The sequence below is a fragment of the Anguilla rostrata genome, chromosome 5 (genome assembly GCF_018555375.3).
Source record: "Anguilla rostrata isolate EN2019 chromosome 5, ASM1855537v3, whole genome shotgun sequence".
NCBI classification, from domain to species: domain Eukaryota; kingdom Metazoa; phylum Chordata; class Actinopteri; order Anguilliformes; family Anguillidae; genus Anguilla; species Anguilla rostrata.
The window spans coordinates 45,644,587-45,771,506 of record NC_057937.1 but is presented as its reverse complement, the minus strand read 5'-3'; the positions used below and the strand labels follow the sequence as shown (position 1 = coordinate 45,771,506).

The 126,920-nt window shown below is 40.8% G+C and overlaps 5 protein-coding genes and 1 long non-coding RNA gene across 18 annotated transcripts; 3 read left to right on the top strand and 3 right to left on the bottom strand.

Annotated features, from left to right (window-relative positions):
- Window positions 1–989: 989 nt before the first annotated feature.
- On the top strand, window positions 990–3,746 carry gjd6 (gap junction protein delta 6). The gene has a single exon (XM_064336571.1). The coding sequence runs from the start codon at window positions 1,005–1,007 to the stop codon at window positions 2,193–2,195; it is 1,191 nt and encodes a 396-aa protein (XP_064192641.1). The 5' UTR covers window positions 990–1,004; the 3' UTR covers window positions 2,196–3,746.
- Window positions 2,482–33,601, bottom strand: sh3gl3a (SH3-domain GRB2-like 3a). 4 transcript variants are annotated; one of them, XM_064336572.1, is made up of 11 exons: window positions 33,358–33,598; window positions 10,721–10,789; window positions 10,499–10,571; window positions 9,697–9,840; window positions 9,088–9,221; window positions 7,827–7,985; window positions 7,327–7,430; window positions 6,994–7,118; window positions 6,068–6,100; window positions 5,162–5,215; window positions 2,482–4,638 (listed from the first exon to the last, which is right to left on the bottom strand). In XM_064336572.1, the coding sequence occupies exons 1-11, from the start codon at window positions 33,400–33,402 to the stop codon at window positions 4,433–4,435; spliced, it is 1,146 nt and encodes a 381-aa protein (XP_064192642.1). In that variant the 5' UTR covers window positions 33,403–33,598; the 3' UTR covers window positions 2,482–4,432. The 4 variants fall into 4 exon arrangements, with proteins under 4 accessions (XP_064192642.1, XP_064192645.1, XP_064192643.1 ...); XM_064336575.1 differs by lacking the exon at window positions 33,358–33,598 and adding an exon at window positions 19,997–20,217; XM_064336573.1 differs by lacking the exon at window positions 33,358–33,598 and adding an exon at window positions 12,467–12,612.
- An 18,107-nt stretch (window positions 33,602–51,708) lies between these two features.
- LOC135256128 (uncharacterized) lies at window positions 51,709–54,447 on the bottom strand. Its single transcript, XR_010330394.1, has 3 exons — window positions 54,252–54,447; window positions 53,578–53,707; window positions 51,709–53,502 (listed from the first exon to the last, which is right to left on the bottom strand). It is a non-coding gene; the product is annotated as an uncharacterized LOC135256128 (long non-coding RNA).
- Window positions 54,448–63,631: 9,184 nt separating this feature from the next.
- Window positions 63,632–99,619, top strand: bnc1 (basonuclin zinc finger protein 1). Of its 3 annotated transcripts, none has more exons than XM_064336553.1 (5): window positions 63,632–63,863; window positions 93,413–93,515; window positions 93,617–93,852; window positions 94,590–96,553; window positions 96,742–99,619. In XM_064336553.1, exons 1-5 carry the CDS (start codon window positions 63,855–63,857, stop codon window positions 97,409–97,411), a joined length of 2,982 nt encoding a protein of 993 aa, XP_064192623.1. In that variant the 5' UTR covers window positions 63,632–63,854; the 3' UTR covers window positions 97,412–99,619. The 3 variants fall into 3 exon arrangements, with proteins under 3 accessions (XP_064192623.1, XP_064192622.1, XP_064192620.1); XM_064336552.1 differs by lacking the exon at window positions 63,632–63,863 and adding an exon at window positions 83,545–83,979; XM_064336550.1 differs by lacking the exon at window positions 63,632–63,863 and adding an exon at window positions 85,535–86,005.
- LOC135255413 (transmembrane 6 superfamily member 1-like) lies at window positions 88,177–122,159 on the bottom strand. Of its 6 annotated transcripts, none has more exons than XM_064336559.1 (10): window positions 120,941–121,763; window positions 120,547–120,650; window positions 119,549–119,646; window positions 119,256–119,359; window positions 118,518–118,600; window positions 118,268–118,386; window positions 117,701–117,805; window positions 116,706–116,798; window positions 116,468–116,587; window positions 88,177–91,979 (listed from the first exon to the last, which is right to left on the bottom strand). In XM_064336559.1, the coding sequence occupies exons 1-10, from the start codon at window positions 121,054–121,056 to the stop codon at window positions 91,932–91,934; spliced, it is 990 nt and encodes a 329-aa protein (XP_064192629.1). In that variant the 5' UTR covers window positions 121,057–121,763; the 3' UTR covers window positions 88,177–91,931. The 6 variants fall into 6 exon arrangements, with proteins under 6 accessions (XP_064192629.1, XP_064192632.1, XP_064192634.1 ...); XM_064336562.1 differs by lacking the exons at window positions 88,177–91,979; window positions 120,941–121,763 and adding exons at window positions 114,023–114,902; window positions 122,025–122,159; XM_064336564.1 differs by lacking the exons at window positions 88,177–91,979; window positions 120,941–121,763 and adding exons at window positions 114,023–114,902; window positions 122,025–122,159 and having other exon boundaries at window positions 119,549–119,621.
- On the top strand, window positions 102,861–113,882 carry LOC135255415 (hepatoma-derived growth factor-related protein 3-like). 3 transcript variants are annotated; one of them, XM_064336569.1, is made up of 6 exons: window positions 102,861–103,429; window positions 108,680–108,756; window positions 109,701–109,839; window positions 110,290–110,442; window positions 111,584–111,730; window positions 112,573–113,882. In XM_064336569.1, exons 1-6 carry the CDS (start codon window positions 103,346–103,348, stop codon window positions 112,597–112,599), a joined length of 627 nt encoding a protein of 208 aa, XP_064192639.1. In that variant the 5' UTR covers window positions 102,861–103,345; the 3' UTR covers window positions 112,600–113,882. The 3 variants fall into 3 exon arrangements, with proteins under 3 accessions (XP_064192639.1, XP_064192638.1, XP_064192637.1); XM_064336568.1 differs by having other exon boundaries at window positions 102,865–103,429; window positions 110,281–110,442; window positions 111,587–111,730; XM_064336567.1 differs by having other exon boundaries at window positions 102,868–103,429; window positions 110,281–110,442.
- Window positions 122,160–126,920: the final 4,761 nt, after the last annotated feature.

The following is a 126,920-nucleotide window of genomic DNA, read 5'->3' as shown; positions in this document are numbered from 1 at the left end:
CATATCATGTATAGTGTCTTACATTTCTCTTAGGCATGGTACCCATACTTTCTTAAAGTTCCTGCGGTCGAAACGCACTGAGTTCCTCAAAAGGTTCCTAGTTCCGGGGTAAAGTTCCTGCGGCGGAAACGTGGCTAAATAAACACATTTTATTGGCAGGCTTTCTTGTAACAAATCAAAGCAGGAAAATGTCTTTTGGAGAGATCAGCAGTGATGTTGCATAGGGCCAGCTGTGCCTGCTCTGTATTGGTTGGGTGTCGTGTAGCCAAATTTGTCTTTAATCTCTAATTGGTAAAGTACTCTTTAGCCAGGTTTTTAATTATTTCTCTTTTTCCCTTGTCATCAAGGAAATTATTTATACATCATGTGGAAATTGCCATAGAAAGGCCCTCCCAAAAAATAAAAAATGCACTTCTTAGACAGGTCAAAATAATTTATTTTTTCAATTTAAATAAAACAGTTCTCCTCTAACACTACTGGGCCCAAGGTGTTAATTACATGTTGAGAGAGATGATCGAACCAATTAGAGAAGAGATTCTGGTAATGGACCCTCTCCAGCACAAGACCTATTGATAGACACACCACGTCCATCCTCTGATCTAGGATTATTACCTCATGCCAATTTCTCCAAATATCTTGATACCCTTGCAGCAAATATATTTGTGGAATCTGAAGCTGAATTGTTTTCTTAAACATAATCCATACTCAGGTTATTCTAGTGGTCTACGCCCTCAAAATGGCATTCTTTATCTAAGAAATATTTATAAATGCATGCCCATTTAAAGGAAAAACAACCCCAGCATTTCAAACAGAGTAATCTGTAAAGAATGTTATCAGTCGGCATTATCGCGGTGTCCTCTAAAGGAGGAAGAGTGCCGTCTCTCAAACGGTTTTAAAATGGAGACCGAAGACAAGAGAGGTGACCATGTGACTTGTGTCAAGTGGCCAGCGGTGGTGCAGACTCACCTTATCTCTGAAGGAGAAAGCGATGGCTCGCTGCAGTGATGGCACCGCAGCTCCAGGGCCAGAGCTGTAACATGAAAACGGCTGTCCGCGGCACTGCCAGGAGTAAAGTGGATCTATTTCAAGTCGTGTACTTCGGGAAAGTCCTGCGCAGAGACATGACCGAGTGGACCCTGCTGAAGCGCCTCCTGGACGCCGTGCACCAGCACTCCACCATGATCGGTCGGATCTGGCTCACCGTCATGGTGATCTTCCGGCTCCTCATCGTGGCCGTGGCCACCGAGGACGTCTACACGGACGAGCAGGAGATGTTCGTCTGCAACACCATCCAGCCGGGCTGCTCCAACATCTGCTACGACTCCTTCGCGCCCATCTCCCAGCCCAGGTTCTGGGTGTTCCAGATCATCACCGTGTCCACGCCGTCCTTGTGCTTCATCATCTACACCTGGCACAACCTCTCCAAACATCCGGAGGGGGAGCACGTTAAAGAGAGCCGAGAGACCTACGACAGGAGTTGCGACTCCGACAGCTGCTCCATCAAATCCCACAGACACCTGGGGCACAGCCTGGCAGACGTGCTGGAGGGCATCGCTGCTCAGAGCAATCACAAAGCGGCCAGCGGCAGCTCTGTCGCAAGATCGCGAGTCTTCCAGGAAAGCGGGAAGTCGGGAGTCCTGTCGAAATACTACGTCTTCCACGTGTGCTTCCGGGCGACCCTGGAGATCGGCTTCGTCTTCGCCCAGTGGCTCCTGTTCGGGTTCCACGTCCCCTCTCACTTCGTGTGCACCGCCTTCCCCTGCTCCCAGAGGGTGGACTGCTACGTCTCCCGGCCTACGGAGAAGACCGTCTTCCTCGTCTTCATGTTCTGCGTTGGGATATTCTGCATCTTCCTCAACTTCCTGGAGCTGAACCACTTGGGCTGGAAAAAGATCAAGACGTCTATCCGCATAAAAGAGAGCCCGTGGAGAGGCTACGAGGCCATAAACCAGGACAGCCAATCGGTGGCCTCCCTTACATTCAGGGACATTACCAGCACCACGTCTCTGCCCACGTTAGACCTGGTGGTGGAACACAAGCCAGACTGGACCTGCACAGGAAACTGCTCCCCGCTCAAAAACGAAACGGCCGCAGAAGCGCAAAGCCAGGACAACCCCAGAGGAACGCATTCTGTAAAGAGCAAGACCAGCAAAGGGAGGTCCTCCAAGCAGAGGAGCTCCGAGGTCTGGATATAAACTCTCGGAAGGTTCCGGAAGGTTTCACAGTGCAATGCCAATGTTTCATAACAATGAGTAAGTCTTAAATTCAATCGCGGAAATAGGTTCTGGCGTTTTCCCACACATCTATGGTAATGCCATGCCGGTCTGACATCAGTGCTGCTTCATTGGTCCTGTGGTGACAGTTAAAATTGCTAGTGATTATTTGGTATGGTTTATGTAGGCTACATTAATGGCTGAAGATAGTGTGTCACCAGATAAAACCATACCACATGAGCTAGATTAAGAAGAAACTCTGGAGACATTTGTTCAGTATTTTCTTTCTCATTTATTTACGTAATATATGTATTAATATATTCATTTACAACATCTATAAAACCATTTTGTATAAATTACACTGCAGGAAAGAGGAAAATGCTGATAAATCTAGTCCCACGTTTCCACCAAGGTTTGGAAAAATGAATACTGAACAGAGATAGATCCTAGTGCAGCTGAACAAAACCAGAGAAATAATTCTGTAGAAGAACTCAACTGCAAAGTAGAGATGTGACAGCTTCTACAATTTCATGACATATTTGGGATTCAGTCTCCATCATTTAACACCCATGAAGGTGGTCCAGATGTGTGTAATGTAATGCAATTTTATTTAAAGGTTCTTTTCCACTTGTAATTGGGTGCTTTCTCTATGTCAGACTCACTGAAGTGGATCAGCAGTCTAGGTTAAATACTGGCACAGAGAGTAGTGCTGTGCTTTACTCAGTTAATGTCCTTTTAAACACTCCCTGATTTCCCCTTGATATAAAGTCTCCACTTATTTTACAGGATCAAGGGTTTACTGTCAAGTTTCAGTGAACTTATGGCATTTGATTACTTTGTTGTATCAAAATATCTGCATTAATTTACTAGCAATCAAATGTTCATCTATTTTTCTCTTCTTTGTCGGTCCAGAAATAACAAAAATACACACGTGAAATGAAATTGTGTAAAAAATGAATGGCTGTACCCAATTTTTTGTTTTGGGTAATAGGAATGTAAGGACACCCCTACAGAAACATATCTATACAAAAAATGATGCTGGAAAAATCATTCAGTTATAGAATTTAACATACATATGGCATAAGTAGTCATTTGTGACATGGCTATATCATATTATTTGAGGGTTGCAATTTTCATTAGTAATCGTCCCTGGCAATTTCACTGGACAACATATAGTACATTGCATTTTTTAAAATCTATAAAGACAAGAAACTGTCAGTTAAACACTATGAGTCTGGCTACAAAGACTTGCAACACTTAAAAGCATTGCTGCTCTCCGTTAATAAAAGCAGAGCTATCTGACTGAAGATGTGATGGTGGACTATGCCTCATTAACATTTGCAATTTGTTAAGTTTCATTCAACCAACAATATTGGACTAACGTTACATAGCAGGCAAGAAATTCTCATCACATACAGTACAAATTACAAGTCCATATCAATCTATATATATATATATGTTTGTATGTGTGTGTGTGTGTGTGTGTGTGTACAGTATATATATATATATATATATATATATATATATATACATGCACATGCACACACAATACAGATGACTTACAGCTATGACTGATATAAATATGTGTTTCATCTTAACAAGGAAGAAAACAGAAAGTGCAATGTTTTGAAATTAAAAAGGAAACCAACGATGTGCATCCATGGAAGTAAATTCTAAAGCTTTAGTGCAATACAAATAACATTTAAAAAAGCACTTGAAAGGTGAGTGCAATAAGGTTCTCGACCTTATTCGACACAAGAGTTTGTAATACTTACTACGATTCCTCGCATCACAGTTAAGTGATACCATGTAAACGGAGGGGCTCAGTGAGAACATTCATAGAATTGCAGTTAATATACTCACAGTTTAAAAGTGTGTTTCATGAACACTTAAGACCACGGCAGGCGGGGTATAAACAAGTCCACGTCAGAGCAGAACAACGTACAGACACAGCGAGAGAACCGAAAACCCTCTGTATGCGAGATCACAAAAAAGAACAAGCCAATAAAAGAGAAACATTAAAGACACACACGAGGCGGCGTGCGCCACAAGTAGAACGTCCCAAAATAAATACAGAGGAAATTAAGACTTTCCCAAGTCCGTGTGGTAAGGCGAGGGAAATATAAAAAACCGGGTGATCGTTGAATGGTACGGTAATGAAACGTCTTTGTGAAAGTGGTTTGGGGTCCAAAGTTTGCGCTTGGGGAGCGTGAGGTTTATCACTGCGGCAAAGGCACAATGACGTCCACGTAGCTGATGGGAAAGAAGCCGGACTCCCCGTTGATCATGCCCTCGTACCAGTTCTCGTCGATCTGGTTGGTGAGGATGATGATGTCGCCTTCCTTGAAGCCCAGCTCGCCCTCGTTCTCGGGGTCGAAGTCGTAGAGCGACCGGCAGCAGGGCTGGTCCAGGTGCACCTCGGACTCTGGAGGGAAACGACAGCGAGATGTCAGCGGCCACAGTAGGGTCAGCAGCGCTGCAATCTCGACGTTAGCCTGCACTGAGTCCAACAGAGGAAAACAAGCTGAAAACGTACCGCTAACAGGAAGCATTAAATTACCCTCAAGAGACTGAAGCTGTGTCTTAAATGGTCCACACTAATTCCCTGTATAGAGGACTAATTATGGTGTCATCCTATTTCTAGCAAATGGCTGACAGCCTGTTTATTCCATTATATAGGGAACTAGAGGACCATTTGAGATGCAGCCTGAATTCTTCCTCTCGAGATTCGTCGGCAGGTGTCAACATACCTTAATTTTAAACTTAATAAAAATTACTCCAGATACTCTCCACTCTCCATTCTTTTGAGCTCAGGGAATGATCCCAAAATAGCCCCATAAACAAAATAATACAGATAATGCAGAAGCATGACGGCATGAGACTATGAGTTTTGGTGACCGGGGACAAACGCCGCTGCGTGCCGCGGGCGCAGGCGGGGGTCTACTCACGATTGCCGTTTGGGCTGTCAGGCCATGTTAGGGGCGTAGGTGTGAACTGCTCCGCTGGGTGAGATGGAAACAGGGAGATGGGTGGTGAGTCAGGCAGATGGAGGCATGTATGGCCCTACTGTGCAGGTTTCATATTACCACCTCATCTGATCTTATTGCATGTGTTAACTGCTCTTTATTTCCCACTATATTGTTGTGACTTAATTTGTTCTTCAACTATTATTTATTTTCTGTAATGTAAACTGGGCTACAATTCTTGATATAAACTGTGCTATGAAATGTTTAAGTACTGAGCAGGTTATTGTGGCCAAATAAGGAGCCTATTTTTTCACACAAACACATCTTTTTACTGTTTACTGAGATAGTTTTTTCTCCATTCTGCCCCTTAAAGCGTCTAATAAATGTATTTCCATTCTTGAATTGCAAGCGCCTCAATCTGTTAATTTTATTTTGAAAGGCTACTCCACCTCATGGCCACTAGAGGGCACATTTTGCAAAACCATTTTGGAACAGACTTTCAGGTCTTACACAATATTTTGGCACCATGCACCAGCACTGAAGTAATCTGGCTGCTCGGTTAACACGCATCCAAAATCTGTGAGTATTTTAGCCAAATGTAACTATAGTAACCGTGACAACCATTGTGCTCATTAGGAATGAATCTCATCCATGAAATTATCTCGAATGCATTTTTCACAGTTCTGCTAACTTGAGAAAGAAGCATGTAGCAATCAATTAGGACTACAGTTTTACATGAGAAATCAGGTGCACTTCAATCAGCAAACATTGCAGGCAAAATTACCTCCGAAAATTTTTAAGTTGTATATGTTACGTTTTAGGGTTAGTAAGGAATACTGGTAAGTGAATCTGGGGTACGAAAAACTTTTGTTCTTTTGTTGTACCTACTTTTTCCATTTACAGTGTGGTTGATCTGGATATCTGCAATGAACAATGGACACATTAATAACCTGGAAAGTCTTAAGATGAACTACAAGCAACAGCAGATTTGACCAGTTCTTCATGTATACAATCCTGACCCTAAAGGGTGACCAATTTAAGGCTGTGATTGACGTGTATGTGACAGGCCAGTAGACCAGCACTAAAAAGATAAACCGCACCACAAAGGCATAACTTCACAAAGGAATGTCTCTCCACTGTGCTGTGTAAATGGAACATCTCTTTTAGCCACCGATACCTATTCCCTTACACCTCATTTCAGCGCCAAATATGATTTCAGTTTACATTCCAATGATAAGTTATAGTGACCCTGTAGTACAGTGGAGATGGGCCAGAAATCTGACAACATGAAATGAACTAGTCCTCTTTACATTTAGTGAAAATATCAATTATGTCTGCATAGCTGTAAAGGTGATATAAAGTGCACACAGTGAAAGTGATGCGATTCTTCTTCCCCATTTTAAATCCACCGTAAACAGGAATATGAGCTTCAGCTTGAAGCACTTCTACTGATATTACTCAACAGACAGCTGCATTGCTCAGGCTTTATCCAAGCCCCGTGTAAATGCACATATCCTCCATTAGTGAGAGCAGACTTAAAGCAGTGGGGCTGTGACGCACGCACCGCTTTGCACACGAAAGATTTCTAAAGAGGTGAGGACACGTAAAAAGGCCTGTTCTCATCATGAACATCTTTTAAGGAATGTAAATGCTCAAAGCAAAAATAAAAGGATTCTGTAAGATGAGCGACAAAATTACACAATGACTATGGCAAAAACACAGAAAACTCAAAACGAAGACAGTGTGTATGCAAGTGCATTCGATATTTTTTTGTTCCTGTGAGACGCTGGCCAAAGAACTGAAACCCCCAATACCTGTTGATTTGAATGACGAGCTGTAGGACAGCCCGTTGTGTTGTATGTTATCAATGGTTTCTAAGCTGGTCGTTATAGACTTTGGCTTGAACTCCCTCTTCGGGCGGTTGCTCGCTGCGGTTATCCTGGGATGGGTGACAAAGAAAAGATAATGAACTGAACCCTCGAAGATCAACTCCCACAGAATTTACAGTGTAGATTAGAACTGAACATAGCATTCATGTATTTTTTTCTCCTCAGGTAATCAGATGCCAAAGTTGCACCTGTGCAGGGGTGCGAGTAGGTCAAAATGACCTCCCTCTGCATTTTCAGAAGAGTGAACTTGGTCATTACCTGCTCTGTAACTTGCTGTTGAGTTCTTCCAGGATTTCCGCGGACTGGTGGTGATAGTCTAGTGCCGCCTCTATCAGGGCAGACAACTGGCTCACCTGCTCCACCTGCATCAACACAACAAGCATCAGCCAGAGGAGAGCGGTCAGGCTAAAAACACTAGCAGATGTGCTGGGGATGGTGGGAAAAGCAGGACTACAGCCAGCCAAATCTTATACACAGCTTCAGTTATGGGCTGTCCTATTATGAAAATGTACAGAGCAGTCTTCGTGTGGAACTAGCACTCTTCCCATGCCTGGTCTTCAGTCCCAGGGGTCTCTGCTTCCACGCTTGGCAAGCCGTTCCATGCATTGACAACTCTGTGGTGTGTGTGGAAAAATACTTCTCGATCTCAGTGTAAAAATGTACCTTTAACTCAATTCTACCCATCTCACCATGTCATGTTCGATATTTATAGGCTACAATGTGCAAAAAAAGAGGTGTGGCCTTCTGCTCAGACTCACGTCGTTCTCCAGGAAGTTGAACATGCTTCTCTCGGCCAGCTCTTTGGACTCCTCGAACTTCTCCACCGCCTGTTTGATCTCCTCGTCCGGGATCTTCCCCTGTCGTTTCTTCTTGTAATCGAAGTCTAATCGTCGGCCCTCCAGCTTCTTTAAATGATGCTGTAGAGTGACACACCGGCCGGTCGGTCAGGGCTGCAGACATTACCCACAACGGCCTTTCTTATAGTGCTGCTTTTCTAATGTTCTCATGTTTATTCATTGAGTAGGCCATATTCCCATCTCCCTGTGTTCCTACATCACAAAGCCAATGATTTCTAGAGAATGTTTGGCATTTGCAATGTAAATATGTTGCAGCAATATCTGCATAGATTCAAATACATTAAATTAGCTAGGATGCAGCCAAGCGTTGACATCAAACATTAGCAGTCAGATTATTGCATTTTTTCATTTTTACCATATTATAGGAAAGTGTTATGATATATAGTGACACATATAGCTACAGTGTATGCTAATATTGAGTGCTGAACTTGTGAAGCTGTGATACTGAACAACGTGTACTGTACAACTGGACTGTACCAGCCAGAATCTGCATGTAGATTCTGGCTGGCACACCAGTAGTGTGGAAAATTGCCTGTGGCAGAAAACAGAGGCCAAACCACAATATTTCTGTGTCTGCTTTGCAAATATTACATTCAAATGAAAGCACTAATACAGGAAGTATGACTACCTCTGATAAATCATCTGATATATATTACCCCACTGAGCAGATTTCATTCTTGAACATAGCTGTATAAAACAGGTACTATAAAAGCGTACTGTGGGGGACAAAAAACCGAACCATACCATAGCCATGGATGCCTGTGTGTGCTCTGGGACCACTTTAGGTATTTTAATTGGACACATAATATAAGTGGGGCACAATGGTATCTTTCACGTGTCAGTTTTTCTTATTAACTGTCCTTCGATCCACACAGTTTTACGCACTGTCTGTGGTGGTCATTAAATGTGCTAAACTGACTGTAATCCCATTTGGTTTTATTGTGTTGTTTTACAGTGTCATATATCACAGGCTTCTGAGGGCAAATCCTGTACTCCCACTTCAGTTAATCTAGCGAGCCAACTTTAAATCATTTCCTAACAGCCAAGAGCAAAACCATCTTAGATGTGCTACGTTATAACATGAATACACATAAGCTGTTCTTATTTGGTCTCTAATTATTAGCGCATTTCAAAGTAGTGCTTTCAGGATGGCGGTGCTCACCCCGATCTCTTTCAAGTCTTTGTCCTGCAGGGTCTGCAGCGGGTCGATGAAGTTCTGCTTTACGTTGATGTCCAGGGAGTCTTTCACGTCCGCCATTTGTTTCATGGCCTCGCCGATGTCAACCAACGCGCACCCTGGAGGGAATTTTGGGAGATAGCGACGGCGGCTTTTTCACGGAAAGTAATCATGCGCCATCTCGACGACGCGGCTCTCGAGAGATCAGCATCTCCTCAATTTGCCGCTGACGAAATATAAATAAGAAAGTATTGACCCATTCCACTGCCTTCAACACTGCTCAAGCAAATTGCTTGGTTAAATCCATTTGGGGAAGGTGCTTTTGAGAGCTCATACAGTCTATACATGTCAATAGCACGTCGCTACTTGAAGGGTGTTTGTTGGTGATTGCTTCTAACACTGGTTTTTTTTGTTTGTGAAGTGCTCATAAGTGAGGTGGAGGTATCGATCCAGCCACTAGGTGTCAGAGGTGAGTTACTTGGAGTGACAGAATTCTAACACCTAGACGCCGATGCTTGGACGTAAGGGCGTGTGTGCATAGCGATAGCATTACAGGAGGACTTGAGGGATTAGCACTCCGCATGGGACGCTTACCGAACGTGGACTCCTCTCCCAGCTCCCTGCCATACCGCAGCATGCAGTCGCCCAGCAACCCCTCCGGCTGGGGGTAACCCGTGGTCTTCACCTGCCCTCGGATTTTGGACACCGTGTTGAGCATGCCCAGTTTGGCTCTGGATGCTGAAAATGAATCGGACAGGGAGTACAAGGATGACGTAATGCAGCTCTGTGGAAATGCAGGGCAGCTGTTGAGGCTGTCAAGCTGTCTAAAATTAGTCTGGAAACCGCTGCATTAGCTGAGCTAAGAGATATGCCTTTCCTCTGATTGGTGCTCTCTCTACTGTAGTACTGTGTGGCCGGAAGTGTGTGGGGTTACACAGCCCTGACTCCAGGGGCACAGAACACCAGTTCTAAATATTTGAAAAAATGTTAGAAAAAAAATAGCTAAAAATGTATTTGGAACTTGAGGTTAATTGCACATCTGCTGAAAAAAAGTGACTGAGTTTCTGCAAAGAGATGGCAGTAAATAGCAAACAGATACAAGATAAATGGCCTCGACCAGGTAGGTTTGGAACAACAAGAGCGTTCAATGCATTTAAGTTTCCCATTGAACCAACCAAGGTCCCTGTACAGAAGAGAAATTAAACTGATCACTGCACATGAAGGTACTGAACCTCTGTTAGCTGCACAGAAAAAAGTTCAAAAAGCAGAAATCAAGTAGTCAAAATGTCAAACATTTTAATTAACTTCAGGATATCATATCTGCTATGTGATAAAAACTGCATTACGTAAAAGTACCAAATTCAAAGCTCACTCCCTGAAATAGTAAATACCATACCCGGGTTTGGTTGGAGGTATTCTGTGGTTTTGGACAGGATGTCGAAAACAGATTTGTTGGTGACATCAATTTTCTGGAACAAAATGAATTAATTTAAGCAAAAACACACAAAATCAAACAGCAGGTAATTTAGCCATCACCACTGACATTGAACAGTGTTTTTTGTCAAAGAAAAAACATTATCCCCCCTTGTCAGGAGGAGATGAGGGCAGTCGCTCTTACCCTTTCCATTTCCATGAAGTCTTCATCCAGCTTCGTCCCCTCCACCCCGCTTATCTTCTCACTCAGCAGCTATGGCACACACACACAGAATGGCATCATGGGAAAAGCAGTGGCATGTACGAGTGTTGGCACTAATGGCTCCGGCGTGGTGCCAATCTCTACTGCAAGATATGGTACCTCACCCGTCTTGCCCCACCTACCCCCCCACCGGGTTACAGCCCAGCTGAGATAAGTAGACCGTACGTAAAGATACCGGCTGTAAACTCCAGCAGGAAACAGGACATCCTCAGTGATGGATGGGGCAGCTGGCGATAATGATCTGATTATTAGGAGCACGCGGTTCTGCCTGGCCCTGGAAACAGGAGGTCCAGCTCCCTCGGCTAACGGACTGATGGCTGCCCCCCCTCGCCCCTCCCCGGGCCCCCGGGGCGCAGATTTTGCGACCAGCCGGGCGCTCATGTGAACGCTGCGATGATACGAAAACACTTGACGCGGGTTTAGTGCTCGATGCCCTCGCTCCTGATGGCCCATAAAGAGATAGCTGGGGGAAGCTCCTGCATTTTTAATGACACAGTAAAATACATTAGAGCGTGCCCTGTATTGCGCTGTAATACATACAGGGGCATCTGAGAGCTACTTCCATAAAAGAATATCTGTTTGGCATCCGTATCTCCTTATACAACCAATAAAAACTATACTGTATAGAGATAATGCAAGACAGAGAGGCCTCTTCAAAGGCACCTCTGGCCTGGGTTGCTCTTTTAGTGGTCGTTTAGATATGAGTGACACTTGGGTCCCTAAATCCAAAGCTCACATCTCATTAGTGGTGGCGGGTTATTGGTGGCAAAAGCAGACCCCGCACTGCTTTTCTCTAAATGAGTACACCTCTGCATGCTGCTGATGAAAGTCTGTGATTAATTATTTAAAGGCCTGAATTACAGAGATAGCAGAAATTCAAAAGATATAGATTTGCAGAACATATCTGCTCAATTAATTATAGGGGAGCAAGGTAATTATTTCAGAATAGCTTAAAGTTTTATCCATCTACAATGTGATCTAGCTTCAATGACACCGCCAGCAAGATAGCTGTGGCCTCTATTGATAATACGGAAGATTATGGTGGAGACTGGAGTTCTTAACATACAGCTAAGCAGCCATCCAAATGTCTGAAGAAATGATCTGGTTTTGAAAATATGCTAGCTAAATGCATTAACTGTCTAAATCAACCTACATAAATATGTAAAGCAGAATTGTTTTCAATGTTTATGCTTCAAGTAGCCTGTTTGAGGGAGACACCCTATCAGACAGACACTGTATCTGTTTATTGTACAACCATGAAATTTTCAAAGCTAGGACAGAAAATGAATAGGAATGTATACAATTATATTATTATGAATCATTTCAAAACATGTCAGTCATTTGGACATTTGACAATGTCTCTTCAGACATGTCTTTGTTAACAAACTTTCAACACAGCAGTGTACCTCCACTGGAAGAACAATACCGATACATGTAACATGGCCATAATGATGCCATTTAAAAACACGATTGACACAGTGTAATCTAATGTCATTAGGCCACTTCTTTTTTGCAGTATCTGTTGGAATATCTCCAAAGGAACACAAACAATAGCCCAATCAATGAACTTAAAAGCAATGTCACAATGATAGATATAAATAGCAGCATGTATTCTGTTAATCCATTTCGAATAGAAATCACTTGGGAAATATGTAATAATACATTTACCATTCAAATGAATGTTGACACTCCCTTGCAAACATAGCAGTGGCTTACTTCCTTAGCAGCATGACACTGAACATGACAGAGCTCATCGGAATAAAGGAAGCACTTTAAAGATGCGAGCAAACAATTATCTTCATTGCTTGGAAGTGTATACAGTTAATTCTCTTCAAAGTCTGCTGCACTAAACCATTATTATAAAATAACAAAAGAAATCGGATACTCCCACAGGAAGTCCTTACATCATCCGATCACACAACTGCAACAGTACACTCTGCACTCTCTTGATACTACTCTTCCCTTCACTGTCAGCGTGCACACTGTAAAAGTTGTGCCATCTTCACCCAGAAAATATCAGATCCCCCCTTATAACTACAGGTGAACCAACCTCCATATTCAGAGCATAACATGTCAATTAATGCAAATGAACAGAAAACAGCTCGTCATTGGAGGCAGGAACATATCCGCTGACTGGCACAGGTGCCCAGCTCCATTGGCCGCTGCGCTTAGACACACATTTGGCTCAGAGAGCTGCATGCTAAAGAGCTTGCCGTTACTATTTACTTGAGGTTTGCCGGCGCTCGTGAGATTTGCTACCAAACCCATATAGGCCTACACGTAGCAATGCAAGCTTGGAGCCAATCTGCGGATAAATAATTGCCGTGGGGTCACAGCTCATTCAAGGCAGCTTAACCACAACAGTCTGGCACACCTTTGGCAGCTCTTCGCTCTAATGCCGCCACAAAATTAACTGGCCAGAGAAAATGTGAACCGGCAGCAGTGTCAATGTTGCAGTAAATTATCCAGAACAGTTTTACATGAAACCTGAAATTTGGGGAGTAAGAGGAGCTAACAAAAGGACATCAAGCATTCAACCGTCTCAGATGAAGTTACTCTGGTGGCAATACCCATTAAATCTTAAATATAACACCCCTAACAAACCACTGGGTATGGTCATGTTAAAATCATTACAGTATGGTCCAGCTAGGCCCTAGTTATTTTACAGCTGCCATCTCTACAGTGCTGGGGCTCTGAATTGTAAATAGGCATTGTAATAACACAGTCTGAATTCCATTAAGTCTCAGTTTCAGACCACCACAGCACTGCTCAGCATTTCTGCGCCTACATGTTTCAAGTTATTCCACCTCCTACTCACGTGCCAGTCCGCGGTCAGGTTTACTAAGGCCAAACGGTTCGTTTACAACAGGACGCCATTCTTAGGCAGTTCTAAGATGATTAAACATACTGTGGGTGATTATTATGGAGAAGAATGCAGGCTTGTATTTGTGCCAATCAGGTCAGCGAGAAGTGGACCAGAAGAGATCGAACAGTGATTTAAGAAACAGTGTGACCCTCTGCCTGGATATAGACACGAGGTTGCTGCACTGGATTTAAAAGATTGGCAGGAAAAACAGTATTTATCTCATCCCAAGGGACTATGATTCCTGGACATTCAAAGTATATTTTGATAAAATTAAGGCTGCTCCTGTGATAAAACTACAGGAATGCTGGTAAATAAAATTAATAAGCTGAATATTTGAATGCTGAATTACATTGATTTGTATTAAACATTTACCTGCCCTGAATACGAGCATTTGAATTTGCATTTGCATGTTCCGTCTGTGTAGATCCACAGAAAGCGTATGTTCCATTTGTACCACAGCTTATGCACACTTAATTGCAGGAGCGATGTGACATCATGACCCCTGATTTTCATATTTAAGCCGTTTCAATGCATGACATAACTTGCTGTGAAAAACACCATTTGACTATTATGACTACAGCTTTGATCAGCCAGAGGCTGCATATCCACAGCACTACATCTACAGAATCGCCCACACACCAGAATCCTGACTCTCTCTTAGTCACTCAGCTAAATGGCCTCGCGGCATACTTGTTAATCTTTATGTAATTAACGCTGTTTGTATTTGTCTCCGAGTCTACTGACAGAACGGAGGTTCTCATGCCAGCGAACTGCTCCCTTTGCCCTAGATCAAGTCTCACACGCATAAAAGCCTGGACTGCACGCCTGGGTGGCTAATGATTTCTGTTGCATTAATATTGCACGAGGTGTCCATTTCTGACTCTGAAGGTGTGATGTGTTCGGTATGGCCGGGAAATATGGCTCTCTATGAAATCTTTCCCTTGAAGAGGCATTGTGCCTGACATCACATTTCAAAAGGGTAATAAAACTAAGCCCCCATACCTCTCTGGTAATGGCAGAGGATGAGATGGAAAGCCTGGTTTTATCTTTGGTATGGGAAAAGAGAGACTCAAAACGTTAAATGTTCAACAGTGAACAGCGGTAATGAATTTAAACAGCTTGAAGCACAGTGGCACTCTAATGCACCAATGGCCACCCTGTTCAACCTGAGAAAACACAAAGCGTGGCTGCATGTGGACCCTTTATGTATGTGACAGGCCTCTATGAAGCTATATGACTATATGACTATGACTATGCAATTTTAGTCCTGTACCCAGTATTAACATCTCTCACAGGCTAAGGGACTACAGATGAAAATTATCTCTTGCGCTAACTCTGGCACTGTACCATTTGACGCAACTGTGGAAATGTTGATTACTGCGTGTTGTCCCTTTTAAATAAATAAATAAAATAGTCCTTGTTTTTGCCTCTGGTATGAATCGTCTGTTCAATCATTTTAATCTTCAAGCATTAGATTGCTCTCATATACAGTATATTCCAGAAAAAACCATGACTAGGGCTGGGCACACATTCAGTGTGACACAACATATTCTATTAGGCAATGTGTACCGTGGAAGGAACTGCACCACCTGATGAGTTTGCTTCAACCTGTTCTCCGGTTGTTAAAAAAAAAAAAAACAGAAGGAAGTGACAAAATAGCAAGCTATTACCAGGACACTTTGTACATCATGAGCTGTCCTTCATTATTTAACAAGGGAAACCTTGTCTTAGTAAATAGTATTAAATACAAGATAAGCAACCAAAAGAAGGCATGCAGGAATAAACTGAATGAAGTGAAACATAGCCTAATTTCTCCTCTGATAAAGGTCAAACATCTCAGAGCGCTGACAGAGAGCATGAACTTCCTCTTTTTCCTGCTATTGATAGAAGAGTCTCCACAGCTTTTAACAACATTCAACAAGAGGGGAAAGTGAACTGACTGACATCCCTCCAGCAGAACATCAGCAATGAGATTTCAGGAAGTAGTTGTAGACGCAGGATACGAGTTGGGGGTGAAGTGACGAACTTTCCTCCAAAGATGACAGTACGGCTGATTCATACAATTCCTGAAATTCATACATTCCTCAGTTATTCGACCACGGGGGCGGCACGGTGGTGCAGTGGGTAGCACTATCGCCTCACAGCAAGAAGGTTGTGGGTTTGAAAGGCCCAGGCCCTTCTGTGTGGAGTTTGCATGTTCTCCCTGTGTCCGCGTAGGCTTCCCCCGGGTACTATGGTTATCTCCTGCTGTCCAAGGACATGCATACACGCTAATTGGGGACAAAATTTCCCATAGGTATGTGTGTGTGAGTGAATGGTGTGTGTGCCCTGCGATAGACTGGCGACCTGTCCATGGTGTATTCCTGCCTCTAACCCAATGCACGCTGGGATCGGCTCCAGCACCCCCTGCGACCCTGACCAGGAAAAGCGGGTATAGGCCTACATAATGGCTGGATTCAACTAGGAAGGATAATGCAAGGTTAATCAAGATATTGCAGGGAAGGCTTCTTGTCTGGTGCATATGCGTGCAACAGAAATGTAAAGGAGCCCTGCAGTGAAGGGAAATGAAAATGAAAATCTGTTGCCACATTTAGTGAAGCCTGTTTAAGAACCAGCACGATCAGCTCTTTCTCTCAGTGCTGAACACGAAGAATCCATTTGCTTCATGCTTAGGGGTGGGTGTACTCCCCTGCCAATATCCAAATGCGAAAACTTCCCCACCCTCCAAAAAAAACAAATTCTGTTCCTTCCCTCGCTCCAGATGGAGCCAAGTTCTGCTGCAAGAGGTCGAGGACTGTGCATAAGAGAAGCCAAGCAGCACTCTTCAGCCCAGATAGCTCTTCTGTTCCTGTGCTATCTGCAAAAGCTGTTGTGCACCATCTCTGGCCTGTAGAACAGGGTGCTGCACTCTCCTCAGCTTTAGCCATGTAGCTCTACCTGATATCCATTGATACGTGAATGACACAGGGGGCAGCATTAGATGTCCAGTTAAGTCCACACAGATCCCACAGACGAGAGGGGCACATGGAGGCAGAGGCTTTGCTGTCAGTGCCATGGGATGGGCAAAACGTACCACCCGCCCCCTTGTGAGAGGACCGTCTGGCGGAACGCTGAACTTGAGAAAGTCCTGGTGATTCAGAAGGAGGGTCTTTACTTACCACAACCTGCCAGGCCAGAGAGACACACTGTCCTTTGTGTGAAAAGGACTAGTAAGTGAAGTACTGAAGCTTCCATTTACTATGCTCCAGACACAGGGAGGAGCTAAGACCTTGGACTGTTTAACACCAGCAAGAAACAAGCTGGTATGCTATCCATGCTAATAAGTTTATGTACATGTGCTGTAGTCCCTGCTGATAGCAGAATGTTGCCAGATGCTGTAATTGACTATATGCAGTAACTCTTGGAAATGTACGAAGATGAAAACTTTCTATGATTCTACGTATTCTGAGTGGAATCTGTATACAGAATCATTAGCTCTACACACAGATGCTCTTCGAATAACATCAGGTCTGGATGTCAGGTTCGATTAACATAGCTAAATTGAGCCTGTATTTTTTTTTTTTTTTTGTTTTGGCATTTGTTTGCAGGTTTTGTGATCGGATACGGTCGGCTAATTGCTCTTAAAAGCATTTGTAGATGCGATCCAACAACAAGGCTTCTATTATGCAGATCTGCAATATCTGACCTAAATATCAGATTTCCTCAGGAAGAAAAACTACATTTAGAAACGTGAAAAATCCACAGGCTCAACAAAACGCTGCGGGTCTCCTACGACCCAGTGTTTCTGGGACGTTACCCCAGAGATGCGCAGAGCCAGCCAGGCCTGGCAGAGCTTCCGAGAGCGAATGAGATCAGGACGCCGCGAAAGAATGGCACCAGACTGCCACGAAACCCAACTGAACCGCATGTGGAGATCACGCAAACAAACGATTAGCCTACCGAGCCACAATAAGCAACATGCCAGGGGTTTGCCAAACCCCAAAATAAACAGAAACAGCGCGCTCCAGCCCTGAAAATCCCTGACACTACTTCTTAAGAATTACATCACTGTCACTGTTCCTCTCCCCTCGTACTTATGAAACTATGAGTCAATCTTCACACATACTTCAAACACAGAGCAAACAAATGTTACTTCAAACGTACAGCAAACAAGCCTTTTTTATTTTTTGGGATTGAAATCTCACTGTTTTGGATTAGCATTAAGAGTGAAGGTATGTCATCTCTTCAGTAAATGAACGCTGCACTGAGTCTGTGAAATGAACCTGTAGCACAGCACCGAAGGCAAAAAAGGCATAGACATCTCCTGCACTCACAGCCACTCAGTGCCAATCTTCCACCTGTGTGAAACCCACCAGCTGGGCCCAGAGAGCAGAAGCCCCATGGCACAGATAAATTGGGAACAGTGACACAATACAACGATGCTTTATGAGACCATTAGCGAGCTTCATTACAGACTCTTTCAAATACCCAAAACACCCACACAATCTAAAAAGAAAAACACCCAAATAACAAGACATAAAAACCATTTATGTGATATTGAGGCTCAATGCTAAAACCCATTTCTAATATAGCCTTACCTTGCTACTAGTTATCATCCCATAAAATATTTTAAGCCTGCTTTTTTGGACCTCCATATGCTTTGAATGAACCCTGCTTTTTACCATTAATAATTAAGGGCAATCAGAGACTGCAGGCCCTCACCCCTGTGATTCAACTTTGGCCTCTAGTAATAAAGCACTGAATTGCAGCCTTCTGACAGGACATACCAACAGCTAAATAAAATAGACTCCCTCGAGGTGATGGGAATTACAAAGCCAAGTGGAAAAATGTGTCAAATGACAACGTAGAGCACCGTGGTAGAGCCAAAAGCATCTGGAATGACACCATTTGGCTAAGAGAGAGCTGATCATTATCACCAGCACAAATAAGCCAGGCACTGTGCGCTCACTCATCAAGCAACTGCTGGATCTCAACTAGCGTTATCGTCGAGGCACATAGATAACACAGCATGCCAATTACTATCAGCCTGTTTTCTGCCTGTTGTCATCGAAGCTTTCTCCAAATCGGGCCATAGTCCATGGCTCCCTTATGTACACTCAAAAAGTGCATGAACTGGCAAATGTATCATTTAAAATTTAACATAAATAAAAAGGCATTAGGTAAAGTAAAGGACTTCATATTGCATCAGCAAAGTTCTGGTGTGAGTCTGCCTGAACAAAACAGAAAGCAGAATTCCCTTGGTTCTTTTTCAGTCAGGTTTCCTGAATGCTGCTAACAATGCACTGATAAATACAGAACAATAGCTACAGAGCAGAGATCAAGTGAGTAACTGTGGCCTTTTCCTTCCTTTCAGAACTATGACAATATTAGCGTGGGCCACAAAGACTACCACCTGAACACTTCACCATGCTTATTTCACTGTGTTGGAGCATGCTCTGTTTGCACACATTAGGTGCACACACTTTGGGTGTTTAAAGTTTAAAGTTGATATTTAAAGTCGATCGACCCACAGAGTTAGTTTTTTAGGGCATGCCTGAAGACAGAGTTAAAGTCCAAGTCTCTGCAAACAGACCATATTACAAACTTTCACTGTACAAATATCACCTTGAAACAAAATATGATTGTAGGTGGGCAATGAACAATCTGGATCAACCAAGCTATGTCAGGAATGATAAGCAGAATGTCCCAACAGCAATACAGGGGAGTTGTTTGGTAATGGGTACAGTAACCCCACTTAAATATCTGGACCTCTCCCTGTTTCAAATCCTTGAGCATATTCCTTTAAATACTCATTTTGTGCTGGAACTATCTGTCCATCCATCCATTATCTATACCCGCTTATTCCAGGTCAGGGTCATGGGAAGTGCTGGAGCCTATCCCAGCTTGCGTTGGGCTAGAGGCAGCAATACACCCTGAACAGTTTGCCAGTCCATTGCAGGGCGTACACAATTCACTCACACACTTACTCCTAGGGGAAATTTAGACTCTCCAATTAACCTAACCTACATCTTTGGACTGTGGGAGGAAACCGGAGAACCTGGAGGAAACCTAGGCGGACACGGGGAGAAGATGCAATGTGCTGGAGCTAGCCAAAGAATCATTTCAGAAAAAATACTGCAGTACAGCAGCTCCCAATGTCATGATTTTCAATTAGAGGAAGCCAGTGCTTTCGTGTATAATTTACTTCCATTAATTATGTGATTATTTGTTTCCAATGGAACACAGCTAATATTAATTTCGTACCTAAAGTACGATATTTAAAACCCTCAGCAATTAAAACGAATGCTTATACAACAATGTCACACGTCGGTCTGGGTAAGGGCTGTCATTACCAAAGAGATGACTTCATTCCACAGCCTGAGGATCTAAAGCAGATTTTTCCAGAAGGCCATTGCAGAATACACAACTGTTGGAAGTTAGGATCAGCAGAGCAGTTCCAGAAATGTCCCCAGTGGGAAGTCCAGACACTGGCTCAGGAATGCTCATTGGCTGCCGTCAGTTTGACAAACATCTCGAGTCCTCTACCCTGGGGAATTGCAGGCAGGAGATGGAACGAAAGCAGAGGTTAAGTCAGCGGAGGGAAGGGACAGTATGACTGTGCAGTTCACAGGACAGTATGACTGTGCAGTTCACAGGACAGTATGACTGTGCAGTTCACAGGACAGTAGGCCTTCACAGGGAGCTCACTCTGCTCTCACTCTCTCACTCCTGTCATAAATCAATACGGTCAATACAACGAGAGGCAAAGCTTACAGTCTGAAGCTTTATTTAAAAAGGGCATCAATCAAAATATTAATATGAATGTTGACAGCCGAAGCACTGAACTAATTTCACCAATATGTCAGGAGACCTTTCGGGTAAGAGAGACGTGCGCCCCTGGGGGTGAAATATCTCACACCTGACTATGAAAACGTGTGCAGGTCCAATGTGTGGAGACAGAAAATTAAATTCCTCTGCTGTCATGAAGCTACAGTCGGTGAGGGGTCAGATATGTCTCAGGTAATAAACACTGAGTGCTGTGTCAGAGTTTGGCAAACACATCAACTTAAGAAGGCACAGTTGCTTAATGCCCGCTCCAAACAGTCCACAGTCCCATACGTGGCGTTTTCGACATGCTCCTGTATTCCGTTCCAAACTTCTTCCTTTCCGTAATGGGTTGGCTTGCCACAGTATATCCCCAGGAAGGGGGAAAAACAACTTCTGGAAGAACATTCACTTACCTCCAGTAAGCCAACTCTCAAGAGTGGACCATCATATAACTCTACTGCATAATGGAGTTTTAATAGTTTCATGTGGTACAGACGGAAACCCACAGAGGCCCCTGGTAGTATCTGCTGCTTGCTGAAGCTGTAAACAGGGGGGTGGGGGGGGCCTCTGAGTGTCTGCAGAACACAAATGCATGCATTTTACGGCATGTGCTTCTGCCCGGGCCACCTCCTCCACAAGAAAAGGAAATTACACTAGTGGCACGGCACCGCGGGACGAAAGAAAGGCCTTCAGCTGCCGCACGACACATCTGTGCACGCGCACAACAGCGCCGTAGCCATCGGAAGCTTTGTCCGGTCGACCCATTAAAAAAGCAGGTGCCTCGCTCTTCTGGACAAAGCTGCCGTCCCGCAGGCCTCACAAAGGGTATAATTAGGGAGCAGCCACCCCCGCCCGCCCACTGGAAAACCCGGCACGGCGTGCAAATCGGGAGCTTCGCCGTGCAGGTGAGGCTCTTCCACGGGCTCGTCAACACCACCCACAAGGCATTGCAGGCTCCGGGTGTTACGTGGTTGGATGAACGCCAGGCTCCTAATTACAACATTCTGTTTGGAGCCATTTTCATTTCAGCACAAGTGGAAGTGGGATGAAACAACAGGGAGCCAGGAGAGAAGCCCCTCCCCCCGCCCCTCCCCCCGCCCACGGAGGATGAGTCACTGAGCTCGGCGCGGTGTCGCCCGCCTCGCTCCTGGGGGCCTGGCGGCCGGGCGGCGCACAACTCTCGCAGTCAGATCATCTGCAGGCTCGCTCTCTGGGTCTGATAATGCAATAACAGAGGCCTGTTGTTTTCCCCCCCCGCAGCCCCAGGGGGTGGGGGGTTGGGAGTATGTGTGTGAAGTGTGGGGGGGGGGGGGCATTTCACCGGTGTTTCCTGAGAAACGCTAACGGCCCCTCCGTACCCCTGGCTGAGAACATCCTGCCGCTGTCTGGGCGGGGCTTGTTTTCATAGGCGAGGGGGACAATGGCTGCTGGCTTCCCTCGCCACCCCCACCCCCTTACAATCCCTGCTCATAATCCCATTTGTTGCAGCAAAGTCCCTGCTCTCCATTTGTGGGTGGTTTCGGGAAAGAGACAGGGAGTGAGCTGAATCATGGTTTCATGAACTGTACGCGCTAACATTTTCTCATCTACCCCAATCACAGGCAAGTCCGAGCAGTGCACAGGGATTTAGCCCTCAGCCACCCTTTTAAGATATTACGTGCCCAGTAAGCAGGGAAAAAGCTACCTCAAGAACATGGGCTATGCGCCTTTCAAAGACAAAACACAATAAACACACACTGGAGAAAGTAACAATCCCTAAACTGCTTTCGCATTGATTTTGTCGATCACTACACAGAGACAGATTACACCACAGTGTGCATGGCGACAATGGACCATTTAAGCTCAAAAAGTTACCCTTTTTTGCACAATTAACAGATTTTTTTCCTCCCCATTTCTCTTTGGCATATTTCCACATGAGAACAACATGATACCTTGCACAATCTATAAAAGAGCCACTGGACCCTGCATTACTGATAAAATATGTGTTTACTACCAGGAGATGCTGATTAGAACATCAGTCAACAGTGAAGTTGGATGCTGCTTTCTCAAACGTGTGGATGCCTGCATGTCGCCCCAACAAATTCCATTTGTCTGATAAAAGATGTTTATCGTGCATGCATGTGGTTTTCCCACAGTGCTACTGCCAAGATGCCTGCCCCTCAGAATATCACAAAACGCCTAAACCTTCAACAGCGGGTGACCTTCTGTTCACACATCTTGTCATTCAGATCCGGATTCCATCTGTTCCTTGACCATTGTGTTTTTGTTCATTCACCATCCACATGCTCCCACCCAGTCTACCCTTGTTGACCCCTGAAGTCAAAATCTAGAAATACGTTTACAGAGAAGGTACTCCAGATATGGCTGCTAACTGTCTAACACAAACACAATAAAACAAAACAATAAAAACATTTTATTAATCATGCTATAATGATTACTTTATTAACCATATACATTCAAACTGTTTATAGTCAGCTCCATAATGTCTGGGACAATTTGGCTCTACACTTCACAACTTTAGATTTGTAATCATACAATTGTAGATTCTCAGTTTCTGTTAGAGGTTATTACTATACATAGGCTATTGCTTTCACCAGAAAATTGCAGCACCTTTTATACATAGTACCCCCCCCCCCCCCATTTTTGGGACAAATGGCTCCACAAGTGTTTCTGATTAGTCAGGTGAATTCAACTGCTTCATTGCTGCAGGAATGAGACAGCTTTCAGTAACTAGTCTTGATCTAGGCTTTTCATTACCTTTGGAGTCTGCTATTGGTATTTGTCAACATGAGGGCCAGATTTATGCTAATGAAAGTCAAAGAAGCCATTATGAGGCTGAGAAATAAGAAGAAAACTGTCAGAGACATGGGCCAAACCTTAGGCTTACCAAGATCAACTGTTCGGACCATCATTAAGAAGAAAGAGAACACTGACGAGCTCAGTAAGCTCAAATGGCCTGGTAGGCCATGGAAGACCTCTAACAGTTGGTGACTCAAGAATGTTCACCATAATGAAGAAAAACCTTCAAACACCTGGCCAACAGGCAAGTGTAGATGTATCAGTGACTATTTCCCACAGAAGGTTTCACAAACAAACTAGAGGCTATACTGCACGTTGCAATCCACTAGTCAACCACAAAAACATCACGGCTAGGTTACAGTTTGATCAAAAGTACCTACAAGCCTGCAGAGTTCTGAAAAAGGTCTTGTGGACAGATGAGACCAAGATTCGCTTGCATCAGAGCAATGGCTAGAGCAAAGTGTGGAGGACAAAAGGAAATGCCCAAGGTCCAAAGCACCTCCCCTCATCGATGAAACATGGTGGTAGGAGGAGTGTAGTGGTTTTGGCATGTATGGCTGCCACAGGTATTGGCTCACTTGTCTTCATTAATGATGTAACTGCTGATAGCAGCAGTAGAATGAATTCTGAATTGTACAAAAGCATATCATCTGGGCAAGGACAAGCAATTCAAACTCATTGGACGGTGCTTCATCCTACAGCAACACAGTGATCTCAAACATACTTCAAAAGCAACAAAAGAGTTTTCCAATGCCAAAAACTACAAATTTCTGGCCAAGTCATTCACCTCATATGAATTCAGTTGAACATGCATTTCATACACTGAAGAGAAAACTTAAGGCAACTAGCCCCTGGATCAAGCAGGAGCTGAAGACAGCTGCAGTAAGGGTTTGCCAGAGCATCAGCAGAAAATCTTAAAAACTGAGATGACCAATTATATTTTTAGGCATACTGAGCACCCTTATCAGTGATAGACCAATATGCAGAGGAAAGAAAGGCTTTGGCTGCACCTGTGCATGTAATTTCCATAAAAAATAACCCTTTCTAGCCTTGTTCTTAAGAGTAGGCTATTTTATATGTTTTTATATGGTTTATATGTTATAGTTTTTATTACAGGCATTTTATTAAAATGTGGGTTTTCATGGCTTCCTGCCCACAGACGCACAGGCTTCCGTAGCCTCATTAGCTGAGGCTTAGTCACCCACACAGTCCCGGCAGTGGTGCAGTCCTCTCTCCTTCCTTGGCACGAGACCAGGCTTTCCCGCTCAGGTGAAGAAGCTTCGCCCCCGCTCCCCCGTCACGTTCCCCAGGCCGCCACAGCCTCCTCCACCGAGCTTCATGCGCACGCAGCTTCTGACAAACTGCCTGGTCGTTTCCTTTTCCCGTCAGCGGGTGTCGCCGAGAGGGCGCAGGATGCGCCGCGATCCGCGCGGTTTCCAGTGACAGACACGCGAGATCCGAGGGCAGATTTCACAGGCCGTGCTCGCGCACAATAGGGCCACAAAAATAATAAGCGCATTTCTCGGGGATACCGAACAGCACAGTGCATCTCTTAACACTAGTGCACTTCCTGGAATGGGTGCAATCACGATCATCTACCCACAGGAAGAAGGAAGCCGTCTATAGGTTCAGAAAAAAAAAAAATTACCACAGACTCGACAACACAGAAAGACCTGAAAGGAAATTCATTGCACTAACTGTCATAAGAAGTGTAATGAAACATACTGAAAGAAGCCGTTTGGCAGTAGCCCTTTCGATTCGAGCACGGATTAAAATAACTGCACTGCCATTTTTAATGCCTGTGTACACACAGCCAACTGAGCCCAGATTTATACAGTAGAAAATCCCCATGCAAGTCAGAGCCAAGCAAAGCACACAGTCATCCCCACTCAGGCTTTGCTCCTCCGCCTACAGGAAAGCCTTTTCTTTGTGCCCAGTGCTACGTTTACATGAGCTTGACAGCTCAATGCGCATTCATTGCAAAATAATGTTGGGCGTACTGCAGGAAGATTCTCCCTGAACACCCAGCTGGAAGTTCAGCACCAGGTGTTCCTCAGAATATGGGACGGTCTGTAAGGCGAGGCCTAATTACTGTACTTAGGCAACTTGCTTTAACATTACAGGTGCTCAGAAATAATCACTGGTGGAAAATACCCAGTAATAACCACACACAGGGCCTACAATATGCAGATAAAGAGCAGATGATGATACACAGAAAGACTTAGGCAGGTAATGATCTGTTTTCATGTTTATGCTTCAGTGGGGCCACCCGAGAAATAGGCGTGCTCCTTTGTTCAGGCCTGGACGTGTCACAGAAGTCGGCTTATCCAGAAACATGCTCAACAGTTACAGCCAATTATTTTGCTTTCAAATTTAGTTTTTTGAGCATTGCAAAGTTTCTATTGCATGTTAATTCATTTTCAGTACCTGACGGCCCCTACAACTACAGAATGTACTGCACTAGTAACAGAAATGGCTCCGGGCACAGATAGCAATAGATAGCATGTTAAAGACCTACTGTATTCTAGTGCCACTGAAACTAATCAAGCAGTCAACCAACTAACTAACCTCCCATTCCATTAGGCCAATGTGGCCAAATATCCTCAAATGGCAAAGTGTTCCTGTAATTACAAGCTCCCTGGACTCAATTCAACAATCGTCCACAAATTTGACTCTTTGACAATTAAATGCAAATGTTAGTTTTTATTCTGACCAATTATAGTTTACGATTTCAGTAATCACTCAACTTAACTTGCCACGCTGTGTTTGTGAAGGAAAAACACTTTGTATGCATTTAAAAAAGTCTAAATGAAGGACAAATGTCGACTGAATCCTGGCAAGCGTTCGCCGCCAAGGTGTGCTCTTTCTGGTTCTCATTCAACCATACTCATGCACTGTGGGTAGTGACTGCAGGCCAGTACTGGGCTGTGAGAGCGGGGACATCACAGCGCACATTTCAAAGGCAGACTGCTGAAATGTTCATGAGCAGTGGGGCGGCCGCACGTGCTCAGATCCGTAAAACTGACCCATGAATGTTTAATGCGGCCCTTTTTATAGCCAGGGCTAGGCTACATTAATATAAAATGTCCAGCGTTCCCAGTACCTTTAGACACAAAGCACAAATACATGCGTACAAATGTCTGCGTGCCTTCAAGTGACTTTTCTCCCCTCGTAAAATGACTTGTTTACAGGTCCTGCTTGCTTGTGCATCTATACTACAGGTGTTTTCTACGGTATGTGATATGTAGTGTTTTAGACAGTATGATTTGCTTTGCAATGTACTTTCATTTCTACAGACAGGAAATAGCAGTGCGGGTATTAAGAGTGATGTGCTGTCTTTGCACAATAAAGGGAAACTTTGAGAGCTCTGCTATAAGCTAAACCCTATACAGCAAGCCACAACAAATACAGAGTACAGAGCTTTTCTGATCGCAGGCCCTGACCTTTAATGGTGGGAGTAGATACGTGATGCCCCCTTACACTACTTTGTGTGCCAGCGACAGACAGTTGGTTGACAGTTGTTCCCACGGACCTGATCTGGTATGTCATACGTGCATGCGCAATTCAATTCGAACATAGAAAGTGGAGAGATCTGATGAAATGCATCACATGGTAAAACTTATTGTTTGGATATGAGCACAGAAACTATCATGATCATGATTAGTCCCACAGTCTCTTACCCAGACGGGGTGGGTTTCAGTTGGCGGAAGACCAATGTCTCATGGGAAAGAGCATTTCCTGTGGTTTGGGCACCTGTATTATCTGCACGAGTAGTGCAGCCCTCCACTGCAGCGTCTACACACCTCAGCTGGTGGACTGTAGAGTAACAAGAAGCTGTGATTGGCTACACGCATTTCTGATGATGCGCATGTTGGTCTTCACAGAGGGGGTTGGAGCAATGCGTGGGCCCTAAAAATGCAACTGGCCAATCAAAATTATGAGATGAAAATGCTGATATTAAACAGGGACCCACAGAAACATTAGACAAAGGTTGTGTGCTGTCTGCGGTCAAGCCATCTCTTGTACAGCTGTACAAAGAGCGAAAACAGCAGCTATTATTTTTTATACTGCAATCATTGCACTCTGAGCTAGAAAAGTGCTGTGGAGAGAACTCACACATTTTAAGAGCATGCAACGCTAATGGGTTTTATTTATTTTACCTTAATTAAATGAGGTACGCTCATTAAGAACATATTCTCTGTTTTATGACCGACATGGTTAAGAGGCTGCCAGCAGTGCATATACAAAAATATCAAATATGAAGAATCACACAAGTACAAGCACAGAGTACAAATCAATGAGTACAAATGTCTTTCAATAGAGCTTTGACCCAGATCTAAAACCAGGAACTGAGATCAGACTCAGATACTCAGCTGAATGCAACTTATTCTAATAACTTGACCTCACATGCTGTTATTGGCCAATCCTTTAGTAGCCCCACCTTGGTCGCAGAACCACAAACAAATCAGAGCAAATCTCACTGAAAAGTCACCAGAAAGCGTTTTCTGCTGATCCCCTGAAGCCAGCCTGGTGCTAACAGAGATGCCACCCTCTATGCCCTTAGCTCTCCTAAAAAGAGATCTGCCAGACATCCAGTGCAGCACAATGGCTTCCAACAGCCACTGTCAAATTGCCTATCTTCACCCACACTGACATTTATTTGTAGTAATACTGCACCTCTGCAATCTAACAAAGCATTTGAATGGCTCAGTAATTCCTTCTGAGTGAGCAAAATTAGCATATCTAAATAGGCTATATTTTACAGCACACAAACTCAAGAGGTGGGATATCCCCATGGAGCTGGATTCCCCAAAGGTTTCTTCCAGCTGAGGCTGAGGAGAGAGTTTCTCACCATGCTACGGCCAGCTCGTTCAATATCGGGCATTTCAAAAGGCTTACCCACCTGGACCAAACTGCTTCAAACTGGATCTGATTTGACTGGATACATCACACCTTACAAACCCAAAATCCATTTCACTGGACAAATATTTTAAACCATCTGCATTCACCAACAAAATGTTATGTTGTAATTGCACTCTTAATGTAACTTTATAGCAATTAATAGCATAAAATAGGCTATTCCTTTAATGTTCAGTTTGATCTAAATATTTGAGTTGAAGATGAAATTAAATTGTCACTATGTAGGCTAGGTAATTTTATTCAATGGTTTCCTTATAAATTATCATTCTGCATGCCATAATCTGAAGCAATTTCCCATAACCTCTCTTTTAGTTTGTATGTTTTTATTTCTATATTTGACTCGGTAAAATGTTACACAGTCATTTGGAATAAGAAAAAGACATGATGGAAGAAAATATGATTATTCAGAGTGAAACCTTAGATAATTCATACCGTAGTTTGCCACTGAATAGTTCCACTGAATGAAACAGGCCTACACACTCAACTAAATGATTACTCCCACCAGCAATTATAAGCATTGCGACCTTCAATGCATGGGCCTAATATTACCATATTACCATAACATTAGTCAAATGTTAACCTGTATAGTTTCCAGCTGCTTCAACAAGTGAAAATGGTATTATGCTACAATAAAAACAGTTTGGCAAAAATACTTGATATAGGCCTATTCATCAAACAGAACCCATCACACTATTAACCCCAAACCACTATAAAAGTAATACAAATTGTACTCTGGCAGGGTTTCGTGTCACAATGACAGCTGGGCTATAAATTGAAAAAGTAGCATAACTCACATAGGAAAGGGAACTCTGAACCGTGAACACAGATTTCATCCCCATTAGCTTAGGAAACAGCGCTGCATTCTGCTGTCCTATTATCAGGATTTTTGCACAAAACTGATAGGCAAAACGCAATACAAATGATATGCTCGGGCAAACAGCTCGATGTCTGTTCAGGCATAACTGAAAAGGGTGTGCCCTGCTGGGTCCCTGTATAATATGAACCGTGAGCTGTACACACAGACTGTGGATCACCGCGGTCAGCTGCATGTTTATTTATTTAACGACGCCATTCTTCCACCCTCCAATTCCGTTACGCACAGCGATGGAAACTGAAAGCGGTGGCTACGGCCAGTGCTAGCTCTAAAGGGGATAACAGGAATTAAAACTAAAAAGTGGTTCAAGTACTTTGATTCTTTTGAATACAGACAGGAAAGAGCGCTTGTCTGAGGCTGGAAAACAGAACATGCATTTTGTTTTCTGGCACCTCATGAAAGGTCATAAACTAAATGGAAAAATCAGACACAAACTATCAGAGCATAAAAAACAATGTGTAGCCTGAAAAGATGTTATGTTCATGAAACACTTGTAATCGTATTATATTATTCAATATAATATAAAAGCTGCATTCACTATGATTTTCACACCAATATTCCCAGAATACCTTAATAGTGCAGCCAAAACTTAGTGAGGTCTGCAAAACATGCAAACATGGTCCATCATCTAGTGAATGATCTCTGCTATTTCCAAAATTTAGCCATGATGCGCAATTTTTGTTCTGCTTTTAAGGCTGAAGAAATGTTTAACTTTGCCAATGTTCTTGCATAAACAGTAAACCAGCCAGCAGGCCAAAGCTCTAATTCTCCTGCACACTGCATCAGGCATCCAGGTGAACTCTGATAAACTAAACCAATAGCAAATGTTCCATTTATCAACAGCATTCAGTGCTTCCCATGGATTTTGAAAGGTCTTACACAGTGAGGCTGAAAGGGACAATGAAGCAATAACAAAGAAAGCAGAGTAAGCCCTTTGCAGCCTATTCTAGAGGATAAGCAGGAAACCATCACCAAAACCATACCTGACAAAAAGCATGTCAATGCCAAACTAAGTCACTATTGTGTTTAAATGCGCCGCACTTACCAAAACAGTCAATTTTACCCGTTTTATGGAAACCTGTTTCATTTATGATACCATCTCTGCTTCTCTTATTATTTATACAAACAGAAGGCCTATATTCCTACATTATGGGCTGAAATAACAAACAGCACTGAAAAAACATAGTTACACGAAAATACAGAATCATGCACAATGAACATTTTATTATCAGTTTCCTGGCTTTGACCACCGGATCCTAAATTCTCAGTGCGGCACTTGTTTTGAACTGTAGGCCTGAATCCACAGTGCAGTTTATGACCTTCTCATATGTTGTCAAGCGATTGGAACACTGTACGAAGTGCTTTACATGGGAGAAGCAGTCACTGTTTCTCCCATGGCGTGCAGGCACTGCCGCCGTGGTCTATGCATGGCAAATTGTGGTCACTCACTCACTCACTCATAGACGACCTGAGAGGGACGTTTGGTGGGACGCATGCACAGGTAGTGCTTCGTTTAGTAGGACGCATGTGCAGGTGCATCTCCCAAAATCACCACTTCGAACAGCACAAAATTTTTAAGCACAGCTTTATCGTCTAACCTTAATTTAGCTAACTCTAACATGTTAGCGTTTCGCCTACTTTAGTTAACCTAGTTAGCGCGTACCACCGATACAGATGTATGGACACATGGAGGACAACAAATAATGTCACAGAGGTGAGGACATGCCATAGCTAGCTAGCTATATAGTTAGCCAAGTTTTACTCATGACACTTTGTACAGGTGCGCCGTGGGTCTGGACGGTTTCGTGCTTGTTTATCTTTGTTTACTCCAAAAATGTAACCTGTACTAGTAACCGCCTGTGACTTTGTATCTCCATAAAGATTTCTTCTCTTAGCCCATGTCCTGTTACCAACAGATGATTACTTATTCCCAATACACTATGACTAAAGATAGCTTGCATTCCTGAAAAGAAAAATGGGAGGCTAAGTTTACCATTACCTAGCCTCTTGATACACACAGGGCAATGTTCACTGCAGTTCATTTGTTCATTCACTTCCAAATGAGATTCTACTGAACAATATGTCCACAAAGGCACAATTAACTGGCTGTGGTGACAGATGGTGACTAGCCGGCCAAAGCTCACTCCACTTGAGCGCCTAATGTTATCTTAGATTGTCTGTTATGCAGCTAACTTATCTGTGCCGACATAAATTTGTTGTAGAAAATGTCAGAACAATAGTACAGGCTAATGCTCAATGAATCAATACTATATAAACAGAGTATGTAAAGACTTTAAAGTTCCATAATCCTTTTATGCTTCATAAGAGGTGCATACAGTGGTTAAGGGGACCACTGGATTATTACATTGAAAAAGCCTATAAACCATGATGACACCCACACATAGGCTAATACTATGCGGGAGAGGTATGGAAGTTCACAGCAGACATAAAAATGACAGCATCTTTTGCCTCTTAACAAAGAACCTTTCGTCATCTGATCTTCTCTTCAAATATTAACAAGGCAAACAAAAGTAGCGATGTACCATAGGCCCTGATCAGAGTATGCTAATTAGAGTTTCTACTCAGTTACACAGCTTTACATACAGTGCCTTTAAACTGTAAAACATATGCTAATTAAATGTTAAAGAGAATGCAAGAGTGTTCATTTAGTTAATGTTCAAATGTCCAAGACCCACAAAAAATGCAGTGCTGTGTCAGCCATGGTCTTCAGAGATGGATCATATTCCAAGTGTAGGAACATGTTTGCAGGGTCTATTCTTTAGCTAACCATGCTTAATATTCCCAATATTGATGTAAAGATACACCCAATCTGGCTATAAGATAGAACAACTTCTATTGGCCACAGCTGTCTCCACACTGTGGAGGCTGAGTAACGTTTAAGTTAGTAACTGTTATTGTGTTAACAATTACAAACTTTCAAAACATGCCTTCCAGATGCTCAGTTTTAGGGGAAAAAAAGTGACGGTAAATAAATAAATGGGTTGGTTTTTTTAAAATGAAATTCTGACCAGGGTGGAGAAACAACGTGTGATGCTGTAACATTAAGAAATGGCTGTTTCCTTTTGGGCCTGCAAACACAAACCAATCACACCACCGTTGTGTTTTGCACAGACCAGGACGGCAGTCAGTCAAAGGCCGTGGCACTTCTCAACCGCGCACAAATCAATTCCAGCGAAATCTCGCACCTGTGTTACCAGTTGATAACACATGCAGATTACAGAAACGCGGGTTATAAATCGGTCGAAATTATTTTCGTAACAGCGGATCATTTTCTCATTTACTTCAATATTAATGGTCATCGAATACAAAATAGTACCTATGTGATACACATGAGTAGCTCTTGCAAATACACTGAGCAGAGCAACGTGCTGGATGCATGACAAAGTTTTACGATGACAAACGTATAAATGTTATATTTCACTTGATCTTACGCAATTTATACCTAAGTATCTTCCGACATCCTAACGTTACAACAATTAAACAAGCGACACAGAAAACTAGCAAGGTATACACCTGTAATAGATTACTAGCAACCAATTATCACCAAGCTGACACAATAGCAAAATTTTAGCGTTACACACAAGGCAGCATCTTTGCGTTACTTAGTTTTTCGTAACCAACTAGCTAGACTAATAGATTGCTACAGTATATAACTCTATAGCAAGTTAACGTTAGCAAGCTATTGATCAACATTGTTCGCTACCAACTAGGTCACTGAAAATTTAAATATATCGTTAGATAGCTAAAGTTAAGTAACTTTTTATTTTCCATGTAGTCAGCTAATACTAACCAGCTAACCAAGGTTAGCACGTAGCATTCATTTGGCTGGTGAAGCAAGATGTACATCTAAATAAGATAACGTTACCGTTGGTTAGCTAGCTAACAAAGCTAACGTTACATTTGTGACAAGACGTCTTTCTAAACGTCTAGTCTATTAGCGTTGTCGTTGACTATGTAGCTAGCCAGATACCTAAATCTGAAGGATGACAAAAACGTGCATTATACAAGTAATCTGGCTAATGGTTAGTTTATTTAGCTACTGCCAACTAGCAACTTGGCTAGTTAGCTAACAAGATATACGGCTCAGCTTGACACACGCTGCATTCCTGAAGCAGCCGCTGTACGTTAGCAGACTGATGCAGATGGATAGTTATAACGGTGCAATGTCCAGTCCCTTAATTGGCTAGCAAGCTACGCAACATTTTAAAGAAAATAAGCTAAACAAAAACAATGAAAAGGAAATCTGCAAGTGATGATGGGGCGTCTCCTTACCTGACTTGCTTTGTGAAATTGTTTCTTCAACCCAGCCACCGACATCCTCAAAATAAATATTATCGAGCAGCTGCAAGAGTAGATTTGGAAGAATCAGAAAAGAACAAGAGAAAGTGAAAACAATGGGAAGTGGGGGGAACTGTTCAAAAGCGGCAGCAGACTCGTTGCTTTTTTTCACTGGGCCCCCCACAGGCAGCTGTCAATCCGCTATGAATAAAATGCTGTTGAAAATCGTGAAAGGGTGAATTCCACGGAGTGACGTCCTCTATTCTCAAATCCTATTGGTGGATTCTTTGTGTTTATGGGAAATTATGCCAGCGAAAGAAGCCCACGGATGTCAGTGCTAGGGGCAAGAAGCACGTAACAAAAGCCAGCCACCGAGAGAGAATGACGATATGATTTTTTAAAATCCCATTGAATAATTGCCCACCTAACGGCCAGTAGACTTTCAAGTAATACTTTCTATGTCAAGGGGTTAGTACTGGTATTAATATGGCTGATTGGGGATTGTAGTTTTAAGGGTGCATGATGAATTCAGTTGTTTTGAGTGAAAATGATGTTATTGACAAAATAACTTATGACGCATAAAATTGTTAAAACAACATTTATACTCAGAATATTCTTTTGTAATCTCCTGCCACCAGAGTAATCTTTTCTATTATTTAAATATTCTGTGATGATACATTAAGCTGCAGCTATGAGATGTAAAACTAATTTAATGTCACTGAAATTTAGAACTCAGCACTAGCACTGTCGAAGGCAAAGCTGCATTTTCCTGAGTGGATTGCCTCTCATTCTAGTGCTAATTTATTTCATGGGAATCTATTGTTGGATAAATGTGTTCTCTAATGTTTTGCTCAGTGCCTAATTATGTTCACATACTTCAAGATTCATGTTTGCATCATAACAATTCCCATAGTGTGAACACAGTGCTTTTGATCATTTTCATTCTTTCACTTGCAGTTACACCCCATTATGTCACCACAGGGGATTTCTGCTGAATGTACAATAGTAGAGTTCAGGCATTTGTGCACCTGCACAGTGAGGAGCCATTTGCTATCTGTGTATTGATGTTTTCCCTGAAAGTGATCTATTATAAGCTGTGTGAATAGCAACAGTATATGCTTTATGTATTTGTTTTCATAAGTTCCACAATCAAAATATTAATTTCATATAAAAAGCTGATGCTGCTTTTGTGAATTATTAATGCATGAAGACCTCAGTTATCACAATCAGAGTACATGTTGGCTGAAAATGAACATTGCACTTCCTGATCATCCACGACAGGCAGTTTCAAGTATATGTGTTTCCTCAGTTTTGGTAGTTAGGTTAAAGAAAATAAACAAGTGACCCCTTTTAAGATGTCACAAACATAGATTTCCTTAGTGTGCTAATCCAAACAGGCCCGCATAATACAGTCACTGACCTTGTTTGTGCTCAACATATGTACTCTTGGGATTGATCTTTTGTATTATAAATGCCCCAAATGCAGGCTGAACATCCACATCCATTACTGTATTGCACTCAGGCTGCTATGGTATTTTCTTTTTTCAAGCTGTGCTATTCAGCATAGCTATAATCAAACTATTCACTTATAATAGCTTGTTTATTTTTTTTGTCTCAAGACACTGGGGGGGTCGTGTGGAAGTAGCAGTTTGAAGTGTCTGGCATGCATACTGAGGTAATAATGACCTTCTAACATCTATTCATTTGAAGAAAAAAAATTGTATTCTGAATGCAACTGCTGCCACCTGGTGGTTATAAAAAATGATGATGACTGTTACAACAGCATCATTTTTTCAAGTGTACAAAAACAGGAAATCATAGTTTAATAAAAACAAGATTAGATGTACAAGTTGTCTCATTAATGTTCAGCCAAAGTTGAATCCTTAGAGTCTCTATGAATTAATCAATTAAATCAAATGATGAGTAATGATGTCTAGAAACTCAGCAGCTACTTCAGGTGGATTAAAAAAACATTTGTAGAGTGCAATACTAAGAGGTAGGTGATTAGACTCATAAAAGATTCAGAAATGTGCAAGCATTTTTGCTACAAAAGACACACTCAACGGTAGCCATTTTTCCATCCTGGTGACACCATGCTATGCAGCGAGGATTGATGCACCATAATGACAGAGAGCACAGCTGAATTCATATGCAGATAATCTTGCTGAGCTGAGGGAATTTTGTGTGTCTGTGGCACACAGACAAGTTTTATGTCCTGCGATACAGCCTGTCATCAAATCATGCCTCAGCTCTCTTGTCCCTGATGGCTCAACTGATGAAGACAGGGCTGACACAAAGGAATCCCCTGGCCATCCATTTCATGGTGGGTAAACTGAGGACACTTGGACAAAGCAGCTAGATACGAAAATGAAAATAAAATGTCCTGCTGAGTTGCTTTTAGTTATACCGACTATTTGTTATTCATTTATGTATTTTTTGTGGGGGCTTTTCTTTGCAGCTGAAACTTACAAAGCAAAGGGCAGATTACAATTTATATACACTCATATAAATACAGCTATGACTTAATTTAAAGATTTCTGAAAACTTTTCATTTCAAAACTTAAAGAGCTGAAGTAGTGTTACAAATAATGTGTAAATGTATGTTTGTATGTATATGAGTGTGAATGCAAATGTGTACCTTCCTATGTGCATAAACTAAGACCGATTTTATCCTACAGATGGCGACATAAACCTTTAAAAAGGTTCCACTGGGTATTTAGCGCACATGCACGTGCGCACACACACTCACAAATACATATATATTTATATATCCTAAGACCCTTTACAACTCACCTGTGACCCCCTCCCAAGCTCTAAATTCATCATCTGAATATTAAATAGCTAAAAGTAAAACAAACTAAATTGCTAAAGTTCCTGTAGAATAACACACTGTTATATCTCATGAATATAAAATATTTTAAACAGAGCAAAAAATATTGTGTAGACCTGAAATGCTGCACTATCTATGTAAGAAAATTGCGTAGGTCAGTAAGCACTGTATAAGTGATGCTGCATTAAAATACAGTAAGAAAGCATGTGCCCTGTGTGTCCCATAGATGTTTGAAATTTTTCATTTGTTGAGAATCTAAGCAATATTTAAGGTTAGGAAAAATATGTGGAATATTTGGAAAAAGGGTCTGCTATACTGTGTGTTTTGGAATAATTTTTTTTATTATTGTTGAACTACTGTGACACATGGATGATAGAATACATGGAAAATCTAGTATCCACTTCATAATCCTTTCAAATGAATGCATTCATTATATCTGTATACTCCCTTTTTGATTATGTCAGCATATTTCGGTCCTTAAGAATGATAATCAGTTTGTCTAAAGTTTTAACTCTTCACTCACAATTTTACAATTGTTTTGCGATGTTTATTCATACAAGAAAGTCATCCGTTGCCCAGCGGAGTTGTGGTTCCGTCGCATTCTATGATCTTGAGCAGGAGCAGTCACAGCGGTGAATGGCTTTAGCAGGAAATGGTTCACAGCCATGAACCCTCTGGCTCGGTCAATTTAGAATGTGTTTTCAGCTTTACATTGCGTGGGGCCATACCTTCATGTGATATTAACACGAGGCGCTGTAAAAGCTCTGTGACATGCGAGCTGAGGGCTTTCAACGGCCCGCGTCGGCTGCCAAACAGGGGAATGCGAGAGAGGGCTAGCCCCCGATGTGTGCAATTTCACTCACGGGTGACACCAAGCGCACTGAATAAATAAATGCATTTTCGCCAAGATTGTTTTGCCATCGCACCCCCTCAGCGATGACACAAAGGGAAATCGACCCCATGGCCCGTGCCACAGAGCCAGGCTGAATCTGGGGAAATGAAGCAGACAGCCAGTAAATAATTGTTGCCATTGTGCCCTCAGCCACTGCAGGGCTGGGGAATGCTCCACATGACCTGCCAGGGCTTGACATGGCACCCAGACCCTGAGCTGTCACCCCTACGGAAATATCACCCTCGCCTCCACAATTTGTACACTTAACACTTCACTTGGCGCATGACAGGTGCTTATTTCCCCATATTGGTAGACCTTTTTTTGTTGAATAGGGATGCCTCTGAGCAGAGCAGGGATACACATATCTTCTGTACGGCTAGCCACAGCTACAGTTTCATTGTGAACACGGCATCCACATGGGCCTTCTAAAACAGCTATACTAATGTTTTTTTTTTTTTACATAATAAAAAAAAAACATTTCATGCATGAGACACAGAGGGATATCACTGACTGCAGTTTTGGGCTGGATTATATTTCATTAATAATATTTGATTTGTTTTATGTCTTTCATTCTTTATGTGTGGGAAAGCCACAGAACAAAGATGTGATGCAAGGCAAGCCCCTTCACAACAAATTCTCAGGGACGTAAGTGAAACCACATCTATGAAATTTCTAGCCTGATACAATGGCTTTTTGCTGACTCTCTGGTAATCGTTTTCAGAGCTAATGCACATAGAGTAATTGAGTAGCTCGTCACCTCTGAGCCTTTGCATTTCAAAAATGGTGAACAGGAACTGAAAAAGATAGTTCCATTAGTCCACATATTCCAGAAAAAAGCAGGTCCTTTTGTTCTGCGCTATATTCAAAATGTTATACGAGGCTGTTCCATGTATTTGATTTCCCAGATGTCATTTTTCTTTGTAAAATAGTTGTTTACCTTTCACGGGAAGCTGAGGACAAAACCACCTCGGTCTTGTGGATACAAAAAGGGGGTACAATTTGAAGATGTTTCTGACTGAAATCCAGACAGTGCTGCAGCTATTGCACACAAATAACTCAAAGCAGCCTTGGAGACAGTTGAGACATCAATATCTCCACACCACTTGAACTCTTCAGGTCAGCTGAATGTGAAATGCATTTTGTTTACCTCCATGTATCTCAGAAACAGTGCCTCATGATTGGTGGAGGGCTTGTATCTGAGTGACTCCTGCCACTTCCAGTGATCATGGGAGTACAGGCTTGTGACTGCATGCACCTCATCCTTAGTTAATTGATGTCTGACTTTCTTCTGCAGAGCTGCATTTGAAAGGGCCTTGCATAGTTCTCCCCAAGGCCTTGAACCTGGTCTTAGGAACGAACTGTGGCAGTTTCTGCATAACATGTCCCTCTTGAGAGTTGGGGGAGAATGAGGGAGGCTGTTTGTGTGGCAGCGCTAATGTAAGTGCGTGCACAGACAGGCTGGTGGGCCATGTGTGCTCTATGGCAGGTGTCAGTGCTCTCTTGGATAATGTCAGAACAGGATGCTTTAAAAGAGGCTTTATGTTGCAGTGTAAATCACTGTTTCCCACTAAAACACCCATTAAAGTGTTGCATGTTAGGTTTGGTTCAATATAATATTTGAAGGGCAGCAATACCAGCCAGATAAGTCATTGGTTGGAGTCATAGTCAGCCAAGTAACAAGTGGGAGACACTCAGGTAATTCCTGTACTGGTAAAAATGGATAATGTAACAGCACTGGATAATACAATAACACACAAAGAAAATTCCAGTGTCGCTTTTTAGAGAGGAGATATATTCATGTTCTCTATACAGAGAACTCAAAAAGCAAAATTCTAAAAAATCTGTCTGTGTACAAAATTATTGATATCAAAAAGTTACAACTAAACTTTCACCAGTGCATCACAGAAACTAAATGTGTCATGCCTCAAAACTATGCTACCAACGTTCTCCTACATTCAGTCAAGTAACTTGTGTTTCTTCTTGTGTTCCTTGTGTTTCTTTTTCTCAAGAGAATATAGTCTTTATGACCATGATGAATATGTACATCTTCTCAAGTGTTAGCAGAAAAGATCCATTATTAAAGTCTATTGGAGTGCTTGCGCTAACAAATTGGCAAATTATACACTTATTTGTTTCAAGTCTCAAAAAATTTGTAGCATTTCTTGTCTTGAAGCACATGTAGTGAGCTCCATAACATTTCGGATCAAGACATTTTTTCTTGATTTGGCTCTGTACTTCATAATTATAGGTTTGTAATCAAACAATTCACATGTGGTAAAATGACAGAGTCTCGGCTTTTTTAAGGGTATTTTTATATGCAGTGGTTTCACACTGCAAATTACAGTGCTTTTTATACATAGCCCCCCATTTCAGGGCACCATAATGTTTGGGACATATTTGATGCTATGTAAATGAAAGTAGTCATTGTTTGTACTTTGTTGCATTTCCTTTGCATGCAATGACTGCTTGAAGTCTGTGACCCACAGACATCGCTAGGTGTTAAGTATCTTCTCTGGTGTGCTCTGCAAAGCCTGCACAGCATCCAACTTGTGCTCCTTTTTCAGGGGCTAGTTGCCTAGTTCTTTCTTCAGCATGTGAAATGCATGTTCAATTGGGTTCTGGATGGCTTAGCCAGTCAAGAATATTCCAGTTTTTGGCATTGAAAAACTCCTTTAGCAGTATGTTTGGGATCGTTGTCTTGCTGTAGGATGAAGAGCCATCCAAAGAGTTTGGAGACAGTTGGGTGTACTTGAGCAATGTAGACAAGTGAGCCAGTACCTGTGGCAGCCATGCATGCCAAACAATAACCCGCCCCACCACCATGTTTCACAGATGAGGGGGGTTCTTTGGATCTTGGGCTGTTCCTTTTGGTCTCCACATTTCGCTCTTGCCATCACTCTGATACAAGTCAATCTTGATCTCATCTGTCCACAATACCTTTTTCCAGAATTTTGCAGGCTAATTTAGGTACTTCTTAGCAACCTGTAACCTGGCCATCCTGTTTTTGCAGGTATCTAATGGTTTGCATGTTGCAGTGTAGCCTCTGTAGTTCTGTTTGTGAAGTTGTTTGTGGACAGTAGTTACTGACCCATCTGCGCCTATCTCCTGAAGAGTGTTTCCGATCTGTCAGACAGGTGTTCTGGGATTTTTCTTCATTATGGTGGCAATTCTTTGGTCATCAACTGTAGAAATCTTCCTTGGCCTACCAGGTTCTTTGCAATTACTGAGCTCACCAGAGCTCTCTTTCTTCTTAATAATGTTCCAAAAAGTTGATTTTTGTAAGCCTAAGGATTTTACTATGTCTCTGACCGTTTTTTCTTATTTCACAGCCTCATATGGCTTCCTTGACATTCACTGGCACAACTCTGGTCCTCATACTGACAACGCCAATAACAGACTCCAAAGGCAATCAAAAGCCTAGAATCAAGACTAGACACTGAAAGCTCTAGGACTGCACTAAGTAATTGAACACACCTGACTAATCAGAAATACCAGGGAAGCCATTTCTCCCAAACATTGTGGTGTCCTGAAATGGGCGGATTATGTACAAAAAGTGTGGTAATTGGTAATGGTAAAATCAGAAAATGTATAAAAAATGCACTTAAATAAACACTGAGGATCTGTATTTAGCCACATGAGAATTGTTTGTTTACAAATCTAAAATGATGGAGTACAGAGCCAAATCAAGAAAAAATATGTTTTGCCCCAAGCATTATGGAGCTCACTGTATGTAGGCAGTGGCCAAAAGGTAGGAACACTTGGGTAAATGAGGGGAATGTAGTATATTGAAAGCAGGTGCTTCCACACAGGTGCAATTCCTGAGTTATTTAGGCAATTAACATCCCAGCATGGTCAAGGTCATGCACAAAATGCTAGCCAGGTCTGGCTGCCTGTAATTATGGCAAGCATGATTGGAAGAGAAAAGGGGTAATTGTTTGGGCATGTTTGGTAGGAGCTTCATTGATGATGACATCTTAACTTGATTTTTCAGGAGGAACAGTGTCCTAGGTGATGCCGGCAAGGAACTCTGAGGGAGCAACTGTTGCGCAGTTGCAACTCCTGGATTGTGATGTCCATGCATTAGTTGGAGGTGCAAGGCTAGACAGACGAGCAACTATTGATCAATTGACTGCAAATTTCAATAATGGGCATGAGCAAGTAGCTTCATCAAGAACAGTCCATCAATAATTATACAGAACAGGATACAGGTTGCAGTGTACAAACTATTCTTTACACTTGGTAATGCACATTTACAAGCGCTATGGTGCAGAGAACACAGTTAACGGGCTACTGAGAGATGGAGAAATCCCTCACTGGATTCCTCAGTGAAGGGTTCAGATGGTTCCATTATGGTGTGGAGGTAAAAATTTCCTGACATGGTTTAAATGCACTCATCCCTTTAGGCAAAGTCAATGCTAATCGCTCTAATACTTAATGATTTTGAGTGATCACTGTACAATTTACAATTACAATTTAGTCATTTGGCAGATGCTTTTATCCAAAATGACTTACAAATGTGCATTTTGCATAGTAAGCAAAGACCACAAGAGATAGAGATACACAATGGGGTATCATGTAAGTGCCACCAACAAGGTGCCTGTTTAAGACCTGTGAGATAAAGGAAGAGTACTTTTTCTTTATTTAGTCTTAAAAAATGGAAACATTGATTTATTGTATGAAAAAGTGGGTTTATAGGTTTTTATGGTAAAGAGTCAGAAAATCTGCCTTCCTGACTGATTTGAGAAGGTCATTCCATCATTGGGGCTCAAGGGCAGAGAACAGTCAGGGCCATGAGGAGATGGGACGGCCAGATGGTGGGAGGATACTGGACGGAGAGATCTGGGTGGAGTATATGGTGTAATCGTTGTCTGAAGATTGGAAGGGGCCATTCCGTCCTCTGTTCACTGGATTCTGGTGGCTGCCAACATTCTATTCAAATTACGCACACTTGCATACCACACTGAGAATTTCTATGGTGCTACTGTAACAAGTGGCTATATTAAAACTACAATAACGCTTTCTGCCAACCACCACTCAAGTATCCATATTAGCCCATCTGCATGCCATAACTGTTGTAGTTCCAATATAGCAACTTGTTTGTAACTTACTTTTTTAAAAATACATAATGGCTTTGAAATTCATGGTTGAAATAATGGGTGAAATTCCTATGTTAGGCTTACATTAAGGACAGGTCATATTTTCCTCAGAAATCAAAATCCTAATGGGAAAAAGGCATTGGAAATCTGCCCAGGGAACCCATGGCTCAGAAATGCTCCCTCCCAGGTTTTAGGACAAACTGTAACAGTGTATGTGCAAGTGACATCTGAGCTGGAGTACGGTGAGTGTCGAAAGCAAGGGGAAAGTTAAAAGCAAAAGGAGCATGTTGAAAGCATGTCTCTATTGGTCTATAATTCCCTTAGTTACACACATTATCCAATTAAAACCACTCTCCAAAGAAGTAGACAAATCCAAAGCTATCGAATGTTTGTAACAGGAAGTGCACCTCTGCTCTGCTTATAGTGTTGGTCATGCAAGCCCGCAAAGCTCTGGGTGCCCAAACACCTGCCCCTTTTGCCCCAAGTGCCCAATGTGCCCTTGGGATACACAAAATCATATTTATGTGATTAATACTTAAGTTTCAAAAATCTATTTGATATTATCAGTATAATCAAACCAAAAAATTTGCAATGAACAAGAAAGAGAAGTTGATCAACATTATAAAGAACATATAGTCATGGCTCTTCTATGTAAGAAAGCTCCAGGAATTTAATAGTTGCAATATTATCATGTTAACTTATATATGCTGCTGGAGTAATGTGCTATACTGGAAATATGAATGAGGTCATAAAAAAGTTATATAAATATTATATTACTGGTCATATGGTCTATGGGACCTTAGAGGCATACTATGCAGGATTACAATCAAAGTAGTCTCCTCCTCCATCTTCAACCTTGCCCTCTAACTCCGGGTACCCCATATAACATAGCTAGCTGGATAGCTAGAGGTAATGTTAGTACTGTGTAATAAGTGACCATGAGCAACAGTAAGAAAGCAGATTCAATTATAGCTAAATTAATTTCATAATGTTGAATGTAGAGCTTAATGAATTCCATTACATTAAACATAACAGTGGTTTTATCGTTGGGACATTTATTTTGAAAATTTTAGATCCTTGTGAAAGTCCTTATTGTTGCTAGCTTCACATTACAAGTAACGTTACGTACAGGTCCAACTGAAATCCAGCATCACTTTCCACACCCTTGCCGTACTTCAGCTGACGCCACCGAGGAAAAGTAATTCCAAGATTAAATCTAGTTGTTGAATGAGCTTCGCTGTATCTTTGTTGCTTCCAGTGAAATCTGTTCTCAAACCACAGGCTCTGCACCCCTTCCCACGCAGAAAAGAGTGCCACACCCAGAAACATCCAGAACAAGGTAAAACTCCTGCATAGTATGCCTGTCTTGATATGAATGGGTTCAGGATCAAAAGGAATATCGAAAGAAAATGCACTGGACAGTTTGTCAACGAAAGAGGTTTGGGTTGTTAGGTGTGCAATCATCATTTGATGCTATTTCTAGACTTTGGAACAACAATAACAACAATTTATCCAAAATAATGTAAAACATTGCAAATTGAGATTGATTGTCTCAGTGAATTGCTACTAATGTTATCTTCCATTAAAATGCAAAGATGAAGATTCAGTTATGAATACATTTTTATTGTGGAATGCATCATATAACACTAGCATCACAAGGTATTAATCTAACATCTAGTGCTCAACGTGGGCCGGAATGAACTGGTATGCCATACCAGGAGTTCAATGTTATGCTTCTATGCATGCCGGCACTTATTTTCTTCCACTTCAAGCACTGCTAACAAAGAACTGAAATTATGGGTAACTGAAGGTTTGTATATCTGAACAGATTTTGTTTGGTATGAATGTAGCAGTTCACTATGATAGCACTGGTTCTGAGGTGTATATAGTTTTGAATATATATGCACACAAAAAAAATAATGCTTCTCATATGCCTTATTTCACTGGAGAATACTTTGGACTGGATATCATATGTAACGGAATTAATTATCGATTAACAGAGAGATGCATTCAATACGCTCCTTTTCCTTTCAACACACCTCTTGCTTCTGACACTCCTCGTACTCCAGCCTGCAGGTACTCCCAACTCGCCTGCAGATTCTCCTGACTCCAGTCCAGCACCGTTTCTTGGAGATATAATTAAATCCACTGGATCCATATGCTCTAGTGATGCTCAGATGGGTGAAACATCTGATGGGTGAGACAGTGATTTTGGTTAGTCATTCCATTATTAATTGAAACTATCACATTATTGATAAAAACATCTTATTCACCTGGTAAAATAATAACCGCCGGATGTTGTGATGAGTTATTGCACGAATTGCGTTTATTTTTTAACGATGTCCTAAAATTGACCAGTGATGGTCTAGGCAGCTATCAAAAGTGAAAAGGCAAACTACTTAACTTGTATATATTACTAAATTAGTTGCTCCAATCTAGCTTACTGCTGCATAACAGACTAAAGTTTGAATGACAAATTAATACATAATAGAAATGAATCAATCACAAATTCTGCACTTCAATATTTTCTTGGAATCAGGATCTTCTGCTATCGGACCCAGCTAATCAATACCAGCATTTTCAGTGCTTTAAAATGTATACTGCTCAATCAGCATATTAAAATGCTATTGTCTTTCTGCTGTATTGTCAGCAAAATTATGCAAAGTCTTTGCTGGCATATATGTCTATGCTTTTTCTTGTTCGCTTGCAAATTTAGTATGTTAAAATCAACATTTTTATTGAGATGGCAACACTTTTGGAAAGAAGGACAGAGCAGAAGTCTTCTTTTATCTGTATAATTTGTACATTGAAGTTTTTTTCTTCATGTACTTCTACCTCATTTATAGTGTTTGATTTTATTGTCAAACTACTATCATCCTGAAAGCGATAAAATTGTCACAAGGTTGTCACTTGTTCTGTCATTTCATATTGATATTGATATCACAGTTTTCGGGGGGGGGGGGGAGCAAGAGCCTGTTTGTAAATAGTCCTTATTGGTAGATTTATGAGGGATCATATTATGGAATGTTTTATTTTTCTTGTAATAATAATGGCAAAGCTTCCATAAACCATTAATAAAGCATTGATGTAAAACTTGTTGGCAAAGAAAAAACTCTTAGAAACTGTGGCTCAAGCACGTTTGGCCTTGAAACTGTTTTACCCTCTTGTTATAAATAATTGAATGTTTCATTCAGGGCATCCCTTCTCTAAAGACCTTAAGTGACTTCCCTGGATACTGTAATCACAGTTGTCATGTTAAAGTCCTTGCCTCTTGTATTCAAAGTCGCGGCTTCACCTTTCATTTACAAATCCCAGCGCTGTGGTTGACAATTCAAAAACATAAATGGGATTATGCTTCTTTTTGTCCTTGTCAATCACCGGCGCCGCACAGTTGTCTCAGTGCCACAGCGAGGACTGCGGGGAGACACTGTCAGGTGGCATTACTGTCCTGCCTCCACAACTAAAACCTGACCCTTTTTTTTTTTTTTTTTTTTTACATAACAAAAAAAAAAAAAAAAAAATCCAAGAGATGCATTATTTAGAGTGCAGATCAGGCATGATTTCTGTAAAGATGTTGAATCTTAAACCCGGGGTTTCAGCGAAGTCTCAGATGAGAGCGGGATCGCTGCGGCGTGCGGCACGCTCGCGCCGCGCTCCATGAATAAATCATGACCGGGAAGCTTCACGGCGCGCTCCGAGCCGCGGTTCCGCGCTCTAACGTGGGCAGGGATCTGACAGTTGCGAGAAGGAGGCCAGATGTGGACTGGGTCCAGGTGGTCCCACATCCTTGCCGGGCAGCCGACAGCACAAGGCACTGCCTTCCTGATTGGCACTAATTGGCAGACTCTGCTCGCGGAGACGCCGGGACTCGCTTCGGAAGGAGCAGGAAGAGCGTCTCCCCAGCGTTGCATGTCAGAGACGTTCTCTGGTGGGCTAACTCTTCCCGACCTTGGAAGTTCCTACCACTGTCCTTGGATCAAAGGAAGAGAAGTAAAACAATGGAAAATCTCTCCCCATTGCTGAAATATCCTTTCAGTGCACTTTTCCACTCTCGTTTTTTTTTTTTTTTGCTTTGTGACAACAGTTGTGTCATTACAATATCTGACCTTTGTGTTTCCAAACAAAAAGGGTTACGGTGCCTACATCTCCAGGGTAATGGCTGTAACATAAATTAACCCCAAACCCAACCGTAACCCTAACCACTGCATTCTAATAGAGTTAAATTATTTTCGGTGTCATTGACTGAAAGAAAATTAGGAATTTGCTTGGATGAGAGTATATAAGTGCACAGAGGTGAAGTACAAAGTGTAGCGTAATGAAATATGTATAAAAGGAAGAACATTGAAGAACGATGGAAAAATGTTCAGAATATTTATTTGACATGTTTGGCCAGAGAGGGTGGAACAATCACTGAGCGTATCTTGCAGCAGTGATTTTTTTTTCAATTGCTTTCAGGCCCTTGAATCCACATAGCTTCTCAGTTTGTGCTCAATATGTGATCCTTTGAGTGACTTTAAGGAATATCAGCAAGGAGTTTCAGGCAGCTTTAAATGGAGTGAAGGTACACTAGCTGACTAATTGTGTCTCCATGGGGATTTAAAACACCGCATGCAAGCAAGTAGGGCAGCATAGAAATGAAAGTCACTCATCCATTGGAGTCATGCTGAACACCTACTGAAGCATGACAAGGATCAATATACAAGCCACCAAGTTATTATACTTGAGTGGAAGTTTGAAAAACAGATATACTTGGCTCCCTTAAAGTCATGACTTTTATGTGAAGAAACTTTGCTGGACTGATTTGAGAGAATGTGGCTTAGCAACATGTCAATTTAACATTTGTGCTGGTCTGAATTGCTCCCCGCGTAAGTGTTTCTCCATTAAACAGGACACACTACAGTAGCGGTGCAGAGATCAGTACTTTTTCTCTCATTTCTTTGTGCTCATTTTTTTGTCTGAACCTTTGTGACTTGGCCTTTTCCTCCCTTTCAGCTAAATTGATCACAGTGCTGGAAAGTTAATTGTTCAGGCATGTGTTTTGCTTCCTGATGGAGAGTAGGTATGGGCCAGCGGAGTTCAAAGGTCACAATGACATGTTTTTTTCTGGAAAGGAGATGGTAGAGAGGCCATGGGAGAGAGTGCTAAACACACAGATGAATAGGACTCTCAAAAGGCACTTAAACCTGCCTGAATACAAGACTCAACAAAGAGAAAATAATCTAACATACTGTGACTGTTTGGGGAAGATAGTAAACAGTGGCTAGATCCATAGTTCCCTGACAAAAAGCTTGTCATTGTCATTGGATTCTGAAACAGCTTCATTTTCTTACTTACGGATCGACAACAGAATATACTTTTCACTGACAGGTAAACACGGTGTTGAGAAAAAAAGGCATTTTTTCAATAATAGGGGTGATTATGAACCAGCACATAACAAAGGTTTTGAAAGACGGATGACTCCATATTGTGTCTCACTCTAGATGAAAGCTTTGGAGAAATAAAAAATAAACTTACTACATGATATATTTGCTTCAGCATACAGTACCTTCTAACCTGAAGCCCACTATTTTACTATTTTGTATTTAATACTTTGAAGAAAATTTAAATTGTACAAATTCAAAATTCCTTGTCTGGGCAATGGTAGTCCAAAGTCTAGACACTACAGTATGTTTTTGTGATTACATTTGTACTCTTAAATTATACTTAATAAGTTGCACTTTCCTGCAAGGTTAAATGCGGAAATAGTTCACACACGCCTGCTCGCACGCACGCACACACACACATATATGTGAATGACCACCATATCCCCAACACTGTGAATCTACAAATTTGGAGACAACAAAATAGTTCAGTTTCCACATTCCTGGGCAGAATTCAAATGTTGGCTTTGAATTACTACAATGATGAAAGAGAACAAGCTGAGGGGGAGAGGAAGAAAAATAAGACAAAAATGTGTAGTGAAAAAGTAAGAGTGAAAGAAAAACAATAAAAAAAAAGGTCTAATAGCCTTTTTCCTGATAAGTTAAACCAGAGCCCCGAAACATTGGCCAAAACCACAAACAACTAATTTAAAAACACACTCCACGTGTCTGAAGATATTATACGCCCAGAATCTAGGTAGGAGCATCAATAAACCTCAGGATGAAAGAAACTTCCAGACCGAGACACCAGTGCGGCCATGTGGTCACCCCATAGGAATGCACCCGTGCATAATGCAGACCGCTCCGATCTGCATTCGAAAACATACGCCGCGGTGCCTTATAAAGGATGGATGCATAAACACAGCCTGGGGTTACCATAAAGGTAACCATGTCCGTGCCACTCTGGTCTTTGTGCTGGTGAGAATAATTATGGGCAATTGCTCACTCCTGCTACTGTCCACTATCATCATGCACCCTGGCAGGAAACAGGAGAGCCCATTTAACAAAGCCTGTGTAATTGATTCTGGCAGATCCCGCCAAGGAACAGCAGGCCCAGAGACGCCCAGTAAGCCCAGCAGAGGGTCTTAATTGAAGTGGATAAGGGAATTATCTATACTCTGGTGATCTTTAGTGGAAGATACGGGAAATTCAATTAAACAAATCTATTTTCTTTAAATATAAAATGTGTGGCCGGAAGGGACGGCTGAGGACTCAGCCTTTGACTGCACTGAAGGCCGTGACATTATTTCAGTGTCAGTCATTTAGGAACAGAATTATTTACTGGAAAAACGAGATCATAGTGAACATGAGAAAATAAACAGATTAATTTCATTACCACCTGTAATTAATTTCATTACCACCTCCTGTGCATGACTTGGTTAGTTTTAGTTCTTCTCATCGATGTGACTAAAAGTTGATTCTTGCAATGATTTATGCAAAAAACTTTAAATGTTTTCTTTGAAAATGAGAAATAGGCCTATAGGATATCTATAGGATTTGTTACACGTCGATGTGATGAAAGAGAACGAATAGAGGGAGAGAAAAAAAAAATTGAAAAATATGTACTCCAAAAGTAACAGCAATAGCACAAATGCACACACACACAGACATACACACACACACACACACACACACACACACACGTCTTTGTGTGTGTGCACATATAGTCATATACCATCGCAGTCACTGAGTGGCTCAATAAAAAATATGAGAACTGAAAGCAAATGCATGTATTTGTGGTGTTGTATCAATATTGTACAACCTCCCAAAAATTGTTAGAGAGGTTTCCAAAACCAGCAGAAGTTCAGGAAATTCTGAGAAAGTGGATGCACGATTTTGGGTCACAGTCATGCAACATGAGATGGAAGTAGCCCTTTTTTTCCAGAAGAAAACCTTCAGATGGATAATACAAATGCTGAGCACTTTGTGGTGAACTGCATGAAATAACAATGTAAATCTAAGCACAGATTTACATTCTAGTATTCTTAAAATCTCAACTATTTCAAGGTCAGTTTTAAGAGTGGCGAAAACAAAGAAGAATGAATTATAACCCTGGTACAAAAATTGAATCTCAGCATATACAAGACAGCATCCAATATTGTATTTAACAATGAAGGCCAGACAACAGCCTTCAGGCTGCATATATGTTTTTTCTCTTTTAATTTAGTTTAGTGTAAAACTGTAGTATTGTGTACATACTGGTCCATTGTAATATAGGACAAGGTACTACATGATTTGTGCTATGCAGCATGCAGCCATCTTCAAATTTTTATGGCAATTCTGATTGGGCAACAAGAAAATATAAAAAAAATGAGTAGTGCCGAAATTAAATCAGTAAATGCTGACCTTCATCACTTGAGGTGATAATGAAATCATGTCTATAGCTAGCTTGCCCATTTTGTGTGTTAGGTTTCAATCTGACTAATACTAATTGAATTGTCATTCATTCATTTTTTTCAGGTTATATTATTTCAGGGCTTATGTTTTAAGTGTGGGCAAATGTAGCAACAATTGCCTCAGTTGTAAAAATGCTGCTGTTAAAAATTATTATGAATGAGATGTAAACTATTTATTTATTTATTTATTTATTTTTTGCTGATACACGCATCTTTACTGCGGCAAACTATGGGATCACAAGGAGAAGCAGAACAGATGCCGCTGGTCCTTTCTGTAAGGAAAACAAGGCCTTTGTGAGAGAGCGCTGGCTTGTGGCAGTCGGACAGACGCGAGAAGCGAGAAAAGCAGATGTTCTCTGCGCGAGACAAAGCCTGGCGATGAATGATTAAACGGTATGGAACAGCACCAACCTTAGAGGATGCCTGGCTGGAGATTATACTGACCACTTCTCTCCCTGTAGTACAGCATGTTTCCACCGCCTCAGAGAGCAGACTGTAAGTCAAACCCTCTGCTCTGTCATCAAAGTGGCTGAGGCCGCAGAACGTCGTGCTTTCGCGTTCGGCGTGGCGCGGAGTCCGCTGAAACCGCGGCACAGTGCATAACCAATAGTGCGCTTAAAATCACAGCCGAGAAACTACAAAAAAAAAAAAAACCAGGGATAACCTTCTCCGTGCCATGATATGTTGGTGTGGAATGGATTTTTTATCAGGCAAAAGTATTGGGACTGATTTGACGATTCCCAAGGCTGCTATAGAATTCCTTTTGAAATCCTTTTCTTTAGTAGTCTTGTTCAAGTAGCCTAGGGGCACAGCCTTCGGAGATCACAATGTTATTAATATAAACATGTCAAAACGCATGCTGAAATTCAAAACAGAGGTGCCAAAAATGTCAAGGTGTCAAACTCCTGAAATATTGATTACGCTTTAATATTCCTAAGCATCCTTCAAAACATGATTCAATGCAAAAAAGAAAACAGATGTGTAAGAGCACATAAAGTGCACACACAAAGGCTAAAATGTCAGCTTCCATGTTTTACTTTAGTCACAAAGCTTGATAAAGGATCAAAATGTCCGTTTTATTTTTTCCTGTGCTCATTATTTATGGAAATCACAACACAATAGTATCCAAATAATCCCCTGACAAGTTTAGGAGGCAGGGAATATTGAGTGAAGTTGAGGATATGAAACTATTTTCTAACCTGCTTAATTCAACCACGCTTGCATGAAGTCCAACCTACTAATATTTGGGAATCAAATTACACGCGTCATCTGAAATTTGCTTTCCCATTGGGCACCCACTGGAGGTCTCACTTTTTCAGATATAAGGATGTAGTTACAGAAAGCAATACAAATATAACTTGCATAAAATATGTGCAGATTAATTATTTTTAATGAAGTCACTAAAAATACACCAAACTGAAATTGCAAGCTGTTCACTAATTACTGGAATTATTGTATAATGTTCAGCAACAAACCTTACAATTAATGTTAAAGTTCCATTTGAAAGGAAATAAATAGAATAAAGATTTGGAGAAAAAAATGTATTGGTTCAGCAAATACACTCATAAAAATGTCTGACCAAAAATGCAAGTACACAGTGAAATGTTTATTGTTAAATCAATTTACAGAGTACATATGGTCCCTAATGGATATATGTACTCTTTTAGAGTTGAATTAACACAAAAATAAATGCAGCAATGCAGCAAAAATAAATAAAAATAAATAAATAATACTGTCAATATTTCAGTGAAATCTTTCAGTTGTAACAAACAAAAATTCCCCTTCAAAGACATGACATCTCCATTAACAGATACCTGCTTAATGTTTAGAAATGGAACCACTACATGTGCATAAATATGCATACAGTATGTATATCTAAGAGCAGATATTTTCCTTGTTTCAATGAAAATAACTCTTCTTAGAGCATACCAACCTGTATAAAAAGGTATCATTTTTATGTGAAAAGATTTGCGTTCAAATTACAGTATCACTTTGGCAGTTACCTGATAAATATCCATGCTATATGGGCTTTATGCTTTTAGAGATGCTTGACTCCGTCAGAGCAATCACATTAAAATCCTCCCAATCTCTGCTTGTTTCACATTGTGGTCTGGTTGTGTGCTTCAATTCCAATGCTTTTTTGGGTTGATGCATATCACCTTTGTAGCTACAGTGTCAACACACGGTTACCTGAATTTTATTTGCCCTGAAAAGGGAATCATCCAAACTGACATAACCCAGGCCCGAAGAATTCCAAACATTTTTTGCATTCCTTCAAAATGCAAAATCATATACAGAAAATGATGATAAAATCAAATTTGAAAAGACCCTACAGTATCTTTTAATATTTTAAGATAAGTCTCCCCCAGAGCAACACCAAAAGGATTCTCTAATGCCCGCTGAATCTATTTATGCTGTCATTTCCTTCCGAGCACCTACTGAAATAATACCCAGCACATTAAATATGTCCCTTGGCAGGATATAATTATTCCTAACAAGACTGAAGGTCATTCACTGAAAAAAATAGTAATTAGCAGCAACAATTTTGTTGGGAACCTGGAGTTCACTCGTCAATTAACACTAATTTTTGTCCTCATCTCTGAATATTGCTTCTATTATAGATCATTCACTGTAAGTCATTCAGGATTTTAAGAAATGTGAAAATTATGAATTTGATTTCCCACAGGTGTAAAAATTCATGGCAGCAGGAAAAGAAAAGTGCAATTGAAAGCAAAAATTGCTACTGACATTTTCAGACATTCAATATTTTTAAAAATTATTATTTTGTTGATATGGTAATAATCATTTTCAAGTAACATCCATGAAATAAAGCAAATAGCAGATGTTAAAAGGGGTACAAATGTTTATCAAGTGTTGTTCTTGGACAGAAGCACAGATAGGCTGTACACATAGTACTCCGTATGCTTATCAGCTTTCTCCCTCTCTTCTCCCTTAATTCATTTTTTCATGTCTTACTGACCCCCATATTATTTTATTTTCTTGTTATTACAGTATATCATTATTCCGTTTTTCTCCAAAGATGATGTTTAAAAATCATTATAAAATAGCACCTCTCATTTGCCTCAAAGCAAAGAGTATATGTGAGTGTACAAAAAAATTGAATATAAAAGAGTATTACATTACAGTATGGTATGTATCTCTCAGACTTATCACGTAATTGCCATAAATGTTAGTAAAAAGTGTATATTCATATCTAGTGTATACAGTATATATACAGACTTGTATGACAGAAATATTATGCTGTATATCTGAAAACACAAAGCAGTAGGTGAAGGAAGACCCATTACATGACCCCTTATTCCATATTTACCATTAATCCTTTGGTTTTTTGTGAAGTACCAGTAGGAAGCCCTGTAAGAGCGGAACAGGGCAGGTCATCGTGCCACCCGCGCGGGAGTGTGACTGTGGAGAGCACTGGCGTGCAACTGCGAGCTGTTTCTTCCCACACCTTTCAAAGTCTGTGTGTGCCAGTCCGGTCCAATCTCTGTTGAGACATGACATAATAATATGACACTCCATGTGACAGGGCAATGGAAGCGAGCCAGAAAAGTGATGCTACCTGATGCATTGTGCCAGCTCTTCCGGTTTCTTAAACAGGCGTTCGGTTGTGGGGTTCGCTCCGGGCCCCTTAGTGTCAAAGTGCATCTGTTATTTCACCCAGCCACAAGACTCCGGAATGACATCTGAAACTAGCCAGATATGCAGCAGTTTACACTTCAAATGTTTTTGCTACCGAGCCCTGCGAGAGCAAACTGTCCATCAAGCAGCGAAGGACCTTGAAGCACATACCTGCCCGCTGGAATTAGCTGAATGCTGGAGCTCTTAAAACATTGGACATATAGGCTTTCTTATCGTGTTTTTAAAATCTTTTGGGATTTAACTGTATTTTTCAGATGCTTCCCTCTACTATATTAATGCTGTGTGCTAGATTTTCAGGAAATTGACTCTGTCGAGCTCTCAATATATATATTTTTAGTAGATAAAAAATAAAAATTTGATCAGATCTTGTTTCAAGTGCTGCAGTTTTAGGATAAGCATAGACCATTTAATTGGAATCATTTTCTAAATATCCGGCAAAAAAAATGGTACAAATATTTGTTTCATTTCAGAACAGCAGTAAACATGTATGTAGCATCATGCTATAACTTTATACTTAACGCACACACACGCACGTATGCCCCAACGCATGCATGCACGCACACGCACGCACACACTTACTGTACACTTACATACCTCGTACTCAAATGACAATTGCAAATAATATTCTCCGTTCTCACAACTCGGTCTCCTTTTGAATATAAACGTCCAGCATAAAGCTTCTCCTCTGATTCTCCTCTACAGTCTGCTAGCATTTATGCTTTGATAAAGAAAAAATTCTGTCAGCTAGCTATTAAGAAGGATAAGGTTTAATCTTCATTGCTTGGGTCAAAGGGTCCAGCACTCAAAGCGTGAAGTACTTTCACTCCCTCAGGTAAACAAATTAGTGTTTGCCTGAAGGATCCTTAAAAAATCACTGATATAAAAGAGCCCATACTGCACGTGAACACACACCACATTGTGATGAAGGACACATTTTGCTACGACTGTGAAGCAAAGAGAGACGAACACCTTGTTTTGATTGGCCTTGCTCACCTATATCTGACCCGTGTTTTGCTGTCATGTAGCCTTGAAAATGTCTGCTTGTGCTTCATTGTATTTTTCCAAATCTATAAATGCCCTCGGAAATATTCTTGCTGCTTGAGGTTACCTGTACTACACTTCATGGTTTCAGCTATTGTGAGAAAAAATTGTCACATTGGATGTGTGCAAGAGAATGGATCATTTCTGTACAACACAACCAACTTCCCTCAAATGAATGAAAGATCACATTTGATCTTGAATTCTGTGTTATCATCTTAAACTCAAAAATTGAATAAAAGTGCAAAATTCACAGCTTAAACCTACAATAGGTACTACAATATGATGACATCTTTGGTCAGCAGCCAGCTAGATCGATGAACATATTACTGGTTTTCAATATGAGGGAAACATAGATAATGATATATATATATAAACTGCTAGAATGGAACAGCTTGTGTACTGCAGGTGGTCATGCTCAGTTGTACTGTAGCTAGGTTTGGATGTAAACAGGGTTAAAGAACCTTCAGATGCTCCTGGGGCTTCTTCATTGTTCCCTCGCATTTGGCTGGAATCTGCTGGAGGGGATAAGATGGCTGAAGGTAGACATAGCTCTCAGGCCTGTGCCCCATGGGGAGACAGACTCAGACTCTCAGACCGCCCCAAACCACACATTCCCCTGCCACAACTCTCCTCACAAATACCTCACTGTCAAAGGTCAGGTGGGAGATGGTGGTCGGCTCCCCTCTCCCCACCTCTGTGCGTACAGGGAGAACCCCTTTGCGACGAGACACTGCTGATTTAATCATGAGCCTAGCATCCAATGGATCATTTAACCGCCATCTGGGTCTGGGGCAAAGAATCCACACTTTATTAGGAGGGATTGACCAGTATTCCAGCTAAATTTTGGAGTTCTTCTTCTTGACACCACTTTGCAGTTTGCACGTTCTTAGGTTCAATAATTACTTCTGACGGTTCAACACAAACACATTTAAGCAATATTAATGGTAGCAATATGACTGGTGGCCACTCTATTCCTCTGACAGCTACAGGGAAAATGAAAGACTTTGCATAATGTTGACCCTGTGGAAATGTCTGGGTTTAAAAAGTATGATATGCATTAGCAAATGCATGTACAGTTCCGGTTTACTTTGCCAATCTTGTTATTGCTTTAAAACTGGTAATGTAAAATTTCAAAATTATTCCCAAATGCATTGATGTACTTCAAAAGTGACATCAAAATACTTTGATACAAGACATACATTTTCAGTCAGAAATTTTGATATAAGTGCCTTTAGCATTCATGTAAACAACACCGATGTGACCAAAGCTGCGTGATACTGGTCTTTGATCTCAGAACTTAGCCTTTGATCTGGCTTTCGGAGTAAAAAATGTATTTTCCAAGTGGGTTTCGGGCACCGTGATGAAATGACCCTTGACAGCATTAGGGAAACATCAATTAAACCTGCTGATGTAAACCTTCAGCAGAAAACTTGACAAATTAGATAAACATATTTTCTATTCCATTACATTAAAAAATATGCCAAAAAGTAGGTCTGAACATAGTCAAGTGCCTGATATTTTTTTTTCCTGGTGCATTTTAAGAAACATACCCCATATTTTCAGTCGATATGCTTCGCGCTAATCATAAAATCCAGCCAGCATGGAGTTGCAGGGCCAGTGAAGCAGACGTCACAGTGCACATGCTGTATCTCTCACTCCATGACTCTGGTGGTGCAGGCAGACTAAAGTACAGGCAGAATGGTTGCGAATGATTTGCTCTAATCGACTTTAAAAGCAATTACGCTGTGGAAAAAAAGCAGGGGATGCTTAAACCAAGCTGTGTTAGATGAAACGCATATTGATGGTGAGCATCAAAAGGACTGGCTTTGAAGTGGTGTGGTGTCAGTGTGTGATCTGGGCCCCGATAGGTAGCACAGGAGAGTAGACAGCTTCTCCTCAAGCATGACTGTGTATTGGAGGGGGTCACGTTCTTCCAACCAGAGTTAGTTCTGTGTGTGTGTGTGTGTGTGTGTTTGCGCGAAAGCATGTCGTGTCATGTGTTTCTGCGTGGGCATTTGTGTGCATCGAGTGTGTGCGTGCGTGTGTGTGTGTGTGTGTGTGTGTGCATGCTTTGGGGGATGACTGTGTGGGGGTGTCTGACTGCTGGTCTTGGAAGGACAACAGAGCAAAAAGGAAGAGTTCTTTTTTCCATAGGAGCCTCATGACTGCCCTTTGATCCCAACACTCATGCTCACCGTTCTCCACAGCTGTGCTCAAAGAGGCTCACATTCCTTAGGAAAGAGGCTGGCAACTCGAACCGAAATGGCAGCTACTGTGAAAAATGTGTCACTTCTCTGGTCTTACAGTAGCTAATCTGTATAAGTCCTAACTGCACTCCACAGTGCTGTATGTCAGCAGGAGAAATTAACCATGAAAATAATGCACAGTGGTCAGAGATCCCGGAGATGATGGCATATTATTTTTAATGCAATTTAATGAGTATGAAGAGCCAACTTGTTGCCACTGCCATACTGCACATTTGTTCTTTGTGCTGTAGACCTGTCATGCAGCTCTTTTTGCACACAACTTTTGGAGGCGTGTTGGAATCTAGTGCAGAGCCGCCACATGGATGTTCTTTTTTCTCACTGCAGTTTGTAAATTGCTTGCTTCGGAGTCAGTGTTTCTCTGGCGGGTGCTCTTTTCTTGACTCCACACCAATGCCTGCTGGGTACTGGGAGCAGTTAGAGGAACAGTAGCCAAGGGCCTCCCTGCCTGGTCATCACCAATGCTTGCCAATCTTGGTCAATAGCTAAGCTCCACCGTTGCCAGTAATTTCATTTCTTTTGCTCCTAGAGGGCAATCAAACCCATACCCGTGGTTTGAAAATCCCCTTGGCTGCATGTTGTGGAGAGTAGTAAATTTGTCACATCTCTGGGCAAAATGTGAGACGCAGCTTGACAGTCAGGCCTATAATTTAATGCCCTGACTCTCTTGTGTCAGAGGTCAGCACAATGTAGCATCAGCATGTAAAGCCACTGGGCCAGCCTAAACGACTACAAAGGGTTTTTTTTCTTTTGGTTTTCTATTTTTATTTTATAATTTTTTCTTCAAAGATCCTACTCAAATTATGAACTTGACCTGAGTAACAAAAAATAGATTTTTACTTACTAATGTAGGCTACTTTTTCAGCAAGCAGTTCAGAAATTATGTGCATAGCACTCTATAGGAATATCATGAAGGCAACAGATAATTGCAGTGCAATACTTAAAAGTGGTAATAATCATTATTAATACTATTATTATTATTGCTGTTGTTGTTGTTGTTGTTATAATAAAAATAATAATTATTATTAGTCATGTTATTGGAGTAACATTATCTAATAGTTGCTGTATTTATTATTATTCTAATGCGTGTAGTCATCTCTGTTATCATTATTAAAGCATATTGGCAACAGACACAGTTTGCTTCAATTGTAACCCATTATCTCATGTATTTACTTTCCTGAGGAGAAAAAAGAGCTCACAGAGGTTCTTCCACAAACAGACCCCCACCCGGCAAACACGTCTTGCTCATGGACGTTAAAGCTGAATATCAGAAGTTCATGTTTCACCAGGCGCTGTTCTCTGGCCTGTTCTATTGATTTTCCCCTCTTGAAAAATACATTTAAAAAATGCTTTAAGCTATCTGACACTGCAGTCAGGCACGCTCAGGCAGCATCATACCCTGTGGGTATTGGAGAAGACCTACTGCAGCTTCTGAATCTAAAGGGCAAAGGGGACTTTCATACTGAATGTCCTGCACGTCCCTGGCTTGCTATTCCCTGATATTTACCCATCAAAGTAAGAGAAGTAGTTAGTGCTGGTCAGGATCTTGGACAGTTATCTTGACAATGCTGCCCCTTCCATAATTCCCCCCTCCTCTTCTCCATTTCTCCTTCCACACCGAGTGATCTCTGTCCTCTCATAACCACATATCACTAGTCTTGGACTGTGGACATTGAAAGAAAAATACAATTAAGGCTTTCTGGCTCCATCTCAGTTATTTTCTCCTAGCACTACTGATATTATCTATTATTTTGCTCTCCTTGGAGTTTTTGTGCCGGATGAAACAACTAATACATGAGAAGATACCACTCACATTTTTTTGTTAATCCATTTTTAGATTTATTTTAAATGAGACCCTTATGAATGTATATAGAGGAGATCATTTTAGCCCTAATGCGATTTCACTCTGTTCATTTATGAAGAAATTGAATTCTGTGTACGGAAATGTAACAGGAATCTATGTAACAGAAAGCATGTATTAAAAGCCCACTGTTTCTGTGTACACTTATACATAATGAGTGCAGTTCTAGCATATTTTTAAATTATATAATTTTATCTGTTTTTTTTTCAGTGCCACAACAATGTTATATTTGCATTCAGTGTTTTATTCAGTGCAACAGGGAAGCAAAAATGTTTCTAAAAGTTTAGAGAAAAGCGAACCAGTGATGTCCTGATATATTGACTTTATGACCCACAGGTGGTGAATTAATATATTTGACATGACTTACATAAGGAGATAAACAGCTTGAAAATCTGTCCAAATTCATTAAGATGTTTCATTTGTGCATGATTGCTTGTGCCAGGTTTGTCTATTCACATTTTCATGGATGGCATGGCATGGATGTGACAAAGTCATTAATTGCCAGTGTTAAGGCAGTGTTAAGGCAAGAGAGAAACTGCATGATCAAACGAGAACTTCTGAGAGCTCTGGCAATGCAGTGCTTCAGGGAAACATTTAAAACGCTATACTGTACTTATCCTGTTCATCAGCAGAGTAATGTTGCACCTGAGGCATGTGAGAATGATCAAAAACATTAACACATCAGGTTCAGATAATAGAATAAAAGATCTGAAAATAGGCAGGCGTAGTCATAGCCATTAGTGTTCTAAACAAAAAATACCCAGTCAAATCACAAAGACATAAAGGACGCCTGAATTCGAAATGATGAAAGCTCATAAGCGTCATTTGAGAAAATTATTTCTTGCGGAAATGTTGGTTCATGTTGTTTGTCTCTCAAGCCCATTTGTCTCTCAAGGATAGATAGGAAGATTGGAAACCTGTTAGAGGACTACTCTGAAATTAATTTGCTGAGAACATGGAAATTGTTTAATCTTTCTGAAGATGTCAATGGATCCTAGAAAAATTGTTTAGTTATATTTATAAATATAAATGGTACGATCAACCACACACCCTCCCATGTTTCTACTCCTCAGGGAACCACCATAACCACCTTCCAAGTCCAGATTCAGTTGGTGTCCCAGCATGGTGATCACTTGGGGCTGAGCTGAGGCACAGAGGGTGTCTAGTTGGGAAAATAACAAACAAAGGCTTCCTTCAGTTGAAAAACAACACTGTGAAAAAAAACATATTCGCCCCCCAACCTTTGATTGCCGAGCATGTTTCTCTTAGCGCTGAAAAAATATTGCTCCATGTTGCTAGGCGGTATTATTCAGGGAAGGTTTAGGCCAGGAGTCACATTTATGTCTGACCCATGGGCAGCAAGAGTGATGGCTCCAGGAAGCGGGACTTCCTCAGTGTTCCGCGGGGCTACAGAGGCCGGAAGCGTTGTGTGTGGCAGCGCTGTGGAGACGGGCCACTCAACACTCAACACTTTGTGTGACATGTGGATTCCCTCTAAGTTGCACCACCCATGGGAGCCAGAGAGAGCCCAGAGGGAGAGCTGACGGAGAGGCATCTGTAATTAATGTGCTGGGCGAGCGAAAACCTTCCCACCAGACTTTTCTCCAGGATGTGTTTGCCTGATGGCTGTCGCATATGTACCCAATGAGTCGTAATGCAATTTATTATGTGAAGACGACAATATGGGCTGCCGGTTTTGGGGCGGTTTGTTTATTAAAAGTGTGAAATTTCATCAACAGCACAGTTGAGCAGCCCATTTTTTAAAAACTATTTTGAGTTCAAATGAAAAAAAAAAAATCAAAGTAGAACATATGAGATGTGAAAACATTTATCAAGCAGAAAAAGTTAAGAATTATTTCATATTTGTTCATCCGACTGGGCCGTCAGTAATAAATCAGCGTGCGTTAATAATGTTTACTTTTGAATGTTAAGTTGCACAGATTACACGGTTTCGAACATACCCATTAAACACAAAGACAGAAGATCTAAGGACTTGACAGCCCCTTAGATAAAGTCCAAATATTTCCTCCCTGTCAGTTCCTTTAACTAAACAGCTCCCATTTTCCTCTGTTTTTCTAGCATTATGGGCAGTGTTTCTTCAGGCCACCTTGTCTGACAGAGCGAGCGGTGGTGCCGTGCATGTGTTCGATGTCATCTGACTTTCAGGCTGGCTGCTGATCTCCTCTGATGTACAGTGCATGACATGCCAGTGAAAACACATCTTTAATCAGGCCGATGAGGACTGCCGAGTGTGGCCCTGCCAGAGGGCCGGGGGAGTCAACAAAAGGCAGCTGTGCGTTCGGCAGTCAGGTGGAATGAGAGGATTGGAATCAAGTGGAAGTGGAACAGAAGGGCATCTGAGCAAAGCCGGAGACATTTGCATGCCTCTGCTCCAAAAGCCCCCAATTACCGTTTCAGTCTCACTGGCTGCAGACTCCTCCACGACTTAGGCCCAGCAATGGTGTTATTGCACCAAAGCAGTAACGCGCACTTAATCTGGAGATTATGCCACTGCATTATTCAAATGGTGAATGGTTAGAAATGGCATTGGACAAGACAACCTTGCGGATCAATCAAAGCTGGACTGTTTTTGTTAGAACATCAGTGGCAATGGTGAATGTGCATCCAATCCCAAACATACCCACATAAACTCTGTAGTCAGCAAAGTCAGATTTGGATTTTCAATTGTTTCACAAGTGAAACCAAAATTGGTTCAAGGTATCAAAAGTACAATTGCAAATAGCTTTTGCATGATAAAATGGAAATCAAGCAAATTGCTTGTGGATGATACATTTTACTTCACATAAAATGGAAATCAATCCTTAAACTTCAAAGCCAGACAAACAGGTTAAATTACTTTGAAGTATTATTCCTGTACTTATACAGTATTGCACAAATTTGTTTTATACATATTTGAAGTGGTTGTGCTTGATATAAATATGTGTGTCTGACTGTGTGTGCATGCACACAGACATGTATATTGTGTGTTCCCAAGCAACATGTGTCTGAGACAGTGTTAGACATATATTCAAGCATGCTTTTCTTTGTTTGCCTATTTGTCTTGTTTTTTTTTTTTTTTTTGGTCTGCCTACACTGGGCACCGAGATGAAGAAATACAGGGAAATTAACAACAGTACACTTAGACACAGCCAACAGAGCTGTGTAGCAAGAGGCGCCCAAGGGGAAGAAATCACCACAAGGGGAGTTCGGGCAGGAACTATGCACAGAAATTGCAGTGTGTATGACTGAGGAATCAATACTGTCACTGAAAAATGGCAAGTGTACAAGACCTAACAGCACCTCAGAAATGTTGGTTTTGTATGCCTGTGTAATTGTGTGAGTGGGTGTGAGTGGGGGTGGGGGGTTGGGGTGGATAAAGTGCACATAAATGCAGCCTGAAAACTATCTTAAGCCTCAACAAAGCTTTTTTAATTACACAGCGAGTTATGAAAGGTGGAGAGGTGTCCCTAAGAAGCACAGAGAAGCTACACAATTATGAAGTGGTGAAAAGAGAATAACTGAATGACTGGAAGTAATGTTAAAGGAAGCTATTTCAGACATCCATGTTTCACCATGTGAACCTGTGTAGAATACATTGAGTATTTTGTTGCATGAACTGAATACAAACTTATCTGGATGTACAAGGCTGTTATGAATAGGGACCATGTTTAAGAAAATGATCATTTTCATCTCCCAGTAGCTACGTGTAGCTGATATTTCACTAATGACATCACACAGACCAGAGTGCACATGAGGATGGTGTCATCTTCTCAGAATTTATTCAGCTGTCTGCCTCTTACACCAACATCTTGAGCTCGTAAACGTGAAAATGTGGGCTATAGCGAGTCTGTTGCCAAGGAAGTCTCCACACTCAACATGGTCAATAAACAGATTCAGCAGTGTGATACAGTAAATCATAGTGTAATTTGTTGCTTCACCACGACCAATTAGGTTACCAGGCAGGTTTTCTTTGGCATGCCTCTAGTACAGCAGTGTCCAGTCAAAGCCTAGTGACTCCTTTGCATTTTATGGTTGCTACAAATAATGTAAAGTTCCATTACTGGCTCCTGCACTAATGGGGGATGAAACTTAAAGGTTATATCCTGGAATCATAACAAATGGTGGCCATTGCCAACACCCCTTTAATGAGAATCACAATAAAGTACATGAATTCAGAGTTGAGTTGACTTTTTAGCAATTTTTGTGCAACTTGGTAACCTGTAAATTGTAGCCAATCCACACACAGGTCCAGATATAGAATTAGCTGTCACTCTACAAATCATGATAAACCAATATTACTGTTGTGTAGTGTTTTTGAGAACAGTTTAAACGTAACCCTGTTATATTCAATTAGATATAGATGCATTTATATCAATACAGAATATTACGATTCTCATGAGAATGTAACGCTCTATTTTCCTTTTAAGCTACTCGCTAAAGAGTAGAATATAGCCTATCACGTCATTATGAATTATGTATTTAAGATCTACTGCAAGGTATCCCTGAAAGAATTTTCTGGCAATAAATTTGTAAATAGGTGGATACATTGCATTTAGTAATATGACAATCTTCGCTGTTAGCTTCCTTTTTTATACACACAGAATACAAAAGGAGAAATATTATCGATACCTAATATTAACCAATATGAAGTCCCCGAGGGAATGAAAATAGGTCTTGTCACGCAACAATTTGTCACCTAAGACTGCAAGGTGAGGCGCTGCTTGTCGCTCAACGAATCACCGCTAGACCTTAATGAGTCCACAGGTGTAGCTGTGCCCTCTGGAGACGTGGCCTTTTCAAAAAAGCACTTCTGAGTGGTGACAATTAAGCGACGATTGACCTGTCGTCAAGTTTTTCGAAGGCTGAAGTTTTGATTACTGGGTCCCTGTGTACTTGCACGAATGTTCTTGAATGTTCAATCATCTTTCAGAAAGTGTCACGCAGTATACACCGCAAAAGCATGCATATCGGAGTATACTCTTCTGCAAATACGACGGTGTCATAAAAGCAGAACACTGAAGAGAAGGGAAAATGGCGTCGGTAAGAAACTGATATTTGTTTCAATGCATGTTTAATATCACGGTGTATTGTAAGTCAGACAATGCTGCAATCTGACATGCAATGTATCTACATTTCTATCTGATACATTTATTTATCTTATATTTTGCCCTGTTGTTTTTTGTTTTCAAACTAACCATGTCACTTGATTGTCAAATAACCTGCTTCATAACTACAATTCAGTCACAATTTCATCCTCATATCCTAAACAGCGAGGCCAATATATTTTTAAAATAGCTTGTGCTTCGAAGATGCTATGTACGCAACTCGTGCAGTATTAAACTAGCTGCACAAGAAGCACAGAATTAACACCGTATGACAGGCCTTACCACATACACTACTACTGTGGAGTTGTGATAAGAATTGTATTTTGCAAAGAAATAGAAAAAAAGTAGAAAAAAAACCGCACGTAATGATAGTTTGTTTATGCTTTCTTTTTTCTTATTTATAGTTTTATTTTTCTGTTTTTCATCGTCCGTTTTGCTAAGTTTACTGGAAAAATCGGGTGGTAACATGCAATGTTCAATTACGCAGAGGTTGTGTTGAATATGACTTTTTTTCCCCCAGCTAGGGCTGTGTATTTATGGTATGAACTCAAATACCAGGTCAGCAGTTTCAACTTGAGGTCCTTGAACCGAACGCCAAAACCGAATTATGTCACATTCTGAATGATGACATGGAGATTTCGCATCATGCCATTCTCACTGTTTGTTTTTGTTTGTTTGTTTGAATGGGCAATACCACTTCAAGGCGGGAAATAAGTTTGGTAATGTATACCTTTCAACTTTAAAATAGTGATCATAATTGGGTTTCTATTTAAATATGTCATTTCATCTGCCTGGCTTCCTGACTTCGAACAGGATACATAAAAATGTTTGTGTTCCATATACGAACAAGCACGCTTTACCGCTGCCACATTCATTTCTCTCTTGTGTGTGTGCGTTTTTGTAACCTAGCAGTGTGTAAGTAGTCTGTGGTCTACAGGAATGATGGACCATCAACAAAATATTTTTCATACATTTTCCTAACTGTAGATAACGAATACAAAAGATTGTGATTCTAGAACCATGGAAACCCATTTCTGGGTCAGATTCTAAATAATTGCAAAAGCCCTGAAAAGTAATTTGGGATGACAATCAAAAGGAAGACTATCAGAACATTTTTCAAGAATAAAATATCCATCTTACATACTGCTGATTGTCACAGGACTATTGTGATAAAAAGCTTAATGGAGATTTGATGGTTCTGATTGCTGAAACACATATATTGCATATTGAGCATATTGCATATAGATTTGGCTGTATATCTGTTTATTAACCTGTAGATACATTTTAAATCTGTACTCTTTTGAAGGCTATTCCTAAATGGATATACCTTATAGAATAGAACAGAGAGGGACATATATCAAATAATTAAAAGTTCACATTTACAATCTTGTGGGTGAGGGAAAAGGCCACTGTGAAGGACCACAAAAACAGTTTAGTCCTGGCAGGCAGTGATCATAGCTGTTAAAGTCAGACAGACACTCTTCCTGTGAAATATAGACGGTTCAGGTGGATACTGTCAAACATTCCAAACATGCCCTTTATCATCCATATTAAACCAAAATGGATAACAAACATAGACAAGTTGTACTTAGTATACATTGCCTCAGTTACACCAGAATACTTACGAAATACTTCTGCAGTATTATTTGTTTACTAAGAAATACAAAATGCATTTCTTAGTAAACAAAATTAGATGAAGAAAATGCATCTAAGCAAATCTTTGCCCGTAAATTAACTGAAATTAACAACAGAGACTGCTCTGCATTTATTGTTTGCACATTGACAAGTTGTCTGAGTTTATGAATGACAATGTATGCATTGGAAAAATATATATATACCTTCATGCACCAGGGTTCTGCAGATATTCAGACAATATTTTTTCTGCCAACTTAATAAGCATTATGTAGTCTTTGACTAGTGTTTCAGTAATATATTATTTTATACTTGTACCAGTTTGCAATTAAATATCTTTGATATGCTGCCCATCTATAAAAAGGAGCAACATGATTTAACTGAACACTTCCTTTGTGTTTGTGTCCTGTTAATTTCTACTTCCCTCAATGCTAGTGGAAAAAGGCACTGCATTTCAGCAGACGGAGTGAATATTTTAGCATCAACAAAGGCATTAGCGGTGTCAAAGTAGTTAATGCTGCTGGGCTTTTAGAGAGCACATCTGGCAGGATCAGTGGGCGTAGCCAGTGGCAGCTCCCTTCTCCGTACCAGTCTCTACAAGGGAGCTGTCGCACTAGTGATTTATACTTTCCTAATGTCACGGGATAGCAATGTTGAAACTGTGGCATAAACATGAAATACCTAAAAAGTTTAGAGATTAGGGTTCAGTGTCTAGGGAGGATCATTCCTGGTCTCATTCCACCACACGCTGAACTCCCTTCAGCCCTGAGAGGGAGATATCCAAAATCAAGCTGTGCCTAGCCGTTACAGACACAAAAGCTCAATCATTACGGAATGCTTGGAGCAACCTGCAGATTGCATTTCCTTGCCAATATTCTTTCCCTGTCCTCTTAAGATAATTGTTCCTGCCTTAGCACCTCACTTAACAGTTATTTTATGCTGCATTTACGTGTGAAATGTATTTGAATCATTCACAAATAAAAGGATACCCAAACTGAACTAAATAGCCCTGAACAGGTCATGACAATTTGAGAGATCTTTTACTGTGTGCAAATAAACTATAGAGATTCAACATGATTATGCAATTTAAATTTTTTAGGCAATATTAATTGATAAGTGTATGAGTTTAACACGTATACTTATCAATTAATATTGCCTAAAACCATTATTGCGTATTTGTTCATGTTCTCCATATGCACACAAAAGTTACCTCATTTTGTGAGGTAGAGATAAAGGCTTTCCTCAAATTGTCTTGTGCACTTATAAAGATATGATTTAAACAGCCAATGATTTTGTAGTACTGAATTAGCGATCAGATCATTTTTGCGATAGCTCCCCCCTCCCCCACTTTAAACACAGGGGTAATTGAGCATTCTGTTTTGGAGGGAAACCAAAGGCTGTGAGTCCACCAAGGATCCCCAGCCTAGTGCAGATCTACCACTCTCTTGGCTCCTGAAACATTAATGTAGCAACTGGATTACAGGCCATCACAGGCATTGCACCAGAGTGTATTGATTTTCCTTCTGCTTTCCAAAAAAGCAAAGAAAGGTAGTCTCTTATGATTCCGAGATGCTATGCTTCTGTTTTATTAGGAGACTTCTTCTTGCCCGTGTTTGCTCACCATTCCCAGTTAATTTCTTCTGAGAATTTGGAGAATAATACACTACTAGAAATAACCCTAGGTACCACTGCAATCCTATCAATCAGGACAATTCCCATTGACTGGTAAATATACTGTACACTAAGCAATGTTTCAGTTTCAGAGGTAAAATATTTTTGGGATCCCAGCTTGACAACAAACTGTCCAGAAATCTCTATATTTATGGGCAATGAAAATATTCATGTGCTTTTAACAGATAATAACTGAAAGTCTAATATTAGATTCCCCTCTAATTTTCCAGAGAGAATTGCAGTGGATGAGTGAATATATCTTATCTAGATACATATTTGAGCTGTGCATTTAGCTTTCACTCAGTTTTGCTTTAAAAATTATACAACTCCAAGCTGCAAAATGGACATAAATATTTTTTCAGTGTACACCTCAGTAAGTGGGTTTGTTTAACCCCTTCTCTTGTGCCCCCTTTTCAAACTAAAATTACATACCCAAAATAAAATGCTTTCTATTGTTTTCTATCCTTTTTTGACCACTGGCATAATCCTGGTTTCTTCTGAAAGGTAACCCTTGGGAGTTTGTTTGAGTCAAAATCACTCACAAAAAAATATTACTGAAACAAAGTCACAAAAGGTCAAACACAACATTTGTTTCTCACCTGAAATAGTGGATACAAATGGTCATGGGTGTGCCTGATGGTCTTAGAAATACATTGTAGCCACAGCCACATTGATGGACAAATCCTGGTTCAACTTTGATGGCAAAACCACCAAAAATAAGTATTCTGCATTGTTTTTTTTTTTAAAGCAATGTCTAGACTGGTTTGCAAAAAGGCCATTTAGAGACTCAAAAAGGACACTTGGCAATCAAATAATATTAGGGGTCTTAAGAGGTCTAAAATACTTCATATTGTATACTATATGGTTGTGGAACAATTTTAAATGAGTTCCCTTTCCCCCTGGCTGTCACCCTTCTCCTCCTTCTCCCTCTCCCTTTCCACCGCCGTCTCCTTGCTCTCCCCTTGCCACTTCTGACAGCAGCAGGTCAGGAAAATTGTAGAAAAAACTACACTAGCTATCTAGTTTACTAATCCATTGACCGAGGTCCATTGATTGAAGTTTTATTCAAGTACCCCACCCACATCAACACGTCAAATGCATCCCACAATTTCACATGCTGTATTTATTATTCAAAATCAGGCCTACAACTTTTTTTTATAAGTGTACTGAATAATAATAAAAATATTTTGTGAATATATTTAGATTCTTACCAATATGAAAGGTAAGCATCTAAATATACTTCACTGAACATGCCCTCTGCTATGGAGTCAAAGGTCTTTTCACTGTCCTCCTAAGATATATTCACTCAGATAAGTGATTTCTTTCCAAGGCCTCTAAATGCTGAGTCTTCTGTTTAGACTTAGGCATTGCAAAATACATTTTTGTTGTAAAACAACAACCTTTTTCAGTATCACGTCTCAAGAATTTTTTGCTGGTGCAGAACATTCTCAGTGTGCATACTAAAAAAGTAACGTTTTGTTTACACAGGAGAAACAACGCATGTCCTGTAATGTAAGCCTAACAAGCTATACACTGTTAGAAACAGAATGTCATTGGTTAAAATAATTTACTATCATCAGTATAATGACTTGCCATTGGCTGGCTATGTTCTGGAGAGAATTTATGCTGCCCATGTCGAGTTATTACTTGTGCATGGCGGGTCTCATTGGTTATACTAAGGGACTGCTTGGCCAGTACTGGTCAAAGAACCTTGTTAGTGTGCTCATTTTCTTCCAGAAGAGAGAGACTGTATAAACCAGAGATAATAACACTTCTTATGTACACGCTACTCTCGGTGTGTGTTCAATGGCAAAATGGACAACAATGCTAATTCCTCTGGGGAATTGCTAGGTAAACGATGAACAATGAGCCATGATGAGAATACTGACTATACCCTGATTTGCGTCGTCTGTGGATTTCTAAAACACATCGAAGGTGAGGAAACCCCATGCCTGTTTTGTCTCCCACCTGTCACTAAAACACTGGCATCATAAAATAGTTTATAGACATAGAACCATGAGTTTTAACGCTTTCAGTAAAAGTATTTTTGTGACCAGATTGATTGAAAATAAACAAAGAAATAAATAAAAAAACTGAATGAATGCAAATAAATCCATACCTTAAGGTATGGGTTAGGATATTTCAAATTCCAGCAAATACAGAATCAAATTATTTTGTAATTCTTTGTAAAAATATGCATTATTTTTGGGGGGAATACTTCCCAAAGAGTTATTTTATTATTTTGATTGCTTTTTTATTATTATTAGCTTAATGTAGGTGGGAGTGGCCATGATCAATTTATGATTCTTGCCATGAGTCACAAAGCCAAGTCCCCTTGGCTTTCAGGGCGGGAATCCTCTGCAGACTTAAGAGTTAAACATGTTCAGTCATGTGGAGTTGTCACATACCTCTTAATAAAGTGTGCCGTTTTCTCTTCTGTCACATCGGTACTGTGCCATTATTTGTTCAATACTAACAAAATCCTAATACTGGAAGTAATAAACTCCATTGAAAAATAGACGGAGCCAAGTCCAGATTGATTATATGAAAACCCAATGTTTTTACACGCAACCTTTTCATCTGAGGTTGAAAGAGCTTTTTAATTGGTGTTTTTCACAGTGCTCACCTTTCACTCTGAGATGAGAAAGTCTAGACAAGGTAAATATCAGGAACTTGTGTTTGTTGAAAGGGAAGGTGATCCTTTGTGACCACTGGAAATATATGTTTTACTCTTCAAGGCAACAGATGGTGCTGAGGAGGAAGGCCCTTTGTTGGGAATCCCCTAATTTAAAAGTCCCAGAAAGCACTGTGGAAGGATCCAGCTAGACAGCAGTTACTGTAGATTTCCATTACGGGTGGTTGCCAGTTGAAATGAACTATGAACTCTGGCACATTTTTTAACATCCCCAATTCCTTCCAGTGTTTGCAGTTTCAAAAGCAATGTCCTAGGCTAACATATTTTTCAGTTTGTCTGCTCACAATATAGTTCAGAGAGGATGACAGCCAGCAAAATGTGAACAAAGATAGAGTATTGGAATGACTGCAGTTGCCCTTCTTCTGCAAGCCATTGCCTAATAAATGCCATGTAAAGCAATGTGCTTTTGATGAGAGGAGGGCCAGGGAAAGATAATGGGCCAAGTGGTATTGATGATGTGCTGTGGGCCAGATTACAGGCCTCCTGGCTCTCGTTACAGGGACAATGAACAGACTGCTCTCTGGAGCTCTGCTGGCCGTGCCAGTGTCAGGTACGTAGCATAAAACTGATAAGAGAGAAGTTTATCATTCCAATAAATGCTCGGCTCTGCACGAAAGCGCCTGGCTTTCTATTTAATTTAACATTCCTTCCGCCCCTCAGACAAATGGCCACATACTGTACTGCGTATTGGCGGGCATGTTTGTATTTGCTTTCCGAGAGCCACAGATGCAACCATGTATTTTGTCAGGTAATGTAGTCATCTCCCACACCCCCCAAATTTTGTCTTCTCTACAAAAACTGTCACATTAGCTCACTCACTACATAAAAAAAACCCTTTTCTACAAATACCTGCACTTGAAAAAAAACACCAGTCTTCAACAGACTCCAAAATGATTGTTTGAAATCTAGCCTCATGAGCATACATTTTTAAGATGGTATTCCTTGTTTTACAGTTATATCAACAGTCTGCAGTAAATGGTAAATAACAACACTGTGTTATGCATTGTACTTTTTTTGGCTATATTGCTGTTGTTACATTATTCCATTATTTTGATTGTCATCTATCTAACCACTCGAATGTGTAGCACTTGAGTACTTATCATTTATGGCTTTTCTGAGTACTGTTAGAGACAGAATAACCAGGCTGGAGAGCGATAAAGCCAGTGGGGCAGGCGCTCAATTCCCTTATCAAAGTATAGGAAAGAAGGAAAATTGGCAGGACAACAGAACACAATGTATTTTATGTTTTGAGTTGGAGAAACAAGTAAAGGGTGAAGAATTTCATCTGGTTTATGCACTATAACACAGTCCAGAGAGAGACTGAGACAGGCCCTGAGAACTTGGCAGCGTTCATGTGGCATATTCCAGAAGTGTGGGAGTCAACATGAGCCTATCTGCACAAGTCACTATTTTTTTCAGCTTGATAAAATTTGAGAGCTCTTGGCACACAGTGTATCACCTCAGAGCCAACTAAGTGCAGTAACACACTCATTTTAATGCATCTGTATATGAAGGCACAACCAACGATGGGTATTCACTGTGACAATTTTATTAGTCTTCTAATTCACTTAAATGAAATATAAATGTCACACAAGGCATGTTTAGCATAGCTACGTCAGTGTTCATTGTATTAAGTTAATTTGTTGCCTAGAGACGGTTCATCAGCTCTTTCGATAAAATTTTCAAAGTAGGTATTGTCTCATCTGAAACACATTGTCTATTTTGTTTGGAGGCACAAATAGAAGCAATCATCTTACTTGCAAAAGAGCCTCGTAATGGTTTGCACAACACTGTGACAAACAGTAATGTTACAGTGCTATTCAAACACCACTTTGCCCATACTATCAGCAAAAAGATCAGGGAATTCTTGGAAATGCAGCCACTTACGGACTAACTAGATGCTTGATGTGAGACTACCCTAATGACAGACGGAAAGTGAATACGAGAAGGTGACCGCCTGCAGGTGACTTTGTAAAAGTGTTGTATTTATTTTTTTAAATCCAAGAGTAAGAAGCTTTTTTAAGTCAGCTGTGACAATTTCCTTGCATTTGCCTCCAAAGGGTTAAGGTGCAATGGAGGAGGCAGTCCTTTTGTATGTCTCCATAGACACGGGCAGTGGCTAAGACTAAAAGCAGAAAGCCACATTCGTTTGATGAGTTTAAATGCTGATTGATGTAACTGGCTTTTGTGGCCCTGTGGCATAGGTGGAACAGGTGTGACTTTGCCACTGAACAGAGCTCAGACAAGCTGTATCACAGCACAATGAGGTCATTGTGTAACATCAACATTCTTGCTAAGAAGCCTCAGACTTTTTTCGGCAGCATTGCTAAAGGTAGCCATCTGTGAGCTGGAGCCCAGGTGAGGAGGATTTCGGAACAAGATTTACTGTACAAAAGGATGTGTGCATGCCGGCTGTGTAAGTTATAGATGCTCCCTCACACGAACCAAAGACTACAGAAACTGCTTCAAATTTTTTAGCCAAACTAAAAAAAATTTTCCTCTACTTGTTCAAAAATAGATTTGTGAATGGCTGGTGACCAGTTGAGTGTCTCTGAGAATCCTGTGGGTTTTGATCTCCTATAATCCTGGTTTAATGTACTTTCCTTCCTCCTCCCTGTGACAACAGTCGAAAGGCTAGATATGAATCATATTGAGATTACCCTCAAAGAATGCCGGAGCCTGTTTTTCTTTTCTTTTCTTTTTTTGTCGCTTGCTTTTTGTCTGTAGACACCCGGAGGGATTTCCATTTCTGTCACAAAATGTTTTTCGACCAAAACCTACTAAACAGATTCACATACCTTTCTGTTCTGTTCCGTTTTGATTGGACCGAGATCTCTCTCCAGTACCTCTGAGCTTTTATGGAGTGACACTGTGCTGAAATGAAAAGCCACTCATTTATTTCCCTAACCCCCCCCCATTTCCCCCATATCCCCCATATCCCCCCCCTCCATTTGTCCAAGACACTGTCTGGTCGTGGGGGCTGTGGAGTATGGAAAGCGGAAAGCGACAGAGATGTGTATTTTGTTTTGCGAAGGGGCTGGATGTCTGGACGAGGTCCCTTGGCTGTTTTATAGCTTAACCAGCCTTGACTTGCACTGCGGTGACACGCATCTGCTGACTCGGAGGATCAGTGTGTTAAGCTCGGGGCTGACTGGTGGGCCATGCTTGAAAGACTTTTGGCATGTGCTGGTGCCTGCATTTTTCACCCTTGACTGAAAGCATATGCTTCACACAATTGAGACAGTGTTAGCGTGTGGGTGCCGGGGCTGGCCTCCTCCACATCTGGCAGCGCTCGGCCCTCCTTCCAGGTGAATCATCCCCCCCGGGAGGGTGGCTCGCAGCGCTGTGGCATCTGCAGAGTGGCAGGAAGTGTCTGAATCTGTCTGAGAGTGATTTTTATCTCCACATGCTTTTCCAATTTCATCAGCCCACCCCGACACCCCCGCCCCCCCCATCCCCCCAGCCCCCCCCCTGCCCCGGCCCCTCTCTGCGCTTCGCTCCCAGTGACGTGGGTAAATCAGCCATGGATGAAGGGGTGGCTTGATTGATAAAAAAAAATCCTCTGTGACCCTTAAATGGGGGAATGTCACGGACAAGCTGTGTAATTGGGTCCCACTGCATGGGCTGGAACCCAGAGTGCACTGTGCACTGTGCTGCACATCAGACTGATTATTTGTGACACAAACAGATGTGCGCTATACCTAAACATGTCAGCGGCAAAACGACTCTCCTTATGGAGTTACCCTATTTGCATCATTAAAAGTGAAAAGACAACAAAGAGAAACATCTTGTCGCGATGGGTGTTTACAAATCCCCACAGGATACTTTTTAGTTGCGTTGTCCCATCACAGGCTGCCTGGAATTAAATTATGGTGTATTGTTCATATGTATTTAGTTATGCTTCTGAGAATAAGTATATATATATAGCCAGATCACATTTGTTTTTCTCCCAGATTTTTTAATTTTCTGGTTGCTTTAGAAGTGCATGTAAGATGGCAAGGATGAGGGCTGGAGGTTTTGATAAATAATGGAATATAATAGTGTTTTCTGGTCTGTAAATAAGGTTTTATGTTTCATCATTAGGCAACGCTGAAGCCAGCAGAGACCGTGCTCAGGCCCTTTCTGAGAGGAATGCTTCTCGAGTCTCACATTTCACTTAAGAGGCAAAAATAAAAACAAGTCACCCCGGCGGTTGAACCTCACATTTTGTGTCAGAACACGCGCACGAACGTCGCACTTGTTTTGTTTAAATATTGAACGGCCGTACACTGACGCGTCTCACAGCGGATGGTCTGGTGGGCTAACGAAGGCAGAAGTTGTGATTTGAAGCGGGTTTCAGACAGGCAGTGCAGTCCGATTCGCCTGGAGAGAGTCCGTGATTGGCAGGGTATGATGTTTGCGCGTTGCCGTGGCGCACGGATTTCCCCCCAAGGTGCGCCGGTAGAGGAGGAGGTCTCTCTCCTGTGACCCTGTTTCCTGCTCTTCTGGGGGTGGTGGGGGGAGGTGGCCTTCCCATCAGTCTTGTGAACGGTCTCTAGCAGAAGGAGACTTATCCTTGACCAAAAGCACCTCTGTGGTAATTACTGTCTCCGCACAGGTAGCACATGCAGTCTAGATTTTCCCTTTTTTAAAGAAAACATTAATTATGTTTTTAAATTCACAGTCAAAAGAAAAGCTTGTGCTGCAAAACGCGCCAGGCTGTCTACAGTATTTTACTGTGATGGATGCAGTTGGTTTGTGTATACAGAAATGTGGGCCACAACCGCATTGACACAGTTATACAGTAGCAGTAATAATGAAGAAACAAGATCCCTCAAAAAAAGCATAGATGTATTGTCCTTTAGCACTATATTCATATTTTATAGTTAAAGGTTATAAAATATATAAAGAAAAATGACCATTTTTAACTGAGCATAAATAGGGAAATGTATGATTGTTTCAGGAAAGTAGAAAAAAAATGTGTAGTGTATGAAATCTTTCTAGGTCACAAAATGGGTTTTGCTTTGTAGTCTTATGACGGAAAGGGCATTTCTTATCCTCAGATGCACGTAGTGTTGCTGAGCTTGGGGGTCTGTGGGTCTTGCATGGAGGGGCCTGGCCTGTGCGCTTCGTTAGGGCAGTGCTGATTGGAACTGTCGTCCAGTGGCGTTGGTCCACGAACGGGCCATCTGAACCTTGGCGCAGGGCGGAGTGGGGCGCGCTGCCAGGCTCCTGTCAGGCCTGCACGCCCCAACACAGACCAGCCCGGGGCAGTGCGTCACTATCAACGCTCCGCAAGCTGTGGACCAGATCAGGAGATAGCGCCGAAGACATACCACCTCACCCCCACCCTGCCATTACGTTCAGCAACAAATATAGTGCGGAGTTCTCTTTCTCCTTTTTCACATATTTGATTGTTGCCAGGGTTTTTCCCTTAATTTAGATTTTGACCATCTGTTGTGATTGTTTCTATGTGGGAGATCAGGGTTAAAGGGGTATATGTGTGGTGAGTGGAGAGACATTTGTTTCCTTTTTCTTTAAATAAAAAAAAAGAAAGTGGGATTTTTGCTTTTTGCCTTTTCACTTGGACTGATGGGTAATTGGTGCCTCGTGGGCTGTTTTTTTTTTTTTGGGTGGGGAGGGGAGTAGGGCTGGACGGGGTCGAGGGTGGGCGGCGCAACCCGAGGAGAGGAACAGACTGCCCTCGGAACACCGGCCAGAAGGTTCCAGACCAGAACATTTTATTTTTCTCTTTCCAAATGAGACCGAAACAACATGAAGGCACGCACACGTGAAAACAATCACCCGAGTTTCTCCGCTTCGCTGTTATTGATTCACTTATTCCCCACAGAAAAGTTGTGCTCTCCACAACACCTGGGTTTGACACCAACTGGTGTGAGGTCAGGATATGTCACTGCAATCCATGCCTGCTGAAAGAGTTTTCAATATGACTCACCGTCCAGCTCTGTGTCTCCTGCCGGCAGGTCACCACAATGCCCAGACAACAAGATGGACAAGGCGTTTGCCATTACGGCTTGTTTTCATTTCTTTTGGCATGAGAATATACATACTGTAATAGTTAGACAGTCGCAAGTTGAAGTAGTACGTCTGTGGTATCATTGCTCAGCCAAATAACCAAGAAAAAAAATTCCATATATGTTTTGCTGGTAAAATCCCATTGCTGACCAAGGGCAGTGTTGCACAAATTCAACTTTTCTATAAAAATGCCACTATTTTCTTAGTGCCGTGTAAATGATATTCCTTTATATTTCAAAACTCATTCACTGCAGTGGAGTCCCTTGGAGTTGTTCAAGGTGAAAGTGAGCGTATAACCTGGAACAATAAGTTGACTTTTCTTCTTGTTAATTCCTTCTGAGCTGAAAGAAAGCTCCTGAAGGGGCGCACGCCTCGTTTCATGTGCTGACAAAGTGTTCGGAACTCGCTTTTCAATTAAATTAACTCCAATTAAATTATCACAGTTTCTCTGGGAGCTATTCACTATGAGCCAATGATTCATGTGCGAGACTTGGGACGGGGACTGTAATCATTGAGGCCCTTTTTCCCTAATTTGGAGCTTTAATAGAGCCTTATGCACTTCCACAAGCTTTATGGCCTGAAATTAACACGTTATCACTTTGATGGCCACTGATACTACAGAGAAATATTTTCTGACCACTGAAAAACATGTATTGTTGCTTAAATTCTTCGAGGAGAATGAAATACTAAGCACCACAATGATTACACTTGCTGCTCTCCATTTGTTTTTTCTTCTGATCAGGGAAGTAACTTCACAAGCTGTGCAGAACAGCTATTTATTTGTTTTAGGGATTTTCCAGTGATTACCCAGTTTTGAATTTATGGTACAATTTATATATATTGCTCTCTAAACAATGCCCGAATTTGTTGCTTGAAGCTGGGGTTTCAGGTAATTTTTTAAAAGTGTCATCTTCAAGCTTTTTACAATTTGAGCTGGAGGCAGGCTTTAGAGTCATTCTCACCTGCAGAAATATAACCTTGAGTCGGCTCCTGTCTCTAACACTGCTGCTCTTAACATGCATGCATTCCATTCAAAATTGTCATTGCTTGAGCTGTAACAAAATTCCTACAAGTACAATTATATGGAGGAAGAATGTTATTTAACTACTAACACTGACCGACCCCACACATACCTTCTCTTCTTATGTATTTGGATGACTGATTTTCTTTCTTTCATTTCTGTGACACATTTTTAAGGGTTAGTTAATGTCCTGAATGTTGTCCTTTATCATTTCAAAGTCACTTGCACGGATTAAGCCTAGTCTCTTCTCCTGAATGCAAGTCAGATGTGGTGTGTAGGAGTGTGGTTTGGAGCTCCTCTTCGTATTTGTCATTGGAAATGAGTCAGTGGGACAGATGTACGCAGGTACAGGAGGCCAGCGACCCACTGGGGGTGTGTGGAGCTCACAGGAAGGCAGTGTGTGGGAGGGGGGATTCCTGGCCTCAGTGCCACGTTGCTCCTGGTGCGTCTGTGTCAGCGCGAAAGGCCACAGGCAGGCCGAATCCTCCTTAAATGCTAAGTGTTGTCCCCTGTTGAAAGATCCCAGAAACCTCTCTACCTTTCAAGGCTCCTGGGTCACTCGTTTGTCATCATGACCTCTGACCTGTGCAGGCCAGCGGGCCGGCAGGAATGTCAGGGATGTTTACCTTGGGTGAGACTGATGGTGTCCAGGTGGCTTTTTTTTCAGTAGTCTGCTGTTATGCAGCCAGGGGTTCTGCCGCTAACCCTTAGAGACCTCTGGAGTAATGTTTGAATCGGAAAAGACAAAACCAAAATGGTCCTGTACAGAAAATTGCAGCTACAGAGGATGTGTGTGCTCAGTAGATTTCTGTGAAGCCTTGTGAATGTCTGTGAATGTTCTCCCTCCTTTCTATCAAACACATTTTGCTTTTACAAAAAAAGAAAAGGGGTGACAATTCCATGCTGCACCGTGTCAAATGTCAGAAGGAGCTTGGATGTTGCAAGTCATTCAGTCTCCACAGACTTCAACATTTTTACAGCTTTTAAATGCCTTATAGCAGTTCTGTACGGTATTTATTGCTCTTAGTCAGCCCTAACTCCCCTCTGGCTCCCCACTCTGGTGAACGACAGGGCTCAGAATTCTGGTACTGGCCTGGGACAGGAATATCTTGTCTTTCCCCTAACACGAAATTCACCTTTAGCCAGCTGCGGTACAAACCAGGGTATCGAAAACACTTCAAGCTATAACAATACCATCTATCACTAGATATCCATGATGGCTTTCTCTAGTGCTCTTCAGCTGTAACTTGTGGAAAGTTTTCCATTTCCCCTCCTCCCGCACACCATCTAAAGAGGCCATTAAACACTGTTGTAATGCAAACAGTAATTCTAAAGAGACCAAACAGGTGTCAGATATAAAGGGATGTGCTTCTAATGTACCCATTACATGATGCGAGGGCAGATTATTATAAAAGCATCTCCATCTAATGTGGACGCGTCTGATCAATACCAGACTAGCAGGATGGAGGGACGGGGAAAGGGAACAGCTTTATTAATCTCTCTTCTCTCCATTCTCCTGCGACCCGATGGTCGCACAGTCATCATAGCGAGGAAGGCCCGACTTGTTAAGAATGTGGGGCCAATTATGTACAGCTCCCTGGGAAGGGAAAAAAAGATTAGTGTTTGCTGCTCCTGAGCGCCGCAAAATAAAACGTAAAGAAACGCCGAGATGTATTTCATTCAGCCGTACCAGAGGAGTTCAGTATTGCTCCGCCAACAATATAACGGTAAACGTGGCGTCGCTATGTGATGGCCCGTGACATGCTAAGAGTAAAGTTTTTGCTTAAATTTGTGTTTCTGAAGTTTCTACGGAGAGTGGTTTCCGGAGTGATTCTGCGTGAGGTCTGCCAAGTAGTGATTATTAAATGCAACAAAGGTTTATGATGAAGTCAAGTGTCTGAAAGAAGGCTTCATTATTTTGTGACTAATGCACTTTCCTGCAGGTATCCCTTGTATGGCACACATAAAGATCTCAACACATTCCATTAAAAATACATGAAATCGACATCCAGGTGGTTCTCATAATAGTTTCACTATTACGCTAGGCACTGTCCAAACTTGTCAGTCATGAATATTCTTTTCCAGAAGCTAATGACACTAAAAAGTAGAGGGACAGAGAATATTTTAGTGAAGTTTATAGGGCAATTTAGATTAGAAATGAAATAACGGAAGGCATAAAGAAATAATACCAGCCATTGTTTAGCTGGAATTGTGGTTTTTGATTTGGAAATCGGTTTAATTGGAGATTAAGAGATCCTGATGGTCCTTTTGAAATTCTTTATATTTTGTGTACTTTTTGTGTTTTTTGTCAATGTTTCTTTTACAATGCTTTTTTTGTCCTCATTCTAATAAGTGTTCTAAAAATATTTGGTCATAAGTTATGGAAATTATTTATAGCCAAAATAGTAGATGTAGTATATGACAAGCGAGAAGTGCCCATGTATTTATAAACCTCATTCACTGCTTCAGTTGAATTATGAAATGTATGTATTGTATATGTGTTACTTCAGTTCTTCAATAATTCACTCACTTAGCAAAATGTATATAGTGTCTGTGGTCTGTTTTTCTCCTAATACAAATATGAATTTAATTCACTATACCATCAGCATACTCTGTAACTACACTCTAATGGCAAACAAATGTCTCCAATGTTTCCACAGGCCTGGGTTCAGCTAAGCATGGCTGTGGTTTTGATGCATTTACATTACCTCCAGATACACTTTGGCCTGGCCTGGTCTCTGCCAGCTGAGCTTTAATAGATATGTTTTCGCTTTTTGAATTTTTAGAACGAGGAGTTCATTCAGACATGCCTCCTAAAAACAAACAGAGAAAAAAGGGATCCGCCTTTTTTGTTTTAATAGTTCACTATGGAAAATCAGTTGGATATGAAAGTGTTGTTCAAGATTTTACTCATATACACCTTCCATAGCCTGTAGCTGCTGCTAATTATTTTTGCAACTCTATAGTTTAAACAGCTCTGTGACTTGATCATATTGAGCTCTGATTTACAGTAATGTGACATTTTTTGTATCTATAATAAGATTACTAAGATGCCCATCAAGTTCATTTTATAGAGGTAATGCAATTGTTCTGTCCTAAGGCTCCTTTAATAGCAGCTTGCAGCATTTTGTGATTAGAGAAGCTATTCTACATATGATCTGCAGACACACAGTGCAGTTGAATGGTGTATATTGACTGCACTAATTACCTAACATTAGTCTCTTGATTTACTCAAATGAGCCTATTTAAGTCATACGATACAAACATATTACTGAACTGCTCTCCTAAGTATGTTTTGTGTGATTTCCCTGCTAGAAAGTATGGCAACAAAAATCAATAACAAAGGTTAACACTCATCAAAATGATAAGGGACTGTATTATAACTATAAGATGATTATAATTACTCTGGCATGGCGTATCCGCTGGTCTGTAGGGGAATAGAGGAGGACATGTGACCTCTGAAGCTGCTGGGAGGAACCCAGGGTCATGTGTGCCGGCATGAACTAAAAAAAAAGAAAAAAAGTGTGAATTCAACCTTTTAGGATGGTTTTGAGCCAACGCAGTACAAGCCATATAGGTTTGAAAGTGGCCAGTGAACACACAGCGAAACTAATGTCATCCAGCCTTTTCTGTGTCATTAGACACACACTTCAATCTCTGATCATGTTTTTCTCCGGCTAAACAGCTTTGACTCTCAACAATTTATGCTGCCGTTTAGGTGATTCTGAAGAGGACACGGGCTCTTTTTTACCTTTTCTTCTCATGCAATTTGATTCAAAGTGACCTTCTAAAATTGCCCCCCATTGAATAATGGACTGAAATTGCGGATAACTCCAACCATTTTGAGGGAAGTCTGGTGCCTAGTGGAGTCCCTCGAGTCAGCTAGCAAGAGTGGGCAGTAATGGGTCCCCTTTTGGCCTTTTTTATTGTCAGTTAAAGTCAGACACATGGCTGTCTTTAAAAAGTAAAAAGCCGCACTAATGCCAGCTGGCCATGTCTGGGCAGGTCTTCGCTGTGCCTCCGCTAGCCCATCTATGTTCCGCTAATGGAGGCTGGACTTCTTCCACCATGGCAAATGTTTAGCCGGACTAGAAAGAGATGTTGCCCAGCAGGTTGACATTGTATCGACTTCTCTATAAACAGTCACTTTCGGGAGAGGAGAAACGCAAGCAAAAAAAGTCCCAAACTCTGCTGCACCTGAGAGCAAAGAGCATCAACTTGACAAAGAATATGCTTCTTCAACACTTTTTTTCCCCCATGTAAATGTATTCATTTCCATATGTCCATTTGTGCTAGGGACAGCGTAATGTATGTAAAAACCAAAGGATCTGTTTACATTCAATCTCTATAGTGGTCGTAGAGAATGCTGACCTGCACATTAATGAAAGTTTCCCGGTTTTAATATAATTAAGGATGTATGGCAAATGGCAGTTGTTAGTTTGTTTAGCACAGCCCAATCTTTCGTCCCACTGTTAAAATGTATTTTACATCTGAGCATAAGTTGGCAATGACATGTTTGAAAAGGCCACATAAAATAAGATATTACCTCTTATGGCCCAATGTGACTCAGCAGATTTTTCTCGATTTTTCTCTTTGATCCCAACTTATATGGCGTTGCTAACCTCAAAACTATGAGAGATGGAATCATATTTATATAACATTGGAGTGCCTACTAATACTGCACTTTAGGAAATCAAATGGCAAACATTTAAGTATTTCACAGGACACCCCCTCATACACTAGTCATACAGTGATGTATTGTGGTTAGCTAGCTCTTCAAGTGCTGCCCTAAGGCAAGGAAAAGACTGGTGGCATTGAGTAATACATGTAGAAAAACAGCAATTTCACAATTAACAGTATCATCTAAATCCTGTCCGCTCCTTCGGGTTACTTTTATATGCGTCCCCTAGGTATAGGATTTCAGAAGCGTTTAAATGGAATTTGGCGTCTTTCCTTCATAGAACTTCTGCTTGTCTTGCCACACATGGTTGACTGGATGTTATCCAAGTATGGTGTGATATATGGATTTAAAAATAACAGCTTTGATGTCCTGTATTTCTATCAGTGTTCCATCTGCTTTTTATGGAATATCAAAATGGTTTATTTATGTTCACAATTCATTTATAGGTACACAGCTGGTTGTTTAATGGCTGCTGGTAATTCCGGAATGTTGCTATCCACCATTTTTAATGATTTCTTTGTTTATTTATAAACAGCAGTGGTGGAGTGGCCAATAAAATGTGGTCAGTTGCTGTATGAGAATATTCTATGGTGAGTTTTTCACCTAATAACTCAACTCCTAGACTTAGACAAAACATGCCTGTTAAAACTTGCATTGTAATTTGTGGATTAGCAGCCGCACCTAAGGGGTTACATCAGAATTAAGATGTTTTGTTCTAGCAGCAGATGCACCTTTTTTTGAAGTGACTTTAAAGAACTGTTCCCATTAGCCATGGATTTGAATGCCTCCCACTATGAACCATAACCTGCCTTTTCACCCTTTCAGCTCTGTAGAGCCCAGGTTACAAAAAGAGAGTTTGGAAAACCTCACTCGGCTTTAGGAGAACTTGGACTGCGCTCTGTGACCTTTTGTATGCTGCCTTTGTGGATTGGACGGATGCTATGACATATATGCAATGTTACTATTCCATTTTACAGCTCCGGTGTTCTCAGAGCTCCAACCAAATGGAATATCATACAAAAGATGTTTCTTTTCTGTGAAGTTGGCAGTTTTTTTCCTCTCTTCTAAAAAGCAGAGTACATGAGGATACATGTACTACTAATGCAGTACATATACTTTTTTTAAATCAAATATTTAAAAAAAAAAAGAAAAAAGATCATAAAACAGCATTTCACTGGAGACCATCGCGATCATGAGTAAAAGGGGTTTTGCCCTTGTGCCGCGAGAGCTGTTATCACTTAGAGTACTGGTCTGTATGAAAGTGGTATCACATTGTCATTGAGTCTGGAGGCTGCATCGCCTAACTCTTGAATTTGTAATGGTTAAGTAAGGAAATTGAAACAGAAAAGTTTTAGTTCAGTTATTTGTACTAAGTACACACATGGCTTTAAAAGATAGGCTCCTGTTCCTAAAAAAAATGCTCAGTGCAGACACTGACACATTCCTGGCGGCACAAGGTATAACTTGTTATTGGGGCTGTTCACAGAAGTGTTGAGAAAAACACAGACACACATACACACACACACACACACACACACAAGCACACACACACACACACACACGCAAGCACGCACACATATACACACACACATCCACAGCACAGCACTGGAGCGAGCTTCAAGTGGTGCTGCATTGATTTAATGCTTTGCTGAGGCTGCCGGAGAAGAGAGAGGTAGAATCTCTCCAGACTGCATTAGGAGCGCCTCAAGCCTTTGTGATTCCTTTTGATCAGATCTCTGTGAAAGATGAGTGTCATGCCCTCTTCAAGCCAGCTGTGAGGGGACTGCCCTGTGACTCGGGGGGTGGGGGAGTGGGGGAGTGGGGGGTTGGGGTGGGGGGGGCGGGATTGGGGGTTGTGCTCAGACACACCAGGCTGGGGCTTGCAGGGGAGAGGCAGCTCCTGAGGTGAGGAGCAGCTCTGGAGAGTCCGCCGAGTGGGAGGATCTCATTCCACTCCCCTGTGCCCAGTTTCAACACACCACACATCTTGAGTAGTTTAGATCCAGACCACAGCAAACAAAAGAGGAAAGAGAAGGGGGGAAAAAAAGGTGTGTGGAAGAGGAGAGTGTGTGTTTGTGTATGTGAGGTTGAGCTTGTTGAGGAGTGTGTGCGTGTATGTGCGCGCGTGTGTGTGAGTGTGTGTGTGCATGCCTGCGTGTGTGAAAGAGCAAGCAAGCGTGTGTGTGACAGACTGTGAGAGAGCCGGCGTGTAATGGCTCCTCTGCCATAATACTTGTACAGACAGGAGAGTTGGGAGCAGTTCTTTTGTAGGACTCGAAGGGAATGGCAAACTGCATGGTTACCCTGGAAACACCCATTTAAAGAGAATGGCTGAGGTAAGAAAAGCATGTTGTGTACATGCTACTTTTCTTTCTTTTTAACGGCACCTTCCAAGTCATTCCAGAGCTGTGAAACTGATCGTATTAAAAGAAAGGGAAGACGTTTTTCAATGTTAACGTGCTCTCATTTTAGGGAATGCCCTGTGTTTGGGGGAATCCTTTTGCCACACATGTGGCATGAAGCATTGTGTGTATCTCAACTTCAGCATGTTTTTGGAGCACTTAATCGATGGTAACGGTAGCAGGTCTAGAAGAAGGCAGTACTTTTTTGCCGGGTACAGGTTTGCTTAAGCTTTAGGTGTTTCTCTTGTATATGAGCTGTTATTGTCCTTACACGCCACAAGGGGCTGGATTTTGAGGCAACTCCCATAAAACAAAACTAAAACTTTCATAGGAGGAAGATATGCATTTCACTCATACTGACAGAATCTTTCCTTACTGACACCCCCGCCAGCCCCCTCCCTTTCTGTAAGAACTCATCTTTGTTTCATGTTGAAGTGTGACTGGCAGACTTCAGAGATTTTATTTAGTGTTTCTTTGTTGGGTTTCATTAATACTGTGCTTTTCATCTGGTTTCTGTGCTGATCTACAGTGCACCACAGCTCCTGTGTGCACTCTTGCTTTTAGCTCCTTTACAGCTGGCAACCATCCCACGACTATTGGAATGTAATTCAAGACCAGAGCAATGTTTTGTCGCAGCCTTAATGCAACAATTAGTAGTGCTGTCTGTGTCCTTGTTAATATCAGCAGCAGTGGTCTCTCTTTCACTTGCTCTTGCACGCTTGCTCTCTCTCTTTCTCTCCTGTTCTCTCTATCAATGTCAGATTTGACTTCTTGTCCATATGATAGGACGGTGACAAACTAGTGAATGCCGAAGATAAACAATAGCGGCGATATGAAAAGCTTGTTCAGTAGGAATTTACATGGGGAAGATGTTCTCTGAAACCTTTCTATACAACTATATCTTTCTCATAATAATCATGTGCTATTTTCAGTATGAATTTTTTGGGTCTTTGAAATGATGTGTGTAATATATTGAATATAATATTCCTCTTTTGCGTAACATTAATCAGATTTTCTGGCTAATTTATAAAGTCTGTTCTGATGTGTTGCAAGCAACCTAGTACAGTGAAAATAATGACTAATTATTGATACATAATGACATTTGCACATTTGTTTTTTATTTTGAATATTTAAAATTGGAATAATGACAGGAAGTGGAATAAAGAGCAAGGGAAACACACACCTGCCTTCTCTCAAGGTCTGTTAATTGACAAAAGGAGTGTATGTGTGTGTGTGTGTATACAAATACACACACAGAGACACACACACATACTGTATATACAGCTACCAAGGTTAGCCAGATTACTGTTTTTTCCCCCCACGCTGGTGAAATATCAGTGGCTAGCCCCCTGGACCGCATAGGCTGAATGTTTCGTTTGTGTGTGTGTGTGAGTGTGCACGTCTGTGCCTCTGTGCATGTGTGTGTGTGTGCACGTCTGTGCCTCTGTGCGTGTGTGTGTGCCTGCGTGTGTATGTGTGTGCCTGTGGGTGTGTGTGTGTGTGTGTGCGTGTGTGTTTGCGCGCGCTAGCTCAGAGTTATGCCGTGCAGGCCCCGGGGCGTGTTGGGCTGCTTTGTGCCTCTGCAGCCTGCGAGTGGAGTGAGCTTCATTAGTTTCATCATGGTCCATCAGCGCGGGGCTGGTGCTGCAGGCCCCTTCCAGCCAGTCTCTGAGCATGATCCACTCCGCGCTGCACTGGATAAGCTGGCGAGGATTTGTCAGCCAGATGTGACAAGATTGTCAAGAGGCAAGCAAAGAGGGGAGATCTGATATTAATCAGCACATAGCTCGGAGCCAAACTTTCTCAGAGGCAGTGTACTAACATGTTCTTCTCATTTACTGCTTTTCTTTGTGGTCTCAAAGCTGCCACTGTCTCATTTTCAGACGGTTAGAGGTAGAATCCTGTAAAAACCTTTTTTTTCCTTTACTTGTCCAGTTGGAAGTCTGTTATGGAGATTCAGGTAAAGCTGTCTTTTTTTGTTTCATAGTGTGTATTTATAGAAGAAGGATTCTGTGTTTGTTGTATTTGTTCCTGATGTTCTCTAAATTAAGGAGTGTTTTAACTTAACTTGCTTCCTTTGGTACCATAAAAAGCATTAATCAAAGGCACCCAGTTAGTGCTAGTAGGGGCTTCTGTACAGTCCAGATTTTGTTGTCTTGTACACTTTATCTGCTCATTACAGAAGAGTTTTATATTTTACTCTTTGTTTTCTGTCTGGAAAAAAATCATTTGTTTGAAGTATATTTATTTGTGTGAAGTACTGATTGAGTTGAACATGAAATAGCTGCAATTTGCACTTTAAAATGTGTATTGCTATTGGTTTTAAAAAAAAACAGTAAAAACGCTTAGAGTAAAAACAGTATAAAAACAAAGTATTTGCTGTAGAGCCGGCTGCTTTCTCTTTTCATAACATCCTTTTATGTGCTATCATCAGTGAAAGAACTTTTCAGTTCTACATGAGTAGCTACTGTACTGTACAAATCTCATTACACCACTAGCACTCGAGGAAAATCTTGTTGTCCCAACTTGGGGGATGCCAGGGTGTGGGGGAGTGGGGGGTGCAGTGAAGGGGCATAGTTTTTTTAAATTTATTAACATTTGTCTGTTAAGGAAGACAATTCTGGTTATTGGCTTTTCAATGAGAATATTTTTGTATTTTGTTGTTCTGTGCCAAAAAAAAAAAAAAACAAGATAACATTTTTGGAGCAGTTTCTACGAAACTCTATCTGTGTTTTAACATGTTTTAAATTCACCAAGCTTTCCATCATAGCACTGGTTGTTGTATTTGCATTTGTCATCAATTAGTCTTTTCCTGTCAGGCATGTGTGTGAGGGGTGTGATTTATTTATGCATCTGTGGCTTCTGTCTGTGTGTCTCGCTGTAATGCGCATATTTTTATAAGCATGAGAAAGTGATTTGCACCAGGAAATTTATAATCCGTATTCCATAAATCTCACTCATTATGGTGGAGGTGTTGATATTTTTTCCACATCGAATGGAACCTCTTCTCATGCACCATGGATCATTACCAGGACATGGAATTTAATTAGAATAATATGTGTGAGAAGTTCCACGGTGTCTGAGTGTTTTTCAGCCTGTGGTGCTCTTTGCTTGTAATTGAAGAAAGAACATGGAAACAGTTGTCGCTGTTACCGATTTCACACAAGTGCCCCACGCTGAACTCCTTCGTGGTTCGTTCACATTGCATTGCTGAAGCTCCATAATGACTGCTGCGCTCCACTTTATTAACAGCACTTGCTGACAGTTAGCCACACTGACAGTCGCCAAAATCGACTGCTTGTCTTAACTGCAGTCGACTGGATGAGGATGTACAGCATCTGATTTGTTTTGGAGCGGCTTTTGCCATATATCCAGGGTGGATTTATGGCATCCCATCTGCGACTGCTTTTAGGCTTCGATCGTCCATTCCAAGTTTGCTGAGAGATATTTATGTTTCGGGGGTTTTTTGTGGCAAGATTACATTGCCACAAGATTACATGACAGTGATTATCTGTGCTGGATCAATCGGCCATTTTTGATCCACAGAACTTATCAGCCGTTTCTTCACATTCTATTGAGAGGGGAATGAATGTCTTCACTTTTGTCTGTTCTAATTTGACCTCCCTTGGTATTAAGCATCCTTCTACACAGTGGGGCTTTGTACACTGTACTAAGCTTTTCATAACTGATTTGTTTTATGGCAAATTATTTTTACAAGTCTGCTCAATATTCTCACCGTGTCAATTAGCAGCTGTTCTCTCATGTACTGCTTAGGGTCCACAAATGCTGTTGAGTCTATAAACTAGGATAGAGGTAGTGTACATACGAGTAGATTTATTTTTAAGAGCTGGAGTGTACATTTTTCTTTACCCCTTCAGGATGTTATGGCTTTGACTCTTAAGTGACATGAGACAGGGTGCCAGTATCCTTCAACATTAAATAATTCTCACATTCATGACAATTTGTCACACTTGGCAGACTTGAGTTCAAACAGAACTCTTAGACAGGAAGCACATGGATAATGAAATACTCTCATGTGCATTGTGCGAAGTCAGTGCTTGTAGAAGCTGCAGTTACCTTGTTTTTCAGTTTGTATCTATTGTGCTACGTTTTCATGTCTTTATATGAGTTACACATGTTAAGGGAATTGAGTTTAATTGGCTGAGATATTGTGCACAGAAAGGAATGAGAGAAAATGTGCAAGCATTGTTTTAGACCCATATGTGTCATTGCCTTTCTCACTCCTTGAAGGTGTGGTCCTTGTGTGGTGCTGATGTGTTCTTGTTGAGCATTACCACTTTTTCCTGTCCTGTGTTTTCCCCTCTGTGGGTGTTAGCTGTGCAAGCCAGTGTTTGAGCCATATGTCTGGTGGATGGCTTACACCAGAAATCCTCCCGCCTACAGACGCATGTTATCACTTAGGTCTGGTCTTCGTGGTATGCTGTGACTTTCTCAGACTCCCCTGGCTTGCTTGTTCAGACTGTGTTAGCTAGCCCTCCTGGAGAACCTGGCTTCATTTTAACTACAGCCAAGGAGCATTTAATTGGAACAAATGACTGCAAACGGTGGTGAAAGTGCAGATTTACTGCATTGTAAGCACACATTAGACACACAGAAACTACAATTACAGAGCAGTTACACTGAAGATACACTACATTTAGGCTGTCTTCCAACCGCAAGGGAGCCAGTATGAAATCAATTCAATATAAGAAAGAGTACAATTTCTAAAGCTTAAAGACCACTTCTTAACATATCCATTCAAGTAAAATGTGATTATATATTTTTCTCTGACTACTCGTGCACATGATGGTCTACCTATATTTTAACTCTGACATTTCTTGTAGACGGGTCTTGAGATTTTTGTTGTTGTGGAATGGGTAGGACAATACTGTAAATGCGTAACTGCTTTACTGCTTAGCAGATTGACCCTAGGATGAGACTGAGTGTCAGATCTGCAAAATGGAATGCATGTTGGAATGCATTTGACATCATTATATTCCGTTATAATTATAGAATTGAACGCACTCAAAGCCATTTTCACTGTTCACAGTTTTTTTCGATGAATCTGGCTTTCTCGGTTACACAGATTTTTTTTTTTTTTAACATGGTCAAAGTTTTTTTTTGTAATAATATATTAATTTGTGGCTGTCTAGAGTTATTGGTTGAAGTATTTTTTGTGCTAATCACAATGCCTTGAGAAAAATATTGAGGATTTTTTTTATTTAAAATGTTAGACATTACAGTGAGGGAAAAAAAATCTTTTAAGGAGCTGAGAGCGGATCCTCTTAGAGAGAATCTCTGCACACATCTGCTTCACATTTCTCAGGCTGTAGAACACAATACCCAGGAGCTGAGTGACAGTATTAGCAGGGAAACAAAAAAATAAAGATTACAAAAAAAGATTTTTCCATTAATATTTTTTTCTTCCCCACCACATTCTCAGTGATATAGGAGCTATGAGCTTTTCCGATGGAAGCTAACTAGCTGGGAAATGCATTACTTTGCTCAAGACATTAAAATATTAAAATATCTGATGACAAAGCAACAACCGATTTTGTGTCACCCTCTTACTTTGAGCAAATCAAAAGCTGGACATATGGAGTCCATTAATTCCTGGTACATCCTTGTTGTGAAAGCATATTGTTTTAAGATGGCGTGGCAGGCTGAACATTCATCATATAAATACCAACACTTAGTCATGATACGCTGATGGAATCCATTACGTTAACGGTACTTGGTAGAATTCGTTTAAATGCTAATGGCTGCTCTGAACCTTATGTCGCTTGCTGAAGGAAAGTGTATTTGCAGTTGTCAGTCTTTCATTCACTCCCTCTCATCTATCAAAGGGGGACTGCAGCTAAGGGATGTGTAAGTGTCTTATGCACCTTCTGAGAGCATTTCAAGAGTGAGCTTCTGTCTCTGTCAGCAGCAGAGATCTAGGGTATTGTTCAAATGGCAAATAGTTGTGTCTTGTTTACCAAAGTTCTCAAAGAGGGGTTTAGGCTTGAGAGCATTTTTTAATAGGCATTAAAAATGGCATCATGTTGGCTCTTCTGACTGTAAGTCAGATTTGTATTCTACTATGGGCTACGAGAATAAAAATAATTTGAATACATTAACTGAAATAAATTATGCTGCCTCATTAAATAAAACATACCTGTCATGGTGGGGGATTTTCCCCTCTGATTTCAAAATTAAAGCCTCAAATCTTCAATATTCAATTGTATGTATTTTTTTTTTGCTTGCTTCAATTTTAACATGACATTGCAGCTTATACAGCTAACTTGTATTATTACATATTAGAAAAACAAACTGGAATGAATGTACAGAAATGCAAGGGGTGTGCTGTGTTCATAAGAAGCTTTGAGTCCTTTGAAATGGCTTGTCAGATTGACTTCACAGGGGATGAAAGATAAAAAATGTTCCGGTTCAAGTTCATGTAATGAATAGCTAATTAAGAAAAATTGCTGCAAACCGGGAATGGTGGCATTTCCACCTCTCTGTGTCCACTGGAACTGATTGAGATGTATATTAGACGCAACAGCAAAGGAACAGTGTGTGTGTAATGGGATTATATTAATTGGACCATGTTCGTTTTGTGTCTGATAATGATGGGATTTGGCTGCTTTAAGACACAAGGTTCCACACGTCACTTCATTCTTTTAAATGAAAATCAGGTGCTTCGCTGGTGCAGGGAAGTCTACATTAAAGTATTTCTGGTAATTAAACTCAAGCACGAGTCAGATTTGATTAAAAAGTGGCCCCTTTTTGCTGTTGACTGCATGTGCTTGAAGGTTACTCCAAGTGTGTCAGAATTAAAAATGCACGCTCAACATGCATTATTGATGACCTAGAACAGGGACAAAAAGAACTTTAAGGCTTAGCATGTATGATTGGAATAGAAGAGGTTCCATAATGATTAACTCACAATTCTTAGTTCAGCATGGTGGTAATTCTGGGAAAAAAATTAAATAAATTAAAAAGTCGTACAAATGTTTTAAAATCTACTTATGATCTATGTGTATTGAAAAAGTAAAAGAAAAATCTATATCAATTGAATTTTGTTCTTTAAGTTATTTTCGCTGCACTATTAGTTTCATGCTATGAATTATTGCTTGTTCTGTGCTGCAGCAAAATTTTAAATGGCACCAAATAGTTGCCATTTAAACCAGGCCAAAAATTAAGTGACAATTGTAATATCATATGTTTTTGTATTTTAAAGAAGCAGAGCTGATGTTAAATGCAGTGGACACAGATATGTTCTTAGACAGGCATAATTTGTATTTTCACAGTCTTTTCTGTTTCATAGTGGTGTATTCTGAGAAAAAAAACTATATGACAAAAGAGCACCAGTATAGGAAAAAAAAACATGACAAAGTTATGCTACAACACAAACGTTCAATTTTTCACTTGGACCACAAAACTACAATAACTTATGAATGACCACATGTAGGTCTACTGTGTTAAAATGTAATTTTTGGTTTTTCAGCTTCATTGCTGCTGCTTACAGGGAGATTTGACATGAAAAAGAAAGAGTGGATTCATTTTTTAAAAATCTATCTGTAGATTCTGTGAGGCCACGTTGTCTGTTGTTGAGTTGTCCCCTTAGCCTTTTGCCGAAGAACAGGTCTGCTGGGGAAGGAACAGATATGATTCAGCTGCATAACACTTGCCTGGCTGAAACAATGCCAGCGCAGACATACGGTCCGCTGTTCTGACATCAGTTCAGTACAGCTGAATGGAGCGCTCCACCTCTCTGTGGTCAGTGGGAAGATTGCCTGTGGCCCCAGAGCTCTTCCTGTGGAGACAACGAGGAGGGCGAGCCACACCTCGCAGAGCAGCCCTGCCCTCTGGGGGTAGCGATATCTCCGCTGAGCTGGCTCCTCTCATTCATGGAACACTGGCTCACTCACTGCGGCATTTCGAGAAACCACCTAAGAAAATTAGAAGAAGTTTTTGGCCTTTTCTGCTTATTTGACTTTTAAGATTTAAAAAAAAAAAAATGAAAACCATGAATCCACACGCCAGTATGAAACCATATGCGGGCCACTGGCTGGTGCTACAATCTCACGGTGGCCTTCCCTCGACAGAGGCAGCGGAGTTTTTCCACAGAAAGAAGGGTGGTGGGGGATGATGAGGGGCCTGTCGCCAAGCTGTGAGGTAGACGCTCAGTCACACATTCATCTGAGGCCACGTAAGACCAGCCTCCATAGTGGACAGGAAGCTCAAAACAGCAGCAGGCAAAATGACAAACACTGACTCAAGCGCGTGTCATGAAATTTAAACCCCATTAGAGTGTAGAGAATGGCTCCCTGCCCACCATAAATTACAGTGCTTCTAGTGGGTGAGTGGCTGGAGATTTCATGTCTTCATATTGCAGTGGTGGTACTGGTGTATGGTGGCTGGTGAAGTTGTGTCCCCATTGTTTTAGGCAACGGGTGTGGCTGGATCTATCCTACACACATCAGGGGCAATCTCTGTCTGCCTGGAGCACTTTGTTAAATGACATGCCCTGCACCTTCCCAGTAAATACATGACCCTCAGTTCCTTATGCCTCTTAAAATATATTCAATAAAATGGTGTATCATGTACAGATTAGACTGGTATTGACCACTTCCAGATGTGAAACTATTTCAATCTGACTGGGTAACAGAAAAATAGGAAAGGTTTCACAAAACCTTTTTATTCACAAAAAAACGTATTTCTCATGCAAGTCAGTTGTCAATGAAACATTGATGAATTCAAGAATCTTTACACTGCACAATACAATTGAGCAATACATGTATGTTTTCCTATTATGTCAGCATACAGTGTGCACGAAGATTCACTGCTCTGATTGAAAGTTTTCAACCTGAGTGATACCCTCAGAAATAGCAAAAGCATACAGTAGCTTTGCATGTTTGAATGTATTGTTTTGTCATGTCTGTGTTTGAATGTTAGAGAACCACAATGGAAATAAGCCTGCTGGCTTTCTTGCATTTCTGTCCTCGGCGATGTTTAAAGGATTACTGTCAGCTATGCAGTCTTATGAAATCTCATTTTTAAATTGCAAAAAATTCATTAGTTCATTCATTAATTCATTCATTGAATGCAGAAAGGAAGAAACATCCACAGGGAGCACCATATTTCTGTTCTCCCCTCACCACTGAAGGGGATGGTTTTGGATTTTTTCACTATTCACTATGATTTTTGTTTCACTTTTGTACCACACTATGATCTGCCTATATATTGCTTCATGTTGAATTTCACATGTATCAACAACCGCTGCGTCCCTATGGCTTAGTGCAGCTCCAAATCCACGGTATGTTTTCCAGCTTTTCTGTTCTGAAGCCAGTGTGCTCACAGTTGCTTTGTTTCTCACCGACAGGCTATTTGCTGCACCCTGGTAAACTGCAACTGTGAGAGTTTCAAGCCAGGGAAGCTGAAGAGGCGGCAATGTGAGCACTGCAAACACGGATGGGTAGCGCATGGTAAGGCTGGACCCAAGCCACCACCACATAGCTACACGTAGACAAAAAAAAATGCACCTTTTTTCAATTTGTGCTTTTTTTGTGCGTGTTTTGTCTGGCAGCACTGAGCAAGCTGAAAGTGCACCACATGTATCAGGGCAGCCAGGTGGAGATAGTCCACTCCAACGTGGTCTTCGACATCTGCAGCCTGATGCTGTACGGGACGCAGGCCATCCCGGTGCGGCTGAAGATCCTGCTGGACCGGCTCTTCAGCGTGCTCAAGCAGGAGGAGGTCGTCCAGATCCTCAACGCGCTGGACTGGACTCTGCAGGACTACATCCGTGGCTATGTGCTGCAGGTGCGGCCCTTTCGCTCAAAAAAGTAACAACAGGTTAAAGCGATGAGCCCTGGCAAGGATATCATTTTTGTGATTTGTATCTGAGAATCCTCTTCCCTCTCAAACATTCCATTAAAGAAATGGAGAGCCGACCCCCTCCCATTAAATATTTAAATAATTAGCAAATATTATTTTGTAAAGTTGCCATAGCAAGCCACCGCTGTGGCACTAGCTATTAGTATGATATCAAATATTCAGGCCTTTGCATTTAATGTACGTTAGCTCCTCTAATAGTGAATGTAAAATCGAAATTCTCAACAGGCTATCAAATGAATGCTGTATGATGAAATATTTACCATGGTGACAGCGTGAAGTTGCAGCTTGACTTTCAAAGACTGGTAGCGCTCATGAGTAATTACAGCTGTGCTGAGAAGGACAGCTGCTGGATCGATGTGAAACCATCTCCCCTCTGATCTCACTCACCCTCCCTTGCATGTAATTGGACTTGGAGGGGGAAAGTCCACTTGATTTAAATTAGGAAAAATTAAGACAAAGATGAAACGCATTAATGCATTAATTACACACCCCCTTTTTTACGTCTGTATACATGAAGCTGTGTAGAATTTTTTATTTGAATACGTCAGTGTGCTTAGGGCTGTGTTGCCCTTAATCTTAATTCCCCTGGGTACAAATTCTTCACCATTCAAATTTATAATTCAGCTCGAAGGCTGTGAACTGAATTCCATTTCATTTTTCAGGACGTTACGGGCAAAGTGCTGGACCGTTGGGCGATTATGACCTTCGAGGAAGAAATAGCTACACTGCAGCAGTTTCTGCGCTTCGGGGAGACCAAGTCGATCGTTGAGCTCATGGCCATTCAGGACAAAGAAGGGCAGGCAGTGGTCGTGCCCAGCACCAGAACCAACTCCGACATCCGGACCTTCATCGAGGGCAGCACCCAGCGCAGCCCGAGCCTGCCCAACAAGGTGGAGAAGCTGAGCACCAGCAATGTGCATCACTTTGAGAACTTCATCAACAGCATGGCCTTCATGCTGCCCTTTCAGTTCCTGAGCTCAGTCCCAGCCCCGCTGCTTGGCTCCTCCTCCGGCTCTTTCCTCCTGGGGCAGGACCTGAGGCGGGAGCAGCAGTGCAGGACCGAAGATCCCGCCCCTGTCCCCGCCTCTGCCACTGAGGGCAGCCTGCTGGGTTCCAGCTCCGCCTCCTTCATCTCAGACATGGAAAAGGGCGATAATCCCCTGGACTCTGCCACGCCTAAAGTGGAGGCTGAGGACTTCCCAACCAGCGACAATTATTCGGATGCCCCCTCCACTCCCTGCACACCCTCCATGAGCTCTGATGTCATGCAGATGTCTCCCGAGAGCAAGATGAGATCCCTGGAGAAGAGCGGCAGTGGGCTCAAGAAAGGCCGCGTCTTCTGCAGCGCCTGTGAAAAGACCTTCTACGACAAGGGCACCTTGAAGATCCACTACAACGCCGTGCACCTGAAGATCAAGCACAAGTGCACCATCGAGGGCTGCAACATGGTCTTCAGCTCCCTGCGCAGCCGCAACCGCCACAGCGCCAACCCCAACCCCCGCCTGCACATGCCCATGAACCGCAACAACCGCGACAAGGACCTGAGGGGCGGCCTGTCTGTGGCCAGTTCCCCGGAGAGAGAGAAAAGGCCAGAGTTTGGCGCCGTCCCCGCCGAAGGCCGGACGGGCTCCAGCTACATCGTCAACAGCGCCGACTCCAAGCTGCAGAGTGGGTTCCCCAGCATCAGCCAGAGCGGGATCTTATTCCCCAACCTGAAGACGGTCCAGCCTGTCCTGCCCTTCTATCGCAGCCTCGTCACTCCCGCCGAGCTTGCCAACACCCCCGGCGCTCTGCCCTCCCTGCCGCTGATCTCCTCGTCTGTTCTGGCCAAGCCCGCCGTCACGGAGCCTTCCGCTGACCCCATACCAAAGAAGAAATCCCGCAAGTCCAGCATGCCCATAAAAATCGAGAAAGAAGCAGTGGAGTCCGCGGGGGACCTGGAGGGCGAGAGCAGCGCGGACGAGGAGATCCCCCCGCCGGCGAGGGAGAAGGACGAGTCCGACAGCGGCAGCTACGTTTGCGAGAAGCAGGCGGCGGGCGACAGGGAGGACTGCGGCGTCATTCAGGCCACGGACCGGGAGAACCCCGCCGCCCTGCCGAGGGCCCTGGACTTCCGGTCGAACACGCCGCACGGCGCCAGCAGGGAGGAGGACGGGCCGCAGCACGCAGACGCCGGGGTGAGGTACACGCTGGAAGGCAGCGTGATAATGTGCGCGTCTCCCTTCGACGCCAGCCAGAAAGAGAACCACGGGCTCGCCAGCGCGGCTCTGGGCCTGGAGGCGGACAACTGCTCAGGCACGCAGTCCGGAAACAAAGCCTCCGGGGGCGACCGCGCAGAGACTGACCACAGGGCCACAAACGGAGGACTGTTTAAAATATTAATAAACAGCAAGGAGGCCCCGGAGCTGTGCGCGGAGGACTACGAGGACGGCTTCGCGCACACGGATCCGCAGGCTGTCTGCTCGGACAGGGAGGACCTGCCCCGCCACTGCGAGATCTGCAGCAAAACCTTCAAAAACCCGTACAGTGTGAAAATGCACTACCGCAACGTTCACCTGAAAGAAATGCACATGTGCACTGTGGACGGCTGCCACGCCGCCTTCCCATCCAGGAGAAGCAGAGACAGGTGAGACTCCAGCCGCGCCACTGTCAACTGAACTGAAGCATGAAATTACACACTTAACGAAACATTTAAACCGCCGCGCTCCTTACCCCTCCTAATCTTAAACCAAAGAAAGTGCGTATGCCGAAAGCGTTTCTTTTTGTGTGTGCGGTGTTTGATTTTTGTAACCTTCCCATTTTTGTAACCTTCAGGCACAGTGCAAATCTGAACCTACACCACAAGCTGTTGACCAAAGACCATTATGGAGCACCAAGCACAATCTACCCCAGCTCTTCTCTTTGCAGAGATACACCTGTCGACTATCGCCAGGATTTCCCCTTAAAGGACCCTGTCGGGCAGACATCTGTGATATTCAAAGGAAACAACAGGATGGGTTTGGTCTTTCCCATGAGTAAGACCGCCGAGAGCGGGCTGGAGCCACTCGGGGAGGCGGACATGACGGATGAGGCCGTGCTGGACCTCAGCACCACCAAGTCGGGGGGCAGCGTGCGCTCCTCTTGGGACTCGGACGGAGGCAGCGAGGAAGGCTTCCCCATGGAGGACAGCGACGAGAGCTGCGATGGAATAAGTCTGGCCTCCAAAGAGGGACTGCACCTGAACCTGGCAGAGAGACCCAGCAGCTGCCCCACACAGCACATGCAGGGCAGCTCCCCAATCACCTGCCACATCTGCCAGAAGGTGTACAGCAACAAGGGCACGTTCAGGGCTCACTACAAAACCGTTCACCTCCGGCTGCTGCACAAATGCAAAGTCCCCGGGTGCGACACCACGTTCTCGTCCGTCAGGAGTCGGAACAGACACAGCCAGAACCCCAACCTGCACAGAAACTTGACTGCAAGCACAGCACATGATCAGGAATAGCCTGAGTGCTTCTTTCAAATGGGTTGCAATTGACTTAATTTGTGCTATTGACAGCTCAAATAAAAATTATATTGATAATAATCCCTTTCCTTGAGAAATTGATATGACAAGAAGAGGTGTTGTGGGTGCTTTTTCCCCGAAATCACCGTGAAGTTAATATTTTTGGAGTACACTTTAATTTCTGTGCAACATGAATGGTACAGAAAGCACATTTCCCCAGAAGTTCACTAAAGTTCATGTTGAAAGGGGTTTTATCGATTTATCTTTCAGGTACTTCTGGTTGTATTTTCATTGAAAAAAGTAAACAACTAACAATATCATGAAACATGTCAATTAACTGAGTAACTTGAAACAACCAAACCTACTGGTTACATTTAAAACATTTGTAAAAAGAAAAAAAAAGAAAATGAAATGAAACACAATTGCAAGTTGAAAGTTGTACTTTTTCCTGATAAAATTGGTTTACATCCACTTTGTCCTGAATAAATACTTAAAATATTAAGGAATGACTATGTGTACAACATATTTACTGGGTCAATGTTGAGTATTTCTGCATTTGGAAAAATAAGCTCTGAAAAAATAAATACAGATCTTTAAACCTGGGAATATATTTTCAAGTACCTCAAGCCTGATCAGAACACTGGTCTGATGAGGCCTTTTTTTGTTGAATTTACATTCATGTCTATCACAGTAAAGCAGCAGTTTGTTTCGTATTACATCACAAGGAAATGTCTACTTCATATGTGGCATCTTAGTCATTGTCTCCACTTTTTTTATTTCTATGCACTTACAAGTATGTAACGATCAAGACATTTCTTGCCTTACAGTATGTTTCACATAAGTCCAGGTCTGGTTGCTATGGGACCCACAGTACCCATTCTAACCCAGCATACTTGGTACAATGTTATTATTTTGTTGTGTCCTAATTGCATTTCAATCAGCGGTACTGTGTGAACTGTTTAAAATGTTCTTGTTAATTAGTGTTGGCCTGATCTGATGTCCACATTTTCTCGTGAATTAGAGTATTGTTTTGATGGAAGCGGCTGTGAAGTCTTAGGTTTGTGGCATTTTCAGACTATGATCCTTAAAAAAAAGTCTTTGTTGAAAATGTGTTGTGTACTTGCTAAATTATTGTTTGGTATTTTTTGTATAGCTTTGTTTTTCTTCCATCTTATGTTGTTGCTAAAACCTAAAGTTGACCAAAGATTTATCTCTGATGAGGTGTTTAAAAATCCTTGTACATGGGGGTAATCAGTATTAAACAGCAGTTTTAGATCATTTGAGATGTTTTCAAGCCGTCAGTAAGTGTATCAAGGCTAAACAGTGCTTGAACTTGGGCTCTGTTCAAAAAGCTATAAATTGTGTTATTTAAAGAATTGTATATTTTTCCAGTTCTTTGTGTAAACAAATTTGATGTTGCCATTTTTGTCAACTCAAGCCATGAAATATAACCATGTAAATATGCTGCTTGCTTGTCTTTTCATTGCGGACATTTGAACAATGATGATCTGGAGTGTTCAATCTAATACGAAAAAGGTGCTCAATGTGGGTGTAGGTTTTTTGTTTCAGCCCAGCAGTAATACACCCGATTCAGCTGATGAACTAATCATGGTCTTCAATCAAGACCTTGGCAAGTAGAATCAGGTGTCATAGTGCTGGGCTAAAACAAAAATCAACATCCACACCGGCCCTTTTCGGATTGCACACCCCTGATATAGATGTTTTTGATTAATTGAGCATTAAAAGCTGTTGGTGTAAAATTAACAGGACACAACACTTAAAACAAGGTACTGTAAAAAAAAAAAAAAAAAGTCTTACACTGACAAAGAGACAATGAAAGCTATGAACAGAGCCCAACATCAAAATCTAGTCACAAAAGATCTGTACTATGTTTATTTAATTGTATATTTTGTGAATAGAAACATTTGTACTCTTAAAGAAACCAAAAAAACTTAACACTGTATCTGGCTTTATATTGGATGTATCATCTATTTGCATCTATGGTAATTAATTTACAGGATGGTCAAAACACATTTCTCAAACTAGTGTTCTATTATGCTTCACTTGTTTGTTTCTCAGTGTGCTTTTGTAACTTTGTTTTATTACGCATATAATTAAAAATGTGCTATATTACCATTTCTTTGTCATGCTATGAGTTTTTGTAATAACAAGCTACAACATTAATAAACATCCATATTTTTTGATTTATTGTAATGGTATTCATTCTTGCTAAATAAAAAGCCATATTTGTTTGCATGCTTTTGTTCAGCTTGACAGTCATAACTCTTCTGTCACAAAAAATGTTTTCTACACAAAAATGTGCAAAAGAAAATGTTTTTATAAGGCAGGTAACATAAAAATAGCTGTAATTAAAGTGACTAATAAAAACAATGTTTCTTGTAGCTGTGTATTCCTTCCTTGTAGACTTGCTCTGACTATTGCAGAACAATCTTTAAAATAAAAAAGTAGCAAGAAACATTCATTTCAGTCACATGCACACACAAATAATTTTTTTTTTTTTAAACAAATCAGTTACAGTGAGCTCATTAGTGTTTCTGCTAAAGTCAACAGCCTGTGGCAAAGAAATCAAACTTGCTGAGAACACTGTGGAAGGAGTGATGTCATGAAGAACCTGTCCTCAGGTCTCGTGGTGAGTTAGTCTTAGGGTTGAGCTAAGGTCATTACCTGTTGGCTCCAACAGCTGTCTTCCACACACACATGGTTTACGTAGGGAACCAACAGACACGTTACAAAGACATTTAACACAGTCAGTAAGGAAACATGTCTTTCCAAAGAAAAAAAAAACCTGCCTCACCTTCTTAGAGCAAGACAGGATTAAATAAATTGTGAACTAATACGCTGGACAAATGTGTTCATGAAATCACTCAGGACAGTGTCATCTCACATTGTAGTCTACATGTTTAGGGCATAGAACTAAAGTTGAAGCGGAAAAGGTACTGTAGGAATTCTACACTATAAAATGTTCAGTAGTTCTTTGGTATGCAATATCCAGAACACTGCAGCACCCCTTCCAACTTAAAAACACTACTGACTAAAGCATTACATAACTCACTAGATATAGTCAACCCACAACTGTAATTTCCATTTGTAGGAAGCTATTCATCACCACTTATAATCTAAAATGGCAAATCCTAATGAGTAGACTGATCATTTTGCACTGATGTGGAAATCTAGTGCCACTCTAAAGCCTACTGCTAGGCTGTTATTTCAGTAAGTGCTGTACATCATAAGTATTCCAATGTGGTGCTTGAGCATTTGTTTCATGCAACGGCATGCAAACCGAGCTGTGTGTGTAAAAATATTTATAAGGCGACTGAATCTTGGCCACCTTTCACTCTCCTGAGATCCTGTGAGTCACATTGCTAGGAGCCACCAAAAGTTCCTCAGTAAAGCTCTCCTTTATGGCAGCTGGCCGACGTGCTCCATACAGTCTTTGTGAAGCACTAATATCAGCCCACACAGTGGGGTTAAGTTCTGGAGAAGTGCAAGGAGTAAGGAGAATGGATTGTCCACAGGGTCTTTGAAAACCTGATAAATACCAAGGGGGTATTACTGAGTACAACTGAGACAGATGGGCTGCAGATGACTTCTTCCTCAAACTACACAAAAGGGTTGAGAGGGGTTTCAAAAAGATCATAGACACAGAATTTACATTAACCCACACCACTCAACCAATGCTCATAGTACAACTTGCCCATCGGCCATTAGTTTGTATTATGAGGAATAAACTAATTATTGCCACTAGCCATATTTGTATTACTTTATAATACATATTTTGTTTGTGCAGCTTTTTATAAAGTCACCAATCATATACAGTAGAAATCAAAATATATATTTCGATTAGGGGTACACTTTTTATGTTCCCTGAACATTTTTCTTAATATTTTCTAGTTCTCTAAACAGTTTCACATAAAACAAATGGGAACTCAAATTTAAGCGTAAGCTTAAAGTACGATTTCAAGGTATCCATGACCGAAAAGAATCCCTTGTGCACCCCCTATCAAAGAAAAAAAATGACCCGACTGTTAAATCCGTAATTCTACTCCGTATAGATGTAGCTCCATCTAGTGACGGCATGTAGCCTATACATACAAGAGAATCCACAAAAACTCGCACCATCCACAAATAGTCACCAGCTTGGCATGCAATAATATTATATTATTCTATATTCTGTTAAATCATTGCACATGATATTTGTATATCATATTACAACACATCTTCGTACGTAATAACATGATAATTATGATCTTGCAATTAATAGTACACTTCAGATTATAAACGGTGATTATTACCATTTCCAGGGCAAAATGAAGGGCAATTACAAATTAATAACATAGTATATTATGCTTATGATAACATCATAATGGAAGTAGCACTTTAGTAACACATGGAAACCACGTTAGCAACTTGGTCCAGAAAGTTTCCAGGCCAAAATATAAGAAAGATTATAAACTTTAGATGAAATGTGCAACATCATTCTAACTTGTTGTATTACTTCAAGAGAGCACTGTTGTCCATGAAAGCAAATATAGTAACTTACCTGGATGTCTTTCACATGGTATCATCATTAGAGGGATACTATTTACTTGCTTACTTACATACTTATACTTGACCCTCCAGTTAAAGGGGGATTAGAAAATACATGGTGACTAGTCAAATATTAAAATGCAGTATTTTGTTTATTGATTTAGTAATATTAAAATCATGATCACCAACACTTTTTTAACAATTGGAACTCCCCAAAATTAATTCATTAGAATTAAAATTAATTGAATTAATACGTTCACAGACTTTCCGACAATTCAATACATTCTCCTTATTCAGAATTATGTATCAGTTACCTATATATTTGAGAGAACTTGTGAATATTTTATTTGAATTATGTCATTGTTGTTACAGTTTAATTACGAGTTAGCCGAGGACACCGTCGGACTAAAAAAAATCCATGCATTTTTATATTTATGTTTCATCCCTTCATAACTGACATTATATCATACTAGGCTACTTTGCAAGGCCCTGACTGGTTACCATTTCCATAAAGTTTACCTGTAGCATAGTTTACTTGTGCTACTGTTAATGTATATTAAGATTTTGTGCATGAGTACAATTATGGCAAATAACACATTTTATCATTCCGAGAATCTATTGCCTGGTTATGAAAATACCCGACACAGCAAAAGCAATTTTGAAGACGCAGGAAAACTAAACTAGCCAAAACTGACGACTGTTTTAAGCATTACAATGATTTCTCCCCAAGAAAAATATTACATTTTTAAGAGCCAATTTGCGAAAGAAAATACGGTTCTTACTTAATAACATTACATCACCATTCATCGCCATTTGCATGTTTCCCTTAATATGAAGATTTTATAAATACATCCTTCAGATAAAAAATCATAATGTGCTTAAAGTTTGGCGATTGAAAACGATAGTAGAATGAATGTATAAAATAAGAAAGAAAAAAAAGAAAAAAATATAAATGAAAAGACCGTGAGCACGAGAAAGTCACAAGCTGAAGGTCCCTGACAGAAGAATTATCCCGAAAAGAATCCATATTTTCGGTGTTCGACAGCCGCTCTGCGTTTCAAATGAATCAGAAGAGAATAGGCGACCGCTTGAGTTTTCTCGTTCACACAGTGGAAAAACATCAAAACCTACGAGGATCACGTTTACGGCTTTGCACAACCGCTGGATTCTTGTTTTATTGCGTATTCTATTTCATTTCAGCATTTTACTGTCTGTCCTAGGGTAAGAAAAAGGTATTCCAGGCCTCTTCCAATTTTATTTATTTATATCCATAAACGGAAACCTGCATTATTGCTTATCAAAACATTGGTTGCCGATCATTCCTCTTGTTTCAAAGACGGGTTATACATAAATACATATTCGTTAAATATCGAGTAAATTTCAATAATGGCTCGTCCCCGACCTCGGGAGTACAAAGCTGGAGATCTGGTTTTTGCAAAAATGAAGGGATACCCACATTGGCCAGCGAGGGTGAGTATGTGAGGCAACCGGGCAGGAGAGCAGGGAGGCGGGGTTGGCTGGGACATTACTGCCGGTGGTAGAGGACGGGAGATGCTGTTGTTCCGTTCATCTCGTTTTCCTTTCTGTCTTCATCTTTTCAGCAAAATCAATGCTTTATTGAAGACTGGCCTTCAGTGGGCATATATTAGTCTATGGAATGATATCTATAATAGAAACGATAATAGCCTACTCCGTAAAGTATTTAAAAGGTTTGTGAAAACGTTTGTCAGCATTTGTGTACTGTAGCCTACTTGCTGGTGGAGTTACGCCAGCGTTTTCTTTCATAACGTTTCTCCATTTTCTCTTTTTTCTTTTTTTTTTTTGAAGGGGGCGTGGAAGGTTTGTAATGTGACTCGTTTTAGTTTATTGTGTTTAAAACGTACCGTTTTAGAATTGTCGTGTATATGCCATTCACAATCGTTATTGTGATAAATTATTGTGACAATACGCGCCTTCTGAAAACTTGTGCACTCTCCACCAGTTTATCCTCGGGCGGACCACAAAATTACACGTCTGTTTTTTATAATCCATATTGACTTAATTAGAATATCAGTTTGGTCAAAGGACCTTGTCATTTTTGTGACTAACTTACCATTAATGGGACACTGCTTAATAAACACGTTCGTTCATTTTAGTCCGCCTAAAATGAGGCTACTGTTTAATTGTATTTTAAGTTGAGTAATTTTCTGTACTGCCTTGCAAACAAATCAAGCATTAGTGCTGAATAAAACTGAGATCGCAGTCGCGATGGCCGATGGATTTAGGCCTTTGTGATTATTCTCAATGTAGGCTAAACATTTGAAAGGATTGTCGAGCACAATACTTTTAGTACATTATAATATGCAGGTGCTTTAAGAATAAAGCTGATTTTACCTGCAAGTCTCAATGCAAGTCTTCAAAATCCATCTGATCAGCGTTTACCTACATGCACATTAGTGTCATCTAACGAGACGCTCACAGTGTATGGGTGAACAGGTCTTTGTACTAGAATCTTTCTTAATTATGGGCTAGTTCAGGAATTGTCCCAAGCGCTTACCCGCAACTAAAACATTATAGATCCGTTCTTAGTGGTGACTTTGAAGTGGAATTACACATGAGCGAAATTTACTTGTGCTTTAATTTAGAAACCATTGTATCAATAAAAAAACCTGAAATGTTTTTGAACCAACGCATTTCAGTAAATGTTAGTTAACCAAAGTATCAATCTGTGAATTAAGAGAAAATGATTAGTGGCTTTCTTGAAGCAATATTTCTGTTGTTCTTTATCTTATACCTCCATGATATGTAACCCACAAGAAAATAGTTAAACAATTTCTGTAAACAAATTAAACAAATATCCCTGCATTTCAGTGAAGTGCAGTAAAATTGCCTTGGTTTATAAAGCCAATACTGCAGGTGTGACATTTAGCCTATTTAAAATGCCACAATGTTGGTTAGGATGACCAAAAAGCAAGGTCATGTGGTTTGAGGAAGCCAAAACCAATGGTGAAAAAGAGCCTAGTCATGATTCTAAAATGTTTAATTATAACTTGCGATGACAGACATGCTTCTCAGCAAGTTACAGGTTGGTGGGACCAACCCTAGTGACGCCACTGATGGCAAATTTATTGTAATATTTACGATTACAGGTAAGAAGGATATATAAATGTTTCGACACCCCCAACCTGTTGTTTTTACCTCTTTTGGGGGGGGGGGGTCCAAGTCTTAATTATGGGGGTCAGACCCCCCCAATTCCGCCCATAATTCAAACCCTGCTTGTCCTCAGCTATCTATTTATTAAAGACAGCGATCATGATTCGTTCACTGTGGTTTGTAGTACGGCATGGTATAACCCAGGGGTGCTCAATACGTCGATCGCGATCTACCAGTCGATCGCAAAGGTAGTATTGGTAGATCGCATGAGTACCATGGTGGTTGAACGTGACACTTCCCAGTTGTCTTTAGGCAACAACAAAACAAATGTGCATAATTTTTTTATTCTTCAGTCATTTCAATGTACTTTAAAAGTATTTTTAAGCCTAAATTTCCCACTATAAAATTCACCCGAACGTCTGGACGTGGTAATGAGAACTGTCAGTTAGCTATGATTGACAGACCGTGCCCCGTTACCATAGCTACCCCCATGCTACGCTCTCTTTGGAGACTAAATTTCACAAGCTAGCTAGCTTAGTAGTATATCAAGTATCGATAGATGCTAAGGTAAGGACGTTGACTTATATCCAATTATAATTTTGCTATCTAGCTAGCCAAGTTAAGATAAAAGCACAACTATAACGTCCTCATAAAAGCAAACTAGCAAGCTAACGTTATCGATAACATTGCCTTATGAAAGCAAACCTCCTAGCTAGCTAACGTTACTAGCTAGCTAATGAATATCTGATATTCTGATAACCAGATAATAATCTAAAGGCACTCTATTTAAGTGAACCTAACGTTAGCAATATTTGCATTGTCTGAACAGCAGGACGTGTGTCCGTCAGATTTCTTACGGAGCGTGGAATGGGAGTGGTTACTGTATTCGTGACGCAGCAAAATGACAACTTTCTCAACCGGTTGAAAATAGGACGATGAATTTAAAACGCATATTTCTCCAAAAATACAGAACGGACATATTTAATACTTTGCTCATTGTGTTTCTCAATGCTCTTGTGCAAATAGCACATAAAACCGAGAAAGTGTGAAATCACCATGGTACTCCTTTAAAAAATAGACGTCAGCCTATCATCCATCCCGTCACTGATTGATATAGGGCAGCCAGTTAGATGACATCTGAATTTTCTGACACTTAGGTCACTGCGCATGTGCAAACAACGGCGAAGTGCAGCAAACTAACAAGCTAGTCAGTCCAAGTACCGTTCCACCATGACTGATGAACATTTGGAAGTGTGCTTGAGGCTGGCTGTCAGCAGCTACTGTCTGGACTATGTATCCCTGGCTGATTCAATTCAGTGCAAGTCATCAGACTAAACTCAAATAATGACAAAAAAATGTACATAGTTAATTATGTTGTGTTGTGCAATATTGGCTCATGCGGTTATGCAAGGTACATCAACATACATTGTACATATAAAGAATCCTCAATATATTTGTAAATAAATATATGTTTTGCATTTTTGTAGTGGGTAGATCATTTTGACTTGGTCATTTTATAAGTAGCTCGCATGCTGAAAAAGTGTGAGCAGCCCTGGTATAACCCATTATTTATTGCTGAGAGAAAACACCAACTGCATTGTTCCGGTTGCATTTTTTAATGGTGATTTGGGAATAAAGTTCGAACAACGGGGTCAAAGCAGTGGCGACCATTACTTTCATGTATTAAAAGTATGAAAGGTCTCACATGCCTGTGCCCTTGCATGGCGATTGTTTCCAGTGTTTCTCTTCCTCCCTGTCACTCCTTTTTGTGTGCTATTGTTCCATTATGTCCGTTAGGTCAGAAGTCTCATCTGGCCAACCAGCTACGATCCATTCTTCAGACCTCAGACTAAAAACTGTTACTACAATTCAGTCCTTGTAATTGTTGTAGCTACGTACAACAAACACAACCGCTTTACCTGATAAGGATTTCTAGTCAATTTGTCTTGAGCGATCCCCAAAATCCAATTGTTTCTACTTGGCGTCATTCCCTTTTTACACCTGTAAACCATGGCAGATTAAATTTGGGCCAGATTAGTACTTTTAACTGCTTTACACAAGAGTCCACCGATTAGGTTACGGTGTCGGCATCTTGTCCTTGCAAAACCTTGCTGTATCTCAGGGGAGTTCATTAAGTGTGGCGTGAATAAGCCAATGCACCTACTGCACTGGCCATCCAGTACTCAGGTGATATGCAAATGAGTAGTGGGCTTGACCAGTTCAGGCTGCATCAGCATAATTGCTTCATTATATGCTGTCCCAGAGATGATCAGTGAAAGCAGTCTGCTGGCATTGCCTGACCTCTGTGTAAATTACTTGTTGATGTGTAGTCCCCCCCATGATCCCAGTGCATTAGTTTCTACTCTGCATGACTCCCATGGAATACAATTACTTGTTCCACAAGTGTGTATGAGGGCTTTCAGGTGGCATATATTTAGCCATGGCTGGATAACATATCCACTGCCATATTACAATAGCTGTAGCTTAAAGACCATTCATGCCTACATCTCAGTATGACTTATGGATGTGTATGATTGTAGCCAGTTTTAATTTTGTGATGGTATGTGTAAATTGTAAATGAATGCAATTAAGAATATGTGGCATGATAGGAATTCCAAACTAAGAAATTAAAAAGTGATACTCTGTGGCAGATATCATGTGATCATTTTGTTAAGTGGTATGTGCTCATAAAATTCTAAGCTCAGATTAAAAATTATTTTAATGAAACAATATAATATACACAATGGCTTTGTATGAGAAATACGTTAATGCCCTGTGAATTTCACCTAGTACTTGCAATGAAGAAAATCAAACAAGCCTATGTTCATATTTCACTACTTTCTATTTTCCTGTTTGACAGGTCTTCTGCTTTCCCTCCCTTCTGTTTTAATTCTATTTTGTTACTGCTTCAAATCATTGACTAATGCGTTATGAACTATCAGATTAGCTAAACACCAGGAAATAATTGTTTACTAGGTTTGTTCTCAGGTGCATCATTTTCTCTCATAATCTCTGTGATCATTACAGTAGTACATTCACTAACTGTGATTTCATCAGTGGTCAACCTGGGGGAGTTTTTTTTTCCTATTTACATGAGCTAATGCTATAGTTCCCACCACATAGATTTTTCATTTGGTGTACAGAGCGGAGTACAGTGCAGTGATGCATTTATTTTCCAAACCCTTCACCTTCAGGCACAGAGTGGCTGTTGATATAAAGTAGAGGCTCATCTTTGTATGTAATTATTGATTCCAGGTTTAATGGAACCTTCTTGTACAGGCAATTCTGTAAAATCAGATTCTGTACCAGGAAACTCTGTTTAATTAGAAATTGACTTTCTTTCCCCAAACCATACTTCTACTTGCAGTTTGAGTAATTATGGAGACAGCCTGTGCGTCTCAACGTGTGTTCCTTCCCTCAGCACATTGTTTTACATCTCAGGGGTGATCAAATTGATCAACTAGCGGCCATTATGTTCTTTTTCACCACAGAGATTCTGTTACCTGTAATGTTTATCTGCATTAGACAAATTGCAAATGATGGTAGTAAATTATTGTTCTTTTCTCCTCTTTTAATTTTTTTCAACAGATTGATGAACTCCCAGAAGGAGCTGTGAAGCCACCTGCAAATAAATACCCCATCTTCTTCTTCGGCACCCATGAAACGTAGGTCACGTGTGTCTTTGTGCTTTTGAAAATAAGTAATTGAGAAAGAATCAATGTGCGCAGATCTAACTACAATGTGGTATATTTGAGTATCAATATTGAGAATGTATTATTCCACTGGCATGCGACATGACTTTATGAAGTTGTGCACGGGCCAACAACATTCATAATAGAACATTAAGGACAATGCGCACTAGGTTAGATTCCATTGAAGACTTGGTGATCAGGGCTGAGTTTGAACAATGTTAAGGCCAATTTTCTTTACACCAGTGGTCTTCAACCCTGGTCCTGGAGAGCTACAGGGTCTGCTGGTTTTTTTTTTCAACTTAAAATCAGCATCCAATTGAGACCCAAGACACCAGGTGAGTTGAGTCAACGGTGTAATCAACTGCTCTGATTGATTCATGAAGTGCAGAGTCACCAACCAGCAGACCCTGTAGCTCTCCAGAACCAGGGTTGGAGACCACTGCTTTACACTATACCAGCTTCAATAATTGGTGAGTGCACAATATGTGGAATGTGAACTATGAACCTCAAAACATAATTACTGAGGTGCTTTGCTTGTGGTCTTATTTTTTGAATGGAACTAAGCTTAGATGCGGTTACAGAATGTTCTTATTTTAAATTATCTTTTAAAAAGTTAACTAGCTAGGTGTATTTCTGAAGCAGTTATAAACCTGTTGGCCTTTTATCAACGTTTGTTTTTGTAAGTTTTGAGTAGGTGGAGATCCACCTAAATGATTGGGAAGGATAGAGTTTGGTAAAATTCCTAATAGCCAGAAATGTTCCCCGAATTTACTGTGCACATGTTTACAAACTTGTAATCATAGCTAAGGAATCACATTGATGCTACAACCATTAATTATATTTCATGGGTGCATTGTTGCTTCAACCCACAGTAATTGCCATACTGTGTCATTGTTTTTGTCCCACTCCAAATTCAGTGCATTTTTGGGCCCAAAGGATCTTCTCCCATATAAAGAATATAAAGAGAAATTTGGCAAGTCAAACAAGAGAAAAGGATTCAACGAGGGTCTATGGGAGATTGAGAACAATCCTGGAGTTAAGTTCACTGGCTACCAGGTCAGCTTCTTTTCACGTGACCCAGCTTTCTCTTTATGCGTTCAGAGTGTGGTGAAGAAAACTAACAGTTATCTGAGGAAATTAGTTAAATATTTATGTTTTTATGTATTTAGGTTACCATTCCAGGCTTATTCTGATTTTCAAATGTTTATGCCTGTTTTATGAATTACATTACTGACAAATATAAGTCTTCTTTGATAAGGGAAACAAACTGGCTGCTCTTTTGCAAAGACATTCTTATTTTATACGTGTGCCATCTTCAGTGCATGAATTTCTTAGTCATATAGATGGATTATGAAGGTGTTTGCCTTTCTGCCAGCTGCACAGCTGACCCCGTAAACAGTGTAATGAGAATGGCTGGAGAGTTAAATGGTGACGTCCGCGATGATGTCATTAACATAGGAATGATAGAGCATGCTGAAAGTTTGCCTGTGTGTGCAGGCTATCCAGCAGCAAAGCTCCTCAGAAACAGAGGGGGAGGGGGGCAATGCCGCTGACGGCAGCAGCGAGGGCGAGGAGGGCGACTCCATAGAAGAAGATGACAAAGGAAAGCAGAAGGGAGACAAGGCCGGATCCAAGAGGAAAAAAACCGCTTCTAACAAGGTATACAAATCGACAAGCTGAACAAGCAAGATCCTCGTGCATGTGTTGGGGAGTGTCACGACAATGCCATAGCCCAGGGTGATGTTTCCTCTGCTGGATAGAGAATAATTTTTAGGATATATAACTGCAATACCCTACTGGAACATTTTGGACTCTAAAGTCACTAATTTCACCTGAATTTAACAGAAACGTAATTTTGTTATTCAGGTATTTGGTGGGTTGTATTCAGCTGTAGCACTTAAACTCCTTATTCCTAATTGCAGGCTTTTCAGGCAAAATATCCCTTTAGTTTAAGAGCAGGGTTTGTCAACTACGGGAATAACAAAGACATTCCATCCTCCCCCCCATATGATGATTTCTGTTAAAATATCATTTCACAATTATTTAGAGAGTGGAAACATTGTTAGGTCAGTAACATCCTTTTTTCCATGGCTTTATTAGAGGATGTTTGGAAAGCTTTAAGAGTTGGTACAAATCATATCAAGAAAGCACAAGGCTTACAGAAATACTGGAGGTTTAGTGCAGCTAGATGAAATCATTCAAACAATGTGCTCTCCCCTCTTCAGAGAAATGAAGAACCTTCTACAGTTACTTCTCCACTGAACCTCACTTAGCAACCACTGTTGCTTAGCAACTGGAGTGCTTCTCTGGCACACATTTTACAGGGAATGATGTATCAGAAGATCTGTTTCTAAAGCAATGTATTATGTCCAGTTACAGTACGATTCAATTTCTATGTCCTTATATCATGATTGGAGAGGTTATCTCTGCTCAGATGTTTTATACTTCTCCAGTGAATATGTTTAGTCATATACAGAACTGAATAAACCCAAGCCTTAGGAGTTTACAGTTGAAGTTATGTGGTTATGTTTTCTCTGTAATATGGCATGTACAGTATTTATTTATTTTATCCAGAACCCTTAATTGACAGATTTTATTGGGCATGTGGTGTTGAGTCATGACTCTGATTCAGAGTCTGAGACATATCTTAATTGAGATGCCTTTCATTTCGGCTTTGATGGATCCATTGCAAATGAGCTGGTGATGAATGCTGCACTGCTGCACAGCAGAAAGGCTTGCTGGCCAATCACGCGCTAGCACTGGCTTTAAGGGCGTAGATTTTAGCTTTCGTTTTTCCCAGAAGTCGTCCAAGCTGTCCAGGAAGTCCTCGGGTGAGGAGGAAGAGCTGGATAAGGATGGCGAGGAGGACAACCACAAGAGCTCGGAGGCGGGAGACCCCGACAACGACATGCGGAACGCCTCAGAAGGACGGAACGCCATCCAAGGGGTAAACACTCAGCCCGTCTAACTTACGCTTTGCTTTTACTTCCAATCTTATAAGAACATAGTAGATCTGCTTATCTGATATTCATGTACCCCAGAACTAACTGCATCAGCAGTGTAAATGTACCGTGTGATTTTATAAATATGAAAATTTAAAAGACTGTGTAACATGAAATAGTGTTAAACGCCTTGCATCCAACTTACTCAAATGAAGACACGCCCCCCCCCCCCCATCTGTAATGGATGTTTTAAGTTTAAGGCTGTTCATGATTTTGTGTCATTCCATGGCATTATGCAGAACAGTAAGAATTGCTGAGTTGTACTTGCTTTCAATCACATATCAATTGCCTAAACTTATACCGTGTCAGGTACAAGTAACAAGCAAATGTACATGTAGATCTTAACAGAAAAATGGAAATTACTACTAGGTTATTGATACCTAAAGTACCTAGTGCTTTGATAAGTCTGTCTTTCCTCTTGAACATCTTTAAACATGAATAACAACATTTACCACAAACTACATATTTGCTTTGAAAGAGGCTAAATTAAAGTAAATTTGACTAAATCAGTATGGTGTACTGTCCGTCAACAGACATCAGAAATGCCAAACGTCACCACAAGGGGGCACAAATGTTGTGTTGAGTGAGTGAGTTGAGTTAAAATAAGAACTGGATTGTCTTCAAAGAGCATGTGTAGCAAAAATACAATTTATAAAAACATGAATTTAATGGCTTTGTGTTTTAAAGTGCTGTACACTGTATGTTACTGCATAATGTAATACTTCCAGTCTGTAGTTTTTGGCACTTTCATAATTTTTGTTAATGTGTATTTGTCATTCTTTTCCAGACCCAGTTACGCAGAGAAGAGCATTAAGTGTTGAGGATGCCCCTTTAGGGAGGCCGATTATTGTGGCTGTCAAGTGTTATTTGAATTGTGAAACTCATGAATATTCCCACCATTCTACTCTGGTGCTCCATTACAAACTAGGCCTCTCACATGTACCTCCTTATATAAAGATTGACCATCTTTTCTACTACTATGACACGAAATACCTATTTTATTGACCATGGGGTTAGTTCATTCAACAAGCTTGTGACAAATCATGAATATATTTAACTCATTTCTGTGTTACTTTCTATCCAACTTGTTCAAATAAAAAGAAAAATGCATCACAACCTTGAAATAGTGGTAGGTATTAACATACAGCTTCCCTTCTTTGACTGATCTGTCTTCAACAAATCACAGCTTGTGATATTTTTTAGTTTTCATGTTCTCTGAAATACCCTAACATTGTTCTTATAGTATATTGTCACTCTGAACTGGATATTTATACAATTTAAACCAAACGTGGACAGCAGTATATGCTGGTATATTTGTCAGATTAATTTTCTCCACATCATAATACTTATTTCTTTATATTATAAGAAGACATTTTAACGGAAAAGGTAGAGTAAATGTTTGAAGTATTGTGCACAATCCAAGTAACACTTTGTATCTATATATTTTATTTAGCCATAGACTTTAGGACCACACGCATTCAACTCACCTCTAGCTACAATAATGTCATCTTACAAAAAAGTGAAACATTAGTTGTGTGTCTGTGGCATTGGGTTATGTTCCTAAAAGCTTTTTAGTGGAATGCATGACCATTGTACACTTATATGACATGGAGGTAATCTTGGCTAATCAAATCTGCTTAGGCTAATCAAATTACCTGCAGTTAGCCATTTGCACTACGTCAACATTACAAATTTACCACTGTATTCTGTTTGCAAAAGCACCTTTCCTGCTAACGAAAGTCTTCATTCCATCTGCAATTTAAAAAGTAATACACATTCAGCTTTGGGGAGGTCTGCATTTCCCTAGTTACATTAATTCTTCCAAAATTAAAGCATTCCATTAACATTGTAGAAGTTGCCTTTTGCTTTTCTATTTTTATCATACAAAGAATATATTCTATTTATTTTTCTTTAAAGCTAGTACAAAGCCTGTGTGGAAATGTAAGCTCATTTACTCTTTGAGTTAGATTACATTTTAATAATTGTTATGCTTGTGATTGGAACATGTTTTACATTTTCAAGGTTTGTAGTTAAATGTAAAATGTTTTTTGCTGTTTATGGGAAATAATTTTACAGAATAAAATCATTGGAATGCAACTTGTGTTGTGACTTTTATGCATTTACTAAATTATATACTGTATAACAGCATATCAGATATCAGATGTGCACTGTTATGCTACAGTAATGGAATCTAAGGCACTATTGTGTGTGATATTTGAATGAAAAGCATAAACCCATTGAAATAAGTAATTTTACTGTTTCTTACAGATTTAAAAGTATCATTTACAGAATACATCTTGAGATCTATACATTTAACTGCTCCGTATCGCTGAATTTTACCAAATACAATGTTGCAAATATTTTTCAATTATCAAAGTTAAGTAGCCCCAGATACTTGTGTAGTACCACTGTTCTCCAAATGATGTTTATAAGAGTTCAAACTAAAAGTAAACCATAGAAACAAGACAGAAATATATTCTAACTCAATAAAAGTAGAAATCCAATATTAACCAGTGACAACAACTTAAAAATATATTTTTAAAAAATTTTAAAGCACAAAATAAGGTATCAAGTTTCCTTTCAGTGAAAAGGAATGTTTCACACTAGGAGAGGATGGAACCCAAAGTCTGGAGCCGAAGATGTGAGTGTTACACTGTAAGGTAGCCCTGCCACTAGCTGCCTATAATAACCAGATGGTCAGCTCCCATTCTTAAAGGGTCTCTCCACAATGTTGAATCTCATAGTGTTCTGATTCTGTGGCTCAAAATAATATATACATATATCTATATAAAGGAGTGTAGCTGAAGACAGAATGTCTATAGCTAGCTTAGCAGGAGACAGCAGAATCCTCTTTCTTTGTTATCAACCTGGATACAGTACAGTAGGAAAGCTATCTGTCTGGTTTGTACAGAATATCGGTGGTTCGATTCAGTCGTTTTTGTCCTGTCTGTGTTTTAGGAAGAAGTGGGGGCTGTTAACACAGCGGTAGCTGAGAATTTGGGGTATCAGGCCATACAGGGTGTTGACTATCAGGAAGAGGGTTTTGCCGGCTTCTGGGACTCTGTAGGTGAAGGGTGTCCTGGTGTGTAGGGAGGCACCGATGTGTGAGAACTGGGCCTACGGAAGAGAGGAAATGCCTTACAAGATTCAGAATGTCTCTACATTGATCCTTCCAGCAGCCATGCCAGTCTACTGCGGCCTTCTTGTGTGAAACAGCTGAAGCTGAGCAAGGGTGCTTAGAACTTGGATAGAAGAGCTCAGTGAAAAGTCGGTTTGCTGTCGGAAGTGGTGCTGATGGGCCAGCAATGGGCAGTCTTCCCTCTGCTTCAAGTAATATCCAATGTGCCAGTGCAGGGATGTTCTTTTTATTAAGACGTAAAACTATGGTCCCGACTCAGTGTGATCATTAAAGAACCCGTGTAACTTTTTGAAAGAGCTGGGGTGTTAACTATACTGTACTTCCACTACTGTACCCTGCCCCAGACAGTATTCTCTACCCACATTGATTTCCCAGGTTTTTACTGCAAAACAGAATTAAGCTCTCAATTGGTCTATCTGGACAGATGAAAGTTAATATTACTAAAATTGCTATTATCCATTACAATAATATTAACCATAGCGTAGCGTATAATTGGAATAATGGCTCTAACAATTATTATTACTCCTTCTTTATCTGGTATATTTCCCTATCTATGACAACATAAAAGGATTTCTGTCATACAGCCACACAATCTATTTATACATATTTTATTCACATGATCTTTTTCAATGTACACAGTGGAATCTGTGTGGCCTGGGACTTTGTTACTGTACTCTGTTTTAAACTCACTGAGTCAATAAAGGAAACTGTCAATAGCAACCCATCCAGCTGGAGACTATGGGGCCATGGTCTTATTTATAGCTTGAGCAGCTGGCATTTAAAGAATAGCACCACTGCTACATGTCGAAAGAAGGCCCCTGCTTTTGTCTCCCACACTGAATTCCATTACATCTTAAATTTAGGGGTTGAGAAGCACAGATTGGCTCAGGGATGGACACAGATTAATTTGGAAACTTGAGTCTTGTGATGATAGTAAGGGCATTGGTCAAAAGGGTTTTGTATGTCAGCTTTCAGTCAACCCGAGATCATAATCTTTGGTTTCTCGTTATATCTTGTTGATATTCAATAGATATTTCATTTCTACCTCGAGCCAGAAGAACTATGCTACAAGTTCATAATTTTGAAACATGTCACCAAAACATGACTGCTGGAGTCATTTGTACCAATTGGTAACAGCAATTATTGAATTGAAGGTAAATGTGGTTCACCACAATCCTGCAACTTGTCAGTATTGTGATACATTAAACCCAGGACTCCTTGTGCCAGAGTCACAATCCTCATTGACTGGATAAATATATCTGCGTTCAGAACATTTGTTGTTTTTAAAATGCCTTTTGCTGCCTGTCCATCAGTTGCCACAGGAATAATCACCATTCACCATTTTGAGCAATATGGCATGGAAAAAACTGTACTATATACCTATGCACAGCACCTTTCTCAAGGTGTGGTGTGCCCATTTTCTTAAATGAACCACATGGAGTGTCCTATACTTTTAAAAAATAAATTATAGTAAATAAAGTGAACAAATATATATTTAATATTATATATATATATATATATATATATATATATATAGACTCACTTGTGCTACTGCTCCGGAGTGTACCAGTGTCAGGTCAGGAATCCAGTCACAGCCTGGGACGACCAGTCCATAGAGCATTATCGTGTAGTACGGCACAGAGTAAAACATGTTTGCCAACATCTGCACCAGGGAAAGAATACATACAGTACATGCAAGTTACTCCATCAGTGTAACGTCCTGATTCACAGATTTTTTTTCAAAGACAGGAGATCCCAAAACAGGCCTTTTCTCATCTCACCTGGATTTTTGGATAGGCCGAAGGGTCTTTCAGGTAAGGCTCACAGCGCTGGACGTACTCCTGACACCACTGGGTTGGACAGTCCAGTGCAACCTGAGACAGAAGTGTCACAATCTTCGCTCCCTTGGTACCTCACTCATGCTGAACTAAGGAATGCGCTACACACGTGGTGGCATTTCAGATCTCACTTCATGTTCAGTGACTGTTTACAGGCGGAGGTCCCATGGGCTACGATTACAGTGCATTACTATAGTGACAAGGCATCATAAACAGGTGGTCCTCTGTGCAGTGCCCTTCCTTCATTCCAAACTCATGCCTTTTAGATCAGCTGCATCGCTATTATCTCCATTCAACTCTATCAATGCGACAGCAGGCGTTCTGTCTGTTAAAGTGCCACAACAGCAGTATATTTTACTATGAGTGGCACACACAGAAGACAAATTTCTCTCTTACTGTGTAAAAAACTGTTTTTTTCCCTTCTGGAATTGCCAATTTCACTCCTCTTATTGTTTCACCACTGACACCCATGCAAGGAGCTCTGTAGTGGAAGGCATCTGCCAATAAAGTTTTGGTGATCACTATTTCTATTTATCACTTTATAAACCATAGTACTACAGGACAAGTAAGGCTGTTTTGAGTAGGTATACATCTCCCCAATAACAAATAGTAGCCATCTGCTGCATTACTGGAAGGAACTAATGCAGCAGTAACTCTAAAAACTCCGGCCTACTTATACCCACCCAGCACTAGTGGGCCTATTGCCTCCTGTCACAGAGGATTCCAGTTCAAAGATGACTAACAGCATAGCCAAAGCGCAATCCTGCAACAGTAGTTTCTCAACTGAATCACTCAGCAGTCCATTAACAATATTTCTGGGCAGACATTAAAGCAATACATGCATTGAAGACCATATGAGTGTAATGCTGTCTTACTGTAAGCTCTTAACTGCATTTGTGAAATTGGTGTTATATAGGGAGCCCACTTATTGGTCTTACCAAACCTCTGAAGATGCAGAAAGCACTGGCAAGGATGAGGTAGATGGCAAAGATGAAATCCAGCGGTCTTTGCATCAGACTCTGCTTATGGACTTCCTGGATGCTCTACACAAATGAACATAGTTGACGGATAAATTCCTGTGTACGTATTTTCTCTATTCCAGTTCACACAGCATTTTCATTTCTGTATGTGTAATTCATGCAACCGTATTCGACAATGAAATTAGAGTTCATCTGGAGGTCCCAGTAAGTGAGACTGAAATGGTAACTCTCCCCAGAGCTTGTCTGCATAAAGGTCATTCACTAGGCAAGGCTGCTGGGTGATTTTTTTTTTCCCACACGCAAAAATGTATCTCCTTGGCAGAGATGCTACAGTTGTCGTCTGGATGATTCTCTTTATACCACTATATTTATACATAAAACATGTTGTTGGCATTTTTCCCAGAATAAGTGCTTAGGCAGAAAAATAATCTCACAAACACCCTAACCAGATTTTGGAACAAACCACAGATTCATCCATTCCTCGGTAGATAGTCCTTGCACATACGCCCAGACTGGGTCCCTCACCGTGGACAGTGCTTCCTGTGTGGGTGGCTGGCTGAAGACACGAAAACATGCCCACACGGAGATCAGGATGTACAATGAGTGTACAAAGAACAGGGGGCTCAGCTGGGTCCCATACTTTCCTGTAAGGAGGGAGTATATGGTCAGCTGCCATAGGCTACAAGGGCTTTGCTGGGTCACAGGCTAGATTAAGGTGAATATTCTAGCCATAACATCATGCTTTGGTGTTTTTAAATGTTATTCGTTTTCTTACCAACAACATTGCCAGGAATGTAGACTATTATGCGCATTAGGAAGGATCCCACCCAGTAGAGGCCAATAGCTCTGTAACTTGCCCTTTCAAGAAACAAGACACTTGTTTAATAACATAGTTGATTCAGCTTCTGTATTTGGAGTATTGGATAGCCACGCAGCAATGTATTTACACTGGCGTCTCTAAACTATGTCAGCAATTTTGACTCAGTACTTGACCTCACAGCTTTTTGTTTGTTTTTATTTAAAAGAATCAGTTAACAACTGACAATCAGCACAGAAAAAATAGGAGTGGAAAACGTGAATCGTGTCTGTTCAGTGGTACTTATATGGTCAAGACTCAGCAGTTCATAGAAGACAAAATTTCAGCTGTCTAGACTTTGATGCAGATTCACATGTATGTCTCTTTGCATTCAATTACTCTCATTCCTAAGCCAAGACAGCTCATGGAGGTCTTCATGATGTTCTATATGTGAGTCAGTTAGAGGTAATTATACACCTTCTGGGCAAGGATGTCTGTCCATTGAACATCTATTGATCCAGTTTCTCTTTATGGTAAGAAGATGAACCAACTGAAACGCTAGACATTAACAGGGCCTGCATTGACATGGACTCTTGTAATTTGTTTTTGAAACGTGATGTAATGTGCAATTGTACTGTCAAATATGAGGTCTAGACATATCACACAGGCTCTCACTGGCAGCTTTCTGGTAAACAGTAAATGCAAACACAGACATACCCCCAGGTTATTGCTGCAACCATCAGCAAGTACATGAGATAATGTGCACAGCCATCCCAGTAGGAAATCATATGTCCGTGTGCTGTGTTGATGTAAGGGTCTGCCTGGAACATGCATGTGAAATATTAACAACAGGGCATCATACTGCAGCATTACACTGCAGCCTGAGACTTGATTGTGTCATTTCAACATACAGTTTTCATAGACAGTTTTGCAGATGTATGTACAAATATAAAGTCTAAAGTCCTCATGATATTTAAAAATGACTTAAATCTATGATTAACAGTACATACCTCTTTTAAGTAAAAGGTCATAAATCCATCTATGATACCATCTTGCTCAAGTCCTATGATGAGGTTCACCACACTAAAGAATGCATATATTGCGTAAACTGGGGACAAAAGGCAAAATAACAACAAACACATGTTTATTTCACTTCTCTGTCACATCTTAGACGGCACTCTGCTTTAAAAGCTTTTATGGGGGAAATGGCAAAACCTTTCACAAGAATGACATAGAATACGAAATGTCACACACATGTATGAGCAGAAATCACTTAAAGGAAAATATAATACTAAAAAAGAATCTTTTGAATTTACACTTTAGTAAATGTAATTTGAAGGATTTGTTTATTACCCCCAAAAACACTGGTAAAAATGTATTTTTAGGGGTGCGTTCCCAGGGTAACTCGTCAAACCTAATTATCCTCACCAATTTTTTTTTTCAGATTAATGGCATTTATTTTCAATTTAGCTTAAATTCTGTCTTTCATTTCTCAGATTCACTCTAAATACAGACGATGTATTTAGATTTGTATCCCAAGTGCGATGTTTCACAAGCTTCCACGTGATTCCCTGTTCAGAAATACAACACACTAATGGTGTAGCACGCAGCTGTCAATAAAGGGTAGTAGTCTGTCTGTCATAACATTAGTGTTCAATCATTAATATGACAAAAAGATCTCCACAACACAAACTTTTTTTAAGAAAAGCCATGAAAAGGGGAATTGCACAAACTTTCTACAAAGCCATCATGTGAGAGAATCACATCTCTGGAAAAATCATCCCGTTCATAACTTGAAGAAAAGTAGCTATAATGCACCACTAGGAATAGTTATTAAATTGTTGAGGACACATAATTCAATAGCCATGTTTTTTTAACAGGATGACAAGCCCGCGATAAGAAATATGACATCCTCCGTCAGCAACAGAATCAAGTCCGTCCGGTGCTAATCTTTACACCTAGAATACAAAACCACATGCTCGTCGTTGTGAAAATCAAAATGACTTACCATAGAAAAGAGGATCTTTAGGTAGCTTTTTCCTTAACAAAATGCGAGCCGACGTTGCGATGACAAGTAAAATTAACGCCCCTGCCACAACAAGTGCTTCGGTGCTAGAAAACAGACAATCTTCCATGAAATGACATACTGTAACGAGAACGTGTAGTAGGATACGCGTATTAGCTACGTTACAACCGAATCGATTGAACCGATATTGGGCTAATGACATCCAGTGAAATGAAACATTATAGGCTATCTTGATTGTTAAAATGGTAGGCTATATGTTACTTCTAGTATGCGTATGCCATTAGCCTACAATATTCTAAAACTTGTACCTAGCACGGGCTATACAAACCGAGTAAATTGTTTGAGATAAATCTAAATAAGAACAATTGCTGCTCACCTGTTTGCATAAACTAAAAAGTTAAAGATGTATGAGATGGGTATTGACAGCATGGACAATACAAAAACTCCGGTTCCAGCTGACGCGTTCATCACTGTCTTTCGTGTTGCTCCCATTGCCTATCTCATTCGGACATTTCCGTGAAAGACACCGGTGTTCAAACCGTGAAAACGTTTTCGTCCCGTGCACATTGAGGCGGGGTAGAGATCAGAGGAACACTGATTATTACCAATCAAGTGTTTGTGTGCAGTGTTTAGCCTCCCAATAGCGCTCGAGTTAGGTCTGGCATGCGTGCCCTCTGCTATACTAGAAAAGGTTATCGCTGTCCAGCTTGGTCAGTACTGTGTGACATCTGAGTCTTCACATTCCTGAACATGATTCTAATACAGAGAGGTATAAATTTAGCCCTGTCAGAACCAACAAAAACACGACGTCAAACATCTGAATGCTAACAACCCGGATCGCAAATAATTTCTAGCAAGCGCCTATAATTAGGCTAAACACGCTGTCGATTCTGTCATTGTATTCGACCTACTGTTCCTTTAAAATGTTTTACTGCTTAAATATAGGCTATCATATGTTTAGGGTATTCTAGGCTATAACTGATCTCATTCATTCATTCATTCATTCATTCAAATTGTATTATCGCATGTTTGTCACACTTCGGATCTTTCGATAAAATGTCATATTATGCAAAGGCAAACAGAGTAAACATATTTTCAAAATGATTATTTAATTTATTTAATTTAAAAATTTATCAAACATCCATATGAAAAAGTAATCCCCCCCCCCTCCTAGTTACTCAATCATCTAAATAACCTAATTTAATTGATAATCAGCTTCAGCTGATTGAACACAGCCAGGCTTGATTGCAGCCAGTCCTGTTGAACCTAAACCTCACTCATATTGAACCTTACCATCAGAGTGAAATAGTCGCCACAAAGTTTCTACAAGCAAAATAATGCCACAATCAAAGGAAACGCCCAAAATTCTGAGAAGTTGTTAAAAGTAATCAGTCTGAAAAGGGTTACAAAGCCATTTCTAAGGCTTCGGGACTCCACAAAACCACTGTCAGAGCCATTACCTCCGAATGGAGAACCATTTCAACAGCGGTGAATCTTCCCATGAGTGGCCAGCCAGCCAAAATTTCTCCAAGGACACAGCAACTCATCCAGAAGTCACAAAAGATCCCAGAAGGACATTCAAAGAACTGCAGACCTCTCTGGCCTCAGCTAAGGTCAGTGTTCATGAGAAAGAGGCTGTGGAAAAATGTGATTCGTGGGAGAGTAGCAAGCCGGAAACCACTGCTAACCAAGAGAAACATCAGTGCTTGTTTCACATTTGCAAAAAAAATGTTTCATGGACAGACGAGTCAAAAGTGGAACTTTTTGGACGACATGGGTCCCATTATGTCTGGCATAAAGCAAATACAGCATTTCACAGTAAGAACATCATACCAACAGTCAAACATGGTGGTCGCAGTGTGATGGTGTAAGCTGCCTCAAGACCTGGACAACTTCTCATTTTTGAAGTAACCATGAAATCTGCTCTGTACCAGAACATTCTGAAGGAGAATGTCCAGTCATCTGTCCGTGTCTTGAAGCTGAAGCGTAATTGGGTTATGCAGCAAGACAATGATCCAAAACACAAAAGCAAGTCCACATCTGAATGGCTGAAAAGACTGAAAAGTTTTGGAGTGGCCTAGTCAAAGTCTTGAGTTGAACCCAATAGAGATGTTGTGGCGAGACCTCATATGAGCAGTTCATGCTTGAAAACCTACCAATTTATCTGAATGAACGCAGTTCTGCAAGGAAAGGGCTAAAATTCCTTCACATTGATGTGAAAGACTGATATCAAATTATAGAAAGCATTTAGTTGCAGTAGTTGCTGCTAAAGGCAGTGCAGCCAGTTTATTAAGTTGAAAGGGGGCAATTACTTTTTTACATGGGTGAGATGGGTGTTTGATACTTTTTTGTCTAATATTATATTTTGTCTAAAGTTCTGAAGCCATTCAGTGGGACACATATGCAATAATAGAGGAAATCAGGAATGGGCAAATACTTTTATCATAGCATTGCATATCTGATTTTTTTTTCCATCTAAGTTGGTTCTGGATAGAAAATTCTAACATAATTGAATTATTTTATTAAAATGATCAAACATACAGTACATTGATTAGAACCTGGAGCGTGGGGTGGACCCCCTTTTTAAAATAAATACTGCCTTTCCTTGTGGCTTGGTCGTTTGGTCAGCAGTTATGGCAAGAACAATATTGTCTTTAGTCACAATACTTGGTTTGTGTCTGTTACATGTAAACACCATATAGCTAAAAGCATGCAAATACGCGAAAACTCACCTGGAGCCTATCTTATTTTCATAAATTTCACAAAATGTATAAGATGCTGAACTGTGGTTATAGAGACGGTGGATCTTGACAGAAAACAAAAATTAGCCAAGTGGAGAGCATCTGAACTGCCAGGTGTCATTAGATATAGCTAAGAGCATAGTGTGGTGGGCCTACCGTGGGTTGGGAATTTGTTAAAATAACCAGGAGCCACAGTAGATACATACATTAGCTGCCACAATTATCAAACTGAATATGCAGGAGAGGACCCACCCTAAATTTGTTCTGTTTAGACTTCCTATGGCAAACCCTTTTAACATTTAATAGCTTTGCTTGACTATAATCACATTTTAGATATATACAAATGCATTTTAAGTAGTCATAATTACAGTGTGACCAGTCAGAATGATAATTCAAAATATCTACAATTATAAACCTACTAGTAAAATTGATAATTCAAGATATCTGACTAGTCAAAATACCTTTTAAGATATCTATAATGGCACCACAGACATCGTCATTCGACTTGTCACACATTCTAAAATCTGTCAATTGAAATTCTTTCAAACACGAAATGTAAGCCAGAGCTGTTGAATAGAAACATTAGCAAAAAAAAAGTGCCGCTCAGAGAACTATAAAAATGGCCAAAACAATGTGCGCTGCCATTGGCACACGCTCTTGTTTATCAGTATTGCACGCCAAGACTTCAGGGAGACTGCTTCGGCATTGGAAATAATTTACACTGCTTAGTGAGATGAGATTTTGAATATTAGTTACATTATGGCTGTTTTAACACTAAGTTATCTTGAAAAAGCATTTACGAACAGGGTCTCCTGCAGTTCAGTGTAATGAATTTAAATCATGTGTATTTTAAGCTTTCAGTTGTCCAGGGAATTTCATGCTTGCCTCGAAATTAATGTGGCAGTTTGTAGGTAATAATTTTAAGAACAGTGTTCTTAAAACACACTAATGGAAAATGGCACACCCTAAATTGATACACCCAGTAATGGAATGAAGATTCCAGCATGTTGAGAGTCGCTGGAAGTTGGAACCATTGCGTTGGATGAGTGCACTTCATTCCAGGTCAGGGGCTGGCAGACTGCAGGCACCCATACTCTAAAAAACTCTTGCACGATCAGGCAGTAACACCCTGCCATCTACTTTCATTGATCATGCTACAGCTAATTAAATAGCTGGCCTGAGCGGTTAGCAGTGACACAGTCAGCATTAAATAGAAACTGATAAAAAATCATCTAGTGGCATATGCATGGAGCTCAAATAGTCTGTGCCAAAAGTTGGTTCTGCTACATTCATTGTAGCTTTCGAGGGGAAAGACAACATTTTTCTTCTGGAGATATGGGAGATGACCATCACATTTCATGCAAGTCTTTGAATAGGATATAATGCAGAAACTATATAAATACTGTGGGAAATTTGATTACATTAGTCTCCGCTTTAGCCACAATGATTTACTAACTGAACTGTATGTGCACTGACTAATATTACTAATATAACATGTGGATAGGCAGACATTGGTATGGCACATTAGAATAAACATCCTTTCTAGGAAAAAAATTAAGGCACAGCTATGTTTGTTGAATCCCTGTACTAATTTCCTGTTTGTGCGGGTCCGGGTTTAAACACGTTCTCAGTAAACAGACTGCTTACCACTAACATTACTAGCTACCCCCCAAAAACCTAATAAATTGCAGAACAGATGGCTCAAGCTCAAATCAATGATACAAGACAAGAACAGAAGTGGATTAGATAATGACATTGTAGCAACACTAGATGCAGATGCTGTTTAATATGTCCTGAACCATCTCTGTTGGAAGCGAGCAGACCCTGCCAAGTGCATTGCTATGGGGTGCTGTTTGTAAAAAGTTGTACACTCTGATACACTGCTAAAAAAAGGACTTCAATTTTGAAATGTCACTCCTTTAAACATTTGGTGTAAAGATAGCTTTTTCAAGAGTAATGTTTTAAATTAATGCATGATTTAAAAATTCTACATTATACATGAATATAAATGGTAAATATAAATGTAAATATTACATGTATAATGTAACATGTAAATGTTAAATGTAAATGTTAAATGTAAAAACTAAAGCTGTGTTCGGAATGGTTCACTCATTCACTTCCTTCCTTTATGCTACATAGGGAAATCTACATAGAGCACTACAAAGGGATCCCATGGTGAAAAGAGAAGACTTTCAGACACTACCGGTTTTGAGCATGTTACTTAGCCATGCGCGAAGCTTGTATCAGGGGCTTGGTGAGCAAGCATGCAAGAAACAGTACCAATTTCTCTCATAATGTTTAAAAATGTGACATTTCAAATTGTAGTGCATTTTTTTACACTTGGCTATACTAAATGTGGAAAAATTGAGCAGGGTTTCAGAGCGTGCAACTTTTTACAAACAGCACCACATTCATTGCCAGGTCAACCAAGGTTAGCATTGCATTGCCAGCTGACATCTGCTGACATGCTGGACTGTTACTGGGCATAATAGACATTGATTTGATTGGATGTGATTTGGTATTGTATTACTTTTTCCTACTCAGTATATTTTACTACTACTTGTTTTGTACAGGTGTCATGCGTGTGCTGTAAATCTTTGAGGTAAATGGCCGTATTTTAATTTACTGCTCTCTCAAGTTCTTACGGAAAACAGTTCTTATGGTTCTACCACAACATTTGAATGTATTTGAAGCATTTATTAACAACTCAGGTGTTTCACCCTCACCTTAACATTAACTGTATGCATGATGGTATGGTTATTATTTACTTTGTTTTTACCATGCTTTTTTGGTAGAACATGTTTCAATTAGGCATGTCTGGAGCAATATTCCCTAGCTTTTATAGTATTATAAATGCCTCCCCAGATACTCTCATTCCCTATTTTTACTTTTTACATAATTCAATCTTACAATGGCTCCAGTTGAAAACTGTTATTCTCATTAATTTATGTATTCCTTCAACCCCACCTACAGCCATTCCTTTCCTGGTGTGCATATAGCATTGACATTTTTTATAATGGGGAGAAGAAGAATGGTTGTTTCTGGCTAGGGATTCCTTCTTATGTTTTACGCCTCGAACAAGAAAAGCTTTTCCTCCAGGGTAGAAGTGATGGTCAGCCATTACAGGGTCATTACATATCATATAAAAGTTCAGGCTGTGCTTGTGGACTATTTGATATTCAGCCTGCCTCATCTAGCATTGAAAATTAAGGGTAATTATCTCCCAGTTCAGTCATACGGTCTGAACCTTTCTGTGTGTCACTACACGCTACCATTTCCCCCTAATCCTGCAATCAATTAGCATTCACAGCAGGGGCTCCTCTCAACTGAGTGCTGTGATCTGCAACATGTTTTATATTTCATTATTAACCTTTCATAATTATGTGTTACAAAGTACTTAAATGACATTTATGAGCCAAATTACTGCACACAGTATAAAGGGGACGTAGTCTCACTTTATGGACTTGGTGTATTATGGTAATCATGCAGTATTTGTTTGGGGTGGGCATTGAAGGTTTTATGTACATAATATGTGGGTGGGTTTTGAGTTTGACATGACATCTATGCAGTCATATTTTAAGATGCCAGTACTTGGCACCGGTAAAAAAATATGAA

Excerpts from the sequence above, each read along its gene's own strand:
- gjd6 (XM_064336571.1), top strand. The coding sequence starts at position 1,005 with ATGGCACCGCAGCTCCAGGGCCAGAGCTGTAACATGAAAACGGCTGTC.
- sh3gl3a (XM_064336572.1), bottom strand. The coding sequence starts at position 33,402 with ATGTCGGTGGCTGGGTTGAAGAAACAATTTCACAAAGCAAGTCAG. Across the intron at positions 10,572-10,720 it reads ACTTCATGGAAATGGAAAGG|AAAATTGATGTCACCAACAA; the intron begins GTAAGAGCGACT and ends ATTTTGTTCCAG. Across the intron at positions 7,986-9,087 it reads AAGACTTGAAAGAGATCGGG|CATCATTTAAAGAAGCTGGA; the intron begins GTGAGCACCGCC and ends GTCACTCTACAG.
- bnc1 (XM_064336550.1), top strand. Across the intron at positions 93,853-94,589 it reads TCCGTGGCTATGTGCTGCAG|GACGTTACGGGCAAAGTGCT; the intron begins GTGCGGCCCTTT and ends TTCATTTTTCAG. Across the intron at positions 96,554-96,741 it reads TCCAGGAGAAGCAGAGACAG|GCACAGTGCAAATCTGAACC; the intron begins GTGAGACTCCAG and ends TGTAACCTTCAG.
- LOC135255415 (XM_064336567.1), top strand. The coding sequence starts at position 103,346 with ATGGCTCGTCCCCGACCTCGGGAGTACAAAGCTGGAGATCTGGTTTTT. Across the intron at positions 108,757-109,700 it reads TTCTTCGGCACCCATGAAAC|TGCATTTTTGGGCCCAAAGG; the intron begins GTAGGTCACGTG and ends CTCCAAATTCAG. Across the intron at positions 110,443-111,583 it reads AAAAAACCGCTTCTAACAAG|AAGTCGTCCAAGCTGTCCAG; the intron begins GTATACAAATCG and ends CGTTTTTCCCAG.
- LOC135255413 (XM_064336558.1), bottom strand. The coding sequence starts at position 121,056 with ATGGGAGCAACACGAAAGACAGTGATGAACGCGTCAGCTGGAACCGGA. Across the intron at positions 120,651-120,940 it reads TTTTTAGTTTATGCAAACAG|CACCGAAGCACTTGTTGTGG; the intron begins GTGAGCAGCAAT and ends TCTGTTTTCTAG. Across the intron at positions 114,903-116,467 it reads ACTCCGGAGCAGTAGCACAA|GCCCAGTTCTCACACATCGG; the intron begins GTGAGTCTATAT and ends TCTCTTCCGTAG.